The sequence below is a fragment of the Myotis yumanensis genome, unplaced genomic scaffold, assembly GCF_028538775.1.
Source record: "Myotis yumanensis isolate MYYU_CA2020_CCGP unplaced genomic scaffold, mMyoYum1.0.hap1 SCAF_12, whole genome shotgun sequence".
Classification (NCBI taxonomy): Eukaryota; Metazoa; Chordata; class Mammalia; order Chiroptera; family Vespertilionidae; genus Myotis; species Myotis yumanensis.
This window is the reverse complement of record NW_027223763.1, coordinates 40689272-40816422: the sequence shown is the minus strand read 5'-3', so window position 1 is coordinate 40816422 and position 127151 is coordinate 40689272. Positions and strand designations below refer to the sequence as shown.

General features: G+C 38.1%; 1 protein-coding gene and 1 pseudogene across 1 annotated transcript; one reads left to right on the top strand and one right to left on the bottom strand.

Annotated features, from left to right (window-relative positions):
• Window positions 1-35664: 35664 nt before the first annotated feature.
• Window positions 35665-83780, bottom strand: ALDH1A1 (aldehyde dehydrogenase 1 family member A1). The gene is made up of 13 exons (XM_070431494.1): window positions 83663-83780; window positions 70343-70447; window positions 59694-59834; window positions 57290-57419; window positions 55413-55474; window positions 53877-54005; window positions 52298-52411; window positions 51568-51670; window positions 50787-50971; window positions 47791-47955; window positions 44386-44543; window positions 41490-41564; window positions 35665-36279 (listed from the first exon to the last, which is right to left on the bottom strand). Exons 1-13 carry the CDS (start codon window positions 83726-83728, stop codon window positions 36207-36209), a joined length of 1506 nt encoding a protein of 501 aa, XP_070287595.1. The 5' UTR covers window positions 83729-83780; the 3' UTR covers window positions 35665-36206.
• Window positions 83781-103880: 20100 nt separating this feature from the next.
• On the top strand, window positions 103881-108130 carry LOC139021143 (ferritin light chain pseudogene; annotated as a pseudogene).
• Window positions 108131-127151: the final 19021 nt, after the last annotated feature.

The following is a 127151-nucleotide window of genomic DNA, read 5'->3' as shown; positions in this document are numbered from 1 at the left end:
AAGCTAAAAATTGGTGACTAGCAGTGATAACATATACCTTGACTTTGATATATATATCTGATCCTGGAATATACTCAGATGAGTAGTTACACAAAACACACAAAATACACAGATTTTGAATAACTGAATCCCAATTGTATATGCAGATGAGCAAGTAAACTTACAATTAGAATGCAAAACTGTTAACCTTGATCTGTTTTTCTATTATCTGATGAATATCTCTTAGTCTCCTATTATGCTAAGATAATTTGCACAATATTCCAGTAAAAAAATGTGCCCTATTAAAGCTGATTCTTTGCTCTCTGATTGGTTTAAATTAAAAATTAAATTATTAAATTATTTTATCAAAGATTGTATATCAGGGTTGTGATAGGATCTTCAATTACAACATTTTCTTTATGGAAAATGTGATTGGGTTTGCATAATTTTGACTTATGGAAAGTGGGCAGTCCCAAACAAAAGCAAACTCTGTTCTTCTGCAAATTGTATCATCCATTAATTTAACATATGTTTATTTTTTTCTTTTTATTTATTTATTTTTTTGGATTTTTTTTTTATTGCTTAAAGTATTACAAAGAGTATTACATATGTCTCCCATTTTTTCCCCCTTGACAATCCCCCGGCCTCCCCGACCCCCCAGTGTCTTATGTCGATTGGTTACGCTTATATGCATGCATACAAGTCCTTCGGTTGATCTCTTACCACACCCCCACTTCCACCCCCCAAACCTCCCCAGCCTTCCGGCTGTAGTTTGACAGTCTGTTTGAGGCTGCTCTGCCTCTGTATCTATTTTTGTTCATCACTTTATAATGGTCCTTATTATCCATAAATGAGTGAGATCATGTGGTATTTTTCTTTCATTGACTGGCTTATTTCACTTAGCATAATGCTCTCCAGTTCCATCCATGCTGTTGCAAAAGGTAAGAATTCCTTCCTTTTTACAGCAGCATAGTATTCCATTGTGTAGATGTACCACAGTTTTCTAATCCATTCATCTGCTGATGGGCACTTAGGCTGTTTCCAGATCTTCGCTATGGTAAATTGTGGGGCTATGAACATAGGGATGCATATATCCTTTCTGATTGGTGTTTCTGGTTTCTTGAGATATATTTCTAGAACATATGTTTATTGAATACCTACTATATGCCAGGCACTCTTCTAGTTATGGCATGCTTCCCTCTTTGAAAACAAAAGAGACCACAATACTAATATTTTCTTGCTAGCCAATTGAAATCAAGTGAAGTGATGAATAATCAGAACAGTAAATTAAAGAAGTTAGCAGCTCAGATATCTTAGTAGTTTACAAGGAAACTGAAGACAAAGTCTGAAAGGGGTCTGACTGTGGGCCCTCTCATGTTCTTTTTGGCCTTGTCCCATCTCAGACCTAAGCGCGCACGCCTCCTGCGGTCACCTGGTGGCAGCCCACCACCTCCTCAGGCACTGCTGCATGTGGTGGGTCAGGGGCACAAGAGTGACCTCTCGGCTTGTTCCCCTGTGCCCATCTGCCCCCTGGCTTTCACCGTGTCTGGGTTTAGATGATCATGGAGTTTCCAAATTTCCAACAGATATCTATCTTTTGAATTAAAGAGCAAAGAATCAGAATTTCCAGGAATTCTCAGGTTCAATCAACTTTAAGGAAGGCCTCAAAATTGGGAGCATTTTCTGGACCAATGTATAGCATGAGACTATTCTGAGAAGCGTTTAAAACACTACTTCTCAATAAACAGGCCACACGTATCATCTTCATCAGATTTACTAGTAGGAATGCGAATGGTAGTTATAAATGCTCATTAAATATGCAAATTTCTAAATGCTACCCTTTTATTTTTTTCAATCTTAATTTCTGCTGAGTGGAGCCCTAAAATCTATATTTTAAACAAACTTCCTAGGTTTATTTATGCCGGAAAAGGTGTATTCTCCACTGTCCCTTCCCAAGAAGAAATGCAGTTAGAGAGAATATTAGGTTTTCTAGATTGTGGAGTTTGTGCGAATAATCTCGGGGTTGCCATTGAGGCTGTGCCAAATGCTCTCCACAATCAGGTCATAAAAAAAACATTTCACCTTATGGAGAATTGCAAGTTTTCTTTTTTTGAGAGAAACCACTACATGACTTCCATGTAGCCATGATTTCAAAGATCGGTGGCTGGGCTTAGCTGGAAGGTCCAAGATGGCTTCACTCTCGTGTTGGTGGTGGTCACTGCTGGGATGCTTAATAATGTTTTTATGTCTCCCTGAGTCGTTATTTCATTGTAATTTCAACGGACTGTTTTTCTTTCTCTCTCTTCTCATTTTTCCAAAGGCTGTTGCAACATTTACTTACATTAAGCATGTGTATGCAACTTGTAAACATTTGACATATTAAAATAATAGGGTCCCTGAAATTCATGCTTGCTGTGAGCTAAAACCTGAGAGTAGAATTTGTTCCTAGATTACATTTTCCACAGTCTATCCTCTGTTAGATTCCTGCAACTAAATAGGTAGTTGAAGGAAATAAATTCTTAGAAAATGCATCTTATTCTGATGCAAATGTAAGGACAGAAGGCAAAGCAATTTACAAAACCATGCTTTACATAATTTGAGAAGAAACTAACACTGTTACAGTTTTGATGCTATTTTCTTCCAGTATTTAATCCATATGTTTCATAATATTGTCATAATTTTTCTCAATGCTGCCTTTACCATAGGCTATGCCATCAAAAATTTTTCATAATGCTAACCCTTATTCAAAATGTATTTTTATTTTTTTATTATTATTTTTTTAAATACATTTTATTGATTTTTTACAGAGAGGAAGGGAGAGAGATAGAAAGCTAGAAACATCGATGAGAGAGACACATCGATCAGCTGCCTCCTGCATACTCCCCACTGGGGATGTGCCCGCAACCAAGGCACACGCCCCTGACCGGAATCGAACCTGGGACCTTCAGTCCGCAGGCCGACGCTCCATCCACTGAGCCAAACCGGTTAGGGCCAAAATGTATTTTTTTTTTTTAAATATATTTTATTGATTTTTTACAGCGAGGAAGGGAGAGAGATAGAGAATTAGAAATATCGATGAGAGAGAAACATCGACCAGCTGCCTCCTGCACATCTCCCACTGGGGATGTGCCCGCAACCCAGGTACATGCCCTTGACCGGAATCGAACCTGGGACCTTTCAGTCTGCAGGCCGACGCTCTATCCACTGAACCAAACCGGTTTCGGCCAAAATGTATTTTTAATGGAGAGTTAATTTTTCACCTAATGAGTGAACTGTAATATATTTTATAATTCCCTGTGGGTAGACACACAGTTTGCTTCCAATTATTTTGTTTTGCTTTGCTTCCCCCCCCCCCCCCCCATTATTACTGAAGGCCAGATTCCTATAAACACAGTCAAAGCTTATGAACATGTTTATAAGACATTGCTAACTAGATTTCCAAAGAGACACACCAATTTAATTTCCCATCAACAATATATGAGCAATGTTTTCTGCCCTCCCTTTGCAGCATTTACAAGATTCACAAAATGTTACCCTTTCAGTAATTCCTTCGAAAATATTTATTGAACACTTTACTATGTGTCAGGGCCTACAAAGAAGAATGAAGCCCCAAAGAGTTTGTGATTAAGTAGGAGATATAGATACTTTTTAAAATATATAAAATATATATTTTCAGCTCAATTTTATTTAATTAATTTAATTTATATATTTTTATTGATTTCAGAGAAGAAGGAAGAGGAGAGAGAGATAGAAAAACCAATGATGAGACAGAATCATTGATTGGCTGCCTCCTGCACTCCCCACAATGAGGATTGAGCCCACAACCCAGGCATGACCCTTGACTAGGAATCGAACCCATGACCTTCTGGTTCATAGGTCCACGTTCAGCCACTGAGGCACACCAACTGGATTCTAGCTCAATTTTAAAATCCCAGTCACAGATTTTCAATCCAGATGGCACTAGATAATTTTGACTGCAATGTCCCATCTGCTTCAAATATATAACAATGACAGGTAAAATATGAAAATATAATAAAAGCATAATATGCTAATTAGACCAGACAGCTGAACAACCTTCTGGACGAAGCCAGGGCTGCGAGGGCCGAGGCAAGCCGCCACAGCTGTGAGGGCTGAGCCCCTTGCACGAATTTTGTGCATCGGGCCTCTAGTGAAAATATAAAAGGTAAAAGGTATGGCTATATTAAAAGCCAAATGTAGCCGAAGTCACAGGCCTGCTAGGCCTCTGGTACTTCAATATCTATGGTGGTGTTGGTATAGAAAGAGACTAGTGTGTTGACAAATTCTTCTTCCACCCCAATTAATAATACATACTTTTGTCAGTGTACTCTGACTAGATCTTCCAGTACTTTATGAATAGAACTTAGGAAAGTGGACATTTTTGTTTTTGCCTGATCTTAGAGGAAAATTTTCCATCTTTTGCCATTGACGAAATCCTGTTGCTGTGGGTTTTTCATGTGTGGTATTTATTGTATTGAGATGGTTTTCTTCTAGCCCCAGTTTGTTGAGTGTTTTTATGTAAAAAGGGATTGAATTTTGTTAAATGCTTTTCTGAATCAGTTGAGATGATCATGTGGCCTTTGCCCGTATGTTAATAACATGGTATATTACATTGACTTATTTCAGTATGTAGAACTATTCTGGGATCCCAGAAATAAATCCCAGTTGGCTATGCTATATAATGCATTTAACATGTTGTTGAATTCAGTCTGCTAGTATTTTCTTGAGGATTTTTGCATCAATTCATCAGGGTTATGGGTCTATAATTTTCTTTTCTTGGAATGTCTTTGTCTAGTCTAAGTAATAGGGTAATGCTGGCCTCATAGAATGAGTTTGGAAGGGTTTCCTCCTGTTCAATTTTTTGGAAGAGTTTTAGAAAGATTGATGTAATTTTTCTTTAAACGTTTTGTAGAACTCATCAGTAAAGTCACCTGGTTCTAGGCTTTTATTTGTTGGGAGGTTTTTGATTATAGTTTCAAACTCCTTACTAGTTATAGGTCTATTTATATTTTTATTCCTTTATGATTTGGTGTTGGTAGGTGGTATGTTTCTAAAGATATGTTCATTTCATCTAGGTTATCCAATTTGTTTGCATACAACTTTTCATAGTACTCTTATAATTCTTTTTACTTCTTTATATCATTAATAATGTTCCCTCTTTCATTTATGATTTTAGATGAGTCTTGTCTCTTATTTTCTTTATCAGTCTAGCTAAAAGTTTGTCAATTTTTAAGAATCTTTTCAAAGAACCAACCGTTGGTTTCATTGAATTTCTCTATTGTTTTTTATTCTATATTTTATTTACCTAGCATATTGTTTTAAAACTTGCTATAACTAGGCAACCAAAAGGTTGTGGAAAGGTTCCCCTGAAGACAATTTTAAGCTGTATCCAGGAGAGGAAGTGTTAGCAGATACATATTACTGCTTTAATATGCATTTCTTTGCTTGATTCTGAAGTTAGACATTTAAAAATCTCTTTGTTGACCAGTAGTTCAAAGAAGGAGGTGATAGCATTTAATTTTCTTTTAACTATAACTTCGACAACAATGTACAGAATGGTTTAGAAAGAGAAGAGATTTAGTACAGTAGAGAGAGCAGTTTGTAGGATCTTTCCATAATGCAACTGATAAATGCTTGTACTAAGATAATGATTACAATATTTTTCTAACTTGAAATTTCCTTTTTCAATAATATTTTTTCTTTGAATTGAAAATTTTAAAGCATTTAGCTTTAAATGGTGTGGCTCAGTGATTGAACATCGACCCGTGAACCACGAGCTCATGGTCTGATTCTCGGTCAGGGCTTGATTCCCAGTAGTGGGTGTACAGGAGGCAGCCAATGATTCTCTTTCATCATTGATGTTTCTATCTCTCTTTTCCTCTCTGAAATCAATAAAATCATATTCAAAAAGAATTTAAATTTATATGCAAGCAAGCATGTCAGTCTTCTGTTGTAATTTATTTGGTCACTTCTAAAGTTTAAAAAAATCACTTCTAGTTTCTCCTGTTTCTTCTATGGTTTTCTAAAAAAAAAAGTTAACTTTTTATTCACTGGGTCAATCTCCTTCATTTTCTGAAATTGAAATTCAGGGTATTCAGGTCTTGAGACAGAAGTCAGTAAAAAACGACGCCAGGTTTTTCACACAGGGGAATCTAATACAGGGAATTGGTTACACCCAGGTAGCTCTGTGCTAAGTAGCTGCTGGGAACAACAACAACAACAACAACTCTGGTCGAAGGAATAAATGCAAGCGATGAGGGTCACCAGGGCCCTCAAGTATGTCAAACTCGCAGCCTGCGGGCTGCATGCCTTGTTTATTTGGCCCGTGTTACCCTTTGAGTTTGACATGGTTGGCCCAGGGTGATGGAGAAGCGGCCTTTCTGGGCAAGTCCCGAAACCACCCAGGAAGCACTATCTATAACAGGTGCTGGTACTGCCTCGGGGCTGCTCCTCAGCAGGTGATAGGGCTCAGCTGTGGATGCTGGCAGTGCTAAAAGGCGCTGCTGGAGTGCTGGCTACCCGGATGCTGAAAAAACGCCAAGAGAATCCGGAATGCGAAGCAAACCCCTTCTCCCAACTTCTGCCTCCCAAACTCCTGCCTGTGCTTCCCACTGGTGGAAGCTAACCAGAAGCCTGCCGCCAAGCAACTGAGAAAATGGAACATGCAGGTGCCTGGACTCTTAAAATGCTCGGCAGAACACAGACGGAAGAGAGGAAGCAGAGAGCCACGGGCAAGGGTCGTTCCATCCTATTCCTGGGCCTCTGAGTGGGTGAGTCACAGAGGCTCATCTATGTGGCTTTTGGGGCATGTGTGTGTGTGTGTTTTTTTTATTTTGCGTTGGAACATAACATTCTGCATCTTTTAAAATTTATTTTAACTATAATTGACATAGAATATTAGTTTCGGGTATATATCATAGTATTTAGACATTTTTACCCTTATGAAGTGGTCGCCCCAATAAGTCTCACACCATACCCATCTGACACCATATATGATTATTACATTATTATTGATTGTATCCCCTATGGTGCACTTTACATCCGGTGACTGTTTTTATAACTGGCAACGTGTACTTCTTAATGTGTCTTTTCGAGAAATGAAATAGGTCTAGTGCAGTGGTTCCCAACTTTCTTTGGCCATGCCCCACCTAAGCACCTCTAAAATCCTGATTTCCCCGCCCCCCGCTTGACATGTAATTCTTATTATTCGAAAAGTGAACTATTCATGCGGAGGAAGCCTAAAAGGCCATTAACTTGCTCTAAACAAGCTTCCAAAGAACATGGCATCCATTAAAGAGAAAAGTAAAAGAACAAAAGGATAGTTGAAGTACTGAGGAAGAAATCACTACAAAATCATTAAAAATAATAATAATATGAAGTGATAGGAAAAAATAGCAAATAAAGGTTCAAAACATATAATAGAGAACTGAAATGCATGAATATGTCACAGTATATCTTTATATACTGTATATGAGGCCCCTAGAACCATAAGAAATGCAAAAAAATCACTGTTAATAACTCATTCTCGAATTGCACCCCTTAAAAATCAAGTTGCCCCCCGACTCCCCCGTGGGTGTGTGCTCCACATTGGGAATCACTGGTCTAGTGCCTTTTGATCCTCCTTTGGATTGGTTTATTGCCACAGGTTTCAATATCTCCACTAGGTGGAGTCAGAGGCCCGTTTATTAAAGGGTTAAATTTAGGAAGTGAATTTGGTTGAGGGTTTCCATTTCAGATAGGATGGAGCAAAGGTAAACAAGACCGGGTACAGGAATTTCTTTCCCCTGATGTTTCCTGCCAGCATGCGACCTTATTATCATAGTTCGCTGTGACTGTTCCGTCAGTGTGCTCCGTTCTCTGGCTATGACATAGGACACTCCTGTTGCAAGGAATAGAGACTTATTCCAGCTGGCTCGAGAAAAAAGAATTTTACTATAAATATACAAGAAGGAATATTACAGACATTGTTTGGAAGAGAAACAAAATACAGCTAGGGCTTACCAGAAGCAGGGGCTGCTCTTTGCTTCTCTTAAGGGACACACAGTCACTCTCGTTTCTGCTTCTCATTTATTCATCATTCATTCATGAAATATGCACAAGTCTCCATTAGGTTCTGGGGCCTTGAGATACAGGGGTAGATAAGGCATTCGGTGGTAAGACTAGCTTTAAATACGTAAATACACACATAAAATTATACATTGCTCTACAGGCTATGCATAAAATGTGCAGCTTTTAAGAAGGTGTAACATGGGAACTTAATTACAATTAGGAGGTTAGGGTATTTTAAATTTTTTAAGTGGCATTTAAGTGTAAACCTAAAAAGATGACTAGGAGCCAGCCAGGTTAGAGTGGAGCAGGAAGTTTGCTCAGTGATAAAGACTTTGAACAAGGAAGAATTTAACCGTTTCTGTTGTGTACACGAGCACTAGGCTTATTTTCATGTGGGGTAAACATAGTCGTGGTGAATGGGGGAAAGCCTATCAGAATTAGTGAAATCCCTTAGTTGTGCAATTCTGTAAAACATAGTTCTATTTTTTATTTTATAGTTGCTTTATGTAGTGTTGAAGGTAGAAACCATAAATTTGTTCTCAGCACAATATTTGCCAATACTTGTTCGTAATGTGATTTAAAAGTGTGTGAAAATAACTTGCCTTGCTCTTTAAGTTGGCCCATCTCCTTGCTTCTTGGAGAAGGGTTATTATGTTAAATTAACTAGCAGATCTGGTTCTCTTTCTCTCCACTGAAACGACACAAAGGCAAACTTGAGCCAGGCATACACACAATGTCCTACCTACAAATGGTTTTTCTTTGTAAATCAAGTCAGTGAGAGTTTCAAGACACCATCTGACTTGCGTCTGTCCAGGGCATATACGCACATGACTGTTTGAGGTCTGACATGCGCTCCTTATCCTCCCTGGCCCTCCTATGTAGCACGCTGATTTGGAACTAGCAAGTTGGCCACCCGGAGACAGAATGCTCCTGGTGGCTCCCTCTCTCCTCCCCCAGTTCCTAATGCCACAGATAATAATTCATAATTAAATCCATTGACTTAATAAAGCTTCAGAGGCAATTATGATTCCTATATTGATGATCCTGCATGTACTGGATTTTGGATAATGTACTAACAGATCATAGATACAAAAAGAAATTGGATAACAAGGAGCAGATCCTAATATCTACTGGCCTGAAAGAATGAGAACGATTACTATTCTTTCCTGACAATCTAAGCCTACCAGATGGACTATTTAAAAATCGTGACTGTAAACCATTCCCCTTAGAATTTGCTGAGAAGCCCTGGGAAATGTAACTAATGTAAATGGGCTTGCATTGCTGGGATGATAGATTGGCAAATCAAATGAAAGCTTTCTGTGACCTTGAGGCTCTCTCCCAGGTGTTTATCTATGTAACGGGGAGGAGGCTTCCAGGTCTGCTTTGTTGCTTGTTGTGAAGTCACTTCAATAGAAATCACTGGATGTTTGTTTGCTCTTTTCTCAGCCAACAGCATTTTATTTTCTTTAGGGGTTATTTTGGTCTCCACCTCATTAGTGATTGCACTGCCAAAAGATATAAACCAAGATAAGAAACTCACTCTGTTGTTCCAAATTAAAATTTGTTTTCTCTAGGTAGATGGGCAAGACTCCCATAACTGAATCATCCAATAAACTAGATTAATTAGATCCAGGATGGGTAAGATATGAAGGATTGCGCTGAACATAAAGTTACAAGTATTCATTTTCTTATGTTGACAGTCTATCTTTGGTCTGTGGACATGTAAAGAAAATGAGTGGGCCTCGAAAGGCTTTTAAAATGCCTTTCATGTCTCGGTGCATTGATAATAGCACGGGCCAGGGTTCCAATCCCAGCTCTCCCTGTCACTGTTGTGTAGCTTTGGGACAATGACTTAAGCTCTTTGTGTCTCAGTCCAGCCTGTAAAATGAGCATTATCACAGTTTTTACATATCGTAAGGTTATGATGAGAACTGTAATTCGAAAATAAAATTGAAAAAGGAATGAAATGAGATTAGATTTTTAAAGTACTTGGCACATAGTAAGTCCTTATTTAAAAGTCAGATTGCATAATTAGCACCCTGAACTTTTATGTGTTTCTGTGTTTATCACTGCCACATTGTACATCTAGGGCAGTGGTTTTCAACTGGGGTCCTCCCTTGCCTCCCATCCCCAGGGGACATTCGGCAATGCTGGAGGCAATTTTGGTTGTCACAACTGGGGAAGGAGAGGGCTATGGGCATTTAATGGGTAGAATTCAGAGATGCTGGTGAACATCCCATAATGCACAGGGCAGCCCCTGCAACAGACTGATGCAGCACCCAATGTCCACAGTACCAAGCTGAGAGACTCTGCTTCCGGGGTTAGTGGGCCTCTGAGTTACTGAGAGTGTGTTGTACAAGAGGCAACTTTTGTCGTCACCGCCCAAGACTCCTTGGCTGTGTGCTCCTTAGGGGCACGTCTGCAGTCATCACCACCGCCGTGCCTGCAGCGTCCAGCCCGAGGCCTGGCTCAGAGGAAGCCTCGGCAAATGCTTGTTGAAGAATGTTTTCAAAATGCTTTTCAGAAAATTCGTAGTAAAAGCCCAAATTTATCCCTGTGGGCTAGGAGTGGTGAACATATATTTTGAGTTAATAAAACTCAGGACAATTTTTCTGACAAAGCAGGGGAACATTTGTAGTGCAGGAGTCAGAGCACCTATTTTGGAGTTAGAAAGGCCTGAGTTTCACTTCTTAGCTCATGACTTTGACAAGTTACAAAAATGATAGTAGTCATGCATTTGTTCTATAGATGCTGAGATTTTGTAAGATCGCCATGTGAAGTGGCTAGTTCAGGACAATGGTTCCTAGCAACCGGGACATTCTGACTTTGGGGAAATTCCCATCCCCACCTCCCCAGCCACAGCCCTCATCTCTCAAGTGGAGATAATAATGTCCATGAATGATGCTGTGTTAAGTGAAACCATGCTGTGTTGAGCAGAATGTAATAACTAGTAACTATTATTATAACATTTCTATTTCATTGGCAAAATACTCAAGAGAAGAAAGAGTTCTGTCTAGTCCTTTTCACTTGTCCATCACCACCGTTCATACTCCCTGAGAGGAGCAGGAAGGAAACAAAACAAGACAAGAAAACCAAAGAGAGACATTTTAATATATTTTTCACATATTCCAAAAGGGTGAGATGAATTTAAAGCTCTCTTCAAAAGAAGAGCCGGACACACTTGCTCTTGTAGCTACACCAACTGAAAAAGCACTGAGGCCTTTTACTTTTGTTCTGGGTCATTCTTCAAAGTGTTGAATTATCCCAGAATGACTTGTTTCTTTTCTAAGACACATGACAAGGAAAAATAAATTGTGATAATTACTGTCACCTCCTGCCCCTGTCCCCCTCCTTTTTTTTAATGCATAGCTGAAGCTGCCAAAACATTGAAAAGTGGTATATATCAAACTTACGGCAGTGCAGGGGAGAGATAAGGGTAAAAGAAACTTTGGAATCTATATTTCCATATATACAATAAGGTAATTTTTTTGACTCTGTGTGTGTGTGTGTGTGTGTGTGTGTGTGAGAGAGAGAGAGAGAGAGAGAGAGAGAGAGAATTATTAGTTTTTCATTGCAAGTGTCAGAGATGCAACTTAAAAGGAAACTTCATTAGTTCACTTAACCATGCCTTAAGATGAACTGTATTAGGATGGATCCTATTTGGGTTGGATTTTTGTTTTACAGTCAAACCTAAGGAAATCATGAGGAAGAAGAATGAAATATTTTTCTTCTCCCCACGGGAGACCAGTTCACCATTGTGCCAAGAGGGTCATATAATAGGATTACAGACCCCACTCACCCACTCATAGAGTTCCCCCAAATTATTCCTTTTAAATCTTCTTTTTAAATCTTTCCTTTTTTATTTTCCTTTAAAAATATTTTATTTTATCTTTATTATTGAGAGTATTACAGATGTCCCCCCTTTTTTTCCCTTGCCCCCTACCACCCAGTTCCCACCTGCCCCAAGCCCTCACCACTGTATGGTCTGTGTCCATAGGTTATGCATATCTATAATAATAAAAGCATAATATGCTAATTAGACTGGACAGCCAAAAGTCCTTCCAGATGATCTTCTGGACGAAGGGCCAAGCCCCTTGAATGAATTTCATGCATCGGGTCTCTAGTATGCACATAAGTTCTTTGGTTTATCTATTCCCCCTCCCCCCTTCCCTTTCCCCCTCTGAGATTTATCAGTCTGTTCCATGTTTCCAGGCCCCTGGTTCTATTTTATTCATCAGTTTATTGTGATCATTAGATTCCACATATAAGGGAGATCATGTGATATTTATCTTTCTCTGACTGACTTATTTTGCTTAGCATAATCATCTCCAGCTCTCTCCATGCTGTCTCAAAGGGTAATAGAACCTTTGTTTTTACAGCTGCATAGTATTCCTTTGTGTAAATGCACCACAGCTTTTTTATCCACTCATCTTCTGGGCTGTTTCCAAATCTGAGCTATTATAAATAACACTGCTATGAACATAGGGGTGCATATATTCTTTCTGATTGGTGTTTTGGGATTCTTAGGATATAATCTTTTCTCCTTAATCTATCTTTTTTCCTTCCTTCCTTCCTTCCTTCCTTCCTTCCTTCCTTCCTTCCTTTTTTTTCTTATTTGGTGTGGTATGAGACACAGTTTATTATCTCTTCTATGGGACCTATCTTTGCAAGATATGAAAAATTAATAACATTGTAATTTATTGTGGATGTGAGAAACACCTGCTTAGTGTTAAGCTTACTAAATGACGCCACCAAAATGATTTTAGTGATGCTAAAGATTTTTCAGTATCTAAAATAGGGAGCATGACTCAGGCACCTGGGATGACAAGGCAGACATGACAGTCATAGACCCTTCTGGGAGATGACATTTTTAAAGGGACCTCAGGGGCATAGAATCCAGGCCCTGGAAACCAGCATTAAGATGTTTACACAAAAGAGGGCAGATCTATATTACTCATTTTTGGAAATGTTCTCTCATGCTCATCAGATTCAGCTGCTCAGAATATGTTCTCAATCATCATCAGTTGAGTGAAGAAAGATGGGATGAAGCCAGTCAGGGCTCCCCTTTGAGATCCAGGGTTGGGATGCAAGAGATCCTGTCCCTCATGGAGTCAGACCACCCTGAAGCTTCTTTAAGGGGGCAAAGTAGGAATCAGCCCAGGCCAGAAGCATCAGCCTTTCTATAGCCCCTTTTCAACTAAAAACCTATTTCTGAAACACACGGTGTAAAGACACTGGAGATGTTCTGGTCGGAGCTGGAGGGAGCAGGAGGGCCTCTCCAAAGCTGGCCCATTTGTGCCTGGCCCTGCCTCACAACCCCCCTGCCCTGCTTCATCAGGAGGGTATGCGGGTGAGTGTGCACAAACCAGCACCCATGCACGATACATAGAGCTCACATTAATAGGTTATTGGTATGGGGGCCACGGCAATGAGGAAGGGGGCGGGGATTCCGGCAGAAGCAGTAAGCAGCTGTCTGGGCACAGGGTTGCCTCATCAAGGCTGTGGAGAAATAAGAGCCAGACAGACCCTGTGGGGAAGTGTTAGTGGCTCCTGGGGCCTCAGCACTTGCTATAGTAATGAGTCCTTGAAGGGAGAATCCTTGGGAACTGCTGCCAAATATATCTTTAAACTCTGAATATTGATTTCTTTATTAATGTTTATAGCAGCTTTATTTATAATATTCCATAACTGGAAATAACTCAGTGCCCAACAAGTAAATGGATAACTGAGTTACATCTATACAGTCTAATCCTACTCAATAAATAGCAATAACAATTTACTGCTACACACAACAGGAATTCATCTCAAAAACATATTATTCCACAGAAGCCCCCGCCACCAAAAGAAAAGATGTACACACTGAATGACTCCATTTATATGAAGTTTAAGAAAAACAAAATTAAATCGACTTAAAAAGTGAGAAAAAGTTTTTTAAAATCTCTGTAAATCTCTCTCTCTCTGTCTCTCTGTCTCTCTGTATCTCTCCTGACTTTGGGTAAGTTCTCTGTGCTGTGATGCAGCTTCACTTGTCTCAGAAAGAATAGACACTCCAGGAAGAGATGACTGCTAAAGACTATCAGCGGTTCTCAACCTGTGGGTCGAGACCCCTTTGGCGGTCGAACGACCCTTTCACAGGGGTTTCCTAAGACCATCCTGCATATCAGATATTTACATTACGATTCATAACAGTAGCAACATTACAGTTATGAAGTAGCAACGAAAATAATTTTATGGTTGGGTCACAACATGAGGAACTGTATTTAAAGGGCCAGAAGGTTGAGAACCACTGGACTAGATCAAAGGAGGGAAACTGCCCTCTAGAGGTTATTTTTGGAATTTGCTGGTGATTTTCTTTTTTTTTTTTGGTCTTTTTAAAAAATTGAATATATTGGGGTTACATTGGTTAATAAAACTATATAGGTTTCAGGTGTACAATTATATAATACATAATCTGTGTATTGCGTTGTTTGTTTACTAACGAAAGTCACATCTCCTGTCATCATTTATCCCCCCTTTATCCTCTCCTACCTCCTCCTATTCCTCTTTCCCTCTGGTAGTCACCATACTGTCTGTTACTTAAAAGGCTTCAGGCATCCTAGCTCAGGTGTGTTACCACAGGAAAGACTTCTGACTCTAAGAATGCGAATAAGGCATTAATGACAATGAAGCCTGCAGAGCCTCAAGCCCTTTCCTTCAAGAAAGTGCTCTGGGTTCTGCAGGCTAACAAATTTGGATGAAACAATGGGTTTGATCAGCAATTTGTTAAACAAAATGACTCAGTCATATATATGGTATTCAGGGATTTTGGATAGTCTTCTCATAGGAAAAAAGAGAACAAGGAAAAATTCATCTAAATGCCAATTTTATGAATTTCTCATTCTTCACAACAGGACTGTCCGTTTTGGGGTCTACCTGGGGAGACCTGTTAGGAGCAGCCCACACCGGGAACAGGTATGTCAGCAGTCACTCCATGTTCCTCACCCCATGTTCCTTCAAGAGTAATTTCAAAATGTCCTTTATATAGTTATAGTTATTTTTGTCCATTTCTTTATTAGCTCTGCACCCCACTCCCCCCATTAGAATGTGTGCTGGGTAAGAGCATGGAATTTCTCAATATTCTTTTATGCTGTGTCCCCATCACCTTGAATTGTGACTGGCATGTGTATTGTCTCATGTGCGAAGTGTTTTATATGATCCTGTTTAATCTTCTTAACCCCTGGGTTGAGCACCCTTTTTATCCCCATATTGCAAGGGACAGCTTTAAACTTAACTTGATCAAGGTCCTACCATGTGAACTGGTGGAGCCACGATGGGAACTGAGGGCTGCCTGGCTTTATAGACTTTAGGCCTTCAATCCTACATTCCCATCTGCAAAGTCTCCATTGAATTAAAACCATTCTCTTGATGAGGAGAATCTTTTCAAGCATTTTATTGCCGGTTGGTTTTGTGCTACTGTCTTGTCATAAAACTGCTAGTGGTCACAGTAACTGGGAGCTGGGTGTGGTGTGTGGGTCTAGAGTCTCATTACTCAGAGGGCTGGGCAGGAAGATTCTTTTGACCTCAGGAGTCCCTCTGGGTGTGGAGGTTTGAATAAGGAGGGGTGAAACAGAACATTCAGAAATGAACAAGTAAACAAACTCACGAATGAAGAAATGAATGAATTGTTTGGTGGAGTAACAGCATGTAAGGGCAGAGGGACTCTATTACTTCATCCTGGCCGGGTTCTTATTCAGGGCTGTGATGAGAGGAGAGAAAAGCCCCAAGCTTCTTGTCCCCTCATTAGTTTTTATTCAGCTTCATTGAGGTATAACTGACAAAGAGAATTGCATATATTTAAGGTATATAACATGATGGTCTGATATATGTTTACACATTCATCACCTCACCTAGTTACCTTTTTTCTTTTGGTGTGGTGGGAACACTAAAAGTATACTCTCCTAGCAAACTTTAAGTATACAATACAGTATTACTAACTATAGTCACGTTAACTATAGTACATGATAGCTCCAGAACTTTCTTATAACTAGAAGTTTGAACCCTTTGACTCCCATCTTCCATTTTCCCCATCCCCTAGTCCAGGGGTGGGCAAACTTTTTGACTCGAGGGCCACAATGGGTTCTTAAACTGGACCGGAGGGCCGGAACAAAAGCATGGATGGAGTGTTTGTGTGAACTAATATAAATTCAAAGTAAACATCATTACATTTTTTTTTTTTTTTAGTTTTATTCATTTCAAATGGGTCGGATCCGGCCCACAGGCCGTAGTTTGCCCACGGCTGCCCTAGTTCCCGGAACCTACCATTCCACTATCTGGTTCTATGGGTTCTCCGCATTAACTTTGCTTTTTTCTACCACATGTTGGCTGGTATAGACAGAGTAGAGTTACTTGGAATACTTTAAGAGGTTTTGGAGGAGATCTGTGCACCCCTTTTTTAACCCAATGAGGGGACTCCCTTTGAAGTCATCCCATGGAAGGCTTGAGAATGCCAGCTTCACAACTTACTAGATTTATGGTCTTGAAAAGATAATTTACCCTTCTGCACTTCAGGGTCTTTCACCACATAATGAAGAAAGATTCTTTATTCTTTTGTGATGTTACCAGGATGATAAGGAATTGTGCAGAATACACACACATACACACGGCCTAGTGTCATACCTATAGCTCAGCAATACAGCTGTCATTTATTGTGGTGGAAAAGGCAAAAGCAAAAACAAAAATTTAGAGGGGATATACTAGTATATTCCAATTGAATTGTCATGATTAATATGATAAGTATGTGCAGACAGTTTTTTGAAATCTTTATTGTTGAAAGTATTACATCGGTCCTTCTTTTCTCCCGATTAGTAGGTAAACAATTTTTAGAGTAGCAGTTTATCTTCCTCTTTCACTAAGATGCTAGAAAGACAATTTTTCAACATCCTGTATTTTCATACTGAAGGATAGGGCCATTTGGTAGCTTCTATATTTCTTTTACCTAAGGGCTTTTTACAATGTCTTATTTTGATTAATGCCCTTTAGGTAGTTATAGATTCTTCACTTTTTCCTCAATTGCTTTGGAGGATTTATAGAATCTTGTTATTTTGATGTGTAGATGCTGGACACTGGAGTGATTGTTCACATATATAGATGTTATATTTGGCAGTGAGGTGGCAGAAGAGCACAGATGTCTCTGGGTTAATTGCAGGTTCCATATATCACAGATGCCAACAACAAGAAAAAGTGAAAACCTGATAAACTCCATGTTACAGTCACCCAAAGTTTTCCTCTTCTAGCCCTTTTCATAATAATTCTATTTGTATGTTGTGGGGTGTGCCTGTCTAGAGTAATCAGAGGATTGGGAAACAGTGTACAGAAAAAGTGGCTAAGCTTGTTTAATATTTAGAAAAATGTACACCTTTTATATGGCTTTGAAATATAATGCATTTTCATGTGATGATGACAAGGGTTATAAAAAGCCAATACAATTTTTCAAGGTTCTGTAAGCCAGATTACATGTGTGATGTATCACTTCTGGGCCAAGGCAGCGCAAAGCCAGTGGGCCTATTCCATCTATCTGTTTCCTTGAGGTGACTGTGTTGAAGGCCATGCATTCCAGATGGCATAGATAAAAGATGTAGGAAGACTGCAGTGCCCACATGGACTTTATGTGAGAGTGTATAAGCCTCCACTGTGCAAATTCACTGAGATTTGAAGTTTTATCTGTTATGGCAGCACAATATGTCCTATCCTGACTAATTAAGAGTGATTAGGGAAAGCCACAAGAGGAGAAAAGGAGATGCAATAAATAAGTCAGAATAAGGTTATCTTTCAGAGATTGACCTGAGTTTGAGTTCAGGCTTAGCCACAGCCTGTGGCTTTACATAACACCACTAAACCTGTTTTATCATCTGTAAAGTTGTGGTAAGAATAAAGGGTTTTCCATAGTTCCTATCACGTAATAAGCACTTAATAAAATATATGATAACGTCTTAGAATTTAAAGGATAAAAGAATGCAAAAACTCATCCTGCCTTGTGTAGCATATCACTCAGTATTATGAAAGCCAGTTTAGTCCAAACTATAAAAAGGAGTTCCTTTTCTTTTTCACATAGAAGTTTTATTTAAAAACAGAAGCATAAACAAATGTTTCCTAAATATAAAAAGCTTATAATCTATCTAGACAATGTGAGAGACTTACAATAAAAAGACCCATTGCTTTGAAATATTTTAGACAAGAATACCATTTTGGGGGAATTGGTCTCTTGATTTATAAGTATAAAATAATTGACTGGACTTAAGAATTTCTTTAAAAATAAATTATTTATCTTAATAAGGAAATTATTTTTTAAATCTGTGGTAAGGTAATATTTAATAATACTAGAGGCCCGGTGCATGAAATTTGTGCACTCAGGGGGGCTCCCTCAGCCTGGCCTGTGCCCTCTCGAAGTCTGGGAGCACCCACTAAAGCTAGCAGTCAGACATCCTTAGCGCTGAAGCGGACGTGGGAAAGGCTCCTGCCACTGCTGCTGCATTTGCCAGCCTGTGAGCCCAGCTTCTGGCTGAGCAGTGTTCCCCCTGTGGGAGTGCACTGACCACCAGGGGGCAGCTTCTGCATTGAGTGTCTGCTCCCTGGAGGTCAGTGCCTGTCATAGTGACCGGTCTTTCTGCCATTCTGTCAATTTGCATATTAGCCTTTTATTATATAGGATTGGCTTAAATGTGAAATAATTTCCTAGAGAGTTGAAGTTAGATGACAAGAATCACAGAATTGTTGGATACTTAGAATTATCAGCTGTAGCCCATCATTTAATTGGTGGGAAAAATAAGACAACAAAATCATGACTTTATGAGAATATAGGTACCCTGAGTGTCATTATAGGTTGTTTCTGCTCTATAAATATTACTGAAGTGGTTTCTAGACAAACTAAATCAGAATCTTTGTGCAGAGCTTTAAATCTTTCATGTGTGTATGTGTGTGTGTGTGCGCGCACAATTCTCCATTCTACCCTCTAATCCAGGGGTCCTCAAACTACGGCCCGTGGGCCACATGCGGCCCGCCGAAAACATTTGTGTTTTTTTGCTTCAAAATAAGATATGTGCAGTGTGCACAGGAATTTGTTCAAAGTTTTTTTTTTTAAACTATAGTCAGGCCCTCCAACGGTCTGAGGGACAGTGAATTGGCCCCCTGTTTTAAAAAGTTTGAGGACCCCTGCTCTAATCACATAAAAAAGAGGTTCTTAAGTTATCAGATCTGCAGATCAATTTCAGAGGGTGAGTAAACCCCATGAAGTTTTATGCAAAATTGTCCATATAAATAAATGTACTTCTACCTGAATATAATGACTCCCAAGCAAAAGTTTTATTGAGAATCTTACTTGGCATAATGGACCATAGAAACAAGAGAGCCAAGTTTAGATAAAAAAAATATTACAGTGAAAGTAATCACAGAAAATGAAGAGTGAATACATTATTATGAAATGCAAGGATTCAAAAAAACTTAATCACCTATGAGGCTGCAATGGTCAAAGCTCATAGACTGTTGGCTCTGGTCATTTGCCCAACTTCAGACTGCCTCAGTCTCCATTCATCCCTCATTAGTCAAAACTGCACGCCCAGAGGGACTCACGAGTTCTAAGGAATTTCTGCCCAATCTTCTGAGTAATGAGGACTCTTTGCTCACACCACCACACCCAGCTCTTCAGCCATGGTGACAACTATGCCAGTTTTATGACAAAATAATGAAATTGGAACCAACCAATAATACAGCACTTGACAATAAGCCCCTTACAAAGAGATTTATTTTATTTCCATTGGAACCTTGGAAATGAGGAAGCAAGCAATGAGAATGCTGGCTCTGAAGTTAGCTTACTTACCTGAAATGTCCCAACGTAGAGCCTGTCAGGTATGGCTGACATCAAGAGCAGAAATGATAATATTAGGACTCTGACTTTTTCCATCCACCAGTTATACTTTCCTTGGAGAGCTGACTTTATTGCTACCTAAGTTCTTGCCATAGAGGACATAATTTTATTTCTAGATAAATAATAGCTTGGGCTGAGGTTCACTGTCTATTGCATTACAAAAGAGATGCTAAAACCGTATGTGGAATTTGCAGAGTTAACCAAAAATAAATTCTACAGTGATGGAAATCTCTTGCCGTTTTCAAAAAGATTGGCTTGTGTGATAGTAGGAATTGGGAGAAAGATTTCTTTGGAGAAAACTGTTTGTGAGAAGATCTGAGTGGGGGAGCTTTAAAGACATTACTCTGAGAGCTTCCTATGTGCCTTCCGTAGTCAGTTTCCCCTGAAATTGACTCTCTTCAGAGATCTAGAGCATGACAGAAAATGACTAGCTTCCTTAGAAGTAGAGTGAAGGAGAATTGCTGCAATGTTAGCACGCCCAAACTTTGACAGTAAGAGTGAGGCTTAAGTGTTCCCTTGGTCTGTGCAAACAACAGAAATTTACTTTCTCATGGTTCTGGAGGCTGAAATCCAGGATCAAGATGTCAGCAGGTTTGCTTTTTTTTGAGGCCTCTCTCCTTGGCTTGCAGGTGGCTGCCTTTGTGCTATATCCTTACAAGGTCTTTCCTCCATGGGTCTCTGTCCTAATCATCTCTTATAAGGACTCTGGTTATATTGGTCCCCCCTCCTATATAGTGATCTCATTTCAACTTAATTACCTCTTAAAGGCACTTTATCCAAATGCAGTCACGGTATGAGGTACTGCGTGTTGGGACCTCAACACATAAATCGGGGTGGAGGGGGCACAGTTCAGCCCGTAACAGGTTGTGTGTGAACAATACTTACGTCTAAGAAAAATCTATCTTAGATTTTTCTCAAAAAGAAAGATGGAATTGCAGACATTTTATGGCTGTGGTAAGAATAAGGTTCCAGGCTTAATGAAAAAGTATTCATCTGGTTGAAGGCAGGGATGGTATAAGAACCCCATCACAGGAGGTCTCCGAAGACCCCACAGAGAGCACAAAGCCAGAACACAGCAGGACCAGGCAAGTGAGAACTTCCCACACACGCCATGCTGCTTCTTCACTCCCCTCCACTTCTCCTGACCTCCAGCTTAGACTTGACCTTTGGGGTAAGAAAACTGTTTACCAAGTTGGGGAGGGAGGAGAGAAGGCTATAAGTTGGGGAAAAAAGAGAGAGACAAGGAGAAAAGACCATGTTCTCACTCTTTGCCAGTCTGTAAGTTTTTGTCCTCCATGGCTCTAGTTAGGGTATGACAAGCAGCTGTACCTTTTGAGGAAAGGTGGGCCTTCCACCACCAAATGGGCCTTGACATTCTAAATGCTGAATTACTCTTAAAAAATACAAAGAAGCCATATACCTCAATTGCAGGCTTGATCAACACCCAAGGCCCATGTTCCTCTCTCCAATCTTTCCCTCTCCCTTCCACTCTCTCTAAAAATCAATGGCAAAATATCCTTGGGTGAGGATTAACAAAAAAATAAAAATAAATGTAAAGAACTTTTTATTCCCCGAGAGTGAAAGAAATTCATCAGTCTATTGGAGTTTTCGTGCAGGATCAGAAGAAATTTTCCCATGAAAGGAGACAGTGGGAGGTAAAAGTAAAGCTCCGAACCAATTAGGTCCTCTAAGTCTCATTTATTCTATATACCAGGTGTATTAGTAATCATTCTCTATAATCCCAGCCATTGTCCCAGGTAGTGTTCTGATTGGCTTCGCTGGGCCATGTGCCTAACTTGACGCCACAGTCCCCAAGCCCAGAAGATGAGAAAGAACTCTGATGGACCAGATTTGAGTTAACACCCATCCCAGAAGTTAGAGGAAGTGCATGGGTTCCAACTTCCCCAAACCATATGGAGGACAATGGAGAAAAACTGGTTCCCCGGGCACATGCTGAGCTAGCAAAACCAAACAACCAGCAACACGTGTACCAGGAACTCTCAAGTGACTTCCAACCTCAAGATGCAAATAGCTTTTGTTTAGAAAAGTTATAGGTGTCATGATACTGGGACACATTCCAGTCTACAAATTAGCAATCCTGGATTATGGTCAAGAAACTGCCACTAACCAGCTGTGTGATCGCAGCCAACCCATTTAACCTCTTGAAACCTCAGGATCTTTATCTATGTAATGACAGGTCTGGGATTAAAATGTATGCTAGATCCCTCACCAATTAGAACCTCATGGCAGGTTTTAGAAAGACGTTTTCTGTGTCTAGAACAGTGGTTCTCAATCTTCTGGCCTTTTAAATACAGTTCCTCATGTTGTGACCCAACCATAAAATTATTTTCGTTGCTACTTCCTAACTGTAATGTTGCTACTGTTACGAATCGTAATGTAAATATCTGATATGCAGGATGGTCTTAGGCGACCCCTGTGAAAGGGTCGTTCGACCGCCAAAGGGGTCGTGACCCACAGGTTGAGAACCGCTGGTCTAGAAAGAGGAGTTTGACTTCACAGCCATTTTATTCTGACTTCCTCCTCACATCTCTGGCAAACAATCTGTCACAACCGAAAAAAAAGCCCTGGAAAGTTGATTGAAATGTGGACAATTTACAGAAATGTAATTTCAGTGCTTCCTTTTAACTGCTGGTATGGTATAATCATGGCACAGCTACCTACAGTTCTTTGGTCTAAAAAAAAAAGCTTATAAACCAGGAGATGGGATGAGACTTTTATAAGCCCAGCAAAACCACTCTTTTTCTTTAAATTGCACCATCTGTCTTATGGGAAAATCCTACCTAGTTTTTCCCCTCCAGAATGTGACTCAAAATGATTGAAGAAAAAAAAAAAGGTGAGAGTGCAACAATGGAGAGAATATCCTGCAATCTTTCAATATCCCCTGTACATTTTCTGCCTATTCTTGCAGTTTGAGATCACAGGGTTCTTGACAACCTAATAGCACCGCATGCCAATAAAGTCGAGGCTGCCTTTTTGTTTGATGCTGTTCAGAACATGCAATTATCCCAAGGGCAGGTTGCAGCTAAACCTTTTCCTGTACCCCAGCCCTTTCTGCCCGAAGAGAAACTACCACAGACCTCTCAGTTTCAGTTCTACACAAAGGTCCGGGATTTGCAAGGATTGGAGCCTTTACATTTCAGAATGCTCATTGTTGTAAATCCCGTGTGGGGGAGGGTTCCTGGCTCTTTAATAACGATCATTTTGCTTCCAATATTTGTTTGGATGAAAGACCCAGACATCTCCTTGGTGTCCCACCTCCATCACCATCCAGACAGCCTTTGAGAGCTTTTGTTCATCTTTTCGATTTGAAGGGATCTGTGATCAGATTCTCAGGCCCCACATAGAGAGCAGTCTGGGGTGTCCAGATGGCACTCTTCTGGCTTGTTCCTTCCATTCATTCTTATGCTGTATCCCCCCCTGCCCCCCCCCCCCCACCCACCCACCCACATGCTCTGCATAGTGTTAGAAATGGTAAGAGAACTTATAAGATTCAGGCAGAATTTGAAGGGAAAACAGAATTTGTTGGGGAGTGAAGGTATGGGTTCATTATGCCAGTAGCATCGAGACCTGTATCCCTTCTGTGCACCCACTCCCCATGCAGAACTCGCCCCATGCAGCTCTCTTCGGAGATTTATGGGCAGTGTGAGGGAGAGGTGTCACCTGCTTCGGTGCATAAGCACCACCTTCCTTCCTTTCCCAACAATGAACTAAAGCTCTTTGCCAGGGCTGCTTCTCTGGCAGGCTCTGACTTTAAAAGTATGTACAGTGAGAGAAAGAACAATGACTAAGGTTGGGGGGCCTGTCTTGGAGCCTGAGGGATAAAATCAAAAGATTTCAGCATAATCTTTGTGCCCTCATGTCTTACCTGTGTGATCCTGAACAAGGATCGCTTAGAAGTTAAGGTTTCTTATGTATCCAGGGGGATACCATTGCCTTCCAAGCTCACCTCATGAGACGTTTCAGGAATCAAATACAAGGATGTGTGTGAAAGTGCCATATGAAGTGCAGCAAAAATGTTAACTGTCAGGACTGACTGAGCAGCTAATGATTTCACTGCTGACTCTTAGGAATCGCAGACAATGTGCTGACGACCATGCTAAGTTCGTTAATGACGTGGATTAATTTTCACAACCCTCTGAACTTTGTATTCTCGTGTATCCTCTTCACTGATGAGATGGAGAAAGTGAAACCCAGAATGGTTATTCTACACAAAGTGGCACAATTATTCACATCAGAGCGAGGCGCCGGCTCTTTGAAGCAAGTCTGTGTGCTGCTAATGTTAGCTCTCGGACAAAATCTCCAGTGTTTCTTGTAAGGAGGGTGTCCTTCTGATTTGCTGAGCCTATTCTTCTCCCTCTGCGGCCTGTGCAAAGACGTGCGGGTCTGGTTTTCTCTTAGCCCCCATCCCCTGACCACAGGCTCCAAACCCTGTCCATCATCCCCAGACTTAAGAGGACTGGGAAGAGCAAATGGCAAAACCCAGAGTCATGGCCAATGCAACGTACATGTTTTGCATATAGAATGTATTTTTTTGGAAGTGTAACCAGAGCTTGCAAAAGAACAGGGTGTCAGAGTGCAAATTCATCCTAGAAGTTTTGTTTCTGAACTCCTCATGAGTGCTGAGGTTTGTACCGGATCTAGGAATGTAAAATAAAAGCACAGCATCAAATCTCAGCTTGCCATGTCTCAGTCTAATGTGTGAACAAGCAAGTAAACAGAGGGGTAGAGTTGGGAACAATGGCTCTAAGTGGGAGATTGAGTGTGCGGTGGGACATATGGGACAGGCAACTGACCGGAAGTGTGGAAGAGACTTCTGGGAGGGAGGCTTCTGGGTGAAGGTGACATTGACTTAAGTCATAAAGAAGCTTCGCCAACCTTAACACTATAATAAAATACAGTTCTTCCTCCCCCCTCAGCATCCATGCTGGCAATAATCACCCTGTGCTTTCATTCCTCATTTATCCAAATCTTACCCTGAATTTTCCCTTAGCCACAATTTAACTATAAAAAAAATCTTAAATCTAAATATTTCCTTCTCTACCATTTTCCTTAAGACTTGATTTACCTAAAAACTGGCATTCCCCTTATTGTTGGAGATGAACTCTAATGAATTTTTTTTTTTTATCTTTGAAAATCAGCTGAGGGTAGCTTAATGGTCTTGACAAGTTATAGAAGTACCATAATCGCTTCTCTTGGTTGAATAAGACCTTGGATACTAGATTTGTGGAGACCATTGTTTTGAATATTACTGGGCAGGGGAATATTTGGGTAAATATTTGGCTGGTGGGGCCAATGGGTAGGAGATGAGAGCTTTGCTTACATGTCCTTTTATGACAATGGGCCCTAAGGAGACATGAAAGAACCAACAGTTGTGTCTTCAGGGGGGTACCTGCCACCAAGACCAACAGCTTGTGGACCTTTTTTCCAGAAGTCAGTAAGCGCATAACAGCCCTTGCTGAATGGTCTGGATTTCAATATTAAAAAGAAGAAAAATCACATATATTTGAAATCTGAAAAACCTCAATGACTTCTCATGCAATATTAATGCAAATATGTTCGCTAATAATATTCTATGGCTTGTGATTGCTTGACTGAGCCTGCTGCACAGTTAATAGGGTTTATAGGTTAAGAATTGGTGGTGGTGGTGGTGGTGGGGGGGGGGGGGGGGGGGGTTAGTTAGACTTCCAGGCTGACTCTTCATGGCTCCTTATTAGCAGTTTAAAATTTGAGTTTCAGTTTCCTCACCTACAAATGAGGGAAGCAGTAATGGGTGTTGAGGGGAGGAAGTGAGATAAGTCGGTAATTGGACCTGGAATAGCACCTGGAGTGCCCAGAGAACCATGTGTTCAGCCAGGGCTAGGCTGCTGCCGTTGCACGGTGTTCTGTGGGGTTCTGTGCAGCCGGGCTTTCACTCTGCAGAGAGGGTCTGGAGTGCTGCTGTGTGCAATGGTCGTCTTAGATTCAGCAGGTGGAGGAGAAAGAGCGAGGTTCATGTGGGGTCAACCTAATTTCTGGATGAGGGAGAAACTGGAGAGGGCCAGTCTGTTGGAGGGAGGTAAGGACCAGTGTGTCAAAAGGTCCTGGGGGACAAGTCCCATGATTTCTGCCCCAGGCTTTCTGGGAAGGACTCGTGAATGGAGATGGATGAAGAAGACACACGGAGTTGAAAGCCTTCTGACCCATTTGTGCTTGTCTAAGAGGCATCCTCTCTCCCAGGGGGCCCTGCACTGTACTTTTCAAGGCTTTGTTTCATTTCTAACATGGATGCTGAAAGATTTGTTCCTTTTACTTTCTCAAATCTAATTTAGAACTTCAAGGAGATTCAGTTACACTTTCAGAAGTAGGGAAATGAAACATTCGATGTTTCTGCCAACAGACCCTCCTCCTGCTCAGCCACCTTCTCATTGTCATTGTATACTCATACTTGGCTGGGGCACAATAAGACAGTTTAACTCTATTCAGATGTTTCTAAAGAGAAAAATATATATATATCTCAAGCTATCTGTTTTAGGACCTGTCAAGATAATTCCCATTACAAATAATAAAATGCAATCATGTATTTTACATGCATATGATTTGGTACACACAGCAATTCAGATGACTCTCCAGAGAAGTCTGCTGAGTGAAAAAGAAGTGAATCCCAAAAGGTTACGCATTGTATGATTCTTGAAAAGGAAAAATTATAGAAATGGAGTAGAGATTGTCAGAGATTAAGGATGAGGTGAAAATGGGGGGACAGGAGTGTGACAACAAAAGAGCAGCAGGAGAGATCTAGGTGCTAGTGGAACGTTCTGTATCTTGGCTGTGATGACCTTGATGTTCTGGTTGTGCTATTGTACTCGAGTTTTATAACATGTTAGCCCTGGGGACCTCTTTCTATTATTTCTTACAATTACATGTGAACCTTTACTTATTTTAAAAAGTAATAATCTAATTGAAAAAACTCAACCTCAATGAATTTACCATTCATTTGAAGATTTCTACTTATCCTTTTTAAATTGAATTTATTGGGATGACGTTGGTGAATAAAATGATATAGGTTTAAGGTATACAATTCTATAACACATCTGTGTATTATATTGTGTTCACCACCTCAAGTCAAGTGTCCTTCCAACACCACTGATGCCTCCTTTTCCCTCTTCTACCTCGCCCTTTCACCATACATGGTCTATGTCTGTGAGTTGTTGGTGTTTTTTTTTTTTTTTTTCTTAATCCCTTCACCTTTTTCGGCCAGCCCTGCAATTAAGTGTTTATGGCTCAGCTTGGGATTCAAGGTTTCCATGATCTTACCCCAAACTGCCTGTTCAGCTTTATCTCTCAAAAAAGCCAGATCTTCACTGTTGACTATATACACCTAGGGCATTCACAGTTTTACTCCTCATTTCCAGGCCAGAACATCGTTCCTGCTTCATCTGCACTTGCTCAGCTCCTACTCTGTGTCAGACTGACCAATGCTTCCTCCTCTGTGAAAGCCACTCCAGGGAGAAACCATTTCCCTCCCTCCAAACAACTCTAGATTTTGCTGCTGTCAATCTTCCGCATATTCTGTATATTCTATCTTTTATTTCCATAATTTTGGGTATATTTCTCATCTATTAGATTTAAACAGTGTGAAACTAAGATCTTTCATTTCTATATGAAGCAACCTCTGTAAGGCGCAGAACAAAGGACTTAATACTCATTATTTCTTGGCAGTTCGTGGTGTTTTGTACACAGTAGACTTCTGATAACTCTTAAGTAAATAAATATAATTAATTTTAATTTTTGTCTTTAAATTATGACACTCTGCTTTGTAAGTGATTGTAACTAATTTGTATTATTTGAAGGCTTATAAAAAAAACTATCACTTAAGAGCCTTTTCTTTTTTAGATAAAAATGAACACATTCCAATTAAAAAATATACAACCAAATGTAACAGTGGCCGTTATATAATTTCCCTTTCTTTAGACAAAAGAAAAAAAATGTAATAAGGTACAACAATGGATGTTACATATTTAATGAAACATCGATCAAACATCTATAGTGCCACCTGGCACACAAACAGTGACACCAAAGTAGCAGTCAGGACACAGGAGGCATTAGCAAAACTCTGCCAGTGCTAATTTAGTGGCCTTTCAGGTGTCTTGATTTCCTCATGCACTGAAATGAAGTTACTGGGCTAGAAGAACACTAGCTCTGACATTTTGTGGTTACGTGAGTGCGGAATGACTGAACATTGAGCACAAAGGCTAAGCCGTGTGCTTTTAAGGTCACTAATCCTCCCACACTGAATGCATGTGGGCTGAGTCTGAATCAATCACTGGGTGACCCATGTCATTGTGGGCTGCTATGCTGCATTTGAGACCAGCCTCTTCTGTTTGTTGTTCACTTGGTTCCACTGTCCCTGACTATTAGCTTAAAGATTAATCACGATGATTGGCAACTCAGTGGTGAATGGCAGTTGAGTTCATTTAATTAGAAGTAACTCCACTTTGGTATATTAAGTGTATTTAAATTTTTAACCTCAATTCTAAGTGAAGTTTTTTGCTCTTGTTCTTCTCTAGCCTGTTCTTTCTTTGAAGGTTAATTTCAATCTTTATTGAAGGAAATTATATATATATTTTTAATGATGGAAGGAGGGATGGACAAATCACTATTATAAAGTCCTATCTAAGATTGACCTAACAGCTAGGGCACTGAAAGAATGAGAAAAAGAACACATAGAAGATACAAAGTCAATGTTATGAGAAAGATACTTTCTTTGGAGTCTAAAGAAGCTTTAACATTTTTTGTTGATATTATTATTAATGCCAAGATGTTATCCCTAGATTATTAATATGTATTAGGCACTTGTTATATCTTAGGAATCCTACTAAGCATTTTATAAAGACTATTTCACTTAATAGAATAACCCAATTAGGTAAATACATACTCTTATTAATTCCTTTTTACAGATAAAGAAAATGGAATTGAGGAAGGTTGAATATGTTGGCTCAAATCCCAGGGCCAGTGAGTGCAGAGCAGGAATTTGAAACCAGATTGCTGGGTCCTAAGGGCCCAGGTGACTTTGTAGAACATTACATTGCTTCCCAGATATCAGTAGCCACCATTTTCTGTTGAATTGTTGCTAAAAGACAAAGGTGTGGTAGTTGACCTAATATCTTAGTGAAAGGTGGAAACATAACTTAGCATCTCTTTCACTCCGAACGTCAAGGTCTTTCTACTACCATTGTACTTTGGAAGGAAAGTCATTTAAAATGTTTCCATGTGGCTAAGGGATTTGTAACTAATTAAAATTAAGGTGCCTTCCCAGACATCATCAGAATGTAGGCCACCTGTTATTAAGGAAGAATATTTAAATAATCTAGGAAGTGAAATTAAAAAAAAAAAAAAAGAGGCAATACTGTGATAATAGATGGAACAAGCACTAGCAGCCTTAAGGGAACATATATCTTTTCTTCAAATTGTCCAAGGGAGAAAACGTATTTTTCAGCCCATATAAACAGTCTTGTTTGTTTATCATGGCAGATGGTAATTAATAATCAAATCTTAAAATGAAGTATTCTGTAGAATCATTCAACACCCTTTTCTCTGTTAACTCGGTAACTCTGTGAGTTTTGTGTCCCCTAAGTCTCTCCATTCCAAGGCAGAACTAACCAAGATGACTAAATATTAAGTGTGTTCATGGGTTATAATGCTATTATAAAAGATTAGTAAGACAAAAGGAAGCCACGATAAGTAAATGCAATGCATGATCCTAGATTAAGTTTCAGATCACGGGGGGGGGGGGGGGGTGCGGGGGGGCGGAATGGCATAAAGGACATTAGTGGGACAATTAGAGCAAAGTATATGTGGATCGTATATTAGAGATCAGTATTTTGTCAATGGTAAAGTTCTTCAATTAGATAATCATACTGTTGTTTTGTGAAAATATTATCTTGTTCCTAGAAAAAGGTATAGAAGTGTTTTGGGGTAAAGATACATGAAATACAACAGTTATTCTCAAAAGTTTGTCTCAAGAAAAAAAAAATCAATATGAAGATGGGAGGGATAAAGTCAATATGGGAAAATGTTAGAAATTAGTGAATAAAAGATAAGGGGGTTCTTTGCATTGCTAGAGCAGCTCCTTCAAATTTTTGAAATTATTTTAAAATAAAAATTTTTTAAAAATCAGTTAACAAATAAACTGTGTATTTTCATATTTAGCATATTTTTCTAGGCCTGAGGAACATTTAAACACGGATTTGACAGAAAGTCAACAAACTGAAATCCTAAAATTCTCTAGGAATCACTTCAGGATAGCATTATGTTCATAGAATAGCATGGTTTCTCTGAACATTTCTAAAAACCTCAGATGTTCATTTCTTTAAAAAACTAAATGCTTATGAAACTAATCGCCACTTGGCACTAAAGTAAATGTGCAGAAAACATTACTATAACTTTGGCATAGATATTTTACTGGGCAATGAAGTTGACTTTCCAGAGATTTGGAATTATCCTAATGTTTATGAATGCAGCTATTTTTCCCTGGGATAAATAATTAACTATCTGGAATTTAAGGGCCAGTGTGGAGACATGATCTAGAGCAGAGGTTCTCAACCTATGGGTCGCAACCCCTTTGGGGGTCGAACGACCCTTTCACAGGGGTCGCCTAAGACCATCGGAAAACACATATATAATTACATATTGTTTTTGTGATTAATCCCTATCCTTAATTATGTTCAATTTGTAACAATAAAATTGGGGGTCACCACAAAATGAGGAACTGTATTAAAGGGTCACAGCATTAGGAAGGTTGAGAACCACTGATGGAGAGCAATCTTGTCTCCACCAAGAATTCTGTAGCTTTGTCTTCAGGGAGAGAGAGATGCCATCTGTACTGAAAGTCAGAGTGATGAGGGAGCTAATCGCCCACATTTGTGCCTTCATTCAGGATGATATCTTCCTGAATAGCACAGGCCCAGCATGTCACAAGAGTAGGCTTCCATGCCCTCCTGGCAGTCACTGAATTTTGGGATGCACAGAATTTAGCTATCACATCCATTTCTCCTTAATTTTTGAAAAAAAAATTTTTTATTGAATTTATTGGGGTGACATTGGTTAATAAAATTTTATAGATTTAAGGTGTACACAATTCAATAATGCATCATCTGTACATAGTTCTTAATTTTGGGTATCAACACCTTCTCTGCTGTATCATTGGTGAATATGTTCTCCCATTTAGTGGGTTGTTGTTTCATTTTGTTATGGTTTCCTTTGCTGTGCAAAAACTTTTTACTTTAATACAGTCCCATTTTTTTATTTTTTCTCGTTTCCCTTGCTCGAGGAGATATATCAGGAAAAATAGCACTAATAGGAATGTTGAGATTTTACTGCCTATGTTTTCTTCTAGGATTTTTATGGTGTTGAGTCTAACATCTGGTTTCATTTTTTTGTGCATATCTGTCCAACTTTTCCAACACTGTTTGTTTTATCAACTATCTTTACTCCATTGTATACTCTTGCCTCCTTTGTCAAATATTAATTGACCATAAAGTTGTTTATTTCTGCTCTCTCCATTCTGTTCCATTGATCTATATGAGTGTTTTTAGGCGAGTACCATGCTGTTTTGATTACTGTGGCCTTGTAGTATAATTAGAAATCGGGTAGTGTGATTTCTCCAACTTTGTTCTTGTTTCTTAAGATTGCTGTTGCTATTTGGGGTCTTTTGTGGTTTTATATAAATATTTTGAATATTCTATTTCTGTGAAATGTGCCATTGGTATCTTGATAGGAATTGCATTGATTCTATAGAGTGCTTTGGGTAATATGGACATTTTAATAATGTTAATTCTTCCTATTCATAAACATGGTATATGCTTTCATATATTTGCATCTTCTTCAATTTCTTCAATGTCTTATAATTTTCTGAGTACAGGTCTTTGCATCCCTGGTTAAATTGAATTCCTAGGCATTTTATTTTATTTTATTTGTTATTGTTAATCCTCACCTGAGGCTATTCCCCTCCCCCTCTGCTTTTCAGAGAGACTATAAGGGGAGGAGGGATGGGGATAGATAGATAGATAGATAGATAGGTAGGTAGGTAGATAGATAGATAGATAGATAGGGAAATATTGATGTAAGAATCACATTGACTGGTTGCCTCCTGCATGCACCCTGATCGGGGCCAGGGATTGAACCCACAACCCAGGTACCTGCCTTTGACCAAAAATCAAACCCATGACCCTTCGATGTGTGGGCCGATGCTCTAATCACTGAACACCTCCAGCCAGGATGGTATTTTATTTTTCTGATGCGATTGTAAATGGGATTGTTTTCTTAGTTCCTTTCTGATAGTTCATTATTGGTGTAGAGAAATGTCATCCATTTCTGGATGTTAATTTTGTATCCTGCTACATTGCCAAATTCATTTATCAGTTCTAGTAGTGTTTTTGTGGTGGAATCTTTAGGGTTGTCTATATACAGTAACATGTCCTCTGCAAACAATGACAGTTTTACTTCCTCTCCCATTTGGATGCCTTTTACTTTTTCTTCTTGCCTGATCCCTGTGGCTAGGACTTCCAGTACTATGCTGAAAGAGAAAAATGTTCCTGATCTTAAGGGAAACACTTGTAATTTTTGTCCATTGAGTATGATGTTGGCTGTGTGTTTTTTCATATATGGCCTTTATTATATTGAGGTATGTTCCCTCTATTGTCACTTTGCTGAGACTTTTTATCATAAATGGGTACTAGATTTTATCAAATGCTTTTCTGTATCTATTGATAATGCTCATATAATTTTTTATTCTTTTGTTCATGTGGTATATCACATTTGATTGCAAATATTGTACCAACCTTGCACCCTCAGAATAAATCCCACTGGATAATGTTGTATGATCTTTTTAATATATTGCTGTATCTGGTTTGGTAATATTATATTGAGGATTTTAGCATCTACAGGTATGTTCATCAGGGATATTGGCCTATAATGTTCTTTCTTTATAGTGTATTTATCTGGTTTTGGGATTAGGATAATGCTGGCTTCATAAAATGAGCGTGGGAGTCTTCCCTCTTGAATTTTTTTGAATAGTTTTAGAAGGATAGGTGTTAGTTCTTTGAATTTTTGGTAAAATTCTCCTGTGAGCCATGTGATTTCGGTCTTTTGTTTGTTGGGATTTTTTTTTATTACTGCTTTGATTTCATTAGTTGTAATCTGTCTATTCAGATTTTCTCATTCTTCCTGATTCAGTTTTTGAAGATTATGTTTCTAGAAATTTGTTCATTTTGTCCAGATTGTTCAATTTGTGGGCATATAGTTGTTCATAATATTTTCTTGCAATTCTTTGTATTTCTTTGATGTCCTATTTCTCCATGGCTGTTTTAAAATAAATCTAGAAAGTATGTATTCTAAAACATAGGAAGGGAGAAAGGACATTGGACACTGAAGAATCCATGTCTAAGTCCTGATATTGCCTCTTTTTAAAAAAAATACATTTTTTATTGATTTCAGAGATAGGAAAGGAGAGGGAGAGAGAGAAACATCAATGATGAGAGAGAATAATTGATCGACTGACTCCTGCACTGCCCCTTCTGGGGATTGAGCCTGCAACCTGGACATGTGCCCTGACCTCCTGGTTCATGGGTTGTTGCTCAACCACTGAGCCACGTGGCTGGGCTGATTGCCTCTTAATAAACAATTACTCCAAGTTCTGTGACAGTCTGATATTCCTGAAAATAAAAAATGCTTTTTACCATGTGGGTATTGAGGACAACATATATTTTTGTATTTTCTGTAGCACATGGACTAATAAGATACCTTTTATCTTTTTTAAGGTTTTAAGAATTATTGCTAGTGTGGCTTTATAAATTGGGGAAAAAGGAATACAAATAATGTCTGCAGGCTCAGAATGAGCCAATATAAAACAGATATTTTCTGTTTAATCCTGTAATGTCTTATTTATACAGTGAAGGTTAACTTTTCAAATATTTAAACTTGCTTCTGGCTTTTGTCTTATTCTGTGTTCAGCCCTCTTTGTTATACATTTAAAAAAAGGTTCTGGTGTGATGCCATTACAATATTAACTTGTCTGCCTATTAATTTATGCTGGTTTTAAACAGATCTTTTAAAAATGTAGACACTGTCTGGTATTCAGAAAACATAACCATCCTCTGTATTTGGATATTTTCCCCTGTCAATGTCCGAAGACCTTTCAGGTCTCCCTAAGACTCTGATTCCTCCAGTTTTCAAAATGGTAATTATGCCCCCAGATTTACAAGGTAGTCAAGATTGCAAATCTTATAGGTCCACACAATTTTGAGAAATTTTGTATTCAGAGTTGAAATTGTTTTAGGACTGGAAGCTCATGAATTTTATTCACACATTGGTGTACTCTACTGAGGCAGCTATTATAATGTCCTAATAATAGTGTCCCTGAAGTACCTATTAATGTTAAAATGATAAACTTAATTATTTATGTAATGTTATCCTAAAGATTACTAGGCTTGAGTTTTAAGCTGTTGAACCAAGAATATTTTAGAATATGCACAGTAATATACCAAAAATTAACTTATTTTGCTTCTTACATGGGAGCATATGCAGAAGCTCTTTACATGAGAGAATAAATATGTAAGTATGGTCCTGTTTTATACAGAGAATGTTATTTCAGCTGCTTCCCCTTGATCCCCAGATATCTCCTCAGAACACACAGAACACTTGTTACATAGAACAGCATCTTCCAGCATGGGTTTCTTAGTGTTAATTGGTATTAAATGAGGGTAGGGTAAAGGCAAGTTCTCTGGTTAAATTTTGGGGGGAAATGTATTAGTTTTTTTAGGCTTTTCGGAACCTGGAATATGACAATGTTCAATTTGAAACTATAAGAGGGGATATTGCCGAAACCGGTTTGGCTCAGTGGATAGAGCGTCGGCCTGCGGACTGAAAGGTCCCAGGTTCGATTCCGGTCAAGGGCATGTACCTTGGTTGCGGGCACATCCCCAGTGGGGGGTGTGCAGGAGGCAGCTGATCGATGTTTCTCTCTCATCGATGTTTCTGACTCTCTATCCCTCTCCCTTCCTCTCTGTAAAAAGTCAATAAAATATATTTAAAAAAAAAAAAAAAAAAAAAAAGAGGGGATATTATGTTTATAGAATTTTTCAAAAACTTTTTCTAATGGAACCTGTCTTGAGAGACTGTGTTGTGGAACCTCTTTCCCCCTTTTCATTACAAATCAATCATCAATTAAGGTTCATATCCAGTCAAATTTTCTTCATGAGGCCAGACTCAATACCTGCAGTTAGAGGTCATGGCTACCGCTTTGGCACATTACAGCACTCTTATGGTTCTTAGAATTCTCATTTCCATTATAAGCTCCATTCATTTCTTTCTTTCCTTTCTTTTTGATAGTATTTTTGTTCTCCACTAAATTGAGATCATGGACCATCCACTATTCACCTGTTTTCTATAACACCTAACATAGAATTCTATGTGTTTTAATCCCATAACTTTGTAGGAACTCAATAAATGCTTGCTGAAGGATGGGGACCATCTATCGCAAAGTTTGCTAATAATTTCAACAATTCCTCTGAAAAATAAAATGTTTATCCATTTGAGATTAAGTAGACTAGACTTTTATTTTTAAATGCAACTTTATGCTCAAATTAACACTGATTTAGAGCGACAGGGAGAATAAGTCACCATAACCAAGACTTCAACTTAAAAAAATTCAAACTTAACCAGAATCATGCAAGGTTGTTTTTATTAAGCTCTGTGATTAGATTACAGCTAAGTATTTCAGAGATTACTTCATTTGAGAAGAAGACATGACATTGTTGGAAACATTTCAACAAAATTTAAGGACTTCACAACTAAATGGAACAGAGTACATCTACCCTACAGTTAACAGGCTTGTTAAGTAATTCAAGGGGCTGTTAATGGGAAGAAGCTAAGTGACAACTGGTCCTCTTCTATACAATGATTATCCTGGACAAGTAGCTACAAAGAAAAGCACATGACTATTACGGAGCTAGAGAGATCTTTCATCTAAATCCATCCTTTTTATTACAGATAGGACTTGGAGGTCACATACCAGAAGGCAAATGATTCAGGATAAGCTACACGTAAGTATTCTATGTGTAGTATCAATGCTAATATGATCAGCTTATGTTTTTTTTTAAAAAAAAGTCAAGAAAACATTTTTGTATTTAAAACCCACCATAATATATTAGTGACAGCATGAGATGCTTAGCCATTGAGGACTCTTCTGTCTTTCCATGTAGTTTCTTTATGAGTTCTTCTGAGAAATTTTCATTGTGACTGTCTTAACCTCTGTGTATTCATGGAGACCATATTCTCCCCTAGAGAGAGTGGGGGAAAAACCCAGAGAATTTAGCACAGCACTACAAAATGCAACAGTCCATGATTTGGTTCCTGCTTATCTGGCTGGGAAAAATGAAAGATATTTTCTGTGTACAGAAGCATTTCAAATAGCAGCTAGCCAACCATAAGATATCTGGTCTTACATAAATCTCCTTGAGGGGAAACTTTCAAACAATTTTTTTTTGCATTTTTAATGAGCATGCATACTCAGTTGATTTTACAGAAATTGTCAATTTTTGACATTGTTCTACTTAACCAGAAAAGAGCTCACCACACACATACACACAAATTCTAGGTTAGGTTAAAATAAATAAGACACAGCACAAGAGGAGATATAGTAATATACAGGGTGGTGGGACAGAAGTGGGTTTACAGTTGTTCGTATGGAAAATAATAAATACTAAACTGTTTCATGTACTCACAACTGTAAACCTACTTTTGCCTCACCCTGTATAATCCATTTGAATAGTACAGAAAGATTAGTAAATTCATGTGATTGGCCCAGATGAGGGGGTTAAAAATAACCATGATTCCATCTTCATTCTAACATGCTCTATTAGAGAGGGCTTAAAACAAAGTATCTTCTGGCTGTAATTTTAATGATATCTTTTGATTCTTAATAGGTAAGATATTTTTTTATTTTGACCTATTGTTATAGGTTTTTCTTTTTTGTTTATCTATTTTGTTTTTACGAAGGGGAGAGGGTTCATTGGCCTAAATTCAGACCTTTTGGACTTTTTGTGGTTGCTGGGTTTTTCTAGTCATCTAGCCTCTCTCATGTTTTGTTGTGTTTTTTTTTCTTTTTCTCTTAAATACAACCCAAATGATCAGGAATTAACCTGAGTCAATCAATTGGGACCTGGTATGTTATCAGGTTTATCAAGACCTTCTATCAGTTTTCAAAACTATGATACGTCCTTTGTTAAATAGATGACTAAAAAGATTAGGCTAAGTTATTCTCTGTATTGTTTTGATCAGAGCATTAAATTACATGCACTTACAAGTACTCTTAAAATCATATCATAATGCACATGTAGGCGTACAGAGGAAAAAGATCTTGATCTTTTCTACCCCTCCCTTCTAGCAATGTAGGCAGGTATGTAGAAGGCATCTTTTTCTCCTGGGTAACCTAATCCTCTTACTCTGGTTATTTTCTTGGGCCATTAAGCTTCAGAAAATGCCTTCTAAAAGCTTCAGTGAGCATGCTTTTCAAAGTAATTAAAGGGTTTAGCCTCAGTTGTCTGAAACCCATTAAAGGATAGTATTTTATCGCACAAAGTTAGAGAAATTAATCCGTGATTTTTGCCAATAGACTTTCCATTGTATTTTGGGTTACAGGACACTTGAAACTGTCAGGATAGTATTGTGGTTATTGTACTCAGGTTGAAGTAACTCCTGCTCCTTAATAATCTACCTATGCATATATATGTCTATGACATAACACAAAAACACCTCTTTACTTAATCTTACTCGTCAGTGGGTGACTAGTTCTGTGCTTCTGAAAGCTTCAATATACCAATAACCTGGGACCTGACTGAATGCTGGTCTGTTTCAGTAGGTCTGGAGAGAGGCCTGAGACTCTGCATTTCCAACAGACTTTCAGGTGATACCCATGTTTCTCCTCCAGGACCTACACTCTAGTCCAGTGGTTCTCAACCTTGGCTGCACTTTAGAATCACCTGGGAATCTTGTTAAAATCCTGATTTCTGGGCCTCATCCTCCAGAAATTCTGTTTCTTTGTTACTAATGAGGCCCAGGAATCAGGATTTTAACAAGATTCCCAGGTGATTCTAATGTCCAGCCAAGGTTGAGAACCACTGCTCTAGTCCCAAGCTGCATCTGTTTTTCAGTCTGGACCCAGAAATGAGCCAGGTACTAATCAAGTAAGGAGGAAATGTTTGCTGAGCTGACTTAGCAAATATAATCAAGCAAAACAAAATTCATGTGAGCTCTCTCTATAAGCTCAGTAGTTTATAAAATTCTCATGCTCCCCTTTTCCAAAAGGCACAGGAGGAAAGACAACTCTTGTGAGGTGCTGAGAGCCAATCAAATTTGAAATGGCAGTTAACTCTCAACTTAGGTTAACCTAAGTAACAATGCGTGCAATTACACAAAGAGGGGAATTTCTGTCATTCAATGAAGTCCAGTGCCAGCACCATGATCTAGAATCCAATGAAGGTTCAGGCACTCAGCATCACCACCACATGGGGGTCTACATACCACTAGTTTTAGGTCTGTGAGGACTCTGTTCCCAACTGATGAATTCTGCCTTTCAATCGTTGAGGATAAATTATAATTGAACTCTTGGGAGTTGTTTGAAGTGATCGCTTCAATAATTCTCTTTGATCATCTTGTAGAAAATGGCTTGTTTATTAAGGTTGCCCAATTTGGTTTCAGGTGGACATTAATGGCAGCATCCTCAGCTAGAATTTTTGAAGTAGTATTTACCATAAAACTTTTCCCTTTGTATTTTAAAGAAGAAAATTATCTATGCCAACATTCCAGATTTTCAGGAAATTACTGAGGGTTGGTTCCTGTTTTTTCATCCCTTTCTTTCTCAATTTCCTTATGGCTTGACCAAATTGTATTAAACAAAATTGACATGTCCTTCAGAATAATCTAACCTTTTGCTATAGCTTTTTGTACAAAGTAATTAGTTTTTCCAAGAGACTCGCTAATAATGGAAATTATAAAGAAAAAGAGGTAGGGAAGGCAGGCTCCATTTGCTGAGTCCCCACTTTGTGAGAGTATCAATGCTAGGGCATGAACATGCAGTAGGACAGTAGGTCATTTTACTCTCACACTCATCTTAACAGGAATGTTAACATCTCCATATTGAACAGGAGAAAACAGAGGCTCAAAAGTTGTACAAACTTGGAGCAGGCTTCAAGGCTAGCAAACAGTGGAGTCGGAATTCAAATGTAAGTTGGTTAATCTATAATTATGTTTCCTGTACTATGCCATGCACTTTTTTACGGGTTGACCTTTTTTGCCACTCTCTTCCTCTTCAACAGCATTCTAAAGATGTCCACAGCTTTTCACTGCCCCACTAATAAGATGAAATCAAATTCTCTTGAATTCAAAACTTCTTAATTCATATCCTATTTAACTCCGGACTCATTCTTCCCAACTCCATAAATCCCCATCGGCCAACCAACACTAGCCCCTCAACATGCCACATGTAACATTCTGTTCGGAACTGCCTTTTCTCCACTTACTGAGTTTCTACACTTGTTTCATCCCCTAGATCAAGTCCTATCTTTTCTGAGATCTTCTCTTATTCTATCAACTACCATTAAGTTTTTATCTACTGAATTTCTACTACAGTGGGGCCTTGACTTATGAGTTTAATTCGTTCTGAGACCGAGCTCGTTAAGGAGCTCGTTCACTCAAATTACTCTATCAACTCAATGCAAAAAATCGGCCGAGAGACAGCTGGTATCTCAAAAAACTCGTTAGTCGGGACCCTCGTAAGTCAAGGCCCCACTGTAGTTACAACCATAGAATCTTAAACATGTAAAGGAGCTCACAGACCTATTTTCTTCTCCCACCACAAATTCTGTCCTTGGACAGATTAAAGTTGTGTTAGATGCCAGAAATGTTATACTCTGGTGGGGCCCCAAAGTTCTGTCCTTCAACAATACTGTGCTCTGCACTTTACTGCTTTACCTCCCTTAGGTATGGACTCCCAATCTAATACAATTCATTTTATAGCATATGTAGGCTATTTTGCACTATATGTTTTGGTACACATTCCTCCTGCCACCACAATTACATGAAGGATGGGACATGGTATCATGTTTCTGGGACTCCCTGGTTCTTATATACATACAAGTACTTAATTAATGTATATTGAGAAGAAGGTGAATAATTTTATCATTTCCTTCTTTCACCAGCTCTCCAAAGATAGTTGGTTATTTGTAATTTTGTTGACTTATTTAAATGACAAAGTACATGCATTCATGACCTTTAGAAACTGAGACTCACTCTTACTTGTTATTTATAAAATGGGCAGCTTTACTATATTTGATTCCATAAGGTTTGTATATGATATGTTTTTTATCTTGAAGACTTTTAAAATTTATTGCTAAATATAAAAAAGTTTTAAGAAATGAAGTGGTTAAATTGCTTGAACAAAATTAAGCAACGTATTTGCCATTATTTTCTATGTGTACATTTAAAAAGTCTATATGTGGTTTAAAAAGCCATTGAAGGTTTCTAAATGCATTTTTATATATATTCTCAATTTAATCATGACTATAAAACATGTTTTCCTTTGCCCATGTTGCTCAATGGTTAGAGCATCAGCCAGCGCACTGTAGGGTCACTGGTTTGATTTCTGGCCTAGGGCATGTACCTGGGTTGCAAGTTCAATTCCTGGCCCTACACAGGGTGAGTGTGGGAGGCAACCAACCAATATGTCTCTCTCACATCCATGTTTCTCCTTTCTCTCCCTCCCACTCTATAAAAAAACAAAACAAAATCCAATGGGTAAAATATCCTTACTCCTCGGGTGAGGATTAAGAAAAGAACAAAGTCTTTATTCAAATTTCCTTTTCAGTTTAGATTTTAGTACCAAGAAAAACTCATTCAGGTAATTTAAAATTTTGGAGTCCACATTAAGTTCAATATTGAAAAAAAAATTAAAAAAACATATTTTTAGAAGGGGAAGAAAGGTGAGGGAGAGATAGAAACATTGGTCTGCTGCCTCTCCCAGGCCCCCTACTGGGGATTGAGCCTGCAACTGAGGCACATGCCCTGACCAGGAATCGAACCTGTGACTCTTGGTGCATGGGTTGACATTCAACCACTGGGCCACACTGGCTGGGCTGAAAATTTTTTTAGATAAAGGCACCTAATCTACTTAAGAGGTATTTTCAAATAATTATAGTGTTCTTATTTTTGCACACTTCTTACAATCACCAATTTGTAGTTTCTAGCTTCTTTCTGGGAAAGTTTTCAATAACCAAAGTTAATAAACTCCTACTATTTATAGGGGACCTCAGTTATATTTCCCTTCTGCCATTACCTTTTTGTACTTACTGGGTAAACCCAGCATTTAAAAAGCTATTTGGCAGTATGAACAGAGGCAAGTTTTAATTTAAGTAGTGACTATGGATTAATTCCCTGAGAGTGACAACTATTTTTATCAAGATAAGTATTTATCTTAATAGAAGGTTATTCTTACAGTTCTCGTCCATTTCCAGACATCTTGAATCCACCAAAGGGACACTGGGCAGACACCATGCTATAGCAATTCACCCTGGAAAGAAAGCAAAAAGTATATTATAGATCATAATGAACCAATGAAATAACCCCTAAATCTGGAATTTTAGAAATTCAGCGAGTTCTTTAAGAATTCCATTAATTTCAATATAACATATTCATTGCAATAAGTATAAATCAGCAATTTTCATCTCATGGCATACATAAATTATTAAAATTCTATGGCACACCAAAACACACAGGTATAATTCACTCACACTGGATGGTTGTTGTGTTGGCTGTTGTCATTTTTTTTTTTTTTTTTTACAATCTAAGGAAAAAGATGTAAGTGCCCCAGACTAAATAGTTAGGTATTGCATGTTTTAAAAATTCCTGTGTCACACTGGTTGAAAATCGCTGTTATATGTATATATACAACCTAGAATCAAATATAAAGGTACAACTCAGCATGTGGATAGCCATTTGGGTAGGACATGTTCCTCAGAAGTTGTAGTTTGAATTAGAATAGCTTGTATGCCATAGGACAAAGGCCTGCTAGAGACTGGAGTTTGTTGGCTGGGTTACTGCTGACACTCAATTAGCTTATAATTCTCATGAGTTATGGGCTTAACAGGCTAGAGTCAATTTTCTTTTGCAATGACAATATGTATCATGTTACTCAGTTCACTTTTTTCATTTAATTGGTTCAATAACTGCTTAAACTGAGGCTTTGGCAGGAGTTGGATTTCATTATTAACTGTTTACTCCTTGCCATATTTTTGAACAAATATAATTACAAAAACATGAGTGATTAGAACTAAAGAAAAAATTACGATAAAAGATCAAGAAAAGGGGGAATGTAGTTATGCAGGACATGAACAAATTGTTTAGCTTTGAATTTCCTGGCGGTCAAAGTGAACAGTAAAATTTAATTATCGACATGACTCTCATTAAACATAAGAGGAAAACAATATTATTTAAAGGAAGAACAACGTTCTTTTAAAACACTTTTCCTCTCTTTATGCCATTATGATAGGTAAACAATAGTGTGACTTCTAGATAAATTATATTATGCTTGGGAGAGTTTGGTTATTAATTGATCCTGAGATAATACTTAGACATTTTCTCAGTTACAGCATTTGCTATCCATTTTCCAGAGTTCCATATTTTCGGTGGACCACAGAGTTCTTATCCAGCCTCTCTTCCTGGAAGATAGTTCTTTAAATAAACTTACACTTTCAAAAGACAACTTGTCTCAGCTTTGTTTAATTATTCTTTCAACTGCAAAATTGAATCATTAATTTGAAATTATGAGTAAAATCCCCAAAACCCTGGAATTCAGTAATTATCTGGAAAACACCATGCAGTGACTATTTCTGGGACAATGCCAGAACATCATTGTGTTTTAAGATATACAGTAATAAGAATCTAGTCGCCTCTGTTTTAATAGTAAAGAAATTCTGACTGGGGATTCCCACGCCACTGGGTGGAATGATGTCATAATAAGCTTCCCAATCAGATAGGCATATAACATTGTGTGATTCCAAAAGTCAAAAACCTGAAACCTTGTCTTTTTTTTTAAAAGCGCTGGAAATGAAACTATGTTAGTGCTAGTAAACAGAGAATACTGAGTTAGAGAAAATGTAAGTTCAAAGTGATCAGCCTTGCCAATTGATTCTCTTTTTAAGATTCCTTCTTGTTATAATGGGAGGTGCTCTGCCCACAAACTCTGGTTTTGGCCCTCAGAACCTGAGGAACAGTGGGAACGTTATCTAGCTTCTCTAAGCATATTTTCCCCTTTGTAAAAAGGGCATGGTTATATTTAACAGGGTTGTTTCAAGGTGTAAGATGATATATAGAATTGTACTTTATATGGTGCTTGATACATAGGAATTCTTTAGTAAATGGAGATAATAAAATTCATCATTGCTATTGTATGTGAGTAAGTTAAGAAATGTATGCCAAGACCGGTTTGGCTCAGTGGATAGAGCATCGGCCTGCGGACTGAAAGGTCCCAGGTTCGATTGCGGTCAAGGGCATGTACCTGGGTTGCGGGCACATCCCCAGTGGGGAGTGTGCAGGAGGCAGCTGATCGATGTTTCTCTCTCATCGATGTTTCTGACTCTCTGTCTCTCTCCCTTCCTCTCTGTAAAAAGTCAATAAAATATATTTTTGAAAAAAAAAAAAAAAAAAAAAAAAAAAAAAAAAAGAAATGTATCATGGGATAATTCTACATTAGTCGCCAGCCATACTGATGATTTAATTTTATTAAGAATCTCTGAAAGACAGCACCGCATTATAGAAAGAATCAGGCTTTTGAGCAGTGGTTCTCTATCCCGGTTACACGTGAGAATCATGAAATCTTTGAAAAGTACTCCTCGTATAAAAGAGCTTTGCCCAGACTCAGTCACAGAGAGTGATATAATCAGTAGGTTTAATGCACACTCCCCTCACCACAAATCAGTGTATGTATGTTGAATGCTCCCCAGGCGACTCTAATGTACAGCCAAGGTAGAGAACCCCTGCTGTAGAGTTTGAAATAAGTCTGAGTTTCAGCTGTCATTCATTTTGTGATCTTGCTAAGCTTTCGTTTTTTCCACTGGTAAATTTAACATACTTAAGCAGCTGTAATGTAAAACAAGATAATGAATATAAAGAAAGCAGTGCAGTGCCTAGCATCCATACTTGGGGCAAGCAATTTCAGGAGGCTGGAAGGAGTTAAAGAAAATATCCTTCCAAAATCGTAGAGGGTGTGTGAGTGTGTTTTGTTTTTGGTAACAACTGTTTTCCAGCAGGCCATGCGATTCCAAATGAAAAGGATAAAGTAACCTATTCATGTAGTTATCATTGAAAAGCCAGTATTTATAGGTCTGACTTACCACACTGTTCCGGCCTGCAGAGCAGAGGAGACTGTTATGGCTTTATCAAGGTCTTTGGTAAAGATTCCTGCTGATAAGCCATAGAAAGTATTGTTTGCTCTCTTGATCACATCATCTAAAGATTTAAACTTCATGATTTGCTGCACTGGTCCAAATATCTACACCACAAGAAATGAATGAAATAAATCAAAGTAATAGGTTAAAACTAAATATTTTAGATAATATAATTTTCTGCCTTATAAATCATCCTAAATTAAGATTTTGCTTCTCATCTCATGTGTAAGGATCAAAATGGTAACTGCTGGAATGCTAGGTTAAAACGTGTTCCATTCTCTTTGGAACAAGATGGGATACAAATAAGGCATAATTCGTTTTCTAGAATTGGAATTACTCTTTCAAGAACTTAATGATTATGCATGAAATCATTAACTACAGAGTTGCTTTTCTATTTAGGAACGTTTTAAATTTTCTCCCTAGTTTTCTACATCTTCCAAGTAACTACATAAACAGCAAACCAAGAAAGCAATGTTTGTTCTACTGGATACATGAATAGGCAATGATTGATAATAATGTTGTAAATATCAGTTTAACATCAATTGAAATATCAACTATTATATTGGTCTTAGATATTTTCATAATAAATCAAGTTAGGTGAAACAACATGTATTTTTGTTCAGATTCTACACTTCAGCCAAATCTTGTTCAGATTCTACACTTCAGCCAAGTCTTATTCAACTCACATACCGAACAGAATGATTCATTACTGCCAGAGCTTAAATCCTTATTCACTCTGTACTAACCAAAGCATGAATTCATTGACAATGATTATAATCACAGCATAGGAAACAAATTCACAATTTGCTCATTCTAGCCTGAACACTTTCACTTTTGCTGAACTCTTTAGTTAGTGCAGCCCAAACTCAACTCATTCTGTATCTTACCTCCTGGTAGGAGAAAAACAACTGGGGTTTCTCTTAAAAAGTAAACTCCTATATTATTGTTCCATAACACATATATTAAAAGTAAAGAGGGCTCCTTTGAGTGTTACCAGAATTTTCTGGGAAATGTCAATTAGAGAAGACAAAAATCAGAAAGGATAGTTTTCTGATGTTCATCATTGCTCTAAGTGTAGGAGGGGGAAGCTACCATTCAGTAGAGGCTGAGTATAAATCTGAAGGTTATAAATCTAAGGATATTGGCCTGTGAACCAGCTACTGTAATAGATGTATTAATATATTACATAATTTTATTTTATTTATTTATTTATTTTTAAAATATATTTTATTGATTTTTTACAGAGAGGAAGGGAGAGGGATAGAGAGTTAGAAACATCAATGAGAGAGAAACATCGACCAGCTGCCTCCTGCACACCCCCTACTGGGGATGTGCATGCAACCAAGGTACATGCCCTTGACCGGAATGGAACCTGGGACCTTTCAGCCCGTAGGCCGATGCTCTATCCACTGAGCCAAACCAGTTAGGCAATATATTACATAATTTTAATTGAACACAGCATTTGGCCCCAGGCTCCTACTTTTATATATATCAATTTCAGAGAGGAAGGGAGAGGGAAAGGTAGAAACATCAATAATGAGAAAGAATCATTGATTGGCTGCCTCCTACAGGATTAGGGATCTAGCTCACAACCGGGCATATGTCCTAACTGGGAATTAAACCGTGATCTCCTGGATCATAGGTCAACGCTCAACCACTGAGCCATCACGGCCTGGCCAGACTCTTACTTTGAAGTAACACACAAGCTGTTCTACCATGAATATTGTAGGAACACAATACATGCTTGAAGTTTTTTTCCTAATTCTATCTGCTGTTAACCAAGATAAGCAAGAATGACCTAATAAGACAAATATTTGAAATCAGCAAATGCAAGTTATAATTCAGTGGAGGGCTGAACTGATGTGGAGAAAAGAAGTTGCTTGATTATCCACACGCATTTGTTTTTTTGTGGGTTTTTTTCCTATTTATTTCCTGTTTGCAGATCGGAAATGGTTCTGCACTTTCCCCCTAATTTGATGACATTTTGGGAAAGAAAATAATCCACTTAGATTCTCTGTCATTTCATAAACTTGAAATAAACATTTGTTGAATGAAGAGAATATGAAAAAATTACAGAGAAACTGGACCACTCATATATGGCTAATGGGAATGTGAAATCTCTCAGCTACCCTAGAAAACAGTTGGGAAGTTTCTTAAACTGCATTTAACCTATGACTCAGCTATTGTACTCCTGGGCATTTCTGCCAGAGAAATGAAGACTTATGTTCACACAAAAACCTATACACCAATGTTTATAGAAATGTTTCCCAAACTGGAAACAACACAAAAGTTCTTCAGTGGGTGAACGGTTAAACAAACTGTGTTACATCATATTATGGAATACTACTCAGCAATAAAAAGGAAAGACTAGTCTTACATGCAACACCTAGATGAGTCTATATAGAGAGAATTGTGTTGAGTGAAAAAAAGTGAATCCCGAAAGGTTACATGAAGTATGATTTCACTTGTTTAACATTCTTATAATGACAAAATTATAGAAATAGGGAATAGATTTGTGGTGAAGGGAAAGCCAAGGTTGGGTCGAAGGGACATGGATTAGGCTATTAAATGGAAGCATGAAGGTGTCATGTGGTGATGAAATGTGGTTCTGTGTCTTAATGGTTTCAATGTCAACATACTTGCTGTGATACTATAGTTTTGCAAGATGTTATCATTGAAGGAAACTGGATAAAGAGTAGATGGATTTTTCTGTATTCCTCCTTACTACAGCAACTAAATCTACAGTTATCTCAAAATAAAAAGCTTAAGTAAAAAACTGCATATAATTTTATCCTTTCCCATTATTTTCAAATATTTTCTTTCCAAAGGAGAAAAAGCAATATTAAAGAGACAATTTTCTTTTCTATTTAAGTCTGTGAAGGAAGCACCTAGAAATTGTTCAGCATTCTGATCTGTATTTGGCTGGATATTGTTGGCCTGCCCAATACATTCCTTACTATTTTTAGTCTTTTTTTTTATTATTATTGATTTTTTACAGAGAGAAAGGGAGAGAGATAGAGGGTCAGAAACATCGATGAGAGAGAAACACCAATCAGCTGCCTCCTGTACATCTCCTACTGGGGATGTGCCTGCAACCCAGGTACATGCCCTTGACCGGAATTGAACCCGGGACCTTTCAGTCCGCAGGCCGACGCTCTATCCACGGAGCCAAACCGGTTTCGGCACTATTTTTAGTCTTGATCACAACTTTAAACCTTTATCAATAACAGAAATAAAAAGTAACATTTACTGAGAAAGATGTTCAAAGAGAGAATTTTCAAGGGACACTGTGTACACACCCGCAGACAAAATGTGGCAGTAGAGGGAACAGAGCAGAATGAAACCATTTACCTCCTCTTTGGCAATGCGCATCTCATCTGTGACATTAGAGAAAACCGTGGGCTGGATAAAGTAGCCTTTATTCCCCCAGGGGCCTCCACCACATTCCAGCTTGGCCCCTTCTTTCTTCCCACTCTCGATGAGGTCAAGTATTTTTTCATATTGTTCCTTATCAATCTATTTGAAAAATATCACATGAAAAGGAAAAGAAATTTAACAACTTATAAAGAAAATAATTGCGAGGCCTGTTATGGAGGGCTTCAGAATGCTATTGTTAAGTCAAATAATCAACACAGCGGACAGAGGCTCAGATTCATTCTTTGGGCATATTTTACTTTCATATGACTTTTGAAGACATTTTTTTTATGACAATTCCATGTATCTTGAAGATAGAGATTTGTATTTAGTATTTTTTTTTACAGTTGTATAAGAAAAGCCTATTGGCACTGCAAGCACATGACTCATTTTTACACACTGGAAGAAATGCCTGTTAATAATCAAACACACTGGAAACTAGAGTCCTAACGGAAAAAAAAAAGAGTGATAGCAGAAAAAAAGAACTTCAGTACTGGGTTGAATTAGATATAGCAGTTGGAAAGAAGATGCTATGGGACTTTAGGAAGACTCCTGGAACCCTGTCTGGTTCTCCTCATTTCTGGTCATCCCTCATGGCTGGGTCCATGCTGACCACAGCCTGGCCATCCTTCCCAGTTCTGGTCCCTTGGGGTAAATAGGTCTGGTTTTAATTTCTGGCCTATTCTGATTGTTGCCATCCCTCTTCATTAAATGGGCCACATCTAAACATGTAACGAAAAATTACAGAACTTTAATGGTTTGTTAAATAATATTTTATAAGCAGAAAAAATGAGTGCAGTTTTGTCTGGGAACACCAAGAGCACACACCTCTCCTCCATGCACCAGAATGGTGCCACCTGTTGCCTCAATTCCTATGTTGGGACATTGAGGGATTGGGTGACTCTTGGACACCAAACCACTGGTGAAGACTGTTTTGTCTTAGGTGTGGCTGAGGTTTTAAAGGGAAATCTTCAGAGATTGAGGGGTTAAGGTGAGTTACCAGGCTAACTTGTCTTTTCTCACTACTTAAAAAAAATGTTGTTCTTTATTTTCTTCTCTGACTCTGAAATCTCCCCCATCTTCCAAGGCCCAATAAAAGGTTTTATAAAGTTCTAACTGCACACAACTCAGCAACCATAGCCAATTAGATTAAATACTATTTGGAAAGTGGAAACCATTTTCTAAGATTGGCACAACATTCCGTACAATGTTGCTCAGTGCTCCTCAGTGCACAATATTTAATGGAATATTCCAAAAACAAAATGTTTCTTCATTTCCATCAGATAAATGAAGCTGTAGTATTGATTTAATAAGAGGTAATATTTAAATTACTGTATAATATTTAATACAACCAGACAAAGAGGTGAGGTTAGGTAGCTCTGCCTGGTGGTCAATAAATAGTCAAAGATCCATGTACTTCCTACAAACTTCTCTGGCCTATTCCAATACATTAATCTGACTATACCTCCAAAAATAATTTTTTTAAATCTCATGATGTATCTTTGGTGACAATGCAATCCCTGCTTATGCACTGGCATATAGAAGCTAAAGAATTATTTGTTAGAAAACTTACATGGTCACTAATTTCTAAAATTACAGGAATTTATATTTTAATGTCTTGTTACGGACAATGTGGTCAGACAACCAGCACTACGTGACTCCAAAATAAATACAAAGCATAAAGGGATAACACTCAGCCACTTATTACCTTATTTGCCAGCTATTTTTGAGCTTTTATGTCTGAATGTTTGGCATTGCCTAACTCCTAAGATTTTCCTACTAGGATATCTTGCATGAGCAGGAAACTACAAGACAGCCTTTTAACGTATCTCAACTCTAAACTTTATGAGGTCAGGTAGCATTACATGTTTCTTTTGGCATTGCCAGGTACCTATCCCAGGGTTTTGCTGATAACTTGTGGTTAATCAGATTTATCTTTGGCTTAGTGAATAAGTCAATAATAGTGTTTTTTTCCCCCAAATCAAGTGTGGAACGGTATATATGAATATTGTGAAAGAATAGAGCCTCTGAGCTTAATGTGTAGTCTCTAGAGCAGGATTTCTCAACAGTGGCCCTATTGACATTTGGGCCAGAAAAATCTTTGATGTGGGGCTCTCCTGTGCATTGTAAGGTGTTAAGTAACATCTCTGGCTTCTACCCACTAGATGACAGTAGAACCACTCCTTGCCCCTAGTTGTGACACCTGGAAATATCTCAAACAATACCAGTTGTCTCTTTGGTGGGGAGGGGGGCAAAATTCTCTGCTCTAGATCAAGATCCCAAAGGGTAGGAGTAAGTTTAGAACCAAAGGTCCAGGAGCTTCCATAAAAAAGAACTGGGCAAGGAAGAGGGAAGGGTCACCTTTGGATAAGAGAAAGAGTTAAAGAAAGAGACACTCTTATTGGTGATGGTTCTAGGAAGACAGAAGAAAGGGGGGACCCTAGAGGAATGATCAGTTTTTAACTAAGATAAGAAGTTTGCTACAAACCCAGGAACTCAAGACCTTTCAGGACACGTGTCACCATTAGATCAACTGAAAGCATTGGAGAGAATTTAGGAATGTGCTGGGTGCCTCTGTGGGATGGAAGCTGAGACAAAGGATTGATTCTGAGGAAGAACTAAGTGATATCATTGTTTAAGAACTTCCAAGTGGACAGGAAACTGTATATAGAAATCAAGAAGCATGAAGATTGAAGAAAACAAGAAATTTATATAATTTGTTATTTTCCCTCACATCTTTAATTCCCAACATGACTGTTAAACTCTTAGATGTAAAAATTGTTGGGAGTTAGATTGTCTTTTAAATCACACTGTTATAATATTGTCACCTAGGAAGATACTACATATCTGGGAAGTAATGCTATTCAATAAAAACTAGGCTTAAAGAGGACACTTGATAGTGTCCCCTGAAAAGGCTATTCCTTCATACTCACCTGAGGGCCTTGACTGACTCCTGGGGTCAGAGGATTTCCAAGAACATACTTTTTAGCTCGCTCAACACTCCTTCGAACAAACTCATCATAAATTGATTCTTCCACAAAAAGCCGGGAGGCAGCTATACAACATTGGCCCTGGTGGTAGAATAACCCATGGTGTGCAAATTCAATGGCATTGTCCACTGCAAAGAAGACACTCATGTTAAAAAAGAGATCTTTTCTGAAGATGATATATTTTTATACACATTTCTCAAAGGCAATATGGTGTTATAGAAAAATCATGAGTCATGTAGTCAGACATTGATTCAATATATTCCACCTCTTATCAGCCAGGTGACAAATTAACCTTTCTAATCCTTTCTGCTTCTGAAATGACGGCAACAAATAGTAGAATCTGAATAAATGTGGTTGTTGGCCTTAGTCCAATAAGTCTGAGGGTATCTCACTCTTCTTAATGTGATGTTAATATTTAAAGGTACGGAATTTAAAAAATATGTTGTGGCTCCTAAGTGTAAAACCATTAGTTCGTCCAGAGTTCAGCTGGGAGAATAGTAATCTATTCCAAACCAGAAAGAAAGAGTGTCTCTGTTAGACTTACCTAGAGTTATCACGTTAGGACAAGTTAAGAGATTTCTCAAGAGTAACTCTGGACTCTGATTAAGGCCTTACACTTTGACGTTAGAAGCAAACCCCTTTGTAAACTTCGAGTTCACTGGATGACATAACCAGACACCAGGAAGGATGAAGAGGGAAAAGTTAACAAGTGGCTTCTACTCACAGTCTGCGTCAGCAAACACAATGCAAGGGCTCTTTCCGCCGAGCTCCAGGGTCACCCTCTTCAGATTGCTTTTCCCTGCAGCTTCTTTGATCATTTTGCCAACCTGAAATGGAGCGTTACAAAAGAGGAGGCTTACCCTGCTCTCGTGAAGGCAGGCTTATTTAGCATTTTACTTTAATATGGTTTGGGCCCTTGTTCATTAACCTTCTAGAAGGCCCACCTGGAGCCAGAGAGGCAGAAAAGTTAGGCTGGGCCAGCAACAACATCCAGGGAAGCTGAGCTGCTGGCCTTTCAGAATGTTCATAGAAGAGAGAGCCCCAAATAAGGAGCTAAGGGTGAGGCTCTGCTGTTTAGGTTTTATAATCTACAGGGTAAAATTACATATATTCATACAAATCATTGTAGCCTAATTTATATTTTCTATCATAAACTGGACCTAACCAAACGCCAAGGTCTAACCACTGGTCATATTTCTCATCAGGGAAAGGAATGAGCACACTGAAAGCAGCTCACTCCAGTCCTTCTCAGTTGGTAATAGGTATTTCGTTTCATCTCAACCACATCTGCTTATGTTCTATAAACATGCTTGAAGGTTAGAATAAGGAACAAATCATTAAAAAGGAACTTTTGTTTTAAGGAAATGTCGGCTTAAAAACAGTTACATAGAACACACTTCTGACAGCTGGAGATGCAGACCTTCTTAACGACTGGCCTAAGGAAATGATGTTACCTCCGTAGATCCAGTGAAGGCCACTTTGTCTACGTCCATGTGAGAAGAAATGGCAGCCCCTGCAGTCGGCCCATAACCAGGGACAATATTCACAACTCCAGGAGGAAAGCCTGCCTAAAAGATGCAAAGTAAAACAGTTATGACAGAAATGAGAAGAACATGGGATCGAAGCTGCCACTCTGTGTTAACTTTATGAGCTTCCATATCAAACAAGATTCACTTAAGTGGTTTCACTATTATCATCACTATTATTATTTCATTTGTTAGCCACTAAAGTAACCTCAAGGGCTGGTTGCATTGTTGAGGGAACATTTCTTCTCAGGGTAAGTCCATGTTTGACTTTTATAGATCATTGCTCCAGTGATGGCTGTCTCAAATTGCATAATAGCAATACAAAAGGATAATCTATATAGAAGTGTCTGGTAAATTACTCACATAGAAGGAAAGCAAAAATAAGCAGCTAAAGGGATCCCACATTTTAGTTTCTACTTGTTGATTGTTCGGGGCATAACAACTGGGTTACAAATTCCCATTGGCATTATGTGATCAGTACAATGTTAGATAAGAACTATCATCCATTCATGATTAAGGTTCACAGATAGATTTTATTCCTAGTTAAATAATTACCAGGTAGAAAACAGTGTTGCAACCGACATGGGCACATTAAAATTTCATGTTATTTATATCACAATGCCTTGTTTTCTTTAAATTTTATTTTTCAATTACAGTTTACATTCAATATTACTTTTGATTAGTTTCAAGTGTACAGCATAATGGTTAGGTAATCATATACATTACAAAGTGATTCCCCCGCCCCATATTTCAAGTACCCACAGCACCGTACTGTTATTGCAATAGTATTGACTATATTCCCTATGCTGTGCTGTACATCCCTAAGACTGTTTTTTTCAATTACTGATCTGTATTTCTTAATCCCTTCACCTTTTTTTTCACCCATTTCCTCAACCCTCCATCTGCTTTCTCTTTTCACTTTTTAAAATTTGAAGTGAAGAGTCTTTTTAAAATATGGGTTCAGTATTCCTAAATTTATGTTTCTAGTGACCAAGAAGGTACATTTAGAGAAGCCACAATAGAAAAGAGAATGTCAACAGATCCCCTTGTGAGTAGATGTGTTTAAAAATAATGTGGCTCAACATGACAAGCAAGCGTTTTGGCACAGAGGCCTCCAACCTTCGGATGAACTATTCAGACAATTTGCAGAAACTCCAGACCATTAATGGCAGTTATAAACCAACATACATTTCAACATTTTAATGAAAATTGTACCAATTTTAATATGAATTTTTCATTCATGAGAGTTGGGATAAGAAACAAAAGAGTGATCATGAGGCGACTGTTTGACATGAAGCCTCTGAGTCTGGCTCCCTGTCTCCCTTTGGGCAGAGGTTCATTTTGGTTGACTGCCGGCGGAGCGCCCAGCCGGCGGCCATGCTAAATGTGTCTGCACTGGACAGGAGCCATTGGCAAGCAATGCAGTTTACAGTAGCAGCAAATGAGGTCTTCCTATTGCAAGGCAGGGCTCCTGAGTCTTGTGCATATTTTGCTTTAGGAAACTTACCTCTTTTATTAAAGACGCCACGTGAAGAGCAGTGAGAGGAGTTTGCTCTGCCGGTTTGACAACCACTGTGTTTCCGCAGCTGAGGGCAGGCCCTATTTTCCAAATGAGCATAACCAACGGGAAATTCCACTAGAAGGCAAGAGGAAACAATAGAGTCTTTGAATTGCCGAAAGTCACAGTCACTAACCCGACTTCTACATTATACACTTCCTGTGGATGTTAAATAATAATTGTAGTAGGTTTGTTTAATCAGGAGTATTCTAACTAAATTTTTTGCTAAAAGCAACTCATAAATGCTAAGAAGGTTGGGAAGAAACTGGACACAGAAGAGGAGCAAGAGGGGGCCACAACATATCAAGTGCTGTTATCCTGAGCTTTTTCTACCAGGAAAGAAACAAAAACCACTGCATGGTTTGGAAATCAAGCATTACTATTAAACATACTGTAAGTTATATGTAAGTGTTTCAAAATGTGATTATTCCTCTCTCTGTATGCAGATCGTCTATTATAACTATTTACCCAATAACATTAATTAGTAGCATTTATTTCTAAGACAAATATCTTGTTCAAGGCAAAGAAGTCTCGGGTCTGAAGGCTGAGAGCTTGGTTCACATCTTGGCTCAACCACCAATCGGCCATGTGAATTCAGACGAGTTGCATGCTCTCTCAGCATGAGTTCATCACCTGTACATGTTGGTGCAAGTCTTCTCTATCTCAGAAAGCTGTCCTGGAGACTCATGGAGAAAGTGGGCCAAGTACTTAACACACTTGGTTCATCACAGGCGGGCAGTAAATATTAGCTATTATTTGTATTTGAGATAGTGTTGTGTTATGGATTTTATTGGAATTTTTGAACTAAGAAGAAATTTCATTCAAAATATTGATACGTATACATTTCAATCTCATTGAAGCAGAAGATAAGTCATTGCTACTTCCTCCTCTAGGAACTTTGGGACACTTTACCATCGTTTTATTTGGCCTTTTTAAAATATGACAGTTAAAATGCAATCTAATTAGATAGTTTCCTATTTGTGGGGCTGAAAAAAAAATCTTCATAATTCTGCTTTAAAATACTACCTTCTCTATCAGGAATTTGAAGTATCAAAGCTTCTTATGTAAAGTGAGGCTATATTCCATACAGTGCTCCAACAGTTTCTTCAATTTTAACTTAAAAAATTCACTCAGGATTTGAAAAGAGTATATAATGCTGCTTTTTAAAAACGAAGTCTCAAAAAGAGTATATAATACAGCATTTTAAAGACAAACCATTGAGTAAAAGGTCAAGATTTGTTGATGCTGTAATATTGCAACACTCTCAAGAGATATGCAGGATATAGATAGATTTCTGGATTATGTAATTCATTTCTAAGGAATTCAGTCACAGGGAGACACAAGTTCAACAGTTACTACATTTGTCACACATTTGGCAAACATCTAAGCATCCATTTATCCTGGAGAAAGCTTCATTACCAAATGAAATACAATTAGAACTCATTTTCTTTTTAAGATTGAAAATTAAATAGGAGACCAACTTACAGGAATGATTTGGCCACACACACCAATAGGCTCATGTCTTGTATAAGTAAAAAAGTCTCCATCTAGAAAATAAAACACATTATCATTTATATATAATGTGACTGACATCCATGAAATGGTAATTTGGGGCTGATGTGGGAGGAAGGTACAAACAGCAATAATAAAACAAGATATCTCCAACTATTTGCAAAATAAAAATTTGAGCTTTCAAATAGCAATTTTTAAAATTAAATCTTTATTACTGAAAGCATTACATATGTCTCCCTCCCCGGCCCCATTGACCCCTTCTAGCCCCCCCCCCCCCCCCCCCCCGCACTGTCTGCCCCAGGCCTTCACCCTCGTTATCTGTGTCCATGGGTTATGCATACATGCATACAAGTTCTTTGATCTCTTCCCACCCCTGCCTTCACTGAGGTTCCATAGTCTGTTCTATGCTTCGATGTCTCTGGATCTATTTTTCCAGCAGTTTATTTTGTACATTAGATTCCACATTTGAGTCTTACATAGCAATTTGAGATGAGAGAAACCATAAAACTGAACTAGGCCAAAGCCAAAATGCAAACTTGGAAAAGATCTGAAAGATATTTCATTCTCTCTCTCACCATACAGGAGGGCTGTTTTCTAAAGCATCCTTATTCTCCAAGTTTCCTTTCTTTTATGATAAAGGAAGTAAAAGGCGTGTGACTAAGAAAAGAACTATTAAAGTTCTGTTTCTGGAAGCTCTAAGTTCTACCAGTAATGATGGAAAAAATTTTAAATGATTTAAACAATAGTAAAATTGAAAAGTAGCAGAATTTAAAAAAAATCTTAAGAGCAATAAATCTTTCATACTGGCATGTTCTAAAATGTTTTGTTTTGTTTTTGCCTACCAAACAATAAAAGCAAACTCTCTTAATCCATGAAAAAAAAAATGTCTAAAGTACATTTCTCTTCAATCCGGACTTGACTTCTTCATATGCCTCAGAGTTTGATGTGGTTGTCCTGAGGTTACATTGTGCTGTGTGTTCTCTGGCCTAGTTCCCACAAAAACTCCCTGGCTCTCATAGCAAGAAGGCTCCTTATCAAAATCTATTGGTAACTTTAACTGACTCCTCCCATTTTGTCAAAGGGTTAAGTAAGAGTTTCTAAAATAACCACATTTCTTGGTATCACCAGGCTCTCGCTCTCCCCTTTTAACTTCCTGGCTCTCACTTCTAACCTGCTGGATGCTCTAATTACATTGGAAATGCCCATCAGGGCCAGTCCTGGAGGGCGCTGTATTTCTATAGTCAGTAAGTTTATATGAATCAAATTCTACCCATAATGTCTTCCAAAATGATGCTTTTTAAATATTCCTATCCCATCATGTGCATACTAAAATACTAACACACAAAATATTCACTCATACAAATTCTTAAGTCAGGCTATAAAAACAGTCCCATGTGTGAACTGGTTTAAGTAATCTGATGTAGCTAAACTAAGCGAGACCAGGCACAGACGATCATAAAGTGACTCACACATGATATGCAAAGTGGCTTAAATAATTACAATTTAGAAAGGGTATAAGTGCCTCTAGGAATAAAACCTGCATAAATAATTACAGTGGCCCTCTTTGAAAAGTTTGGGCCCTTAGAAAGAAAATTGCCTTAAGTCAGTAATTCAAGCATAATAATGTTCTCACTTTAATATTTTCTAAAACATCTGTAGTGTTATCTTCTGCATGGATTATGCTGAAACAATTTTAAAAGCCAAATGATGAATTGTAGCCGAACTTCCAGGTTCAGAACTGCATTGTCTCAAAGTCGGGAAGACAATAAATTTGCCTTATTTGGTTGACATCTTTAAAGGGGGTGTTTGGAATTATTCAGCTCTACAGGAATCTCCTCAGAGCTACTTACCAATAGGTATTGTGCGGCCCTGGATCTTGTCAGCCCACCCTGCACAGTAGCGTAATGTCTTTATGCAGCCTCCTAAATCCATCAGATATGCATTGGAAAATAGTTTTCCACCATTCATTGCCTCCATTGTCTGGAAAAAATAAAAAAGATCAAACCTCAAATCTAGACTTCCGTAAATTTTTAGATTAAAAATAATATAGTTAATATTTTGAATAATGATGCGCTAGTAAATTCTGGAAATAGCAGTCATCTTGTTTAACCTCCTTAAAAAGGAGACTGAAATGGAGTTAAGATGACTTGCTTTGATTTGCTTAAGGCCACATAGCAAGATCTATCAGGGGTCCTCAAACTTTTTAAACAGGGGGCCGGTTCACTGTCCCTCAGACCGTTGGAGGGCCGGACTATAATTTAAAAAAAATCTATGAACAAATTCCTACGCATACTGAACATATCTTATTTGGAAGTAAAAAAATAAAATGGGAACAAATACAATATTTGTATTTGCATGTGACCCGCGGGCCGTAGTTTGAGGACCCCTGATGTAGATAGAAAGGTTAATAAGATTCTGGTTTTTAACTCTAGTGCTCCTTCTGTCCCATTCCGAATGTCCTCCAACTCATCAACTTGCTAGGAAGTGGTCACAATTTGATACACGCACAACCAGTCTCCTTAGACAGTTCAGGGTTCCAACAAGATTTCACTTGTATAATACAAATGGGGCTGGCAATTTTGTGTCAGTGGCTATTAATAATGCTGCAATAATTATTTTTAATTTTTGAATTCCATCTGGATAGAAGCAATCAATTCACACAAAGTTAACAGGCCCCTGGATCTTTCACCTATGAGTTTCTCCAGCAGAATTTTTAATTGTGAAACTCCCAGTTTTGCCACTATTATCATAATTATTGTGTGGGTTTTTTTAAAATGTTTTTGTTGATTTTCAGAGAGAGAAAGGGAGAGGGAAAGAAAGGTTTCTTCAATGATGAGAGAGAATCATCGATCGACTGCCTCCTGCATGCCCCACATTGGGGATCGAGCTCACAACCCGGGCATGTGCCCTGACTAAGAATTGAACCATGACCTCCTGGTTCATGGGTCAACGTTCAACCACTGAACCACACTGGCTGGGCTCATAATTATTGTTTTAATGGTCAGACTGCAAAGTTCAACATTTTCTAGTCTAGTGTCCTAGCATTATCAGATGACCTCTCTCCTCTTTTCCTCCCTTCCTTTGGAATGTAATGTTCTCTGGGGGCAGGAAAGTACATGTGATAAGCTATTAAAACTTTTCTTCATATATAATCTGTCTCTGCCTTATATTGCACACCATCTCAAAATTTAATTACACATGACTTTTGTATGCCTATTCTATTTTTCCCCTGAGGATCTTATGATGAGGAAAACAGTCAACTCTCTATAATCCACATATCAGATAAATAAGAGAAGCCAATTTTGGCAAATTCTTTCCTCTTACAGGACATTTTGATTAATGTAGTTTTATTCTATATAACTTCTAATTGCATAATTATATATATTTTGAATCTTTGAGTAATAAATGGTGTTTTGAGGCACTATAATTGCTAATGTTGACTTTTTAAACAAATGTAGGCCTCTTTGTTACTGTCAGTTAATAGTCTAAAAGTAATAAATATTTACTCTGGAACCTAATCTTATATTGGTTTGCATTAAATTGGCTTCATTGTAACACCCAATTGAGAAGAAAATAAGGAAGTAATCTCCCCCATCCATTTTATGTGCTTACTCATCTAACTGTTAAAATGTTTTTTAAAAGATAGTATACAAAATTTTTATAAACACATGTATAATTGGATTTTTTCTTTATTCCTCACCTTTTCACCTGTATAAAGCACATAATTTAATCAATACCATTGTAAGCACATTCATTTCAGGAAGGGAAAAAGGAGTCATTTATTAAGTGTCTTGGAGGGCTAGATTAAGGAAAAATAAGATTTAGAAATATTTTAGGCACCTTTAAAAAACTCTATAAGATTTTCTACTCAAAGAGGACAGTGGTCAAACAAGTTAGAGAAATCCAGTATATTTATCCAGGATATCCACACTACATGGTACCTTGTTAATCACTCAGAAATTCCAGAGTGAAGGAAAGAAATTTATTTAATTTGGTTTAACTTGGGGTTTGCCAAAGTTTAGACTGTAGAATCTACTCTTGGAGTAGAAGTTAACATCATCCAGAACCGGAGTACAGATTTCAATCTAAAAACAAACTCAATGGTAATGTTCCTATATGAGAGCTGGTAGATAAAGTCTCTTTGATTTCTTTGTAGAGAGCATGTAGTGATCACCAAAATCAAAACAACTTGCAACCCAAACAATGAATGCTTTCTAGAGGTCTCACTAGCTGCCTGGTTTGGTGAGTACTCACAGCCAGCAGCAGACGATCTCTTTCAATTAAATCCGCCAATTTGTACAGTAGCCGTCCTCTTTCCGAAGCATCCATAGTACGCCAGGGAGAGCCAATCTGAAAAGCCTGTCGTGCAGCCTTCACTGCTTTGTTAACATCCTCCTGCAAGTCAAAGGCAATTCAATTCAATAGGTTAAACATATTAGCAAATCTGGTGGCAATCCTATCTAATAAAAGAGAAACATGCAAATTGACCATACCCCGAAAGTTTCCCATTGGCTAATCAGCAGGATATGCAAATTAACTGCCAACCAAGATGGCGGCGGGCAGCCAGGCAGCTGAAGTGAACAGGAGGTTTGCTTGCTCCAGTGACGGAGGAAGCCAAGGTTCCCCGCCTGCAGCTGCTGGGCTCTGAGCTTGCACTCTAAGCAACTATGTTGCAAGTATAGAAGCTGAACAAGCTCCAGATAGCTGCTTTCAGCCAGCAGAGGGCTCAGAGCTTAGAGTGGCAGTGATGGCAACAGACTTTCAATTATAGAAGCTAAACAAAGCCCAGATATCTGCTTTCAGCAGCCGAGGCCTCAAGCTGGAGCCGGCCTCAGAGCTAAAGGCAGCTCTCAGCTTCAGTGACAGCCATAGAAAGTAAATAAATCCCAGAATAAAAAAAGAAAAGAAAAAAAGGAGAGGCTGGGAGCTTCAGTCACCCGCCAGCCTGAAAATGGCCCTCAGCCCCTCATCCAGACTGGCCAGGTACCCCAGTGGGGACCCCCACCCTAAAGGGGGTGCAGGCAGCCTAAAAAAAGCCATCAGCCCATCATTCAGGCTGGCCAGGCACCCAAGCGGGACCCCCACCCTGATCTGGGACACCCTTCAGGGCAAACCAGCCAGCTCCCACCCGTGCACCAGGCCTCTATCCTATACTACAGGCAGGGTGGGACAGTGCGAGCTGCCATCCGGGCCTCATGTGCAGCCCTGGGTAGCGGGGCATAAGCCCCGCCCCCAGCCGGGACCCCTATGTGCCACCTGAGCCCCCAGCCGGGACCCCCGTGCCGCCTAAGCCCCGCACTGCTAAGCCCTGCCCCCAGCCGGGACCCTATGACTATTGGAGAGCAGGAAAGTGCTGCTGGGCCCTGGGTTGCTGTGGTGATCCAGCCATCGGTAAGTAGAAAAGTGTGGCCTGAAGGCAGCCCCCAGCTGCGCCTGATCCGGGAGCAGGAAAGCAAGTTCAGCCTGAGGGCAGCCCCCAGCTGGGCCTGATCCAGGAGCAGGAAAGCCTGGCCTGAGGGCAGCCCCAAGCTGGGCCTGATCCAGGAGCAGGAAAGCCCGGCCTGAGGGCAGCCTCAAGCTGGGCCTGCTCCCCCGTCGCCATGGCGATCCTGGAGCAGGAAAGCCCGGCTTGCAAGCAGCACCCCCATTCTGGCCATAGCTCAAGGGAGAGTACAACATGCAGTGGAGGCCAGGAGCCTGAGAGATCAACACAGAGGGCCTCCTGCTCCAAGCCTCCATGGTGTGGCTGGGGGCAAGCCCCCAGCAGACACACACACACACACACACACACACACACACACACAGTGCCTGCTCTGAGCCTCCAATGTCGCTGGGGGCAGACCCCCAGTGGACACACACACACACACACACAGGACGCCTGCTCTGAGCTTCTGCTGCCAGACTGTGGCCATCAGTAGGACATCCACTGAGGGCTCCCGAACTGTGAGAGGGGCAGGCTGGGCTGAGGGAACCCCCCCACCAGTGCACAAATTTCGTGCACTGAGCCTCTAGGCTACACTAATAAAAGATAAACATGCAAATTGACTGTACCTTTGCTATGCCTTAAGCCATGCACCAGCCAATCAGAGCAACTATATGCAAATTAACCCAACCAAGATGGCAGCCAGCAGCCACAGAGCTGGAGCGAGCAAGAGGCTTGGGTTGCCCCTGGCGATGGAGGAAGCCAAGCTTCCCTCCCGCCCACGCTGGCCGGCTCTGAGCTCCTCTCAAGGCTATAAAGTTTCAATTACAGAAGGTAAATAAATCCCAGAATAAAAAAAAAAGAAAAAAAGGAGAGGCTGGGAGCTTCCATCGCTGGCGGGCTTGGCCAGCCTGAAAACAGCCCTCAGTCCCTCACCCAGACTGGCCAGGCACCCCAGTGGGGACCCCCCACCCTAAAGGGGGTGTGGCCAGCCTTAAAACAGCCATCAGCCCCTCACCCAGGCTGGCCAAACCTCCATGGGGTGAGGGTCCCCACTGGGGGGGGGGAGGGCTTGACCAGCCTGCAAACAGCCATCAGCCCCTCACCCAAGCTGGCCAGGCAACCCAGCGGGACCCCCACCCTGATCCGGGACACCCTTCAGGGCAAACCAGCCGGCCCCCACCCATGCACCAGGCCTCTATCCTATATAATAAAAGGGTAATATGCAAACTGACCCTAACAGCAGAACGACTGGGAATGACTGGTCACTATGACACATACTGACCACCAGGGGGAAGACGCTCAATGCAGGAGCTGCCCCCTGGTGGTCAGTGTGCTCCCACAGGGGGAGCTCTGCTCAGCCACAAGCCAGGCTGATGGCTGCCAGTACAGTGGTGGTGGTGGGAGCCTCTCCTGCCTCCTCAGCAGCACTAAGGATGTCCGACTGAAGCTTAGGCCTGCTCCCTGCTGGCAAGTAGACATCCCCCAAGGGCTCCCGGGCTGCCAGAGGGATGTCTGATTGCCAGCTTAGGCCCAATCCCCCGGGGAGCGGACCTAAACCACCAAGTGGTCATCCCCCGAGGGGTCCCAGACTGCGAGAGGGCACAGGCTGAGCCGAGTGCACAAATTTTTGTGCACCGGGCCTCTAGTCTACATATATAAATGCCTAAGCAACTGTTCGACTGTTCGACTGTTAGCTATGATGCTTCCACCAGGGGGAAGACGCTCAACGCACAGGCATGGAAACATGGAACAGACTGATGAATCTCAGAAGGAAGTGGGGAGGAGGGAGGGTGGGAAGAGATTAACCAAAGATCTTATATGCATACTAGAAGCTCAGTGCACAGATCCATGCACTAGTGTGGCCCCTTGGCCTGGCCTGCTGGGATCAGGCTGAAACCGGCAGTCCGACATCCCCTGAGGGGTCCCGAACTGCAAGAAGGTGCCAGGCCGAGGACCCCATTGATGCACGAATCCATGCACTGGGCCTCTAGTAACCCTATAAAACAGACTAAGGTGCCTCACAAGCAGCCCCAGAGTGTCTTCATCAGCTCAAAGTCTATCACATTGTATCAACTTCTGTACATTAGAATTATACCTGCTGCCTGATCTTTAGAATGATGAGTTCCCCACATATAGTTCACGCTTGATTTTGTAGGGCATAAATATTATAATATTTTAAGAGTTGCTATCATTTGAGTACTTGCCCTATGTCAAGGAAAGTTCTAATTACCTCACACATATTAACTCATTTCATTCTCAATAATTTTATGAAACAAATATGTTCCCCATTTTACAGATGAAGAAACTGAAGCAAAGAGAGAGAGTTGCCCAAGGTAAATAGCTAAAAGTGGCCAAACTGAGTTTTACATGGAGACTGTCTGACTGTAGAGCCTTTGCTCTTCACAAGGTCTTACAGTGCTTTGGTGACTTGGTTACCCAGAGCTCCAGGAAAAGTTCAAGATCTAAAATGGTGATTATCCTCTTTAATCTCTGGGACTATACAGTCTGTGCGTTCTCTCATGAAGAACCTATTAAACCAGGGGTGGGGAACCTTTTTTCTGCCAAGGGCCATTTGCATATTTATAACATCATTTGCAGGCCATACAAAATTATCAACTTAAAAATTATCCTCTTATATTTGGTCCAACATTTAATTAACTTACCCCTAATGCCTTGGCAGGGCCAGACCAAATGATTTTGAGGGCCTTATAAGCCCCGGGCCAGACATTCCCCAACTCTGTATGGAAGGGTGAATAAGAACTTTATTTTGCAGTTGAAGAGGAAACTTTATAAACATATTGCTCATTCCTTTTGTGCAGCAGAGAAAAGGCATACAGGCATACAGGTAGTGAAGATGGCATAGAGAGGGTCGCATGTGACAATTGCTCATTTCCCACTCTCATTTCCCAACTGGGTACAAAAAGATCCTTTTGAATCCCTAAGTATGTAAATAGTTAATTTCTTTCCTTGCTTTCTCTTTCTCTTCCTCTCTCTCCACCCCCCCCCTTCCTTCCTTCCTTTCTTTTTGAAAACAAAACAATTGCATTACTTCAAGCAAATAAGTAGTGCCACATCCAATCTAGCCTCCTTGCCTTCACTCTCATTCTTTTTTTCTGACCTGGGTTTAATATTCCTGTTCCTTCCTAGTCCACCTCGTTACACACTTTTCCACGGCCACTCCATTCCCTACAGTTTCCAGTTCATACCTCTTCTGAGCTTCTACCAGAATATACAAACTACAAAAGTCTCCACCTCTGCCATTACCACTTCATGTGTTTTTTTTTTTCTTTTCTCCATCAAACCAGTTGTAAACACCTTAAAAACATAGATTGTTTTTTCTCTTTTTTTTTTTATATATAGGGCTGGCCACTACATGGAGCTACATAAGCTCCACAATCATGCCTATGTTTCCGGCCCACAGGTTGCATCTTTCTGCAAGAGACATACTTTTTTGAGAATCTGAGGGGAAAAATTATTCTACATTAAAAATTATTTATTAATTTTAGAGAGAGAGAAATAATCGATTTGTTGTTTCACTTATTTATGCATTCATTGGTTGATTGTTGTATGTGTGCTGACTGGGAATCGAACCCACAACCTTCGTGTATAGGGATGACGCTCTAACCAACTGAGAAACCTGGCCAGGGCCCTATTTCCACATTTTTTAAAGTTTCCCACAATTAAATTAAACCTCATTCAAAGATGACATTACCCCCTTGAGAGGCATGGACTTCAAATTAATATCTCCTGCCTTAGGCTATATTCAATTAAGAAGCCTAAACTTATAAGCCTGCAAATTAAAATAAAAACAAACGATTTCTGCAGTATTTATCACAACACTAAGATGATCTGGGGTAAGAGGGAAATTTTAGAAGTGTAATCTGGTCTGGTTAAGATGATATTTACAGAGTACAAGCAAACATTCTTTCACTATACTACATCATACAGTTGCATATCTCAGGGTCTAACCTGAGAGAATGATGAGTATATATAATAAAATATATGCATTACTACTTTCCCTTCCTGAGAAACATATACACCGTCCTATTTTAGGTATTCAGTTCATCACGATGATTGCTTATATCTGGACATTGTTTTATGCCATAGACTCTAACCTTTTCCAAGTTATATTTGGAGGGCACTGTTGAAAAAATGAAAAAGGAAACCACAAGAACCTGAAATTGCCAGCATGATATGTGGATACCACAGCTTATAAAATATATGCTGTGATATGTTTAAACAGGTCTCTGTGACACAGCTTTCATTTAGACCCCTCTGCTCAGTGTTCTGCCATCAGCCTTAGCCAAATATGGTTTATTGTAGACATTCTGGCCTCTCAGAGGGTTATGGAAAAATCTTGCTTTAAGACAAGTAACTCTGCCATAAGGAAAATACATCCCTGGAAAATGCTGCTATAAATAAGGATGTTCTTTTGGTCGTGTCCTTTGAATCATGCTCTACTTTTCTCACATCTTATATGTTATCTTGTAGGAACATAAATAAAGTAATGGTAGTTAACATATAGCTTTGAAACAAAATAACCCATACGTGTGAATACTGGTTCCTCACATATTAGCTATGTAAGCTTTGAGTCATCCATCCATCATCCATCCATCCCTCCATCCATCCAACCATATAAAGATCTGCTAAATTCTCTATTCTGTAGCATTCTTATCATCAGGCTGCTAATGATAAAATACTGATGTAAAGAGATTGCTGTTCTGAAAATTCCAACAGTCTGGGAGAAATGTACAACAAAATATACAACAAAACAAGCACTGCAATATATTGCAAAATGTAAAAAATATGCTGAAGTGAAATGTATTGCGATGTGACTTTGCTAAGCTTTAGTTTTCTTATCTTTGAAATGGGGATGTTACCTCACAGAGTTGTTTTGAAGATTAAATACGGTAACACTTGAATCACATTTTCTATGTCACACACGTTATGTTAACAGTTCATTAAATGGTAGCAATTGCTATTGTAGTTGCAGCAGTCAAAACAACCTTAAAAGAACTCTCAGCAGTTGTAATATATTATAATCCTTCCTTTCAGTTTTCACCGCTCTATATTATTTTAGGCCATCATTATCTCATATTGTTGCTAGCCTTCACAAATCCATTCATTCTCTTCTTTTCCCATACAGCCTGGCCTGTTTCTACCAGGCTAATCTGCAAATATTTTTGTCTTATCACCTTCCTTTTCATACATTTGCAACAGCCCTTCTTTTGCCTATAATCCTAAGGCCAAACTCTTCTTTCTGATATTCAAGGCCCAATATTTTGGGCCCCACCTCACCTACTCAAACCTCCGTTTACATTTTTTTCTACTCTATCTGGCCCAACTCTTCACCTTTGCTTTTGCAATTCTTGCCTAGAACATTCTACCAGCATACCCCTTTTACCTTCAAAGTCCCATATATTCTTTAAGTCCCGGCTGAAATATCACAACCTACCTAAACCCTGGCCAGACTAATCCCGCTTGATAGTTAACCCGTTGTACGCCATAAGTGTCTACAGAGGCAAGTGGGCCTTCCCCACACACCACGCGAGTCTATAGCCGCAAACCCCACTATCAACTCTGGTTGCCCAATTTTTAAAATCAGACTTGTTAGTGACATCTCTGGGTTTGTAAAGAAAATTATGGTAACTAAATTCATACATATCCCAGCGCATATGGGAGAAATGGGGATGGTTTCCGTTTGGGACACGTGGCAGTTAACTGGTTAAGAGTCTACTGAGCTCTAGGCACTAAAGCTAATACTGCTATAGTTAAGCATCATAGACCCTGTTTTACAAGACAGGAAACACAGCATGAAATCCATTCTACAAAATGTGATCCTATCTCTGACTCCTAAATCCAGTTTTATAGCTGTGCAAGACTATGCTGATAATGATCTCTTTTTGCAGTGAATATATATATTTCTGTCTCTAGTATAAGCTATAACGCATTCCTTACTGTTCCATGCCTAAAATCAGCAGTTAATAAATATTTAATAATTTGTTATTTATTTTATAAACTTACTGTGTTACACTGATTTTTATAAAGATGCTCCTTATATAAATAATTAGCTTATATTGACATGTAAATAATAAATCATATTTTAATTGATTTAATTATATAACAAAACTTTTACATTAAATGAAACTATTAGATATAAAAGTATTCATTTTTTAAATGCCAGGACTAGCATTTCTTGGATTTTTATTCTCGGACTAACATTTTTCAAGGTCATAATTTTTTAATTAAGCAGAACACAATTTGGTACATGAAAGTCAAATTTGCTACCATTTTTACTGCACAGGGTTTAAAAATGTTCCTTTTTAGAGGTAAGGGGCCAAAGCTCAATGTGTGAACATAATGCAAATGATGATGAAATAGCAAATGCCTTGTAAACATAGTCACAGAAGGATGAAACTCGAAGGCTGTGCATTTCTATACTGAATTCATTCAGATTTGGAGAAAATAGCTACCCAATCAGTTTCACTTTTACACCTGTATCGCACTTACTTTAATGGACATTTACTTTCATCCCCAGCAATTATTTGTCATGTCACGCTTTAGTATTAAAAGCGGTTTTCAGTATTAGTCAGTGTAGCCTAAAAGAGCCACTGAAGGGAAAAGAAAACAGTTCCCACCCACATCTGTGCTTTGCTTTGTAACCTTCATTTGTTCTTGCCCCTCCTCCTTTCTTTATAATGCTATTGAAAGGCAGTATATAGCCCATTGTTAATTCCATTCTACTCATCAATTAAATCCTTAAACCCTCTTGGCTCATTATCTGAAGAGTCAGTTCCAGTCTGTTAGGTTTACTCTGACTACGTAATTTAGCAGATTTCTACCTTTGGCTAAGCAGTGTTAGGAGTTACTATACATTTTTTTTATCACCCAAATTGTGAAAACAGGAATAATTACTTAAAAAGACATGTTAGTAGCTCATTCTAAAAGAGAATGCGATGACAAGCGTGCTGGATGTTAAGCGAACAGTGCCCAACCATGAGCATTTTATATCGTAAACAATTTAACTTGTGTGTCAAGTATCCAGCCAACATGATCAGCACCATGGCCTGATGTGAAGCTTTGCTGGAGGCGAATGAGTGCCCTTGATCTACACTTGCACAGATTTTCTGCTCTCCTATGAGTAGGAGTAGTTGTCAATAAATGCGAAGCAAATAAATGACAAATATTTCTGAAGCTTCAGGTCTGATCATCAGCTCACCCTCACTGCACTTGAGGAAGAAAGTAAATTCCACCAATGCCAAGAAGACCTCAGATCGCCTGATGAGATTTCTACTGGCACTCCAGGCTCAGGTTTGTTTTACTGGTGAAACTAAACCTGAAAGCCAGTAAGTAGCAAAGCAAAATGTCTGGGCCCTAGAGCTAAAGCATCAAGATTTTTTTTCTTTTGTTACTTGCAACCTGCAAACAGCTCTGCCGTGTCCTCCTGAGTGGCATTTGTACCTCTAGAGCAGTGGTTCTCAACCTTCTGGCCCTTTAAATACAGTTTCTCATGTTGTGACCCAACCATAACATTATTTTTGTTGCTACTTCATAACTGTAATATTGCTACTGTTATGAATCGTAATGTAAATATCTGATATGCAGGATGGTCTTAGGCGACCCCTGTGAAAGGGTGGTTCGACCGCCAAAGGGGTCGCGACCCACAGGTTGAGAACCGCTGCTCTAGAGAGAAAGAGTAGGCAGCTGTCAAGGGCTCCACTGTGCCCTCACCTAGACCTTTCTTACTTTTATCACCTCCCAAGTGTTGACAGAGCCGCTCAAGCCACGAGGCAGGCATTTGAGGTAATGGAGTTCTGTGCACATCTCTGGAAGTCTCTGATAGAAACTATGCTTCTTTGTTGAATGTGAAGAATAATTTTTTTTCCCCTGATTTCTGGGAATGGCTCACAGGACACAGACTTATGGGTCTACTAGAATATGTCACCAGGCGTCATCAGAATGTCTATGCCTGAGTTTGGTTTTGTAACATTTCTTAGAGGGGCAAAGTGATTATCACAGCAGTTTCCAATCATCAATTTTCTTACCAGTCAATGTCCAGGCACCTTACTAAATGTGAACACTTGAGAGGAGATACAAGGTGTTGTTTAATACCTTAGATCAGGTTCTTAAAGTGTATCCCCCCACCCTGACCCCAACCAGCAACATCGGCATCACCTGAGAAATGGTCAGAAATAGCAATTCTCAGGACAGCAATCTCCCCATTTTACCCAAAAAGGAACAGAAGTTCAAACAAGGTAAATGTAAAAGTGGAACTTCTTACTACAGAAGATGATTTAAACTAGGTCCCGAGGACTGCACTGCGCTGTGGCACAGAGGCAGCGAACAGCATGTAATGTTCGGGGGATGGTACTGAACATGATGAAGTTGAAACTCTTAGGTTAAGGGCGGTGCGGTACGGGGGCTGGGATGGAGGCCAGAAACAAGCGTTTGTTTTCCCTCCCCACCCTCCAGAGGCAGGGAAAAGCCCTTGAAGAATTTATGCATGGATAACTCCAGCAAATAGAGAAAGTGAACTCTGAAAGCAGTTGACATGTGTCTCCATTCTATTCTGCTTCTATTCCTTAAGCTGTTGACCCCTCTGACTAAACTCTGCACTCTTGGCCCGAAAGGCATGGGTCTTAACTTGTACTGCTAATACTGCAACCTGAATCCAGGGCCCTCCTTAAACCCAGAGGAGCCCCTCAGGTCTATCGCTATCTAGGAATAGGCCTGCAAGATGGAATACCATGAAATTAGTGATCTCATTGATTGGGAAGAAGGAAATGACAGAATGAAGACTCCACAGGAACATGTGACGGCTACAGTGATTGAACGGAACATGTCATGAATGCTATTATCCTGGGGTTTTGCTGACTACATCTCCCAGTGGTCTTTTCATGCAGCAACAAAACATTTTTACCGTTTTATAGCTCACATGACAGAGATTTAAATCTTGACCACATCTGGACAATGCAAAACCAGAAACTCATTTCTTTCTTTTTTCTTCTTCTTCTTTATTTTATTTTTTACAATATACAAAACAAATCTCAGAAAATCATTTCAAATTAGATTGTGAACACATACACTTTTTAAGGTACGTGTTCAGCTAAAAAAAAAAAATCTGAAGGCTTTTACTCTCTGCACTCCCCAGGCTATTTAATTTACCCTGTGTAATTATTTGTAATAATTACAAGGTAAGGCAGTAGCCTTGCCAGTCACAAGTTCTGGGATCAAAGGACAGCATATGAATGCTGATTTCATCATTTATGAACAATGTCCCCTTGAGTAATTTATTCAACCTTTATATTCTGCTATTACATCATCATTTGTAAACGTGACTAAAAAGAGTACCTTCCCAGAGACGGCCCCAGAAACCATATTTTCATGACATGTCTACTTGAACTTGAAATGGTGCTTGTGGCTCATGAAAACATGCAAAAAATTTGGCATAAAATGAAACTAGTTTTAGGAAACTCACCCGATCTCCTTCTTCCACCTCGCAGAGTTTCTCCTCCGTTGCAGGATTAAAGACAGGAAATTTCTTGCCACTGACTGAATTATGCCACTCATTGTTTATGAAGATCTGTAGAGAGGAAGAGAAAATAGACAAACAGGCATTTAAATATGCAACTAATTTGATTTTTTAAAATTAAATATATTTTTTATTGATTTCAGAGAAGGGAGAGGGAGAGAGAGAAATATCAATGATGACAGAGAATCACTAATCAGCTGCCTCCTGTATGGGTCCCCCTGAGAGGATCGAGCCCACAACCAGGCATGGGCCCTGACCAGAATCCAACCATGACCTCCTGGTCCATAGGTCGATGTTCAACCACTGAGCCACACCAGCTGGGCTTAACCTCCGTATTCTTGAATAAATAATTTAAAACTGAATTAAAGAACCTACAAGCGAATAACTACACATTACTGAGACCTATAATATTCTGTACATGGGTGCACTATGATATTTGTGCACCCATGTAAAATAAACAAACAAGGGGAAGGAGAAGCCTTATTTGCTTGTTGACATCAATATAATTATTCATATGACAAGACAGCACAAAAAGAATTGTAGTGCTAGCCCTGGAGTTGACAAGAAAATGATGTAAGCACGAATACATAAAGGGGATGGGGATGAAAAGCAGTTCAGATGAACAGACTAGATGTGCAAAGACACCTATCTGGAGGTACAGGAAAGATAAATGTATCGAGAAAATTCTTGTTTCTCTGGTAGGGATATGGAATACAGATGAGGACCATGAAATTCCTATTGTCCTTCACGAAGAATAAAGGACACTGGCATCTTATTTCAACTTGAAGCAAAATAAATTGAGATTAAAATACTGACTTGCCCAATGTCTTTTAGAATGAATCAGCATTCTAGCTATCAGACACATATTTTATAGAATCCTGTAATTACTCTTAAAGAGTATTTTCTTTTATGCATCTCTAGCCCTTACCTTTGTATTTTTTTCCCAAGGGATGGCTGGGAAAGACCTTAATCAAAGTGTCCCAAATTCAGCTCACAGTCATCTCTATCTTTATGCTGCTCTTAACTCAAATTTAAGCTCTAAAATGTGCTCAAGTACTTTCATATTCTCTCCCCCACCTCTCAATTTCTTTCTCTCTCTCTCTCTCTCTCATACTTTCCCTCTCCTGTGAATGAGAAACACAATTCGTAATCATCCTTTTGGATGAATTTGTTCTATACTATCATAAAGATACTTACTTACCTTGTTCTCCCTACCCGCCCCCACTCCTGCCTAACTGAAATTTAATTTTCACCCAGTTATCATAATCTTCTGAAATCAGCCTAGTTCAGATTTTATCCCCTCCTCAGAACATTTAGGTGGTTCTTGTTCACAAATTCCTTAGCATGATAATAAGGTGGCTTATGACCTCACTTTTCCAACCCTTTGTCCTATTATTTCCTCAGTTTACCTTTGTTTCAGCCTCATTTTGCTGTCTCAAGTACCATGCCCTTAGGCTCCACACACCCTTTATGCATGCTGTTTCTCAGGTGGAGTTTTACTCTTCTCTTGTACTCATACCTCAACTTGTCCTTAAAACGTCATCAACTCATGAAGATTTTACTAGTTCCACTTGGATTTAACCTCCTTTTCCCCTCTAACATAGTGTTTTAGTATCCTATTAAATTACTTATTATGTTCTGCTTTGTGTTAAAGTTAGAATCTACATATCAGCTCACCTGATTCCAAACTAAAAAACTAAAGACATCATGGTACTTGCTTAGATTTTTTAGCCAGTCTGCAAAATTTGCATCAAATTCATACCTAAATTTTTAATTTTCCCTTACTTCTCCCCTAAAGATAATATGACCTCTTTAGACTTTATAGCTTTTAAACTAAGAGCACAAGTCTCACCCTGTCAGAAACATACCCAGAATTCCATCCTTCCACTGTATAATTTCATGAAAAAAAAACACAAATAAAAACAAGATATAGAATTAATTATATTTTGTTGGTCCTGTGGTGTGAATACTTATAAAAACTTTAATATCATCTCTTGTGACCAAATTTAGATTTTTTTTTTTTGCAGCTTGAGCTCTTAAGCTACTTGCAGAGTATAACTTGGCCTTTTTGGGCTCTGAAACTGCCTGCAGTCAGATTCCAACCCCCCCCCCCCCCCATACCTCTACCGATTGTACTGTTTGATAAATTGTAGTCCTTGCTTCATTGTTAAATAATACTCCCTGTACTGTAATTGTGTGATCAAAGAAAGCTCTTGCCTGGGCCAAAACTAGGACTTGATAAATGCTTAATCACATATTACCCCTTGTTCTCACCTCCCAACTTCACTTGCTAGATCGCTGAGTCACTGAAAGTCCAGTTGCCCCCACCAATCAAAAAGCACATGATGGAAGTTTATGATCTTTTCCCCCAGCAACCCATCTCTTTGATCATCAGCTCCTTGCAACTTTTGCCTTTATAAACCCTGTCCTATCCCCTCCATTTTGGAACATTTTCTTGGTTCATACCAAGGGCTATGTTTCCCAGTTTGCAAATTGTTACCTGAATAAATTCTCTGTACCTTTCTTTAAAAAGATAATCTCCAGCCCTAGCTGGTTTGGCTCAGTAGATAGAGCACCAGCCTGTGGACTGAAGGGTCTTGAGTTTGATTCTGGTTAAGACACATGCCAGGCTGTGGCCTCAATCCCCAGTAGGGGGCGTGCAGGAGGCAGCCAATCAATGATTCTCATCACTAATGTTTCTTTCTCTCCCTCTCCCTCCCTCTCTGAAATCAATTAAAATATATATATTGAAAAAATATATATATCTCCAGCCTGGCCAGTGTGGTACAGTGGTTGAGAATCATGGTTGGATTCCTGGTCAAGGCACATGCCTGGGTTGTGGCTCTATCCCCAGTAAGGGGCATGCAGGAGACAGCCGATCAATGATTCTCTCTCATCATTGATGTTTCTATCTCTCTCTTCCTCTCCCTTCCTCTCTGAAATCAATAAAAATATAAAAAATGCACTCTCTTTTAAAAAAGATATTTCCAGATTTTGGTTTTCAGATGAAACTTTGCAGCTTTTACTTGAGTCCGCCTGGGTCTGTGATAATTTGAAGTTTCAAGTTCTCAATAATACATCTCTTGATGTATTATAGCTTATTTTACTGTTGTATCTAAGCTATGTCTGAAAAACCCAGTTCAAATGAAAGTCAGTGAATGTTTTATAAATGAGAATTAACCTAAAATAAGAACACAAATTTATCTAGCAGCCTCAGGCAACTAATGAGACCAAAGATGACCCCAAATTACCAGCAACTGCTCTGCATTATTCAGTTTTAACCTTTTATATAGGAGGACACTGTGAGCTCAACTTTTGTTTGAATTTGTGTTTATATTCACAGAATCCAAATGGTCACTTTTTTTTTTTCCCTCCAGAAAAGTGTTTGTCAAGTACTGAGTAAACACCTGTCTCATTATTTGGAAGGTACAAGGGGAAAATGAGAGATGAGTGAGACATGACCCCTGCTCTCAGGGGGCTCATGATTTATGAAGAGGGTGCATTTATATCAAGATCAGCTGGTAAAGAATTGAAGGTTGTGCAATAAAATCACCAAAGCAGTGCTTTTAGTTAATAAATTGCAGAGCAGAACTCTGGGAAGAGAGGGACGTGGGCTAGAAGAATGCATCCTTGAGGGGTAGGATTGGATTGGTGGAAAAAGAAAAACAATGAGCAGAGGGAGGGGATGTGCTGAGATATCTGTGACAGTGAGGAGATTAGTCTGGGACAGAGAGCTCCAGTGGAAACAAGTCGGAGATAAGTTCTGACAATGAAAACGAGGCCAGTTTGTGGCGGCTCTTGATCTCCAAAGGGGGAATTTGGACTCTATTCTGGCTATAATAAAGGAGTGACAGGATCACATAAGTGTTTTTAGGAAACCTGATTTTAATGTCCCCAAGTGGATTTAAAGTAGAGCAACCAGAGTCCTGATATTAGTTGAAATCATTTTAACATTCCAGGCTTGGGGGCATGAGGCTTTAGAGTACCTTGACATAGCGCTATAGTCTGAAAATTATGAGTTATATACATTCTCCCCCAAACAGAGGCCTTTCAGCATAACAACAGAACTCAGCACAAATAATGGCATGATCCGGTTGCTATAAAGATCAAGAATTGCATCATTCTTTTCCTTCCTCTGAGCTGTGGAGAATTAATTGGTAGGGTCTACCTTAATGATTTGGTGGGGGGGGGGGGGGTGTAATTTTATTGGCTTTACATTTGACATTTGCTTCCATCTAACTGTGAGACCAAATTTTTTTTAAATAATCCTCCTACCTCTGGTTTTATAAAATAGTTGCAGTAGTCCCACTTACCTGCCAGGCATAATTTCCAAGACCCCCAGAGGAAGCTTAAAACTGTGGAGAGTACCAAACCCTATATATACACTATGTTCTTTTCTATACATACATACATACCCATGATAAAGTTTTATTTATGTTAACCATAGTAAGAGATCAGCAACAACAACTAATAGAATAAATTATACAATCATACTGTAATAAAACATGTGAATGTGGTGTTATTAAGTAGAATAAGGGTTACTTGAATACAAGCACTGTGACACTGTAACAGTCGATCTGATAACCCATTGGGGCCCCTAAGTGCCTAACAGGTGGGTGAGCATTTACTAATGGGTGGGGAGTGTATGCAGTGTGGAGACGCTGGACAAAGGGATGGTTTGGGATTGGGGTGGGGCAGAGAAGGACTCAGAATGGCATGAAATTTAAAATTTATAAATTGTTTATTTCTGGAATTTTCCATTGAATATTTTTGGATGTGGTTGACAGAGGGTAGCTGAAATTGCAAAAAGCAAAACCATGGATAAAGGAAAAGTACTGTATATGGAAAAATGTAGGTTAACAAATATTTATTATAATGATTATGACACCTATTTAGGCCTGTTGAACTGCACTCTCATTTCCCTCCCTTTGTTCATTTTCTATTTGTTATTTGCCTTTAGTAAGTTCAGAGGAGATGGAATCAGGCTGTAAAAAGTAAAAGAAAAAAAAAATTCTTGGGTTCTATTTAACCATTATATTAACCATGTTCTACTTATGAATTTTGGAATCAGGATATATGTGAATAATGTATATAGATATATAGTAAACCTCAACTGAAAGTTCACAATATTGATTGGAAATTGTGTCTATGCATTTGTACTTCAAGTGCTTCTTATATGGGGAAAGAATCAATGACAATGTTGAGGCAACTTAAAAATTGATTTTACTCTTACATTTTTTATATGTCATATTTTAGGGGATGTATCATATGACATTAGATTTTCAAAAGTGGCTGTTTTCTGAATGTATTTTAGTGTCCAAATCATACTTTAAAAAATATTTTCCAAGTAAAAAATTATTGTCTTAATGTGTTTGACATAAAGCTACAATTCTAAATTAATAAGTCCTTTCTTCAAAGTATTTCTGCCTTAGATCAAACTAAATTTGACTAATAGGCAAAACAAAACTCATTAGCCTTATAGATTGAGATAAGATTTTGGAACATGTTAGCTTTAGGGTGAGAGAGCCCCTGACTCCCTCCAACAGATATTCAGGATGTCCTATATTCATAGTATCTCTGTTTCTTTTCATTGAATTTATTGGGGTGACATTAATAAAATCATATAGGTTTTAGGCATTCAATTCTATAATACATCATCTGTATATTGTACTGTATGTTCACCACCCAAGTCAAGTCCCCTTCTGTCACCATTTATCTCCTTTTTACCCTCTCCTACCTCCCTCTACCCCCTTTCCCTCTGATAATCACCAGGCTTTTATCTGGGTCTATGATTTTTATTTTTTGCTTAACCCCTTCACTTTTCCCACCTAGCCCTGCAAGTCACATCATCTCCAAATGTGAGGGGCTGGAACCAAGCCAGTGGCTCTAGATATTATAAGGGAAGTCAGTGCTTTCTTGGTGGCAGAGAGATTTCACAGATCACATATTAAATACCCAAAGTATTTCTTTTAAGAAATAACAAGGGTGAGAAAGGGGATGCAATTCCCCTTTTTATGTCACCTGTGAAAATATCCAAACCTGAGAGCCCCAGTCACAGCGTGTGGAGTTGTTGTAAATGTACAGAAAGTGATGGGTTTTGTAAATGTGTAAACCTTTTCTCAGTTTAGGCACCAAACCCCTTCCCCTTCCCCCCCAAAATAACAAAACACAAAACTTTGGAAGAGGAGTAGAAAGAATGAGATGCAGGTTGAATAATCAGAGACTGAACAAAAGTCAGGTGGGGATGTTAAATATTTAAAAGAATCAAGGCTTCAAAGCTAGATCTCTGGCAACTACTTTCAATCCAAACCCTGAGGCAGCAAAGCAAAATGTTGAGACTCAGAGTAAAAAAAATCCAAAAGGAAATTAAGGAGGAAATAACAGATGGGAGGAAAATATTTAACTGCAGTAAAAGGAATGAAAACAAAACAAGAAAGTGACCAAAACAGAAGTAGGAGAAATACAAATTTCCTTTGATTTCTGTTTTATATTATAATCTGACTTCAGTGACATAAGTGTACACTCTTACTTTCTTGTTTGAAAAACCTCTTCAGCCTTTTCAATGCAGGGGAATAGAAAAGCATTTCTGTTTTGAACCACATCTTCACCATGTCCCACAAATGACAAAAATCCCTGTCAACAATTTCTGTACATCGTATGTTCTCTGTATTAAAGAGGTAAAATAGAGAAGCACCAGCAAGTTCTGTACATATTTAATAGTTAGCAATATCAAGACCCAATAATACAATACTTACATATAAGTCTTCTTCCTGCTAAGGAAAATGCAAAATGTAGAGCCTAATTCAGTTGTTTGTTATTTCTATTTCTTTGACTTTTAAGAAAGCATTGGGAGAGTATTGCAAATAGTAAGATAATGGGACCTACGGTGGGAAGTACTTTGTTCAGGCAAAGTTTCAAGATCTGTGATAACTGTGCAGATTCCCAGCAAACAAATTTCCTTTAGCAAGTCCAACATTACAATAAAGGCACCAGGTAGATATAGAATATAAAAAATTAAAATAGCAAAATTCAGTCTATGTAATCAATGCCTCTATTTGTGGGAGCTTTAAATATGCACATGCACACACACATGCTCTTTTCTAATTTGCTTATTAGTGGATTTTAATAAAATATTTAATTATAAAGCAATTATTACTCATGTTCTTTTGAACTTAGCTCTGTCTGTTGCCACTGACATCTGGTACATGTGTAATGTATCTGGCTGCAATTATAATAGCATCATGAAAACCCAAACCAACACCACCATCACCCAAGCCAGACAATTGCTATTTAGAAACAACCGTGTCATCATTTTATCAATACCTGTATTCTCACGAGATTTCTTCATGCTGGTGTGTGTTATATCAGCCTGTAGATTACCCATGCCACTTCAGGGCATTTCCTTAACTTTGGGTTGCTCTTCAAATGCATTGCTACTTATTCTCTTTAAGGGTTTTTCTCACTCAGCCCTCTCATTCCAGCAAGTAGGTAACAACAAATTCATTAGGCAAAGTCCAATTTAAAAGAACCTTGTGAACACCTGTAGTACTGAGAGTCCTTCTGAAATGGGGGTAATACCCTCTCTTAAGGTATGTATGACTTACTTTAGTATTTTTGTTAATTAGATTTCTTGAAGCCAGGTAGGCGCCAGACAACAAAATATAATCAATAAAGAAAAAACAAAACAAAAACAATTTGCCATTCTCAGAGATGAGCTAACATATTGCACTCATGAATGTTTATCTCCCGGGAGCAAAATTAATGGTAAGTTCCATCACTGGGCTTTGGCCATAATCTGATTCTTTTTTTTAAATTTTATTGATTTTTTACAGAGAGAAAGGGAGAGGGACAGAGTGTCAGAAACATCGATGAGAGAGAAACATCGATCAGCTGCCTCCTGCACACCCCTTACTGGGGATGTGCCCGCAACCACGGTACATGCCCTTGACCGGAATCGAACCTGGGACTTTTCAGTCCTTAGGCTGACGCTCTATCCACTGAGCCAAACCGGTTAGGGCCATAATCTGATTCTTGTTGGACTCAGACACTTTTTGAAAGGGAAGGAAAGTAATTCTAACCTGAGTGTGAGTGACTCTCTGTCAGAAACAGGGAGTCAGGTCTGTAAGGAACTAGATGGTGGTCACTGTAGATAAAGTTATAAAGTTCACCCAAAACTTTTAGACTGTTGTTGCCGGTCAATAGACCTAGCTTGAGCAGCAACAGCAAAGCCTGGAAGTCTGTTAGAAATGCAGAATCTCATATGTATCTCAGCTCAGGCCTACAGAATCAATCTGCATTTCAACAAGATCCCTAAGTGATTCACTGGCACATTCAAATACAAGAAGTACTACTCTAGAGTAACTTCTCTCTATTGGTCCACCCGTTTGGGGGTGTACCACTCAAGTCATCCCTCTCCCTTATCATCCAAATTTCAGTTCTCACAATCAGAGTAAAGAAGGCACTTGTTAGAGACAATCCAGTGAGATACAATACTGCTTTTAGTGTTCAGGGGAAATAAAACAAAATCATGTGGGAACCTATTGAACCTTAAATGAGAAGATTCAGAATTCAGCTTATTCTGTCTTTGCCACTTAAGAGCTGTATGACCTTTAGCAAATCACTTAAGCTCTCTGAGCTCTGGTACCTAAGCTTTAAAATGGGAGACTAGTAACATCTTCTCTAGCTCCGTTCCAGTGCTCAATTATGAACCTCAAATGACATCAACAGATAAAAGCCGTTTTGAACTGTGCCTAGAAATTCAAGTATTCATTCCACTTATATTGGGAATGGAATAACTTTAGAATTCTAGGAATCATCTTGGAAAGAAGAGGGTTAAAAAGAGCCTAGATTAAGTAGCTAATAAGTGCTGGGCACTTTCTACAAATTACCTTCCTTAATTCTCACAGCCACTTTCCAAGGCAGACATTATTATTCCCAATTTACAGACAGGCCAACCGAAACTCAGAGAGATTAGAAGCCTGGCCAACGTCATATCGTAAATAAGTGGAAGAGCTGGAAATCGAAGCTGAGTTTATAAGCCACTACACCTTGCAGCCATACAGCTATTTGTTCAACTGCTTCCAAATAAAAAGCAAACAAAAAATATTGCTTCAGTCAGATGCGAGTTAAAAGGAGCTCCCAAATGAGGACAGGGCCACCGCACAATCAGCTTTGTCTTGAACATAAGCCCTGTCCTGTTTTAAGCACTCCCCAGTGGTTTCCCTTAAATAAAATCCACCAGGCAATCTGGCCACAGCCTCTGTCCCCTCTCATCCATTCTCTCCTTTCCTCACTTTACTCCACCACATTCGCCTTTTGATAGTTCTTTGAACAGACCAAGCTCTTCTTCATGGGATCTTTGCCTGTGCTGTTAGCTCTAGATCTTTGTTTCCCCCACCCACCAGAGCCACCTTATCCTCTGCATCTCTCAGGTTCACCTTAACTGTTCTTGCCTTTAACAGACCTTCTCTAAAACCTCATAGAAAAGCAGCTCTTCCTCTCACATTCTCTCAGCTTCTTATTTTCTTCTTTTTAACATTTATAATTTGTGATTAAATTATTCACTCGTTTATTTTCTTCCACATACCACACCACACACCCTCCAAGAATAGAAGCTCCATGAGGCAAGAATTAGTCTTCCTGTACCATAAGACTTCACACAAAGCAGTCATTCAGTGACGCTAAATAAAGGAAAGGGAAAATGGGAGAAATGAGTGAAGAGGAAGGGGTATTTAAACATGTATGTGCCTGAATTTCTTTGTTGTAAGAATTTATAAGGAGATAATGGAGCCTAGCTCCATAATATCCAATGATTCATAACTTTTCTCTGTTAAAAACATATCTTTTGGATGAAAGCTCCAGTTTCAAAAACTTCAAATGGACTTACATTATTTAGCACATTTTGGGAAAGAAAACATTTATTTCTTCCCCCTGGTGAACTGAGAACAATTATTTAGCATATTTTGGGAAATAAAACATTTATTTCTTCCTCCTGGGAACAGCTGAGCAGCAACTGGAGAGACTCATGGTCATGTCCCCTTCAGTAGTTGGGGATGAACAAGTGAACAGGACAGGATTCCAACAGCTCCATGCCCCAAAGCAGTGACGCTGATCTTAGAGAAGTCACTTGGTGTGAGGGTTCAGGCTATTAGCGTTCAACGTTTAGTTTTGATTCCTGCAATCCTGGATAAATCCTTGGAACTTTGCTCCAATGTGATCCTTGCAGCCATACAGCTATTTGTTCAACTGCTTCCAAATAAAAAGCAAACAAAAAATAATGACGGCCTTGGAAAGTGGCTGTGAGAATTAAGGGAGGTGGGGCATGACTGTGCAAGAAAGGGTGACAAAAAGACTAGAAGAAAATGAGAAACAGCTCTAGGAAAGGCTGAGTAAAAAGAAAGTCTAGAGAACTGAGAAAAAGTCAGAAAAATAAATAGGACGAGGGTAGCTAATATTAATCAGTCACTTTCCATGTGCCAGGTACTATTTCAAGTGGTTTATGTGCATTTAAACTCATTTAATGCTTTCATCCACCTTAGGAAAGTGGTACCTTTATTATTCCCATTTTACACACAAAGAAACCGAGGCAGAGAGAGGTAATATAGTTTGCCCAGTGATCACATAACTTTCAAAGAAGGTCTTCATTTAAAGGCTCAATAAAACGGGTGAGTTGGCAGACGTATGATTCATTTAGAGCTGGAACGGGGATAAATGAGGATAGAGATGGGATCCGAGTTTATGTGGATTTATAATGATGTTATTGAGGTTTTAAATTCTAAAAAACCTTTGTATCATTTTAGAAAGTTATTCTTAACTCTGATCTCTGTTTTATCCACCCCATCAAAAAGCTAATCAGACTGTACTAGAGAATAAGTCATAAAAAAGATATGCAACAATGACTTCTTTTGTTTAGGGAAAAGCAGCCTCAAGCTTGAGAGTATGTCGTTCTACCTCTACCATATTTGTAATAATTTTTGTTATCCAACCCTGCTTGCCTATTCCCTCCACCTTGCCCCAGAGACCAATATACGTCTAGTGATAATAAAGAAGGGCATTAACATAGGAAGAGAAAAATAATTCAGAGGTTAGGGGCTGGCCACAGAAGGTACTTTCTCAGACACTATAAAATCCTTGTTTACTTGGTTTGTAACCAGGAAACTTAGTTAATAACCTTCATTTTTTTCAACTCCTCTTGCAAGTGCAAATCCAATACAATTCTTCGGTGGGGCACAGTAAAAAGAAAATGCAAAGGCATTTGAAAAAGCTCACCCATTTAGATTTAATTACATACATAACTGGTGTCCTCCCAAGTGTGAAAATGCTGTAACCAATAAATCAGACAATAAAATGCTATCTGAGCAGAACAGATTTATTGAGAAGATGTGTGAGCAATCAAAATTCACTGACTTGCATTGGGTATTTTTACCCAGAAAAGTTTTTAGATGCAAAGCAAATCCTGCTCGTTGAATCTTGCCTTCTTTTGAACACTTAGGTCAGTCATGTTCCCTAAAGGGGTGTTCTTGTGCAATGACTTTGAAGAGAACAGATTTCCATCTTAAAAACTGCTCTGTGTTAAAGAATTACTAGATCTGTGTTTGTATGTTAGATTTTAATGACCATCTCGTTCGTCTAATACTGTTTCTTACATGCTTAATAACTACTAACCAAAGCTTCATTTAGTAGAAAGAGTATTTTAGATTAAAGCTTCCTTGAGATGTACAAGGAAGCTACAAACTTCTGCAAAGCTCAATTTTTAAAAATGAGACATTCAGACTACCAAATATCTCCCTAATCAGCATAATAATAAAAATAGACTCTTTGTAACATTAGCATTGGGGTCATTAAAACATTGCCAGTGATTCTGATCTTTATGAAAACCACTTTTTTTCAGTGTGCCTTGGATTGAAATTTCTTGTGAATGAACCAGGTTGGAGTAAGAAATGTGGGAAGGCTCAAGTCTCAAGTCTTGTCATCTTTTGGGCATACTTTTGCCAAGTGTAAATTGTCGGAGGGTATAGACTCACCACATTTTCATGCTCCCATTTGGAATAAAATTAAATGAAAAAAATGTTTCTCCTTTTGATAAAACCTTGTGGAAATAATGCATTAATACACTTTATAGCTGCTGGTCAATCGTGTTAAAGGCACAATCTGATCTCTGCAGACATGTTCCTGAGGAAAAGAGCCAGTCAGCTGAGCCACTTCCTCATTTTTTGTACATGTACAAATGAAAATGACCTTAGGATTCACAAAATCATCCATGGTTACAAGTAAGGAAATAAAACATGTAAATAATAGCGAGGCTTTTACTTTATCATTAAATCATAATGCTCTTGGGTGTTTTGTTTTTTTTCATTGACTGATTCAGAAAGCAAAAATGGCTCTGCTTGAGTTGAAATACTTCCTTTCTTCCCTTACTTTCTCCATCACAACATAAAGCTAACTTTAGATAATTTTGCTTAGACTGGTATTGTTTTTCTATTTCTTTTATTTGTTTGGGAGTTCTAGGCTCTGACAGGAGAGCTGGCATCTAACTGTGAAACAGGCTAAGTTTCTTGACTGACTCAAACAACATCCATTTCCTTATTCTCCCTAGCTGTGGATTTTTAAGTTTGGATCAGACTCCTGCCCTTGTTTCTCTCTGTATCTATCAGCTAACAAGTACACATCTGCTCCGATGGCAACAAACTTTGCTGAAGAAATAAATAAGAATGCCTTCTTTCCCCAAATATGCTGAATAATGCAAGTCCATTTGAAGTTTTTGAAAGAGGAGCTTTTATTAAATTTATTCAGTACTCAGATTTAAGGTCCTTCGATTTTGACACTCATTAACCATATAGACAGATCATGTTACTTCAGCAGGCCGTTTCTCCTTTTTGTTTTGTTTTTATAAATCATTGCCCACTGTTTGTCTCCTTTCAGTTTCTCTAGCAACTATATGTTCTCTTAGACATGCTGGGCTAGTCTGAAGTTAACAGAACTGCTTAGTAAAGTCCACTGTATCCCAAACAAGAACCTTTCATGCAGAAGAGAATGCCTTTCCTTAAAAATACTTTTAAGAAATACATATATGAAAAGTGGCACGATGTGATTTGGAATTCAATATTTGATCAAGACACTGAATTCAGAACTGCATTTTGCAAGCCTCTCATTTTTGTATTTGCCAAGGGCCTCTTTACACAAGTTACTTAAATTGACCTTTTATGCTTTAAACAAATGTGGTTTCTAGAAACCCGAGGCAAAGCAGCAAACATAAATTGTACTGACCTTCGTATATTGAAACTTCAAATTGGTGAGTGGGACAGGTAAGTCTGGCATGCCTGAGGACGACATTTCTGGTTCAGCTCCTGAAATACAGGTGACAGGCTCAGCGATTTAGTTCTGATAGAGCACTTGGCTTTATTTGTTCCTTTTTATCTGCACAGGCTAAGGTTTATTTGCATACTGGGATATGATTGGATGAACAAACCCGGAGCAAAAAGAAAATGACACTACTTATTTGTAACACCTAGTGCAGGAAGCCCTTGACTTTTTAAAGTTAAATCCTTAAGAAACCAGCGCTCTAGCCCTGCAGCCGCATCTGGAGACGGGCACTATTTGCAGATGAATTAATTTACAAAGCCCAAACCTGTGGGAAGGGTTCTCAGCGCAGCTGTTCTGGCCACTAAGGCCAGTTATTATTTTTTTGGCTTCTCGTGCTTTTTATGCTCCTGTGAAACTTTCCGTTCTCTGACAGACTTGGAATCAGAGGATTTGAGGATTGAGAGTCTAAACCGGCACTTGCTCTCAGCACAAGCTGGTGAGGAGAGGACCCTGGCCAGGTGTCTTCAGGTCAATGTTGTCAGGGAGAAAGGGTGCTGTTTGGGGAAGAAAGGCCCTCTATGTAGACCCTATCCCAAGTCAGCTTAAAAAAAATTATACCAATCAAGTGTATTTTGACTGCTGGGGAAGTAGACCTACTGTCATTTCAGAAGCTCTAAATTATCTTCATTTTACATATGGGAACAGAAAAATCCGCAGAACTCAGAGTGTGCTGTCATACAAGGTCACCACAGCAGCCATATGGTCTATAAAAATTCACTTAAAATGAAAGTAACCTCTGATTCTGGAAGTTGACTGTATTTACCAATCATTGACCCAGGTAATTGTACAAGGAGTAAACATAAACAGGACTTTCAAGTAACTCAGGTTCTTAAAATGAATAGTTCAAACTGGAAACATTAAAAAAAGGGACACATTTTTTAACTATACTACCCCCGTTTTAAGTACAATACTTAACTGTTTACAGTAGGAAGAGACAGAAAACTTTGGATGCTCTCAATTCTGATTACTAAGAATTCAGGGGTGTGTTTTTTTAAAATATATTTTATTGATTTTTTACAGAGAGGTAGGGAGAGAGATAGACAGTTAGAAACATCGATGAAAGAGAAACATCGATCAGCTGCCTCCTGCACATCTCCTACTGGGGATGTGCCCGCAACCGAGGTACATGCCCTTGACTGGAATCGAACCCGGGACCTTTCAGTCCGCAGGCCGAAACTCTATCCACTGAGCCAAACCGGTTTTGGCTCAGGGGTGTTTTTTTGTTCTGTTTTGTTTTCTCCAGTGAAAATTGCCAGCTCCCCCAAATATGGGATTTTGGTAGGGAAACATAAGCTCATTGACTAGTTACTCCCAACCAGGTGCTGCAGCCTTGCTTGCTCTTTCCATCCTTACTTGGTTTTCCATTTTACAGACAGAGGGTAACTTTGTTTGCTTATGATCACAGATGTAGTAAGTACAAGACAAGAATTTCATTTCCCAGAGAATTGGCTGTTTTGGTTCTCAAAGGGAAAAGTCACCCTCACAGGCACTTAAACTTGGCCCTTTATTCATTTAAGACAGGAGCCAGCAAACTTTTTCTGGGAAGAGACAGATAATATATTTAGCTTTCTAGGCGAGATAGTTTCTGTTGTAACTTACTTAGAGTCTGCATGAAAGAGACTCTAGGCAATAGATACATTAATGGCTGTAGATGTTTTTCAATACGATTTTATTTACAAAAAAGGGAGGCAGGCCCCTAGATCCAGCCCCCTAGATCCTAAGGCAACTGTCCCCAGCGTCCTTGTCCCCTGTGCCTCATGCTTGAAGACCAGATAGAACCTTCTGTGTCATTTCAACATTTTTTCTCTCTCTTTCTCCCTCTCTTGCTCTCAATTTCTTTCTTCCTTCCTTTTTGGAAAATTGAATTGTTTTCTCTTTTAAAAATGTGTTTTGAGTTAAATGCACAATTACACAACAGCTGTTACATAACTTGCGGATTGGTGCTCCGGCCATGCCCAGACAGCTGTGTTTTGCTGCTTTCTTCTGCTCTCAGTCTAACAGTTGTTTGTGGATTCAAACACTGGTTTATTTGATGTCCAGGCAGTGAAAGCTCAAAGCTTTATAACACACTTGGCATGTCATCTCACTACTCATATGCTCATCCTTGATCATATTTTATTGAAGAATTACATAAGAACAGGTCCTTTTATACCAGACACTACTGAAGGCAGGTAAAAGGTGCAGCTTTGGGAACAGGTTACAACACCTGCCCATTTAATTTCAACAAATATTTACCAAGTATCTTTTTGTGGGGAATGCATTGTGATTAGAGTATCAGGAACTCTTTAACCTTAATCTTACTTGAAGGGCAGATCTTTCCTGCCCAGAAACCACAGGGCCTGAGATCTCTAATTTTGAGGTAAGCTTTGTCCTGCCCCTAGAACTCGTCTTGAAAGAATATTATATTCCTGGGAATGGTTGCATGGATACAAGTCTTTATCAGACCGCTTCCCTCTGTTACAGAAGGAAAATGGCTTTGGTGAGAGCACAGGGGCCAACGAGGCACACCTCAAGCCTAGACCTAGGGTTGTGTATTTTGATTACAAAATATCATGCAGGGGAGGATGAGCTGGAACTCTACTTGGGGGTAACAGACAAAGGATGTTTTCTCTTCCTTTCCTTCTTAGGAAGTAGAAGCATAGTTTATGCTTTTCTTGAATATGATTTCTTCCAGCTCTTTGTGAAAACTGTCATTATACAAAGATGTGCATAGACCATGGCTTCAAGCCTTGCTGAAACTACTGTCTCATTTTACAATGAATCTCTCCAGAACTCCACTCATATCCGAGTCGCTGAAAGGATAATGGAGCCTAACCTGCTCCCACCCATATGAGTAAATGCAATAAAAACCACTCAGATTTGTTAACAAACATAACTGGATGGTGAAATAAAAATAGCTTCTTTTCACATGTTCCGTTTTCAAAATTCAGGGTCAATTTGTTGGAGCTAAACTTCCTTTGCTCAGTGATATCCCCCCTCCTGGATACCACTGAGCCTTCAGTGTTGCCCTAAGCATGGCTGTGTGAGTCTGCCGGTTGGTTAACTCTTTGCTTTTAATCACTGGAGTTTTTATCAGACACCACATTGTTCACATGCCTATTTAGGTTTTAATAATTTGGAAAATGTGGGCCTTGTGTGTGGTGAGAGATTATATGCTTGGTTGGTGGTGTTACCAACGAAGGAGAAAGGCAGAGTCTGAGTATGTGAACATGTGACTGTGGGTTAATTTCTGTTCATCTGCCATTCTTATCCAATTAGCAATATTTTCTCACCTCTGATTCTTGTGCTTTTCACATATCCTATCATTGTTTTCTCTTTGTATTCATTATTTAGATATGGCAAATGCCCCTCTTATTTGGTACAATCAGGACACTAATTAGTCACTAAAAGAAAGAGTAAAGCCTCTATAAGGTAAGTAATTTTAGTTTAAATACATTTTGCTAAACTTTATGGACCAAAGCCATTTCTTGGAACTGGGTCTGCTGCAGGAGGTTGAGATAACCTTGCATAAATAGTGTTCACAATGTGTATCTTTCCTCAAAGTGGAGAGAGATATTGAAGACACTAAAGGAATCTTTGAGGTAGTCTGAATGTAGACTACTTTGAAATCTTTATGATATTTCCCATATTTTTTTAACAATTGTGTGCACACATTACATAGCAACTTGATGAGATTGAGTGTTTGCATAGTACTCAGTTGTTTTTATAGAAATAACTCTCCGTTTCTCCTAATAAATCTACAATTTAAATAACATTTAATTAAACCATGTCATTGAAGTACTAGGTTTATGTAAATGACCAAGGTTTGGAGCAAAGATATTTGACTGTTGGTAAGCAGAGGAAACTGCCCTAAGCTGAACCATAGACATAACTATTAGTAGAACTAATTTTTTGTTGTTTGCTGTTTACTATTTTTTTTATTTTTAAAAAACTTTTAAAAGTCAATGTACCATATTTGGAATACTATTTACATCTCAATAAATAGTTATAAAATGAACAAAAGAAAATAACCATCACTCTGGTCAAAGAATAGAAAAATATCAGCACCCCAAACCCATTTTGTGTATCCTCCCCATCACTATCCCCTTCTTCCTCACCCTAAATGATCTATATCCTAACTTTGAATGCCACACATTCCTTTTCCCTGATTTTGGACTCGACAAGCAAGTCATACAGTCAGGATATTTTTACAAAGAAAATTCAGAGATACAAGTTAATCTGGTAAATGAGTTAAGTCATGGGTGAAGGTAAAGAAAGTTTCACAGAGAGTACTCCCCAACCCAGTAAACATAAATAGTAAGTGCAAAATAAGCCGCAATGAGTTAACATTTTTATGAGTAAAGGGGCACTTTTTCATCCCAACCACAGTACACATTTAATTGTAGAGAAATGGCCCTTATCCTACAGTGTTGGTCAGAGCTTAATAGCACTTGGCAAATCATATCAAAATATAAAAAAATGTTCAAACCCTTAATCCAGGTATTCTACTTCTAGAAATTAATTTTAAAGAAACAATAAAATATGTGTAAATTATCTTTAATATAATGTTATTTACAAAATAGAAAAATACCAAATGATTGATAAATCATGATTTAGAAAAAAAAACAAGTGAACAAATACTTAAGGAAGGACCTGGACCTGGTAAGCTTTTGTGATATATTGTGAGTTAATTTTTCTTAAAAAAGCAGCTTATAAAACTGTGTGGAGGCATCCTAATAAATTGTGTTCCAAAATCTTCAATTTGGCTTTGACCTCAGCTTTAGCATTTGGAAAGTGAAATAGCTGAATTTTGACTTCAATGTCATTTTTGGCACCCTGAATTTATCCATGATCAAAATGCTTCTGTCCCCTCTCTATATATATGCCCAAGCGACTGTTGAACAGCTGACTATTTGACCGGCCGACCAGTAGCTATGACATGCACTGACCACTGGGGGAAAGAAGCTCAACGCAGGAGCTGCCAAGCTGTAATGACTTGGCAGCTGCGGTTCTTGGGTAATGCACCTGGAACCAGAGAGGAGGGAGCCCGATTCCGGGGTGCGTCATCTGAGAACTGCCCTCTCACAATCCAGGACCCCTCGGGGGATGTCGGAGAGCTGGTTTTGGCCGGATCCCCACAGGCCAGGCCGAGGGACCCCACCAGTGCACGAATCCATGCACCGGGCCTCTAGTATTTTATATAATTTCCTCAGGCTGAATAATGGCCCCCCAAAGATCCCTGGAACCTATGAACGTTACCTAAGATAGCAAAGGAAAGTTAGCAGCTGTGATTAAATTAGGGAGTTTGCGGTGAGAGATAACCCTAGATTACCAGGGTGGGCCCTCAATGCAGTTGTAAGCATCCTCATTAGAGTCAAAGGAGATTTGACTACAGAAGTAGAAGAAAATATGACCCCTGAAGGCCCTAGTTTTGACCATGGAGGATAAGGCCAGGAGCCAGGGGATACAAAAAATGCAGCTCTAGAAGCTGGGAAATACAAGGACATGGATTATCTCCTAGACTCTCTGCAGAGAGCAGGCCCTGCCTACCCCTTTGATACTAGCCAGTGAAACTGACTTCACACCTCTGTACAGATTGGTAGTTACAAAACAGTCATGGGGATGAAAAGTACAGCATACAACATCTAGTCAATAATATGAAATAACTATGTATGGTGCCTGGTAGGGGAACACTCTGTAAAGTATATGATTGCCTAGCCACTATGCTGTACACCTGAAAATAATACAAAATAATATTGAATGTAAACTGTTATTGAAAAAATAATTTTAGAAAAGAAATCTAAGGAAATCAATATGTGCTTTTAAACCATTACGTTTGTAGTAATTTGCTACAAGAGCCATAAGAACCGAATACACTAATCAACAAAACCACAAGTTCAGAGAAGTCAAAAAATACATGCTGACCCTGACCACACATCATTCATTCTCCACGTTCTTCAAGTTTATTGTTAATATCTAAACAACCATGTTCAGGTCAAGGAAAGACTTTGACCAGCACCTTGGGATAAAACTCCTCAGATACTTGACATCTTGAAAATCTTCCAGTTTCAGTTGCTATATAAATGGATATTTATTCAGTTGCAAAAGTTAACTGCAAAAGGTAATGACATTTGTAAAAGCTATTCATTTTTTAAATAATTATTTTATTTGGACAATATCACCCTTGGTTTGCATTTGCTTGCTTGGATTTGCTCCCATATTTTATTTATTTATTTATTTTTTTAAAATATTTTTTTATTAATTTTTTACAGAGAGGAAGGGAGAGAGATAGAGAGTTAGAAACATCGATGAGAGAGAAACATCGATCAGCCGCCTCCTGCACACTCCCCACTGGGGATGTGCCCGCAACCAAGGTACATGCCCTTGACCGAAATCGAATCTGGGACCTTTCAGTCCGCAGGCCGACGCTCTATCCACTGAGTCAAACCGGTTTCGGCTGCTCCCGTATTTTAAAGTTACACGTACATACCCGGACCTGTAACCACAATCCAAATTTATCTTTCTGGCCCTGGCTTTACATTTCAGCTGCTTGTGTACCTACGCTAAATGGCACACTTAGTCATGTAGCTGGGCTTGCAAATTTGTATTTGCAAACACATACTTATTTCATGTTCACCATGCAGTGTTATAAAAATTAGAAATATTTACATAAAATTCCAGATTTTTACTTACTAAATATGAGAAGGTCTGAAGAATGGTTTCAGCCTTGTGTGCCTATTGAAATCACATAGGGAGTTAAAAACAAAACAGATTTTGATTCAATAAGGAGTCGTTTGAGCCCAGGTATTGATATGCATTTAAAACTACTCAGGCCCTGACCGGTTTGGCTCAGTGGATAGAGCATTGGCCTGCGGACTCAAGGGTCCCAGGTTCGATTCAGTCAAGGGCATGTACCTTGGTTGCGGGCACATACCCCGTGGGAAGTGTGCAGGAGGCAGCTGATCGATGTTTCTGTCTCATCGATGTTTCTGACTCTCTATCCCTCTCCCTTCCTCTCTGTAAAAAATCAATAAAATATATATTTTTTAAAAAACTACTCAGGTTATTCTCTCTCCATTTCCTCATGGTATAACCAACCAATGCTGAGTAGTAGAGGTGCTCCAAGTTGGAGGTATGTCCACACCATTTGGAAAGATATTAGATCTGCAAATCCTCAGGACTACTGCACTACATCACAGACCCAACCTATTTTTGTTATTTAGTTCAGCTGGTTTTCACTTAATTAACAACCTAGTCCCTCAGTTTGTATTTTAAGAATCTTAGTGTTTTCTTCATTCTGTTTTGTTTGTTCTTCTGCCCTTTTACTAACTTCTTGATACGTAGATCATTTGATTTTCCATCTTTCTTCTTTCATTTAAAGCTCTTTCCCTCCAAGCTAGTCTTTAGCATCATCTACAAGTTTGGATACAGTATTTTCACTTATATTCAATTCAAAATACTTTCTAATTTTCATTGTGATATTTTTCCCTGACTCATGAGTTATTTTGATATGTATATTTAAATTTCTCTACTGGTGGTCAATAAACAACTTCCAAGTAGTTGTAGTCTGCATTAATGTGGCTATATTTTTATGTGCTTACAAATTTAGCTTTGCTATATTTTCCTAGTGAATTGGGTTTTTATTGTTATAAATTGTCCCTGTTTTTATATGTTTATTGCCTTAAAGTGTCTTTCGTCTAATAAGTTATACCTCCAGTAGCTTCTTTGGGTTGGATTCGCATAATATATCTTCTTCCATTTTCTTATTTTCAATCTCTGTATGTATTTCATATGTGTCTTTAAATGGCTCATAGTTGGATTTTATTTATTCAGTCTAACAAATTTTGTCTTTTAAGTGGATTATTTACTTTATTGACATGTCATATAATGTATTGGTCAATTTATGTATAAAAATTCTACCATCATATTAAATACTTCATTTGTTATACTGGTTCATTGTTTTCTTTTCTTGCCTTTTAAAATTAATTTTAGATTAATTAAGATTCTAAAATTAAACTAAATTTTAACTTTGTACGTTATGTAAATTAATTTTAATTATTTTAAAAATGAATTCTTTATTTTCTCTATCAGCTTGGGAATTATATGTTGTCTTTACTTTTTAAAAATGGTTATTCTAGAAATTATATGGGTTTTTTGTTTTTTTTCCACTTAGTGAAGTCTAAAATTAGTACTTTTACCCTTTTTCTCAGCTGATCCAAATACCTTAGCACTTTAAACTCCATTTACATTCCCCCAAATTGTCACTGTTGGTAGATGTTTACTTACATGTTTGTGTGCATGTTAATATTACTGCATATTCGGCTCACCACCCCAGATCCATTTCATTTCTTTGCCTCATGACCTGGGCTCTGTTGCTCTCAGGCTTCTGGTTTGGTTCAACCAATAAGAAAGGTGCTGATAGGAGATTGAAGTGTAAGAGAGAGAAAGGCCAGCATACTTCCCCCGTGGCTTCTTTCATGTCTAACTAGCATTCTGGCAGGGTTTTGGCAACTGCATCTTTCCTCGATGACTGCAGGCCCTGTTGAGTGTTTCTCACTGCAGAATTGGCTCCTACAACTCAGGGACTCCCTGGACCCTTCAGGCTTTCGGGCGTGGTAACTGCTCCTCACCTAGGCAAGCTCTGGGTTCTTCAGTACCCTTTGTGGCTTGCCAACACTTCTGTAAAAAGTCCCTTCATTAAATCATCTCAAAATTTCAGCCAGGTGCCTTCTAGTTGTTTTTGTTTTTCTGTGTTTGTTTTTTTGCTGTGACCTTGATGTTATTCCTTTAGAATTTCAGATGCATCTTTTTTGGGGAAGGCATTTTCTGTAATTAGTTATGTATAATAATGTAGTAAGCACTAGTAAACCACTATGCAAAAATGAAATACTTTGAAAATAACCTACATGTGTACTTGTGTTCCTTCCTCCCATTGCTCCTTTTTCTCTATTTTTCATGATTTTGTCAGTCTAGGTTTCATTATGAAAAGTTTCTTCTATCCTAATTTACTAATTCCTCCTTTGTGTCCACAGATTTTAAAAATTGTTTGTAGAAAATACTGGAGACCTATGATAATGTTATGTTCTTCCAAAGAGCAAGCGCATTTGCTATTGCTGGGCTCCTGGGATCTCCCGGTCCTCCAGAACCACTCTGGACCACGGTATTCTGGGATAAAAGAGGCTTTCCTCAAGACTACCCTTCCCTTCTCTGCACGGTTTTGTGTGTTTTTTAATCCCCAGTTGGGGCATGTATAGGAGGTAACTGATCAATGATGTTTCTCACATTGATATGACCGCATTAGTTTTGGATGTTTCTCGGCCTTTATTTCTAGTAGACATGGAATATCTTCTCATTCTAACTTCTGAATTCTTGAACTTCTGTTTTATAATTCCCACATCTTGACTTCTCTTGTGTTGCATCCTAGAGAATTTCTTCAAATTTGTACTCTACTTATTCTCAATTCAGCTACTTTAAATCTGCTGTTTAAACATTCATTGAGTTTTTTATTTCAATGACTTCTCTTTTTAGAGCTTTCTTTTAAAAATTGCCTTTTGATATTTAGTGCTGATTTTTAAATAAGATTAATAGTCTCAAATCATTATTCGACTAAATAATCCAACAGAATCACAGATATATTATATCTTTATGTATAAATAACAAAGAGAAAGCTTAACATTTTCCTGGACTATAAAACCTCAAAGTGTTTTGTCAACCCAAATAGTATTACTTGGTCAAAACACATAGAAGTTCATTGAGGCTGCATTTCACAATAGACAGCCGCAATCTGAAAAATTAGAATGTCTTAAAAGACTCATTTGTATCAACAATACTTCTAAGAATGTGTTATGAAACAGAGCAGAATTATTTATTTTTAATAAAAATCTTCATATTGGAAAGGAAAATCATATTGAGATGTTTTTGTGAATGTTCTCAATTCACTACTTTATCAGAACTTAATTTAAGAGAGGAAATGATATCTGCTCCTCTACTGAAAGGAGAAGAAGGAACATTTTATTGTTATCTTTCTGATTTTCTTTTCATTAGCATTTGAGAAGGACTACAGTTTCAAGTCTCAGTGATGGAACCCAGACAAAGAGTATAAGCCTGTGTTTATGAAATCTCAAGAAAGAAAAAAAAAATTTTTTTTGATACAGCCTAAACTAAGGAGCTATGACCATGCTGTTGCCTCTCCATCCAGTGATTCAGAGGGCAGTTTTTTCTATTACATTCTTCAGTGAGTGTAAGCCATTCCAAACGTGGGAATCTCAGTTCCTACTCCTACATGCAACCTTGACTGCTCTCCTTCTTTGGTTATTAAAAGCTTTGGCTATCAAGGCTGCAAATTCTCAAGGGCAGAGATAGTTTGTTTACCTCTCACTTTTTAGTTTATTCTTTGTTCTTTTGACTTCTGGAGATTTCTCTTGCTTTCTTGCTGGGCCAAGTATGCATTTGATAACTACTTATTATACTTGTATCTTGTATTTTCAGTTGTGTTTTTAGAAGGAGGATTTCCACATGATCTAGCCTGCAATCATGAGTGAAATGGAAGTATTTTTCCAACAAAAAAGCAGTCACGTTTTTACAAAATCTAGATGGTTCATAAGACTGCTAGATATTTATGGTTTGTTCATTTTTAGTTTGCACATACTTTTGAGAAGCTTTTTCTTATAAATGGCAATCTATATCAGAAAATATTTTTACCCTTTTATAGTAATTTTGAAATTAATTATTACTTATATGCATAGAGGTGTATGTGTGTAGAAATATTTTTCTTGCTTTGAAGCTATTTCAGCTTTTCCCTTTTAGAGAAAATCTTGGTCAATTTATGTTAAGGTTACAAAATCATATCAATTTGTTATTGCTCAAATATTGAGTTTTGTACTTGAATGTAGAATCCCAGGTTGAGCCTAAATTCAAGCTAAAATCCAATAGTATATAGATATTTTTGGATGTGTGTGGAGGACTGATCATATTTGGCCCCTCAGGAGTATTTTTAAAGGAGGGACTAAGATATACCTGGAAATAATGCTCTAAGTCAGTGATGGCGAACCTATGACACGTGTGTCAGAGGTGAAACGTGAACTCATTTTTTTGGTTGATTTTTCTTTGTTAAATGGCATTTAAATATATAAAATAAATATTAAAAATATAAATATGTGTTTTACTATGGTTGCAAATATCAAAAAATTTCTATATGTGACATGGCACCAGAGTTAAGTTAGGGTTTTTCAAAATGCTGACACGCCGAGCTCAAAAGGTTTGCCATCACTGCTCTAAGTAAAGATATAACAGACAAGTTAACTTGGGTATATAATACTGCTTTGGTTATCAGTGATGAGGTTTAAATCTGCCTTTACTATTGAGATTTGCTCCCGGTTCATTACTCCCTCTCCCAGACATGGTACTGTGTCTCATTATAATGATAGAGATAGTAGGCTGAAATTGATTAATGAAAAAGTCATTAATTAATGAGAAGTCATTCTTGCATAGGCATGTAGATATTCTAGGAGTACTCGATTTATCTCTGCTACTCACATGATATAGATAAATGTAAAGGGGAAGAGAGATATATTCTCCCCAAAGTGGGTTAGAGGCATTAGTGTACACAGAAAATACATTATCAATGGCATTTGTGGACTCCACCCTATTAGCCATGGCAGCAGAGATATAGGGCCCACAGCAATGCCCAAGAGGGTTGCCACTGGCAGCTTAGTGATCACCAAAAAGGAGACTTTGGCCTTGGCTCTAGTATCAGCTTTCTTCTGTTGAAAATAGCTGCCGTGAGATGCTCTCAGATGTCTATGGAGAGCAAAAGCCCAGGTAAGAACCCTTACTAAAAGGAATGGACCAAGCAAGGGGAAGCAGATGATGCATAAAGCAGGTTGGTGGTTGGATGCCAGTGCCTGGGGTGAGCAGCAATGGAAAGAAACTGACTAATGGGTAAGGAATTTTACTTTGGAATGATGGAAGTGTCTTGAAATTAGATAGGGTGATGGCCGCCCCATATTATGAATGGACTAAATGCCACTGACCTGTTCACTTTATAGTAAATTTTATGCTATGCATAAAATTTTATGCTATGCAAGTCTCACCTCAATAAATTACTCAAAAATATAAAGGGAAGTAGATAGAATCCCTCCCTGTCCACATGTGATAACCCAAGTACTACCTAAAATAATGAATAATTCTTTGATAAGAGCTGTAGGCTTTGCAACACCATAGATACGAAAAGCCTGAGAAACGTAGTTTTCATTGCTTTCTAACTGATCCAAGAATGGTTACCCAGGGGAAATGTGAGTTTCATGCCATTTAAAATATTTTGCTACAGTCTCATTTCAGTCTATTGTTTCAGTCTCATTTCTTAGATATTGTGACAACATAAATAATAATTAGCATGTATTGGATAACACTTCAAGAATATTGTAAGAGGGTAACTTTTATATATTTTTCCTGTTGTTTCTGATTATTTTCTGAAAGATAAAGGGCAATTTCTCTCACACTTCCCATCTTTCAAAGAATAGAACAGAGGTAGGTATTAATCCAAAACCTTTTGTAAGTCACCCTGATTAGTTTTGGAAAGGGTTTGTACAACATCCTGAGAATCAGGAATTCCTTTCTCTCTGAAGTCAGTCTGCTATAGTTTTAAAGCAAGAAGGAACAGCGATTTAGAATGTGGAGTTTAAACATTTAAAAACAAATGGTGTGTGAACATAGGAAATAGTTTCCCTCAGGCAGTAAGTAGTATCATGGTTAGCCCTGGACCCAGATTTCAAAACCTCCCTCTAAACCAGCGGTTCTCAACCTGTGGGTCGCGCCCCCTTTGGGGGTCGAATGACCCTTTCACAGGGGTCGCCTAAGACCATCGGAAAACACATATATAATTACATATTGTTTTTGTGATTAATCACTATGCCTTAATTATGTTCAGTTTGTAACAATGAAAATACATCCTGCATATCAGACATTTACATTATAATTCATAACAGTAGTAAAATTACAGTTATGAAGTAGCAACGAAAATAATTTTATGGTTGGGGTCGCCACAACATGAGGAACTGTATTAAAGGGTCGCGGCATTAGGAAGGTTGAGAACCACTGCTCTAAACTGTTGGGAGATGGTTTTCCCAGAATATAACTTTTCTACTCGAAAAAGCAATGGCACATTTATTTCCCGCACATTCCTGTCATGAATTCCATGAAAACATACAGGGTGGGGCCAAAGTAGGTTTACAGTAGTTGTATGGAAAGTAATAAATAATTAATAAACAATAACACAGGAATAAACTCTGTACTTTGCTTACTCACAACTGTAAACCTACTTTGGCCACACCCTGTATAATCTTATTACCTTATATGTAGGCAATTCAAATTGCTTTTTGAAGAAAATGGACTTTAATAGTTAAAAGTCCTAGAAGGGCTTTTGAAAGTTCATTGTGCATTAACTAGTTGATTTTCCATGAGGACATTTTTTTTTCTAAATATGAAGTTAGGTTTTCAATTTAATCCTCAAACTGCAAAATAAAAGCACACAACTAATGCAAAACAATAGTTTCTTTGGTTTTTAAGCAACACCACATAAAGAGATTCCACTCTGTTCTTAGAATTTAATTATTCATTCTTCACCACTTAACCCAAGTATAGCACTCTAATGGAAATTAACATTATATGCATCTATTTTTATTTCAACTATCATTTGAGTGAGGACTGATCCTATAGAAATGTTTTTATATGCCAGCCTATATGGGTTGTCATTGATATGTACATAGACAAATCCTCTCACCCCAGTGCAAAAGTATAATAGAGACTGGTAGAGTTCGCTCTCAAAAGTATAAAATAGGAAATATATAAAATAGGATAAATAAAATTATTCTTTGTAAATATAAGATCAAGGATGAAAAATCTTGGTACTTCAGAGCCCCTGTGAGGCATCTGGCTTAGGAGAAGCATTTCACTTAGTAAATCCACACTGAATCCTGTGGCATTCTGGATTCATACCATTGGATAGCCAGTCACTGGTGATACCATTCCACCTGCCTGGAAGTCTACACTCCAGCCTTTTCCTCTATTGGAATCCTGTTCATTATTCAAAATCAAACTTTCAAAAATTACATTAACAAAAACAACAACTGACATTTATAGGTATAATGAACCTGATCCTACTCTAAGTGCATTATAAATCTAAATTGAAAGCCTCTTTTTACCATTGTAAGATGAGAAAACTGATGCTTTGTGAGGTTAATAATATCCTTAAAGTCCTACTGTCTTCCTAAACCACTATCCCCAAGCAATTCAGTCTCTTCCTCCTTTGACTTGCCACTCCTAACAGAAAGGTGTTAATTTTATCTTGATATCTCTCTTAATCCAAATCCCATATATACCCGTTAGTCCTTCCAGCAACTTCTAATTGGAAAAAAAAATGCCTTTTTTTTCTACTCAGCTTTGTACCAAATGCAATTTAGAAGGTATACTTTTCACAAATATAATTATGGATGATTCTATTATAAATTTTATAAAATTATAAATCATTTATTGCTTCCAGATTTTCTGAGTGATGATTCAACTTGGGTTGGCACATATAAAATATTCATATTATAGCTAAGAACTGGGATTCCAAGCCAGCACACCTGGTCCAAAGAATTTAGAAAGTCTTTAGCACCATAGTTTTCATTCATGAAACTGTGGTCAACCTAATTAATAAAACAAGAGGCTTGATGTTGCTCTTTGGTTAGTATACAAGGGTACTTCCCATGAAACTTTATATTTATTTTCCTTGAGAGGCAAGAACACCTTCCATGTCACATGGCCAGTATTCTTAGTTTGTGGTAGGTTTGCACTGCTGTTTTTGTTATCTTAGGTTGAGTTTTATTTTTTTTCTCTGTGTCCACATTGTCATTTTGCCAACTTTGTTCTCATAATCCAAATAACTAAATCTACAGAGACTTCAGTGACTGGAAAAACGTTACATTTCCTCTACTTATCCTCTAGCAAAAGAGAGAGATGATATCTGTATAGTTCTCATAATTCATTTTAAAGGTAGGAAACCCTGCAAAGTATGTAAAATATGTATGAACCTTTCTTTCAAGCAAATAATCATTTTAGTTATCCTCTCATTTCCACATTTGGAATCATCCTTTACATCTCTGTTTAGCAAGGATTGGGCTGGCATTTTTTCTGCTAGATAGAAAACTATTACTCCTTGTGATAGACACACTGCTACGTGTCTACTAAAATCCCTTATCCTTCTCTTCCATAGTAATAGAATTGAGGCCGACACAAACAATTCCAGAAGTTATTTGTGCCACGTCTTGGTCCAGGAATTCAGACATCAAGGATACCTCCTCCATGTTCTCTTTCCCTTCCCCACCAGCATTAAGCTGGATGAGGTGGAAATTCAGTTCTGTCCATACAAACAGTGACAGTGCCTAAGGGATATCATGGTAATGACTTAGAAGGAATCTGGTCTCAGAAGGACCTCAAGGAGAAGGCCTCCCTGAAAACCTAAGTTGATCTCATAGAGACCTTTATGGGAGAGAGACATGGACTGCTTTGATCTTTAGGCCACTGGATTACTGGAAATCAGTTACAGTAGTTAAGTCTACCCTGACAAATATACCAGGCCTGTGAATGGATACTTTTGTAGATTATTGTCATAACTGTAGGAATCATAAAAGCATACCCAGAGACTCCAGTAGCAAAACTCAACCTCTCACCATTTATTTTTTGTTCTTTTACTAGTAAATTGGATTAATGATATCTATATTGATATGGCATAGGAATTTGTCATTTCACATGAACTATTTGGTGTCCTGTTCCAGATTTTCCACTCTGCTTACTAGCTATCAGAATCTGCTATATTTAGTCACAACGTGGGTTGGCAGCCTGCTGGCATGAACATGCTCTGGACCTTGTTATCTTTTAGTTTAGCTCCAACTTAATATCCATAAATTTTGTAACTTCTCTTCATGAGAGTGATCACGAATATTTTAATTATTCCATGAAATATATATTTTTAAAATTTTACCAAGCACTCTGATTTTTTTTTAACTTTTCCAAATGTCTTGATTCAAAGGTCATCAAACTTTCTGTAAGGGTGAGAGTGTAAATATTTTAGGCTTAGCAGCCATATGGTTTCTGTCACAACTACTCATCTTCACTGTTGTAGAGCAAAAGCAACCATAAACTATACATAAATGAGTGGATGTGACTGTGTTTCAATAAAACTTTATTTACAAAAATGGGTAGTGGGTGGGATTTGGTACACAGGTTGTAGTTTGCTGGCCTATGTCTTCATCATTCTACCAACACAGATACCATGGCTAATTATTTCCACTACACTTTTACTTGCACCCTCCTGAAGTTTAATCCCATCCATCCTGACAGTCTTTATATCCTGTCTTGATCTGCTTTCTTTACTTTTGTTGTCAGGCTTCTAAGTACATCTGGAAATTTTATGCTGATTAGTGCAATTTCACATTTTTATTTTGAATATCTGCTCATTTTTGTGTTCATCACCAGTCAACATTCTTACGCATTTTCTTCTAAACCTGCTATTAATAATCCTAGATAATTACCACATGTTCTCCAAGTGGTTGAACTAATTTACACTTTAGTAAGCGGTGACTCATTGTTTCACATGTTTGCCAATATGGCAGACTTTTGAATTTTTGCGTTTGGTGGTGGTGAAACAGGGCCAATGCATACAGCTTTGGGAAGGGGGCGCCCAAAAAGTGCATAACAATGTCGCTTCATGGAGCCGATTCATGCAGCTACATATAGCAACCTTAGTATGAAATAACTCAGGGTAGTTTTAATTTTAAATTAATATTAATGCTTGATTATTGAGTTTCAGAATCTTTTCATTTGTTTAATGGGTTGTTCTATTTCTTCATTTACAAAGTGTATATTCATGACTTTTTCTCAATTTTCAATGCTTGCTGTAGTCTGTGTACTAGTCCTTTGTCCGCTATATGTGTTACAAATATCTCTCCCAATGAGTGGCTTGTATTTTTCCTCTTTTTAGGTTGTCTTTGGTGAACAGAAGTTTCTTATTTTCATGAGGCCAATTGTACCACTTTTCTTTTTATGGTAAATGCTTTTACTGTGTTGTTTAAGGGGTTATTCTTTGTCCTAAAGCCAAAGAAATGTTCTCCCACGATATCTTCTGAAAGTTTGACAGTTTTACTTTCCACATTAAAGTTTTTTATCTACTTGGAATTGATTTTTATCTATGTGTCATTCAGCATTATTTTTTGAATAGGTCTTCTTTTGTCCTTTTAATATCATTCATAAATTAAGGTTCAATACATGCATAACTTTGTTTCTGCTTTGAGTCAACTCTTTGTCCAAATATATACGTTTGTTCACATAATATAGTGATTTTTATGCTGCTTCTCTATTTTTAAAGTTATCTTATTTTCCATATTTCCACACTATTTTATAACTGTAATGTTTATGCCTATATATAGTTTTGCAGCATTTTCATTTATGCATTCCCTATTATCGGTCAAATTTTCCCCCAGTTGATATTACAGAGAATGCTATAATGAACATTGTCTGCACAGACTTTTTCTTTTGCTGAATAACAGCCGCAGGACATAACCCTCAGAGCAAGAATACTGAGTAAGAGTGAGGATGTTTTATGGTTTTCAATTTCTATAATGGAAAAAAAGGAAAAAATAAAGAAAAAAATAAAAATCATCAATTAATATTGCCACACTCAATTCCAAAGTGATGATTTCACTGTAACATTTTCATTTCCTGTCTCCAGTTTTTAATAATCAAATAATTCTTTGGCTTAGTTTTAATAAACATTGATTTAATTGCCCACAAAGCTAAGGTTTTCCTGAGTCTGCTTATTGTGCATGTCTCTTCATGAGTGGTTCTCCTGCTTATTCTCTCTATACTGAAGTTTTGGTATTTTATATGCAGATTTCAGTGGGCTCTTTATAGGTTATGGATTTATACTAGATGCTGCATAACTTGACTTCTTTTTAAGAACCGACATCTATTTTAAACTCCTGCTTAGCTTTTTTTTTTTCATTATATTGGGGAAAAAAATCACAAGATTAATCTTGGACTCTTGAATAGAGGCAGTGGTGTCCTTTTTTAGCTGCATTCTGGCACAGTCGTGGCATCGTCTCTCTGAAGCCACTATCACTTATACCTCTGGGAACTGGAGATTGAATTACTGCTCTGTTTGGAGCAACCCGCAAAGACCAGCTTCAAAGATGATGGTTTAAGTTTCTATCCCATTCAAAGCAGTGGTAGGCACAGAAGCAGAGCACACTGAGCCATTCTCATCCTTGTGTGGGCACTCGGCTTAGCTGCATGTCACATCTGACAGTGCTCAGCTTTTAGATGAAGGAACACCAAGTGCTACGTTAGGTAATTACACCAAGTTTGGAACCCGACTCCTAGACTAGCAGAGAGGAGATGCACACACAGCCTGTTTCTTTATACTGGCTATTCATCAGGGTGCAATAAACCATAAAGATTTTCTTGGATGGAACCCCAAGGAGAGCTAAAACATATCCTGCTTCATTCATTCATTCATTCATTCATTCATTTTTTTTTTAAAGAGTGCTCCCTTTCACTAGCCTAGATATTGTGGTGGAGAGTGTTTTTTTTTTTTTTTTTTTAATATATTTTATTGATTTTTTACAGAGAGGAAGGGAGAGGGAGAGTTAGAAACATCGATGAGAGAGAAGCATCGATCAGCTGCCTCCTGCACACCCTCTACTGGGGATGTGCCCGCAACCATGGTACATGCCCTTGACCGGAATCGAACCCGGGACTCCTCAGTCCCCAGGCCGACGCTCTATCCAGTGAGCCAAACCAGCTAGGGCAGTGTTTTATAGATAACATTTTTCACTCTTAATTGTCTTTCTCCCCTTCCTCTCTCACACGTCTAGTAAGTCACTTGTTCATGCAGGATTCATACATTTGGATATATCCTCTCTTCCTTAGTTGCACTTAGTTCAGGCCCTTCTTATCACTCATCTAGATAATTTAATTTCCCTTAGTGTATCTCTCTGCTTCCACTATAATGTCTTTTACTCCCTATATTTGTGGGAACATTTCAACTACAAACACAGAAACTCAATTCAAACTATGCTAATAAAACAAAATGATTTTACTGAATCAAAGAACCGAAGAAGAGAGTTGGCTTCAAACATAGCTAGATATATGGATTTAAATAATGCCAGCAGGATTATGTCTCCCGCCATCTCTCAGTTCTGCCTTTAACACCATTGCCTTTCTTGGGACAGGTTCTATCCACATAGTGACAAAGATGGCCAAGGTCACAGGCATATGTATGTGAGGCTTTTAGCCAGAAATCCCAGAGGAAAAACAAAAGCATGATGTTCTTCTCTCCCAGCACGCATGTCACCCACCCACAATGCCCTTGGTAAACTCTCTTCCTGTCAGGGTCTATTCTTGGACCAGGGCCCTACCGCATGGTGGGGAGGTAGAGATTCTTGTTTGCTAGGCTCTCTAGAATCACAAGGAAGGGGCAGTATTCAAAACCAAGAGGGGTGGAGCCAACAGAAAATAGCATTTCACTTAATATGGCAATTAGAATGATCTTTTAAAACTAAACTTATAATCATGTATGTAGTTTCCTGCTAAAAAGTAAAAAAAAAAGCCTTCAATGACTTCTATTTCCTCATGGAATGAAGTTCAACCCTCTAGTTTGACAGTAGGTCCAGCAGACTAAGGACTCATCCTGTCTTCCCTGTCATCTCCATCCACTTCCCAGTATAGTTCAGGTTGGAAAACATCATTGCCATAAAAATCATCATTGATAGTCTTACATACTTTACTCTTTTAAGTTTTTATTATACTGTTGTACTTTCTACCATGAAAGCCTTAATCCCTTTTCTCTGAACAGCTTAAATGTTGCCTTCAATTCTCAGTTTCAATTTCACCTTTTCAAGTCTTTTTAGGATCCACCAGTCCGTTGCTAACCCCTCTATTGCTATAGCACTTAGCACTGGGCTTGCTTCTACTCTTAATCAGCTTGTTTCATACTTATCATTATGTGTTTGTTTCCTATCCTAGACTTTGTGCAGCTTGAGGATTGAAACCATGTCTTAATTGTCTTTCCTTTCTGCACTACACCTTGCTCTGTAGCTCATAGCAAATGACCGAACAAACTCATGTTGATCGACTGAATGCAGGTATGAAATAAGATCCCGGGTTTTTGTATTGAAAGGTTATTAAAAGTATAATGTTCCCAACCAAGTGGATCCAGAGCCTTAAAAATAATGTGTGTTAAGGGAACTCATCTAATAATGTGGCTCGACAGGGTGGCAGAAATATGTTGGCACAGTAACTTATTTGCAATGCTGAAGACATTCTGTGGTTTGAAAGCTGAAGATATTGTGTGGTTTGGAAGCGTTTTCAAATAGTGGAGTGAAATGTTATATAACAATTCGAGAGATTATAGGCCTGAATAATGCAGTGCATTAAAAGTATTTCCTTCAGGGATGTAGATCCCATGGCTCTCAGCCAATACTCTATATTTCTAGCTACTTACGGGTGAAAGGCTGGTTTAAGACTCACACATTTTAGATAAACTAGGGCATTGTATGCTCATATAAGAATATGTTTGAAATAAAATTCTAATCTCTTTCATGATGTTTCCATCTTGTAAATATACACAAAATGATTATTAGAAAATAGAAAATAACCATATTATCAAGACTTAAAGTATTATGACTAAGTACATCCAAAAACTTTTTACTGTGTGTCCTCTTTCTCAAACTACCCCCTGCCCCCCGCAAGTCCTTACCGAAGTCAGATTATCTCCACTGAGAAAAAGGCAGAGTCAGAGAATTCTAGAAGCCACTATACACTTACAGAACAGGGCACAGAGTCAGAGAATTCTAGAAGCCACTATACACTTACAGAACAGGGCACAGAGTCAGAGAATTCTAGGAGATACTATTCACTTACAAAACAATGTATTCACATAGAAAGCGCTGATGTTGACTAGGTTCTGATGTCTATAATTGAAGCCTGAATTAGAGTTTTGGTGCAAGCAGCAACACCTACCACAAAAATGCTCTTGTGGGTACCACCACAGTAACCAGATATAAACACAACCTCAGCTGTATACACAGGTGTATGCCCTATTGCAAAAGGCCATATATAAGGACCTTTGGGGTTACAGTGAGGTGCAAGGTTATGAGAATGCCATGCTTGTTATATAACAGCAAGTGAGAAAATTAGTTTATATTCCTGACCAGCACCGGAAAATGCTGACTCACGGTGCAAAAAATTAAAAGACAAACCCTAACAAAGTAGATTAAATCAAGGGAAAGCTGCATTTGCCCCAGATGAAAGGCATGTGTTTTTTTTTGTCAACAAATTTACATGGAGTCAAATGCCACTTGGGGCTTTTATGTAACATATGAAGTTATTCATCAAGATGGTGGTAGCATTCAGAGCTCCGCAAGGCCTACCTTGTCGTCCCATCTATCAGAAATGCCACAGTTTCAGTGTGTTCTCTACTGACAAAATCTTTCTTTCATACGTATATTTTTTCATATAAATATATAAATTAACCGAGTGAGTGTATCCTTTCAAAAGGTTTGAATGTATAAGGTGTTAAGGCTGGAAAGTGCCTTAGAGTTCATTTTGTTTTACTATATTATTTTGCAAGCTACAGGAGTAGTAAAAATAAATTCATTAGGTATTACAAACTCTATAAAAATACTGAATACCATTATTTGGGCCACGTGGGAACCCAAGAATGGTTTGCCATTGAACTCAGTCCCCCTGCAGTGATAATTATGAGGATTAATGAGCAGTTTTCAGGCCTTCATTGTTTCTCAGTTAACACTTTAAATTTTCGATAGTTTTATAATTTTCAGGAATGTGGGACAAATAATCAGCATTCTGTTGGGGGACGAGACAGTCTACATGTATCCAGAATAGGTACAACATTTGAGTGGCCATATTTTAAGGGTTCACTTTGATTACTACTTTCTTTTCTTTTACTTTTTTTTCTTCTTTACTTCACTGGGAAGATATTTTGCCCATTTTCTTCTGCTCCCTATCCTAAGCTAATCTGAAAGAAGATTCTGATCTACAGTTTTGGCTCCTTAATGACTAGATTTCTTGATATGGTCTCAAGTGTTAGTTCTTTGATCTCCCACCGAAGCTTGCTACTCACAGAGAGAGTTATTGTGTGTGCTGGAGTTTGGGGGAAAGTGTGCTTTGAATAACCCTACTTCTGTTCTATGTTACTGCTCAGATCTTTATCTTATGTCCCTTAGTATTTTGTAAACCTGTTTCAGCTGTTGCCAGCATTACTTGCTGATAGCTAAAATACATTTAGGGAGATGTTCATGAATAATGGAGAGTCTTTTATTCATGTTAAGCTTACACACTATGGTAGTCAATAATATTTTAATAAAGCTAGAAGAGAAGGTGGGGAAAATTTCTAATCTCTATAATTTGAAGTTTTTGTACAGAAAAATGTTTAAATCAAATTTAACAATAATTTCCATCTAGCTATTCATAGCTGAGAAATTAATTAAAATGGCATGTGTGTAATTATTGTTTTTACCCTTAATTAAAATGTTAATTGAGTACAAAATAAAATACCAAAGGATTACTGTTTCTTAAAACTGTTCTACAGCTTTCTGGTACTTATAAAGCACAAAATCATTAATCAGGCTTATAAATTATTTTAACATGGCTTTTTGAAAATAACATTTTTACTATGTCTTAAAATAATATTTTTCAAATGATAAATCAAATAATCAAATTAACTGTCAAACTAAAACATAATGCTATCAATTTAGTGTGCTGAGGCCAGCATTTTAAACATTAAAATGCAGTAGAATATAATATATTAGAATATAATACATAAGTATATATAGTAAGGGTCAATGTTATTTGAAAAAAAATTTTCAATTATGCTTATGTGTGAGATATATACTACATTAAATATGATATTAAACATATCACATCATACATTATAATCATACTTTGTATGATTATATTTCAAGGAATAATTATTATATTATTCCTTTCAAGTATTTTCTTAAAAGGAAAGTTGCCAAAAGTAATTATCCCTGAGAAATAATTGACACAGGAATAGACATCCTAATAGTAGAATCTTGAAAGAGAAGCAGCATGACTCAGACAAAGAACACATTTTTGGGGAGGAATGACAGGGCTCTGTCATCAGCAGGGTGCTCTTTCTGGGTATCTTTCCAAATCTGACTCTCATGGTCATGGTTGGAACATGACCCATTGGGTCCAGCGTCTAACCACAAAAGCATTCATGAAGCGAATTCTCATTATAATTCTCTCCCAAATTCAGAATCACAAGCCCTTTGCAGTTTTTTACTCAGATGCACTTCTTAGTGATGTAGTGGAGGATATAGCCTTCTACTTAATGGTATATCTTTGCCCCAGGCTCCTGTATGATATTCTAAGATCCATTGGGATATCTTTTTCCCTATGTTTTTGGAGTCTGTGAACCATAAATTATATTCCCTGAGCCTGTTCCGAACCAAGTCAACCTATTGAAGGAAAAAAGCTTTGAGAGACAATATAATTCATCCCTAATTTAGATATCTTTTCTGGGTCAGGAAATGACTAAGCAACTTGAGTTAATATATCATAAGAGTTACCAGTCTGTGAAAGCTAGTCAATGATTGCCCTTGGAGGTCCCGGATCTGTCTCTTACTTCAACAGTGTTTGGACTAAACAGAGCCTGGGACACCCCTTCTTCCAGCCTCTGACCACTCTCCTGCGTCTCATCCAGTCACCTCCTTCAGAACTACCGCCAAGACCAGCCAACACACCAGTGTGTTTTCTATCTTAACTCCTTATTGCCGAACAACCATAAGCTCCCAAATTCGTCAGAATTGTTCTACCCAGGTGGAGGCTGCGGTCAACCGCCTGGACAACCTGCATCTGCGGGCCCCCAACACCTACCTCTCTCTGGGCTTCTATTTCCACCGTGAAGATGTGGCTCTGGAAGGCGAGTTGGTGGAGAAGAAGTGCAAGGGCGCTGAGCTTCTCTTAAAGTTGCAAAAAGCGCGGTGGCTGCATTCTCTTCTAGGACGTGCTAAAGCCTCCCAAAGATGAGTGGGCAGAACTCAGGGCCATGGAAGCCGCCCTGGTCTTGGAGAGGAACTGAACCAGGCCCTTTTGGAGCCGCAGGCCCTGGTTCTACCCGTGCAGACCCTCAGCTCTGTGGCTTCCTGGAGAACCACTTCCGGGGTGAGGAGGTGAAACTCATCAAGAAGATGGGCGACACCTGACTCACCTCTGCTGGCTGGCGGCCCCCAGGCTGGGCGGGATGGGTATCTCTTCGAAAGGCTCCCCATCAAGCACAACGAGGAGCCTTTGGAACCCAGAGGCCTTTGAGGGGCCCCTCTGCATCCCCCTGGGTCTGGCTTTTACCTGAACTACTAGCCATTCCTTTAACCACCCTGAAGCCCTCTCCCATGCATTGAACCAAATGAAACAATAAAGCTTTTAGCAGCAAAACAAACAAACAAACAAATAAATAATTATCCTCAAAACTTTTTTTTAATAAGGGTTAATTTGAATATATGTACCTACTAGGAAATACAAAATCATGCATAGAATTCACATGCATTTGTGAAATTTTAGCTATTTGCTGGCAGTGAGAAGCAAAAAGCAGGCTCATAAACTAAAATATCCCTCATAGAGATTAATGTCTAACAGGTGATCAACCTTTAAAGATATTTCTTGCCACTGTTTTTGATTCAGTGGCTCAATACCTATTAATCACTCAATTTTGGAAAAACTTAACATAAAATTGAGATGCTGGATTGAGTGACGAGAGCCCTGACTTGGGAGCCTAGGGTCCCATTTGCAGCCCCTCCAAAAGCAAAGTGAACCTGGACAGGTGTAGGCACTTGGGCTCACAAGGCCTCTGTGCTGCCAACTGGGAAACAATGCTGGGACCAGATGGGCCTGCCTTTCAATCTGTGCCCTGCGTGATTCCACGTGCACTTTATACTCCTAAACTGCTCATTAAGGTTCTTATTTGTCATGAATGATAGCAGTCTGACTCAAATGACATATCTAAGGAAAGCAAATTAAACATTAACAGGGGCTTTTCCTATCTTAAAAAATAAAATTTTGTGTGCAGGTGTTTAACAGGAATAACTGACTGAAGTTTTCTCTGTGGGATATAAGGTGAATAGACAAATAGGTCCTCGTCTCCACACCAGGTTGCAGATATAGTCACTAATGATCAGCGTGTATTTCCAAAAGCAATTGGAGGTAGGCAGCTTTCAACTTTCCCTGCAGCAAACTTGGCTTCCAAGCCAAGATTCAGACAGCTCTTGATTTTTACATGTTTGACATGTGGAAAGTAAAGCTATAGGTATTTTTGCTACTAGGCATCCCGTTAATAACAGTGCATTCTGAGGCATGCTACTAGGCATCCCGTTAATAACAGTGCATTCTGAGGCATGTATAGAAGACTGATTCCATAAATGTAGTAATGTGTGATAACAAGGACTGGTCACTCAATGTTGAAGTGCTTTCTCCTCCGTTGGGATTGACCCTGTCCAAAGTGCTCTGTCATTATATAATGATTGGGGTTAACTTAGTTCGATGCTAAAGTTCATAGTTAAGATAAAAGTTATTCTTTAAAAGGCTTCCTCTCTGGAATCCTCCACTGTGCTCCCCCATCCCAACTCCTATTGAATACTTGGAGATAGCGTAGTATTGATATGACTGAGTTTCCAAAGCAAAGCTATTTTAGCCTCAAGACAAAGTTAAAGATATGTACAAAAATTTGTTAGAAAAAGAATTCTATTGTTTTTCTATACCCATATGATACTACACGATGCAAAAGGAGATTATTTCAATTAACAAGTTATCAGATACTTATTGAGCATCTACAATGTTCCAGGCACTCTGACGTGGAATAATTGATAATGGCAATAAAATACTGGAATAGGTCACTGAAAGATTGCAACATACTAGAGAAATGATGATTAGGTAAATGTTCTCAACTTTGAAGACATTGGTTTGTTTTGAAGGCAAGGATTAGACCTTAAGACTTTAGTAATTTGCTGCCATATAATTATGAGAGCGTTCTCTAAGTTGTGTTTCTATGGTAATTATTTGATGAAAAAAATCCCCATCACAGTTGAATGAATGAGCTCGCAAAACATTTCCTCACTAGAAAGGAACTAGAAATAAATACAGACAGACAGGGCTATTTCAAGGTTGGTCATTCGGAAGTGTCTTGTCAGTCTTGGCCCTTCTAGTCCTTTCTCCACAGAGCCAGACAAACCTTTCTGAAACACAAATCTGGTTGTCGCTGCACTGCTAAAACCTGGCCAATGGCTCCCCTTTGCCTGCTGAATTTTAAACTTCAAGGTCCTCAGTATGGGGTGTTAAACGTGCTCCATGGTGTAGACTGTGTTTACTTCCCAGCCTCACTTATCACTTCCCTGTCCCAAACATTGAGCTTCATCATATTACTTATTTCCCTGAATATAACTTGCTCTCTTGCTTCTGAAAATTAGAATATTAAAAATGCTCTAACTATAAAGCAGTTCCCTTCTTTCCTTCCTTCCTTCCTTCCTGCCTTCCTGCCTTCCTGCCTTCCTGCCTTCCTTTCCTTCTTTCCTTCCCCCCTCCCTCCCTGCATCCCTCCCTCCTCTCTCCCGCCCTTCTCTCTCTCTCTCTCTCTCTCTCTCTCTCTCTCTCGTCTTTCCCCTTTCTCTCCACTCGGTTAATTACTATCTCAGGACTTAGCCTTACTATGACTTTATTCTAAGAAACTTTCCCAGACTCCTTAAGACTGTTTGGGCTCTCATAGCACTTAATATCTTCCAACCACATTAGGGTGTCCATTAATTTGTCATATCCACTCAGTTATAATGGGACTGTGTCTTGCTAGCCTTTTTTTAAAAATATATATTTTATTGATTTATTACAGAGAGGAATGGAGAGGGATAGAGAGTTAGAAACATCGATGAGAGAGAAGCATCAATCAGTTGCTTTCTGCACACCCCCCACTGGGGATGTGCCCACAACCAAGGTACATGCCCTTGACCAGAAACGAACCTGGGACCCTTGAGTCCGCAGGCCGATGCTCTATCCACTGAGCCAAACGGGTTAGGGCTTGCTAGCCTTATATTACAGAAACTAGTATAGCACATGGCCTAAAGTAGATGTATTCAATAAAGAATTATTAATTACATGAATAAACATTTATCATGCTCTTCGGGGATGATACAAAAAAATCCATTTCTGTACTAAGTACATAACAGTTTTTTTTTTAAATTGTTATGAAGACAGAGCACACTAAATTCAGAAGCCTAAAGTTTGTTCTAAGAGAGCTGTGGACAGCAAACTCCAGAATGATTTAGAATCTCCCACAGTAGCATTTGGGAGTGTAAGGAGATTGTTTAACATAACTATGTAGCATACGTCCCCTTGGAACATGTCTATAAAAAGTATCTGCTTCCATTTTTAGACACCTAGCTTCAGTCCAGTGTGCTGCCAGGTACATGCTGTCTCTTGCTTTGCAGCCTGGGCTAGAGTTACACCCTCTGCATTACATTTCATACCCTTGATTATTTACATAATCCCTCTGGCTGTGCTGATCAATTTACAGACCAAAAGGAATCCCATTATCGGTGTACTAAGCCATATACTTGGCTGCCTCATACAAATGTGTTTTACCTGGATTATGTCTGGCAGAGCTGGTCCCCAAGTGGTGATCATGTCATTGTACTTAACACAAGATTTCCCTAGAAACAGTGGGATACTGGAGGTATAGGGAAATCAAGTCTGGTCAGCATAGTCATCCTTAATAACTTGTCTTCTTTCCACGATCTGTGATTTTAGAACTATATTAACACACAGTGTACTTAAAACTCTATGTTATAATCAAATGGTTTCAATGCCAGCCCCCTTTGAAAACTTTATACTCATGCCAAACTATTGTACTGTGATAATTTGTGAAATATTAACTTTGAGAGGGATGATAGTCCCTATTTTGCCCAAATTATGCAGTTTGTTAGATCTCTAAATATTTTGAAGGATACAATGAGCCACAATATTAACATTTTAAAATATATAAAATGTAAACACATAGATATTAGCAGAACTGAATTGGGAAAGAAGCTATTTATGAGTAGAAAGATTCAGAGTAAATCTTGGTGAAAATAGTAAAACAATTATGGTGGTTCCCATAGTTCATTTATATGTTTACAAGCTTATAGGTTCATAAAACAAAATAGTATTAGAACATTAGCATGCCTTAAATATGTCAAGAGAACTCATTACCATTTTACTGGTGCTCTCTAAATACATCTTCTGATACCAAGATGAAGAGAAGAAAGGTATTAGTACATCAAGTGGTTTAGTACATCAACGTTGTTCTACAAGAGACTTTTTACTTCTCAAATAGAAGCACTAAGCAGACTTCACAAAGATTTGTTGAGTACAGTTGACCCTTGAACAACATGGGGGTTAAGAAATTCTCATGTAACATTTTCCTTCCCTAAAATGTTCAATATCCCTTCCTCAGTATCCACGAGAGATTGGTTCCAGGACCCCCACAAATACAAAAATCTACAGATCTTTAAGTCCCTTTTAAAAAATAGTGCGGAATGATGCATATTTATTGGGGAAAAAATTCGTGCATTTAAGTGGACCTGCAGTTCAAACCTGTGTTGCTCAAAGGTTAACTGTACTTTTAGAGATTCAGGTTTTCCCATTTGTAAGAGCATGTTGTTAGAAACAGAAACAATTGAGTCTAATCAGAAAGTCATTATTTCCAATATGATCTCCACGTCAAATAATAGTTAATAAACAGGGCGATCACTTTGTAAGTTATATAAATGTCTAATCAATATGTTGTATACTTGAAACTAATATAATATTGTATGTCAACTTTAACTGAAAAGTAGAAAATTATTTAAAAACAAAAACAGTTAATAAAAATATTCATTACTCATTATAATTTCTTTTTTATTAAAATATAAAAATCCATGCTAATTATTTTTTCAATTTCAGTAAGTCTTGGAGAAGTTCTGTTTCAAATTATTCAAATAGTCTTAAATACAGATGCAAATGGAAGCTGATGTTCACAGATATGTCGAGTCTTGGGCAAGTGGGTCTGAGCTGGGAGTTAAGCGGGCACATGCTTTTAAGGCTGGTTCTACCTCTGACTATATGACTTTGAGCAATTCTGTGTTGCCTTTCACTACAGGATCACCTGCAGGATTTGTTAGGCACAAATTGCTGCTCCTAAATCCTAGAGTTTCTAATTTAATAGGTCAGGACAGGGCCCCAAAATTTGCATTTCCTACCAAGTTCCCAGGTATTACTAATGCTTCTGGTATGGGACAGGCTTGGAGAACCCATACAATGCACACACCTCCCAAGCAGAGGGGTCACAATGGAATGCATCATGGCAGAATGTGTTATGGCCTTTAGATGACACTGTGGGAGTCGTGTGCATTCATAGGAAGGGAAGCAGGAAAGGGAGGCAGAAGAAGCACATCTTAGGATCCAGCTCCTAATATTCTTACTTTCATTATTCCATCAACAAAGATATGAGCCTAGCATTGGCAGGCAAAAAACTCAGAGTCTACAGAAGAGTGAAGAATGTACCAGAAATGTCCAATATATTCGCTAGCTGTCCATCTTTGCCCTGCCCTGTACTGTATCTGGGAGCTACACATTCCAATATTATACACAGTTGTAAAGAGGCAAAGCTGATCTGCAGTTATCCTGTTGGTACGAATATGAAGATGTTTCCTTACATACATAGTGAAAACCCTCAACAGCTTCATGTTCAGAAAAAACAAGGTTGGATGTATTTTTTAAATAAAGAGTTATGAAGAGTTATTATGCTTTAACTAGAATATTTTTAAATTTAAACATGAATAGACATGTTCTTTGTGATACATCTGAATGAATACTCACATTTATATGGTTAACTGTGGAATCACACATCGATGAAAAACATTTTCTGGTAGGAACACCTAAACGCAAAAGATTTAGTTAGCTCATAAACTTGGGAAGAAAATAAGGATGAAGCTTCCTTTTTATATTCTGAAACCCAAATCCCATTATAACTATTGCCATTAAAATAAAAATATGTGAAACAGAAGGTTTTTATATACCCTAACTGATGTATGACTTATAACAAGCAGAATTACACGCAATAAATTGCCAGTAAAACGTTGTCAGGTGCATTAATGAACTTCCTGTCATGGGATTTGTCTTGTAAAAGCTATTTTCTTTTAAAGAGAGGAGGCTGCATGCTTTTCTTATTGGCACATCATTCTCCGAATAGAACACTCCTTTGTTGCTGCAATTCATTGCCTCTTCACGGAGTTACTAGATAGTTCCGCATATTTATAGAGGCATGAATTACACTGCTGAAATAAATATTACAATGCTTCTCTATTCAAAGGACCTCAGGAGCAGGAATGTAACAAGGCATCTGCTTTCTCTGAAGAAAATTACATGAGCACTCTGTAATTTTCAATGGGAGGGAGAACAATTTGGGAACCTAGAACAAGTTTGCTCCATCCCCCCCCATCCCATCAAGATAATAAAGCTTATCTCCAAAAAATGAACATTCTCCAGAAGAGTTCTGAGGAATATAAAATAATAGTGCAATAAACTTGCAGTAAAAATTGTGCTGGTTTTTTTGTAATGCTTTATAGAGCTTTGCAATTCTTGTATCATTCCAGGGACTAGGAAAATAAATAGTTGAATGTGAATATTTAGAATTTTGTTCATAATTTTATTTTCCAAGTTGCAACTTAAAAAAAAATAATATAAAGCTGGTTTTCTCCGAATCCTTCCTCTATATTGAAAGGACACTCTTACTAACAATAAAATGAACTGAGTTTTCCCTTTCCTTCCTTGAAAGTAAAAACATACATCTTCTAATCAAGTTAGAAGATACATAGATGAGGATACTTTTTATTTTTAATAGAGGCAATTAAAATTGAGTTTTTCATTTTTAAACAGAAATATATAAATGTGCCTATTGCAGATATAAAAGTCATTTTATGAAAAAAATTACAATCAACAAAGTTAATAAACAAGTAAAGGAAATGAACATTCTAACAAAGTAGACATGCAGTACTTTACAAAATCTTTTTTATAAACCTTTGTTTTTTGTAAAAATATTACCTTTTTAAAATTTGATTAATAATTTACTTCTTTATTTGAATATCATTTTTTTAAAGTTGGTTATATACTCAGGTGCCATACCTTTAAAATATCCAAAAGCATATTTTATATTTACTAAACACATACTTAAAAATTTTATAGTAGCTATGCAATATAACCATGCTGCCCAACACAGTAACCACTGGTTACATGTGACCACCAATCACTTAAAATATGGCCAGCATGACTGAAGAATTGATTTTTAAGTTTTACTCTTAAAAGATGTTAAATATACTGGGAACAACTTTATCAACTATAAATTTTATGAAATCTAATACAGATGAAGTATTTCTGATGAAAATTAAAATCTCTGAATTGAGATTTGTTTGAAGTGTAAGATACACACTGGATTTCAAAGACAGTATAAAAAATAAAGAAAAAATAGAAAAGTAATGATTTTTATGTTGTTTACATGTTGGATTAATAATATTTTGGATATACTGGTTTAAATAAATTACATTTCTGGAATTTTAAAAATTCACCTGCTTTAGTATCTTTAATATGACTATTAGAAAAAATTAAAATTACACACACAGGTCACATTAGGTTTTCAATGGAATAGCACTGATCTACATAGCAATTAAAACTTAATTTTTGCAGTTTATGAAGTCTATGGTCAATTATTACTACATGTATATTTTGAGCAAATCTGTTTTGTACAACCACCACCAATCTAACCACAGGAGGTATAAGTTTCCCCGTACTTGTAAGGCCATTTCCAATGTTAGTAAGTGTTCACAGCCCATATTAGGTTAAATTTTTTAATGAAAATCTGACTTTTAAAATTAAAGTATATTGCTGGCTCACAGTGTACAGTTATAAAGCTTGCTGACAACACAAGGGCTCCTAAATAAAAGACTCAGTGTGTACTCCAGTCACCTAGCCTTGGCCCCGGGAAGGGCCTGCATTTGTCTGGAGAATGCGGCTCCTTTCTAAGTGGTACAAAGACAGCATGAGCAGGCTAGCTCTGTATGTTTGTATCAAAATAAAATATTGCAATATTATAAAGTGCATTCTCAGAAAATTGTTTCCTGCTCAAATTATATAGGTAGAGTGCATTGATCTTCGTAAATGATGTGCAGGAAGAATACTGCTATCTGACAATTGCCAAAGGTTTTATTATTCTCCCGACTTTCACATATATTCTATCAGTATTTTCACTTTTCCCCTTGCAAAACTATAGCTCTGGTAACTCATGATGCTTCACAGACATAAACACTGCAACTAAAATTGAATAGAACACTCAAAGGCTAAGAACAGATTATAATGCGAAGAATTAATTCAACCATATTTTTGATTTCTAAAATTCAACTAGAATGAAAAAAAATATTCAATCATGTTTTATTATTCAATTTATGTTTTAAAGGAGCCAAAACCTTAATGGCAATGTAGTTTGCTCCTCCCAAAATTTAATTAATTTATTATAATTTTTAGTCCTATACAACTTATTTCAGTAAGCCTATGAAAAAGAGTTCTCCCTTGAAAATATTCCTGTAAATTAGAACACCTTTGTGAAACAACTTTACACTGCAGTCAATTAAAATCAATTTTTAGTTACTGATAAACACTGTTTTCATGCTATATATTTTATTTAAACATAGGAAAAAACAACTTAGCTAATGCTTTTATAAAGCTAGAGGGCTCTAAGGAGAATATCTTTAAGGTAATTCCTGAATATCCCTTTTGGAAGAGTATTAGTCATTTCTTATTCAGTGTAGATTTCTTAAGTAGCTGACATTTATTTTGTTTCTTACCACCTGATCTTGGTACCTTAAAATCTGTTTTCCATTTGTTTTACATTTATTCATGTTTTAATGGCTCCTAGTGATTTTCAACTAGAATTTTCCTAAGGAGTGAGTTTTAAGATCTTTCTACATATTGAGTATTGTTTGTATTGATGTTGTTTTTTAAAAAAATTCTATTTGTTAAACAGTAATGAATCACTCCATTGGTTATATTCTTAACTGTTACTAATTTTAACCATTGAATTGGCTTAAAGTTCCCCTGAATACAGTAAGTGGTATGTATATTTAATTATAAGAAATATGATGCCTCTCTTTAGATGCTTTTATAAATAGCATATTTGTTCATTGAAATTAAGGCCAGGCCTACACCACATACATTAAAAAAAAAAACAATTAAAATTTTATTTTTCAATTACAGTTTACATTCAATATTATTTTATATTAGTTTCAGTTGTATAGCATAGTGTTTATATAATCATATACTTTACAAAGTGTTCCCCCCAATGTTTCAAGGACCCACCTGGCACCATACACAGTTATTACAATATTATTGACTATATTTCCTATGCTGTACTTTATATCCCTGTAACTATTTTGTAACTACCAATTTGTACTTCTTAAACCCTTACTTTTTCACCCAGTTCTCCCACCCTCTCCCCTCTGGCAACCAGTCAGTGTGTCCTGTGTCTATGAGTCTGTTTCGATTTTGTTTGTTTACTTTGTTCTTCAGACTCCACATATAAGTGAAATCATATGCTCTTTGTCTTTCTCTGACTGACTTATTTCACTTAGCATAATAAACCACAAAGATTTGAAGAACGCAATGTTTTACCTTCATAACAAAAGTTGGCATCACTACCTATACTCAAAAACAAAGTTTCCTTTTGGGGCACCAAACCACGCCACAGCTTCCAGGTTATGAAGGAATTGGAGGTAATGGATCCATAATATTTTATATTTATTTCTTCTCATGTTTATCAAATCATTGTGGTCATCAAATGAGATTATTCAGGCACACATTCTATCTACATTGATTTGAGGGCAACTTTAATAAAACATGACAAAAAGGGAATTTATTTTAAAAGTAACATCACGAATTCTCCCAGAACTATCACACACACTACTCAGTCTATAAGTCATGTAATGGACATTGTCATTTTGACATGTAGAACGTTTCTTTTCTTCCATCACCTTTGGATTAATTGGGTTGTAGAGGGTAGGGCAAGGGAAAGAGGGGTGGAATTTGGAACGTGTGATGACTGCCATTGCTACTTGTATCATTGGGACATTTTGAAGTCAGGTTGATATTAACCTAGTAAGAGGAGCCCCACTGACTTTCTGTCTCCTCCAGACAATAAAACAACATAATTGCATCTGCGCCCCTCTTTATAATTGTTCTCCTATAACAAAGATTCAGAACTAACGACAGATTCTAATTAACTCAAATTAGACGCATGAGAGAGATGATAAGTACTCCAACATGAAGATTTAAACATTAATCCTAATTTTAAACCTCAACGATGTTGGGAACAAGGAAATAGATGTCAAAGGAACAAATTGGGCCGCTCACTACAGATGTTAGAAGTTAGCAGTGACCAGTCAATGGCTTTAACCAATTTGAAAGTATGCTCCTGACTGTCTGCAAGAAGGACTGCAGCACCTAAAGGATAAGAGATCACATTTCAAAATGGCATTAAGTCCTTTCTTGCCCTTGATTCTGCGTTTATCATTAGTTGGGGATAGGAAGGGTGGAAATGGTGGAAATAGGAAAATACTTTATTGATTTAAACATTCATCGATTTAAAAACTTGCTTGGCACATTTTTGAAAGTTTAGTGTTACAACATATTATTAGAGCCATTTTGAAAAATATATAACGAGAACTTTAATGTTAATTATATTGTTTGAGAAAACCATTTATTATAAATGTTTATTAATGAAATTCCTTATTGAAAAGGTGCAAACTTTCTATTTTTCCATAATTTACGTCTCATTAAAATGTTACTTTCATACTAAGTGTTTTACTTTTACAAAAGTGTTGCTTCTAATGTTCACTAATTTCTCTGCATTCTCAGTTGTTTACTATGAAAATAGGCTGCAGACGACTGATCTTCAAACTTCAGAGGGAAGGCAGGAAAGGATGGGAAGAGGGTGTTAAGAGATCAACCAAAAGACTTGTATGCATGCATATAAGCATAACCAATGGACACAGACAATAGCGGGTGAGGGCCTGTGCTGGGAGGTGGGAGCAGGCTGGGAGAGGTAAATGGGGAAAAAAGGAGAAATATGTAATACTTTCAACAATAAAGACTTTTAAAAAAAGAAAATCGTCTGTAGAGAAAGGTGATCTTTCTTAGTGTTGCAGATTCTCCTCTAGCAGTCACATTGTTTGAAATCCATAGTATGATAAAATGATTCATTAGTATGAGTTTGTAATTCTAATCTTTGTTCTATAAAGGATTTAAGATAGCAAAAAAAAATGAAATAAAATAAAAATTCATCATAATAAAATGTAGAGCAACCTTGGCTGGTATAACTCGATTGGAAAGTCATCTCATACACTGGAAGGTGGCGGGTTTGAGTCCCACTGGGGTGAGTGGAGGGTATGGGAGGTTCTAGGGGGGTGGGCAACCAATGGATGTATCTCTCTCACATCAATGTTTCTCTCTCTCCCTTCCTTTCTCTAAATATAATACAAAATTAAAATATAGAGCAATTTGATTAAAATTTAAAAGTCAAAACCATATAAAGGGAGAAAACTAGCCCTAGGGCTTAGTGGATAAAGCATAGGCCTGTGGACTGAAAGGTCCTGGGTTCATTCCGGTCAAGGGCACATGCACAGGTTGCGGGCTTGATCCCCAGTTCAGGAGGCAGCCGATCAATGGTTCTCTCTCATCATTGATATTTCTATCTCTCTCTCCCTCTCCCTTCTTCTCTGAAATCAATAAAAATATATTTAAAAGAAAAGAAAAAGAAAACTAAAATGAAGGCTGTATGGATCAGACCAGGGGACATTTAATCAAATATCATGCTTAGAGTTTTCTGCAAACCAAAGTGAAAAGGGAGATAAAGTGGGCTGCATGGCTCTCATTATTAAAAAAGATGGAATCACGTTAGTTCCTCAAAGGAAGCAATATTTTCAAGAAATAAAGTCTTTTAAGTCTTTAGATTGGGAACTCATACTGTGGCTCACCAAGCAACGATTTCCTCAACAAGTCTGCAGTTTATAGTAGATGTTTGTTACATTTGTAAGAAAAATTTGGATTGATATCCCAAATAGTACTAAAAAAGAGAGTTTTGGTGTCGTGTCTTAGTCCAATTTGTCCCTTCATGATTATTAGGCTCATTTTGGTTGGTTTCTAATCCCTGCCTTCCTCTCCCCTTTGCCCACAAAAGTAGCAGTGAGCTCTAGGTCTCTTCTCCAAGACACCAAGTGGTATGTGACATCAAAAGCCAGCCGCAGATTCAGGCCAGCATAAACAGATTGATTACCAAGAAGGTACAAAAACATTCAGACAACCTGCTCCTTAAACCTGGTGAAATTCTAGCTCTCTATCCTTCTGGAGGCCCCTGTAACAACAGTTTTGAGGATTTCGTTGAAATTAGGTGAGTCCTCTGTGTTGCCCAGAGGCTATGGGACTAGGACACTGCTTTGGAGGACATGGGTGGGGGCAGGGCAGGCTCACCAGATTCTCATATCATCTTTACAATGGGAAAACGTATGTCAAACATTTCTTCTGTTCTATCACAGATGGAGATGGCAATATTAGAAGTCACTGTTATTAGAAGTCATACAATACCAATTAGGGTCTTTCAAATGCCATCTATTTACCCTAATTAAAATACTTCTAACAATGCTAATAATCCATTCTCGCATCTAGATTATAGTTAATTTATCTACCCACATAGCACACTATCTATGCTGACGTATTTAAAATAAACTGTAAATAGCATAACAGGAATTGTCACAATCTACTCATCAGAAGATTCAGGCTTTTCCTAAGATGTTTTTCCCTTGAATATCTGCTAATACAGCATTCTTCTTTATTAATACACAACAAATACATGGTGAATCTATAGCCCTGGCCAGTGTTGTTCAAAAAATATCCTTGGGTGAGGATTAACAACAACAAAAATATAGGTTTATATTTGTGAGTATATGAGACAGAGTTTATTCTTATTTATTAATTATTGCATTATTTTCCATTTGAACAACTCTAAACCTACTTTTGCCCCACCCTGTATTCAATTTGTTAGAATAAATATAAGCACTCTTCTCTTTAGTACCTTATGCATAGTGTTTTTGTTTCAAAATTATTTCCCATATATCATTTAATTAATCCACTGAAACCTTGTAAATTGGAATACAATAGTGACCATTATCTCCACGATACAAAAGAAAACAGAAGGGCTCACCTTTGTAAAGTGAAGTATTCAGAGTCACACAGTGAGTCTTGGCAGAGCTGGCCTTGCTAGTCTTGTGGTTTTCCATTGTGAAATTTTTCTAAGTGATCTTTTTTAATGTTCCTCTGTTGTTTTTCCAGGAAAGCTTACAAGAGAAGTGAACTCCTGTTCTTCTACCTATTTCACCTCCTTTAGTTATTCAATAAAATGATTTTAAAACATTCTCTTTGTCTGTGGAGGAGTATGTTTTTAAGTTCTCTGATGATTCCTGAAAAATAAAATAAAAAACACACCCCACTTCTTCAATATGGAATTTAACTGTAAATTGAACTCTAGTTTTATTTAGCAAAGTTTGAATGGTAGCTTGTGCTTCACATAAGTCACAAAATAGTTACCACATAATAAGCCTAATTTATATATAAATGGAAATTTTTGTCTACTTCTTTGGGAGGAATTAGAAAATTGGAGTATTTCAGACAAAATTTGTAAAGGTATTTTTGTTCTTCAGCTAATCATTAGATCAAATATGTCTCAATCTATAATTCAGCTCTCCATTACCAATATTTTCTTGGAAACAAAATTAGCTCCTTCTAAGGAAATAATATTCTTCATGAAAACAGCACTAAACATGAGTCAGACAGAATGAGTTTGCTTTGTCCTATTTCTGCCCATTACTTGCTAATTGACTTTGCCTTGTTTCTATTAAATCTGGAATGAAATGTCTGAGGAGGGGCAGTAATCTGAGAACCTCATAGTGTTTTATGGAAGTATAAAAAAGGCAAATATGTCAGTGTTTTTGTTTTCCTGACAGAGTCTTGCTTCTTTGTGCTTCAACTCAGGCATCCCCTCCATTGAACATCCAGCCCTTGCATATACCCTCTGAGCTCACCTTATTGGATATACTCACCTTTGTTTATCTCTGTCATTGCATTTACTCTATGTAGTATCTGCCTAATTTTATGCCTCTCCCATAACCTAGGTAGCCCATGGAGAATAAGGACAATATTTTATTAGTTTCTGCAGCCACTAAAAGAGCAGTGCTAGTTACAGGGTAGATCCTTAAAAAAAAAAAAAGAAAGAAAGAAAAGAAGAAGTTAAATAAATGAAGGGAATGCAATGGAATGAAAGAAATATTTACTCATTGATTTTGCAAGGTTGTTGTGAAGATCAAAACTAGTAATGTGTGTGTGTGATAAGTTAAATTTTTAAAACTTAGGTAGCACGTACAGTTTCCCTCAGCTCGCAAAGCTTTAAGAAATGATTGGTGAGTTAAAATTAAACAAAACAAATCATTAAGCTATTTGTCATGAATCTGTGCCTGACCAGATGTCTGTAAATGCTGACCTTGTGCAGATTAAATCTAAAAGCCCTGGAGTGATATTGTCTATCGTACAGTTCACCCTCCTTGTCGAGGCCCTTGCTGAGGTTGAGAACCATGAGTGTCAGACTCCCAGACCCTAAGGAGCTATGACAGGTAACCAAATGGGAAACTGATGGCTGCCTTGGGCTCACGGAGACCTGTGTCTAACAGGGCAGACTTGTCACTAGACCCTTTAGAGAGGAAATGAAGCGATGAACTAATGCTGGGCATTGGAGGCGCCAGGTCCTGACAGGCTAAGGTGTGACCTGCTGAATCCTAACCATCCCAGACATCTTTAGAAGAGCAAGTGAGCTGGGCGATGGCCAGGGGCAGGCAGGGTTGCAGGGGAAAGGAGCTGTATACAGAGCCCACAGAGAGTAGAAAAAGAAAGGGCAAGTGAGATTACTGGTCATCTGGTGTCTTAGATCCCATGCAAAGCAAACTTCAAGCATAACAGCAAACACAACCTTTGAGCCTTACTGTCTCCAAAGAGTATTTACCAAGTGCTGTCTGGCTTGATCTCCCAGATTCGGTTAAATATGCATTTTCCTAATGTTGTGTTTCTGACTTTCTTTCTTTCCCTTTTTGTTATTGTTGATATTATATATTTTTTAAAAATTAAAACCTTATTTGCTCTAACAATATAGTTCTGACCCCAAAGAAAGAAAGAAATAAGAGTGAGGAAAAGGGAAAAAATTCCACAGAACATTTTTTAAAAGATTTTTCAATAGGACAATAATGTAACTTGACATTTATGAGTATAATATATTATTAAATATATCTGATTCTTTGATCATATTAAATATATACATATGATTTTATACATTATTTTTCCATTTTAAAACGCTGATATTTATAAATTAGCAGGCAATTCATTGTAATCTTGCCATTTTATAAGCTACCTTTTATTAAGATAAAAAACAGGCTTAAAATACATTTCATTTGGTGACTAAGGGCATACAAAATTATCAAAGCATTTAAATATATCATTGTACTTTATTATATTAACGGGTAATGAAAATGGGAAATTATAAATGAGCTGAAAGGTTTTTATGCCTTTTTATGTCCTCTTAATGTGGTCACTTCATCACATTTTATCACAGTTCTTTGTGTAAGTGGCCAGTACTCCAACTGAATCAAAGATCTAGGAAAATGTTCATCCTGGAATTTCCAGCACCTCACACAATGCTTGGGGCATCATAGGTTCTTAATTAAAGATATTTAATGAATAAAAAGATGAATAGAATTAATGCTTCACACATATCACACTGTTTGTTTTGCCATTATAGTTTTAGAATGATAGAAATTAATTTTTTAAAACAGACTACATACCTCTTACTTTTTACATATTGAAACTAGTCATAAAAGTATAAAATATATGAAAAGGTAGATTCTCTAATGGCTAACCACTGGCAATGAATATTTAATTGATCACATATTTTCAGCTCTATGAGAGTTAGAAAGTAACAAGTTCTCATTGTTAAATTCATATACATAAGTTGAGCATCATGTTCATAGTATTAGCAATTCATACTCCCTCTCTCTTTTTTTATACCATAATCACAAATACTTTGTAAGGTCTCAGAGATCAACAAATAGCAATATCATAAAAAATTAAAGTGCTCCCTTTAAGTGAGAGAGCCTTTTTGGGGAAATGCACACACACGCACACACACACAGAATAGTGATTTACTCACAAAATACATAAAGCCGTTCTCTGGACTTATTTTAGGTTGTTGCCAAAGATAAAATAACCATTTTCCTGTAGCAGAAATTAATGAAGATATTCATCTCCTTGTTTCATTATTTGGTTTTAATTACAATTTTTGGAATACATTATTTGAGAGGAAATTTGCAAACCTTAAAATCCATCCTTTTAAAGTGTGTGATTCAGTGGTTTTTGGTAGAATCACAGAGTTGTGCCACTATCATCATTATCTAATATTAGAAGATTTTTATCACTCCAAAAAGAAAAACCTGTATTCATTAGCAGTCACTTCCTATTCCCTCTCCCCCAGTCCCTGGCAATCACTACTCTATTTTCCGTCTCTCTACAGCAGCGGTTCTCAACCTGTGGGTTGCGACCCCTTTGGGGGTAGAATGACCCTTTCACAGGGGTCGCCTAAGACCATCAGAAAACACATATATAATTACATATTGTTTTTGTGATTAATCACTATGCTTTAATTATGTTCAATTTGTAACAATGAAAATACATCCTGCATATCAGATATTTACATTATGATTCATAACAGTAGCAAAATTACAGTTATGAAGTAGCAACGAAAATAATTTTATGGTTGGGGGTCACCACAACATGAGGAACTGTATTAAAGGGTCGCAGCATTAGGAAGGTTGAGAACCACTGCTCTACAGATTTTCCTGTTGTGGACATCACACACAAAGACTGTTTATCTTAAAAATACTACTTATTTTAAAGATTTAGATGCCAAACAGAAACACAACTGAATTGTTTTAAGTTATTGGGCTGATCATATTTAGACTACCTTCTCCTCCTCCTCCTTCTCCTCCTTCTCCTCCTCCTCCTCCTCCTCCTCCTCCTCCTCCTCCTCCTCTTCCTCCTTCTCCTTCTCCTCCACCTCCTTTTTATTATTATTAATTTGAGAAAGAAAAAGCCCCACATCAATTTGTTGTTCTACTTATTTATGCATTCATTGGTTGATTCTTGTAGTGCCCTGACTGTGGATTGAACCCCAACCTTGGCATACCAAAATGGTGCTCTAACCAACTGAGTTACCTGGCCAGGGCTTGTGCATACTTTTGAACTTAATAAATTGGTATAGTCTACCCTTTGACTCCTCTGCATCTATACACATCTGCATATATTTTTGAATTCCCATAAAGCAAAAGGTATGCTCTTGTCTAGAAGATGATGCAATTGTGTAATAGTTTTTTGCTCTCCCCTCTCTCTGGAAAAAGGGAGATACAGAGTCCCAATAGTGTGTCCATCTCCAGGAAGTCATGGTATCCAGCTCTGGGTGATGTTAATTACTCCTCAAATTTTGTTAGTTTTACCTGGAAATAAACATGAAGTCTACATTGTAATAGAGTCACCACCTAATACATCTCATATAAAGGATATCCAGTCTGAAGTGTGCCATTTGTCCTCAGGTGACCGGATTTCTTTAGTGATCTTATCTGAATTTTTGTTTCTGAAGGATCTGAATCCTCAGAAACCTGCCTTTTTATGGTTGCTGTAGTTTTCATGGACTTATTTTTGCACATGGAAGTATTAATGATGCTCTGAGAATCCAGTCAGTGTGCTCCCTGCATGTGCTCACAGTTTAGAAACTACTCAAGTGCCATGTGGACAATTGACATTAATTTCCTCACGGAGAACATAGGTTTGCTCCCACACCCCAGAGGTCTGCGCTGTGACCCTCCTATTGGAGCCTGTGGAGACACCATGCGCTATCAGAGACACTGAGGATCTTAGGCCCTGCAGCTGTGGGTCTGCAAGTGGAGGAACACCTTGCCCTGCAGTCTGGACTTGCTGCAGAGCCTTCTCTTGCTCTGGTCCCCACTCAAACTTGGCCATTTGAAGGGTAACTCTTAAATGGGGGTAGTAGCTGGGAGGGGACACTGCCTGCTTCATGCTGGTTCTACAAAGAGAGTGCTGAAAACAGTTAGCCAGTGAAACAAATTGTGGTTGCCCACAGCATGACAGCCATGGCTGGGATGACGACACCCACAGAACCAAACAAATAGAAAGAGCATGCTCCTTGCCCCTGTTTTTGCCCGTCAGTCTCTTGTAGTGCCCCTATTGGTAGAATCTAAGAGTATTTGCATATCAGCAATCTCAGCACCTCAAAGCAAGTATAGGAGGATGGGTTTGGAGATGAATCCACAGTAGGCTAGTAATCAGCACAATATGAAATTGATAATCAATTTAGTCTACAGAAAAACATGTATAAAAGCAATTTGAATTGGCTTATTTTCTTTATAATAAAACTAGCATGTATTTACTTACATGAAAAAATTTTAGAAAAAGAATAAAATAAAAATCACCCATAATCTGACCATTTAAAGAAAAATGTTGGTACCCCTATCGCTTTTATTACACACACACACACACACACACCTTTATATTTGCAAAAAATGGGACCATGCTCTACATGCAATTTTTAAAACCTACTTTTACACTTAGCAATATAATATACTGTTAGCATCTTTACTTGTCTTTAAATAATTCACAACATCAATTGTCCACATGGGATATCAGTGTATCTCTATCACATGCAGCAATACATTAGAAATCATTCCCTCGTTTTGGACGTTTTAAATAACTTGTATTTAGTACTGTGATAAATATCTTTCTTCTAAATTCTTCACAAAAATGTGTTGATATGCTGTATTTTGGAGAAGTGTTCACATTACTTGTGTTTGAATCTTAATGATACTGTGTCTGTATATAAGTCCCTGAAAATAGGGTTTGTCACATATAGTAAAGCAATTTCTTGAATGGTAGGTCAGATGCAACTCCCTTCCTGTTCTTTCCTCCTGCCCTTTTTCCCTCCCTCCCTGTCTTTTTCTTTCTTCCTCTCTCTCCCTCTTTGGTCAGTGGGGTTATTGTGTTAGGCTGAAGCTTACTTGGATTACTGCACATTCAAAAATGCATCTAGGGCAGTGGTTCTCAACCTGTGGGTCGCGACCCCTTTGGGGGT

Bases quoted from the DNA above. Each gene is read 5' to 3' on its own strand.
- ALDH1A1 (XM_070431494.1), bottom strand. From the start codon at position 83,728: ATGTCGTCCTCAGGCATGCCAGACTTACCTGTCCCACTCACCAATTTG. The intron at 52,412-53,876 runs GTAAGTTTCCTA...TGCATCTTTTAG, and splicing joins TGGCGTCTTTAATAAAAGAG to GCAGGCTTTCCTCCTGGAGT. The intron at 41,565-44,385 runs GTAAGTCAGACC...CTTTCTTTCCAG, and splicing joins CTGCAGGCCGGAACAGTGTG to GGTGAATTGCTATAGCATGG.